General features: G+C 38.7%; 2 protein-coding genes across 3 annotated transcripts; one reads left to right on the top strand and one right to left on the bottom strand.

Annotated features, from left to right (window-relative positions):
- Positions 1 to 26,367: 26,367 nt before the first annotated feature.
- Positions 26,368 to 119,574, bottom strand: ADAMTS20 (ADAM metallopeptidase with thrombospondin type 1 motif 20). 2 transcript variants are annotated; one of them, XM_085219775.1, is made up of 39 exons: positions 119,079 to 119,574; positions 118,557 to 118,891; positions 107,672 to 107,834; positions 103,344 to 103,606; positions 92,350 to 92,433; positions 91,616 to 91,740; positions 90,769 to 90,809; positions 90,367 to 90,472; positions 89,192 to 89,338; positions 88,733 to 88,874; positions 87,290 to 87,394; positions 75,177 to 75,322; positions 74,090 to 74,271; positions 73,856 to 73,992; positions 72,648 to 72,741; positions 69,280 to 69,375; positions 68,021 to 68,187; positions 67,779 to 67,908; positions 66,746 to 66,872; positions 65,911 to 66,121; positions 65,076 to 65,240; positions 64,250 to 64,414; positions 63,442 to 63,564; positions 62,046 to 62,153; positions 60,650 to 60,814; positions 60,182 to 60,469; positions 59,716 to 59,877; positions 58,844 to 59,020; positions 41,606 to 41,773; positions 38,707 to 38,880; positions 35,731 to 35,901; positions 35,027 to 35,227; positions 34,765 to 34,894; positions 34,513 to 34,607; positions 34,324 to 34,418; positions 33,756 to 33,889; positions 33,012 to 33,103; positions 29,924 to 30,028; positions 26,368 to 29,292 (listed from the first exon to the last, which is right to left on the bottom strand). In XM_085219775.1, exons 1-39 carry the CDS (start codon positions 119,167 to 119,169, stop codon positions 29,203 to 29,205), a joined length of 5,700 nt encoding a protein of 1,899 aa, XP_085075901.1. In that variant the 5' UTR covers positions 119,170 to 119,574; the 3' UTR covers positions 26,368 to 29,202. The 2 variants fall into 2 exon arrangements, with proteins under 2 accessions (XP_085075901.1, XP_085075894.1); XM_085219768.1 differs by having other exon boundaries at positions 72,624 to 72,741.
- Positions 79,598 to 81,039, top strand: LOC146545238 (endogenous retrovirus group K member 8 Gag polyprotein-like). The gene is given in 2 exon segments (XM_085216772.1): positions 79,598 to 79,936; positions 80,167 to 81,039. Coding segments are annotated over 2 exon segments (1,212 nt in total).
- Positions 119,575 to 144,179: the final 24,605 nt, after the last annotated feature.

Consider the following 144,179-nt stretch of genomic DNA (forward strand, 5'->3'; position numbering starts at 1 on the left):
CAACAGTTAAAGCCAACTGTAACCCTCCCTTTAGCTTCCAGTGAACTGTGGACGTGTGTCACCAACAGGGATTTGGGTGAGAGAAAGATGGGCTCTTGCAAATGGAAATAAACAACTATAAAGTAAATCTTGGTCAAATGCAAAATAAGCCATCAGCACTCAGAAAACCCTGCCTAGTTTGCAGTGCTTAGAGACTGTTCATTTTCTCCCCTCAAAAATCAAGGGAGATTTTCTGGTATCACAGTGCAATAGGCTCTTTAGAGATTTTTTTTCTAAATATAGCTTTAAAATTATTCAGTAGAGTTAAAAGGGGTCCTCACAGTGGATTAGCCCTTGGTTGTCTGCATGACACCATAGGGGAAGGAAAACAAGGATGATTGCAAACCTCTAGGGTCAGCTCAGACTTCAGCGTAAATCAGAGGCACCTGTTCCATTTAGAACCCTGCTTAGGTGTTCACGAGTGCATAGAAGTCATCCTGACATCAAGTGTGCAGCTGTGGGGACACACTGTACTTGAGAAGAGGCAAAATCATCATCTTTGTGGTATTTAGAGCCTAAAGTTCAGTAAAAAAAAATCTGTTCATGTGTGCTAATGTCGCATACATTTTCCTGATGCTTCTCTGAACCTTAGTTTTGTCAGTATATTATTTGAAGGGCAAAAATAACAAAAGAGTTGCAATGGGAGCACTCATCTTTAACAAAAAATAGCTATCATCAGTCCTATCTTCACATGATTTTAATGAAATGTCTTTGTAAGACACAGAGCATGACTATTGCCCAGCTTCCCATTGTGGTCTTGTTCTTGCAAGGTCACGGGGCAGTATGTGGGTCTGAGGAGGAACATGCAGGGAGCCCTGAGTGATGTGAACTGTCCTTTTTCTCCACCTCCATCTGATTTATGTTCCTTCACTGTCACCTTGTATCTGTAATGCAGCTGAGTGTAGGGAATGCAAATTTCTAAAGAAAGCACATTTCAAAATAATGTCCCACTTTAAAAAATATTAACGAACTCTCCAGAGTTTTTAAAATCATAACCCTTCATTCTTTGCTTCATAAATGTTAATTTTCAAGTATGCTGAACTAATATGACAACATTGCAGCTGTGCAAAAGGAAGATGGCTAAAAATAGCTGTAGTGCTATATCCACAATTAATAACACCTCACTCATCATGTCCAAACATGACAGTGCCAGGCCAACAGCATCATTTTGATGCCAGCTGCCTTGTGCAAGTGGACAATGAGGAATAGAGTACAGGAGGAAAGGAAATCCCACAAATGAAGGTAAGAATTGCATTGGTGGAAAATGAGAGGAGTGATTCATGCAGGGCAGGCACCAGTGGGAAAGCAGGGGTCTGTGCTTGGCAGGAGAGAGCCAAACAAACAGATGTGGAGAAGGTGATGTTCATCTGCCACAGGCAATGTCTGACCAGGAAATGGGCATCCAGTGCTGAGGTGCTGGGCTTTTTGCATCCATTTCCATGGTAGATCCCCCATGTCCCTTAGAAAACTTGCAGATGTAAAGATCTGTGCTGAGGTGTCTCACAACTGTGACAGAAGGGACATGAAGTTGCCTCTTACATGGAGTCCAGTGCCAGTAGCCACCAGATTGCCCAACCTCACTCCGGATAAAGCTGATGGTCATTTCTTTCTTCACAGCACTGTTACATAACTGATTTTTTTTGCAGATATTCATATGCTTGAATCAAGAAAGTTCACGTATATGTAGAAAAAATATAGAGATAACAAAATCACGTTCATTACGTTGCTTGAAGATTGCACCCTTTTGATGGGCAAATTACTTGGCATGAGCTATGTTTTCATGCTTCCTGTCCTATTTGCTCATTGCTCAGGGCATGCCAGAGCTGTTGAAAATACTAAAACTTTGAGAGGTTCTTGCCTTATATCTAATGATCTATCTAATGATCTAACAAATAGATCATTAAAAAACTCTACTGCACACATTCATGTTAAAGAGATGGAAATAGCAAGCATGTTATTTGCATTTTTTTGTTTGTTTTGCTTTAATTGAAAACATTTCCTCCTCTTTCCCCACTTCAAACACCGAGGAAAAAACACATTTTGTTGTCCAGATCAGAGTAAGGGAAGTTAGCTTCTGGTCAAAACCTGCTTACAAGATTTATGTCATCAAATACATAAAGACAGAGCTTGGGGCATGAAAATGATGAGTTGTAGGAAAGGGCTGGTTGTAAGAAAGTGTTAACACATTTATTATAGCTCTAGGGAAAGGTGTATTTTGCATTCTTATCAGACCAGCTGTTATATTATAAAGGCACTAAATTTTGCATCTGGTTTTGAAAACCCAGATGGAGTCACATGATCAATGCAATATTAGTTTATCAGAACTATTTTTTTAACTATCGAATGCTTTTCTACATTAGACTTAAAACTGAATAATCTGGCCATTACGGCCTACACACAGCAATGGTATTTCTGCTTATATTAATTTTGTTGTCAAAGATACAGCTGTTGTAGGAAATATTTTGAATTTTTAGTACCATCTGGTGTGCTGAAAGAAAAAGAAGTGCTTTAAACGTTGGCATAAATCCATTTTCTAAGTGGGTAATATTGGTGCTTTGAGAAAGGGGCTGTCAGAGCAGGAGATGAGAAGAGTTGTTAATCCAGGCTGTTTTCATCATTCTATTGCACTACAAACCCTACCCTATCTTGATAAAACAAACATGTTTATGCCTCCTAGAGAATTCAGAATGGCTCATCATTACTAAATACATTTGCATTATCCAAGGAATTGACTTTCAGCTATGCTGGGAAATGACAGATTCAGAGATTGCACAAACCAGGAAGCACAGGGAGCTGAGTCTGAGTGCAGAGGCTATTGAAATACCTCCTCCCAGGGGTAAGAACGTGCCTGGTGGCCTCTCTGCAATGCTCCTATTTTCCCTGTTCTCTTCACGCATTTAGAACCCAAAATCTTACTGCTCCAGCCTGAATTTGCTGCGTGGATAAATGAATGTGAGATCAACCTTTATCACACGGTTAGCTCAGAGAGAATAATCTAAGCTTTCTATAGGAATGTTGGATGACTGTGTTACAGTTCATACATCATACCTTCTGAGCAGTCATTTCCTATTGCGGGGAACTGGGTTAGAGGAGTAGCAGCAGCAATAAGGTAATACAGTGTTTCCATAGGGAGCCCTGAAATCTTCATTCATTAAGTCTCCACTGCAGCTGCAAGCATTAAGACAATCCTAAAAACATGGAAGTTGCAGAGGACAAAAATAAAGCATTTGTTCCAGGGAAAAAATAAGTTGAAATTCACTCCGCAAACATTTTCATTAAGTCACCAAAATCTGTTTTGAAAGCACACCTCAGTATCCAAGTCTTAAATCTGTAATCAGCTTTGCAACTGTCCTTTCAACAAAAGAGATTTCATAGTGACGGACTGCCAGCATTGCCCAAATCCTTCAAAGTTCTGTGGAAAAAGTTGCTCGTAAACCTGTGGAGATCAGGAACCGTGTGCTGGTGCTGCAGGTCTACAGCAGGCTGCACGTACAGCCTGGTTAGAGAACGCTTGGAAGTGCCAACGCATGGACCAAAGGTAGCCACTGGCACATGGACTGCTTTTCTGTCCAAAAATAAAGCATACATTTGAGACAATCATGCAAAAATTCATTTTTCCCATCCTTACATAAATTATGGGCTTTGTACAACATCATTTTGTTGGATTATTAACTACAACAAAATAAATTCATTTTTATCAAATTAATACTAAAACCTGCTAGTATCCTCTACTGCTATTTCACTAGTGCCCCTGTACAAGCAATCATAACCATTTTTCTGGGAAGCGTTGACTTATACCTCACCTCCCTGCCACAGACATTCACTTTCACAAGTACTAAACTGAATATTCACTTTATTGATTCCATGGTACCAAGGACCCTTAACAGTTAATGGTGTGCAAAGTCACTCCAGTTACGCATACTTCTCACACGACTGCCTATGGTAGGAGCAGAGTAGATGTTTTGAATACCACTTTGAATAAACATTAGAACTAGATTATTTGACACAAAAGCTTGCTAAAATTTAGTTTTCCTAAATCGCTGCTGCATCACCACACTGGAGGGTTGAAATCAAGTCCAAGAACTGAAAACAGGACTGAGACCCATCATAATTATTTCCCATTGGAAAAGTATTTGGTTTTGCATAAGCATTTTGTAGCAGCAGGAGACCATCCTGTGATGATATTCCCTTCCACTGACATTATCACTTAATTCCCTTCTTTTTGAAGGTTTTTATAGGGATTGGGTGCAGCTGTTTCTCATCAGCCCCTTCTTATTAGAGTTTCTAAGACTCCTGATTAATTTAGAGCCTGTTTCAGCTGCTGCTTAAGGAGATAGAACATCTTGCTCTCACCCTTCTCAGTTTGCTGTTTCTAATAGCTTTTAAAAAGTTGCGTGTAGTATTAATAATGTTGTTTATGAGCAAACATATGCATAAGCTCAAGGTATTTTTCTTATTCTCAAGAGTTAGATTAGTTCCCTCTACCTATCTTTTAATTTTTTTACAATCCTAATTTGTAGGGTTATATAAAAGCAGGAGGGGAGTGTTCATTCAAGCTCTAAAGAGACTCTTGTATTGTCTGATACTGGAAGGAGTTGAATGATGCTAAGCTCTGCCTGAAAATGGGTCACTCATAGAACCCTGTAAGACTGGGTCACTGTAGTTCTTTCTCCTAGTGGTTGTGTGTATGTGTTCTCAGAGATTTAGTATACAGTCTTGCACAAGAGGAGCGTCACCTTTTTCAGCTCACAAGGGAGGCTGTTTTTAGCAACTAGCAAACGCTGTGCTGCATCAGTGCTTCTGATGGCTTTTCAAGCATATACCAAAAGAGTATGGGTAAACTAAAGGGCTTCTGCCAGTGACTGTGCAGCTTGGGTGTTAGAGGGTTAGAAGAGAGGAGAAAGGTGCCTTGAAGACCAAAAGGACAGCTAAAGGAAAGGGTGCTTTGGGGATGAGAAAAGAAAAACATTGCTATTGTTGGAGAGAGGACCTTAGAAAAATTTAGTGCCTGAAACACTAGGCAAGCATTTCTGTAGGCTGCAAGCATTTCTAAGGCTTTAGATATGTTTCAGTTAATGCTATTTCTTTTTTCCAGAGTCTCCTGATTGCTTAGTATGTTGCAGCCTTCATTTTCCCAGACACTTGTCTTGAATTGGGTGAATTTCTTCAGAATCTGGGAGCAAGTGCACTGCTACAACACGCAAATATTTTTAAAAACTTTATGTTCACCAATAAATTTCAAATGCTGTTTCTTCCTGCCAGTTTATCAGAAAGGTTGAAATAAGGAAAACCAGTACATTTCTTATCAGGTTGTTCAAAAGACAATGTAAAACTGTCGTAAGATGGTGCATTTTATCTGCTGATTGCACTTTTAAAAAGTGACCTTAGTAATATCTTAGTTTTATGCAGGGTGTCTAATCAGCCATACATAGATAATGTTTTTACATAAAGAATCTGCAATGACTTTAACTAGGACCATGCATCTTGAGGTTCTGCTGCACAGCTTTTCCAGTGAAGAATGTGTGTTCCTTGTCCACAAACACATGCTAACTACAGCCAGTTACGTTATTTTTTGCTTAATTCAGTTTTAGGACGGAAAGTTCTTCAATTGTATAGCAGAGCAAACCTCTTGAAGAGCCTGGGGTGATGATGACTGCAACGAGGAAAGCCGACAAACAACAGAAAAGCCACAAGCATGACTTACTTTACCAGTGCAAAAAGAAAATTTGAGCAGAGCCTGATGAAATGCTAAGGAGAGAGAAGGGACACAGAGCTCTTGACTGACAGATGTTTTACTTAACTTAGCAGGTAAATATAGTGTTTAACAAAAGAACTGTGTTCCTGGTAGTACCAGTCTCCAGTAATTCAGTTAAAATGTGTTAGTTACAAGTTACACAAGAGCTAATTAACTCTGCAGTATGCATTAGGAATAGGGTTCAGATCGATTTGGGGTGCCCCCAAAGAAAGCTGGGCAGTGCAGGGTCTCGGAATGGTACAGCCAACACTGTGAGTTTTGTACTTCAGTGCCCTATTGCTTTCTGCTGCTTAAAGGCTTTTGCATCTAAGGTTGTTGCATGATATATATATAATGCACGATAAACTTTATTTTTCTATCTGAGTAGCTTCAGATTTTCTGCTACTTAAAAACAAAGGCCATGATTGTAGGACTAATTTACTAACTGGATGTTTATTCTCTCTCCATCTTGTTTTACTTTGCTATCAAAACATATTTTGTTTCTGTTAATCTAGAAATTTAAGCTGCAATAATCTAAAGCTATTTACCCTGAATGAAACTATTCACACAGAGTTTTAATATGCTGTAACTTATATAAATTGACTTCACACCTTCAGTTGATTGATTTATTTAGCTTTCCTGAGTGACCCTGTGTAGGCAGCCCAAACTGTTTCATTAGTAAAATGAGGACTACCCTTCAGGCTGTATCTCTTTCAGCTGTTCTCAGCCCCTATCCAGCTCTTTTTCATTACCCTGAGAATTAAAAATCTTGCAAGAGGCCTGAGGCCAAATTCAGCTCATTGCTGTGGACTATACTTATGATTCAGCCTTTCTTTCACCCTAAGGAGGGTCTATTTCCACCTCTGCTGCTGCAACACCTTTTCCTCCCTTTTAAGCAGATTTGCAGTCAAACATCTCAGCCTGATGCACCAGGACATCTAGCATCACCCACACACCTCATATTTTGTTTTTCTCCAACATTTTTTCTGCTTATATGTTGCTATATTATTTTTTTTCGGCAACCTTTTTCAACAAGAACCATCTAATATAAATTTCCTACCAACCAACTATTGCAAATCAAAAATTGCAATGTAGGAAATGCAGGAGTGCCCCCTCTTGTCTGCTCTCGAGTAAAACACTTTTCTGTGAATTTTGCTTTACCTGTCAATTTGCATTTATTTACAAGTTGAAATGGAATAAAATAAAGATGTTCACAGCCTGATAAGTGGAGATGTGTGCATGTGTTTGCAGAATGAACCCCTCTGATGCTCTTTTTTCGTGGGGAGGGAATTCAGAAGTACAGGCATATGTAGCACAGAATGAGTGTTAAGTTTCTGCCCACTCCACACTCTTCATTGTTTTATCTGCAGACAGAGATGCTTTTGATATTGCTTTGATCAGAAAGATCATAGCTAATAAAATATTCTCTTTTTTTTCTCAGACACTTGAACCTTTGGATTCCCTTTTCCTTGATTCAGGATCTTCAAAACGGCTACATTGTGGTATGAAGAAATCTGATTTCCCAGATATTAACTCATAAATATTAACATTCTCAAAGTCCCTCTAGAATAACTTAGGAAAATAATTATGTCTATCCTTTTGGAATATTCTAGGTGATGAGAATGGAAGTGGTAAATGGAAACCACAAAAAGAATTACCTTTAGGAGGTCTAGTTCACCTGTGGTTACTGTACCTGTACTGTCATCTTAGGTTAGCAAAACCAGCTGCTGTCAGGGGGCTGCAGGGTGAGGTGAATGAGCTCACAGACAGGCTGTTGAATAGGATTCATTGGGAAGTGGGTCCATGTAATGACCTGTAGGTCTACATTTTGTTGTGTTGTTAGTGGGAGACTTTATTTGCTTATTCATCTCTTCATTCATTTTAGCAAGACCTTTATGAAATTAGAAACAACAGCCATCCTAAAGTTCAGCAAAGCCCTTTATCTGAGCCATGTGTGACTGTCATCCATGTGGACAGGCGGCCCGTGGCCAAACATGCAGGGAAACCTCCAGCTTCTTGCAGAAGACCAGATGAATGTGTGGAGGTCATTTCAAATGTGAAATTTCTAAGCTGTAGGTTTGTGCATTTCCTCATAAAGATCCTTGCAAATTTTCATCTTGAAGTTCTGCAACACAGCCTGATTTTCTTTCTCCTTGCCTCATCTCCATTCTCTCACACAGCTTTTGGTTTGCTACTGGAAAGTGACCCCTTGAGACAAAATTAATCTTATTTCAGGAACTGTGCCCACAAAACAAGGAGATGAATGTTAAGTTCTGGTTAGTATTAAAGAAAAATAAAACAGTACAGATTAAAGCCCATGCGTAGCCAGTGCTTGTGAGCAGTGCCAAAATGACGATTACAGAGAAGAAAGGCTCTGATTTAGCTGGGTAACATGTAATCCAAGGGCTATGCTATACTGCTAACAAGTCTAGATACTAGGACTGTGTCTATACCATCTAATTAATATGGCACTTTGCCTGCCCTAATGAGTTCAATTTTTTTAATTAGGCCAGGCAGGATGCTATGCTGATGTGGCCATGCCACTCTGAGACCTTAGTGAGTATCTCAGCAGGCCATAGCATTATACCACATAGACCCAAGAGCTTGTTGGCACGTGGGATCCCACTCTGTGTTGTACAGGACGTAGCAGATCTACCTGTAGTCTTTCTTCAGTGTTAATCCTTTGCTGAACTCCAAGAGTGAGTGAAATGATCGAAGAATGTGTGTTTGTACTGAAGTACTCTACTAAGGAAGAATCCTATAGCTCTTTGTGGGCCTCACATGGCAACCATGGTGCCTATATTTACTTAAAATAGCACTTAATACTTAAATATATAAGTATTTATATAAATACTTTAAAAAGTATTCATATATGCTGCTCTTTCCAGTAGTAGCAAGTTGATATCACTGATTCACAAAGGGGAAGCTATGAATAAGGTGGGTCAAGTTACTTGTCCTAAAGCAGTGGACCTCCCGTCTGGTGGCATGTTGAACAAGAGATCTGTATCACTTCAATTCCCTCTGCAGAAACCCATAGCTACTAAACTCAAAAAGGGTAATACACCCATTTTTGGCTAAAACTGTAGATTTTCCACTTAAAATGTCATAAACAATCAAAGTTTCTGAGATCATGCTCTCTGTGCATCTGCCCAGGAGAATGTCCTTGCACCTGCTGCCTGCATTTCACATGGGCTAATGAAATTTATAAAGCTACTCAGTTCTTATAAGGTTTGTGAGAAAGGGTACCTGCTTGTGGTGCCTCACAGCAGGAGAGAGCCCACAGAGAGCTCTGGAGAAAGCATGTTTCAGGACTTTGCCTTATTAGTCTACAAATAATTGACTCCCCAGTCACATTTTATTTCTCTGAGGTAGATTTCACTGAAGAAGCTTCATGACTCAAATGTGTAACTGAGTTAAAATGTCAGTCATCCACAAACAGCAAGTCCACCAGCACTCAGGTTTACTGAGTCTAGGACTGTAGCGAGGATGGGTCTCCCAGAACTGCTTGTGCATCAGAAGGCTGGTATCAGTGTCCTTGCTGATGTTACCTGAGTCTTTGGGAGATGAAATTCAACTGCTTCTGATCAAAGCCATTTTTTCATTCAAGCCCTCGAATGCTAGCTTATTATTTTCTTTACAGCTATGGTGTATTTTCACTCTCCTATGATATTCTTCTCAGATGAGGCTGCACTGTATTGCCTCAGATCTATGCCAGAAAGAATTACAGATGTTTCAAAGGAAGTGTGCAGAAACCGTGCAGCTGAAACAGAATAAATTATGCTTAAAATCAAGGAAATGTCCTAATAAGTGAGAAATGTACCAATTTCTCCTTGAGCTTTTTTCCTTGCTGCTACCACCTGTGTTTATTTTTTATTTTTTTTTATTTTTTATTTTATAGTGTGGTACAGCAGCTGGTTCTTCCAACGAAAAAGTCTGTAGTAAGACCAAAGTTTTAAAGGATTTTTGTAATTTCTTACATTTTCTAACTTCAGAATATTTCAGCAAAGTGTAGAGGTATATGTCTTTATCTGTAGGACAGAAAAAACATGCTTCTGGAAAAGCTGTTAGAACTGCACCCTCCCTCCTCCTTTCTGACAAACTACAGGTTGAGCATTTGACCCAGCAGTCACCAAGTACATCCCCAGGTGTTTCCAGAAGTGCTCCCACATTGAAGCAGTGGAGCAAAAGGAGCCTCTGCACTCATCTGGGTGGCATGTGTCTCTTTTACTGTCTGCAACGTGCTGAATTCAGCAAGGAATTTCTTTTTGCCTCCCCATAGCTGTAACCCAGGAGAAGCTGCAGACATCTGTGGCAGACAATGAGTCATGTGCCTTGGCTCTTTTCTATATAGCAAGCTTTTGCTTTACAAGCAATGCCCACTGCGTACACATACATGTACTCCAGCAGTGTTCAAATACTTCTGGTCTCCTAATTTTAGGCTGCTCTTTTTCACCAGTTTCTCCTTGGAAACAATGAAATAAAGAGCATACCTAAAAAGCCTGGCCCAAATCTCAGAAAACCTGGTTCAACAGATGGTACCAAAGTTTTACACCTTTCTTGCCAAGATATAGCTTGTAATTAATTATTTGATGAGACTCTCACAGTCTTATTTTTTTTACAAAACTTGCTTATTCCTTTCAAGTCTTTCCGAAGAAAAAATGTTTCCACTGATTTTGGGAAGAAAAATACATCTTAGACAAAATTTAAACTGAGAGGTAGAAGGAATTTTTCTAAATAGTCGTATTTTTTGGTGAAATTTTATCTTTGTGTTTGATTTCTTTAAGTTACAATATATTTACATTATCTAACCATACCTGAACATTACTGTGTCTTCTGCGCTTCCTTGGAGAAATTTGGTATTCCCAATAATAACACACATGAGATGAGATCATCTAGCCTGTTATGGAGGAAATACATAATTCCATTGGCATTTTATTGCAATTTAGCACGCACTGATGTCTGCTTATTTGAAAGTTTATCTGGGTAATGAATTGTATTCTTTAGGCATGTTGTAATAGTTCTTATTTTTCTAATGGTATGTCTTCTGTGCATTTCTAATACCAAAAAGTCCATATCAAACAAAATGATCAAAACTGAGCATGGTTTCCACAGTGCAATGTAGCCCAAATTTGAGCTCCGTATTTTATAGCTATGCATTTGAATTATGCAAGCTAGAGTCTCAAAATAATTTTCAAAGTGTTAATGGAAAGCGTAGGAGATTTTCTCAATTTGAAAAATGCAAATCTCTTAAGCCTTTGCTCAGCTCCCAGACTTACAGTAGTTTGAAGCATCTTCTTGAAGCTCTGTAGTACCATGTCCATAGGACTGCCTCTAGCAATACCAGTATATTTGTATTTTGAGTTTGGTTTGTAAATACATAAATCTGTGTTTTGTGTTTCACAAGTAACTTACAGCTTACCGTGTTGTCTGCTCTCGTAATGTGATCCATGGTTGTCTGGTCTGTGTTTAGGAAGAGGTTGTGTTTTTTCTCATGGAAGACCAACGTGTTTGAAACCACTGAGTCAACATGAATCATGAGGTTGTCTTTAATACTCCGCTTCCACAATGTAACATTAACCAGTGTGCCCAGTTAGGGCTAGTGTGCTGCCTAGATCTGCATGTGACAAATGTGATTCTGTGCCACTTCATACACAGCAACCTATTGTCTCCCCATGTGTCTTCCCCCCAGCAGCCAGTCATGCATTCCCTGGGCATGTTGTCATGGCCACATGGACTGTTTTCCTTTGGAGTCTAATAATAAGTCAATTAGAGCAGGATTAGCCTCTGGGAAATGAAACCAGTTACTCCCTCTCTCCCAGGATGAGGACCTTAAATGATCTGCCTGAACATTTTCCTCTCCTTTTGTTTTTCCTGCAATCCAGCAAATCACTTCTCTTCTAATTAGCTTGCCAGTAGGCATCTATCAAATGTTTCTCTTGTTAACTTACCGACTAAGCCAGAAGGGTGCTTTGTAGTGCCTTGTAGGGGTACTGCCAAGTTTAGTGTCTGATAGAGCTGGAAAACAAACAGCCCCTCATCTGTCTTCTCCTCCCCCCCATAAAAAAACAAAAAAAAAAAAAAAAAAAAAAAAAAAAAACCCTCTGCCTCACTCCATGCAGTGTTTTCACACAGGAATGAGCTAATTTTTCCTCCTGGGCAAAGCACTCCTTTCACTCTGCAGACAGTTGGGAAGAGTCATGGTGGAGCCCTTTCTTCTAAACACCAGTATGCTAGTGTTTAGACAAGGGGAATACACTCTGGTCACAGTTTTCATTTTGTGGATTAAGACAGGCAGAAAAAAAGATGTGTCTTGTGAGTATTAAATCACTCTTGTGTTAAAAGGTAAGCAAATTAAAAATATCAGCCAGCCTGCCATGCTTAAAATTTAAAGGATCGACACTATCTCCTTACCATCCCATTCAACTCGATTCCCTCGACCAGGCTGCTCTTGAAAGCCATTTTCCCAATGGAACCACTTGTGCTGGAAGGCCTTTGACATTATGAACTGCCACGAACAAATGTGCCCCCAGGAGAAGCAGCTGAGGACTGGGAGCATCAGTCACAGGAAGCATACAGAAAGAGCAGGGAGTTGCTCCATCTATCACCACAGCTAGGCAAGGCCTCCCCACATTCCCTGTTACAGCCCCAAACAACACAGCTCCTCCACTGCGTATAGGACTGTTAGGTTTGCATTATATTTAAGATGCAGGATGCAAGTCTGGCTGTGCCTGATTGTACCAGGGCCGCAACCACCAGTAAGCATGAAGAGAAAGCAAAGCATGACAACTCCATCTGCTGTCAAACAAATTTGCAATGAGCTGGGGCCTGGTTGTGGACCCTTTCTAAGCGATTCCTCTGTGCCCTAGAAAATGCATACCTTATGTTCCTTTACAAACCACTGTAAATGTAGCGTTGCAAAGACCTGGCTGTTGTTACATAGAGCTCAATTTATGCAGAGAGCATAGCTGAAGAGTTTCAGATTAAAAGAATCACAGCATGTATTTTTTGCAAGCAAGGCTATTGAGAAATCTGGAAAACCAGCTTTTGCTTTTAGCTTTCCTACCTGCTGTCTGCTCCCTGCAAGGAGCCTGAAGATGCAGCTGAATGCCCCGGGTGCCCTGCATGGTGCTGTGGTCTGAATTGAACACTCATGTATCTTCATCTTCTGGACTGCCAAACATATCCTATATTTTAAAGCTAATAAAGCAAATATCAGTTGACGGGATATGAGAGGTTCATGTCAAATGGAGCCATAAGAGAGACAAATGTGGACATATGCATTCAGAAAATGTTCAGGCAGTCATCAAGCACTGCTTAATCGACAGTGATGATGAGATGTGCATGGTGTTGAGCAGCAGCAGTGCACAGGTAGCCAGGCTGGGCTCGCTGTGAGGCAGACAGGCTGTGGGGCTCTTCTCGGCATCCTCCTCCTGGCACGGGGGCAGTGATTAACAGCCTGGCCAGGCTGGGCCAGGGGCCTCCTGATAAACTCCGTGCTTTAGAACAAAGCCGTCATTCTCTTGAGCAGTTTAATGTGCTGTAATGAACTGAAATAAGGCAGAATGTAAAGGCAGGGAGATACAGGCGCTCTGCTGGAAAGCAGAGTCATTAAAAATAATGAGCAGTCTTTCACTTCCTTTTTTTTATTAACTTTCTGCAGAGGACAACCTGGCACTTTATTTTTAACACAGTCCCCACTTCACTAATATCCGTTAGACAGATGGCTAAAAGTTTTTTGCAACATACTCCAGAATATTTAGGAAAATGAAGTAAAACAAACAGCACAAGAACAGAGCCCTCCTCTGCTGTTCTTCTCTTCATACCTTAGCCATTTTTTTTTCCACAGCCCCTCTGAACTGAATAACTTCTGCCACACTCTTTGGTGGTCACACACAAAGACATGCACTGAGCTGTTGCATCCAGGAGAGTTTTGAAGTGCATATTACCTTAAACTTAAAACTTAATTTGAATTTATGCTAATTACTAGTTAATATCTGCAGGCAGGGCAGAGGTTGGTGACAGGACTCCAGGATGTGCAGTGCGGCCTGTGTTCAAGATGGCTGCCCAGGCACGTGTCTCACACCCACAGAAATGTCTGCCCATCACTAAGCAGGCTGTCAGTTTTCCCAGGTGCTCTTCCCCTACAGCTGTTGAAACCTTTGGCCTATGCTGGGAAGAGGAAGACCCAGTCCTGCCCCATTCCCTTCACTAATGCTGCTGCCTCTGCTCTTAAGAGCTGCTAACATTCGTCAGGCAGAAGCTGCCCCTTAGAGACGCTGTTGTGCTGTATGTGATAGAGATTGAGCTTGGTAACCAGCAACATTCACCTGCGCCATTACTGCAGGCAGACATGGCTCAAATGACTGCTCCAGATCTTTAGAGCTGTAGAGCAGAATTTAAGCTTCTAATCTATGTTCCCAACCTGTCTTCACTGCAGATTTAATATGAGCTTTTCACTTATTACTGCACTTCTGCTGCCCATGCTGGGGCCTCCTGGGCTCCTAACAGCCCAAAGCAGCTCTCCTGGCTGTGAGGGCCATCCCGCAGGAGAGCTACCCTGGCTTGGGCTCCAGGTTTGTCTGCTAATATCCCTCCACTCACTCACTGCATGAGTCCAGAACTTCAAATTCAGAAAGGTGTGAGATAAACTGAGCATAACATCACAACAAATAAGAAATGTGCTCTCATCAGACTCTCTCAGCTTGTTTCCCCCCAGCCTTCCAACATTAAACTGAACCCTCATGTTCCTGCTGTTTATCTCAAGGTTTTCTATATCCAGAACAAAGCAATACGGCATTTTCCTACATGATCGCAGCACAGCCCCTCATTGTGCATGTTAGCTATGTTAGTTTGAATCTACGTGGCTGTCACAGTGACTCAGCACTGGTTACCTGATAACAGAAGAAATAGTGAATACTGAATTGGTTGCAAATATTTGCACTCAAGCTGTGTTAGCTGTGTTCCCCGTTTGTAACTGGTAAAATGCAGGCAATTGCTTCTGCCAAGGAAGGCCTGGTGACTTTTTAATGTTACCTTCCAGTGTGATGCCTCTACAATACTGCTATCCATGCTCCATCTAGTTTCACAGCTGCCACCAGCAGCAACAAAGTGAATGAGCCCATACACGGTTGGATACTGGAATTTCCAATTAAACCGTTAAAAAAATTTCTGCTTTGTATCTGCATTTATATATCCAGCTATGTCTAAGGATTATGTCTGTCCCAGTTGGGACTGAGTCAAATTTCTGAAAATCTTGAACTTTTCATGAGCAGCATGAAACAGCAAAGCCTTTGTTTCAGTGAGTTCAGTACAGAAGGCCAGAGGAAATTCAATTAAGAGAAAACTATTCATTGTGCTTATGTATCATCGTATATTAGCCTTCTTCCTCTCATTCTACAAATTGCTGTGGGCCATGCTGATGTACAAGGTATCTACACCACATGAGGATTTGTTTTTGCAAATCCCTTTTGGTTCATACTCCAGAAGGGCCTGTGCTAGTGACTATCTCTGACGGCCCAGAAGAGATAGAGCTGTAATTGATTGTGCCCCTGGGAGATTTTCCTCCTGTCTCTGAAAGAGACTATCTTTTATCTTGTGCCAAAAGTGGATTTAATCCAGCACTGAGCTTTTCTTCTTCTTGCCTGTTCCCAAGTGCTATAGCATTTCATGTTTTGAGGATGGGATTGGCAGAAGGCAGCTTCCAGAGAACATCTTGCACCAGAAATTTCAGAACAGACTTTTCTCTTTGGATGAGAAGTAAGGAAGGCAGCAGAAGAACTGACAGAGCTCAGCTCTGAATATGCAGAAGGAATAGCACCACTACCCTGCACTGGGTCCTCTGCCTTTGTCAAAGTGTTTCGACAGAGGAGTTCCAAAGAGCCCTGATGAGGCAGTCAGAGAGACTAGAGCTTCCCTGCCTCATTCCAGCCTCCTTGCCTCCATCCCAGTTGTGGTGCAGTACATAGCATAGGGGAGTGGCCTACATTTTACACCCAGACTATCGGCTCGTGAGGAGGAGAATGGTTTCTTCAGTAGGATGCAATGCACATGCATGAAAGACAAACCTCTTTTTTTTTTTTTTAATATGGGGTCCACAGAAATGTGTTGCTCCTCATCCTATCCTGTTCCCCTGGGACCTGGAAGTTGTAGCTGCAAGTTTGCTTGCATAACCTCCTCATAGACTGCTGTTGTTCCCTACTTCCTCTCTTATTAGTAGTTCAGGGATACTTGTGGTGATATAGGCTAGCCAAACAGACAAGGAGAGAGTAGGACATACTGTTTACTTTGACTTTAGCAAATTTTCAGTATCTGTACAATGAAACTGGTAAGATATGGACAGAAGACGTGGATTACGAGACAGGTGGGAGCTGAGTAGTTAGATAGTGACCAGCCAAACTAAGTGTGGTGAGCAGCAGGAAAAAGTCCTCCAGGTGTCTGGTTAATAGTGGTATACTCAGGGATAAACATGGAAGCCTGTTAAGTCCAATATCTTCATTAATAACATGGACAGTAAGATGAGGTGCATTGTCTGCAGATATCAAATCTGAGGAAGCAGCTGATTTGCTAGAGAGTAAAGCTGGTATTCAAAGGGACCAGAATTCCCTGAAGAAATGGAGCCAGGATCCTTCCAGGCTTAACAAAAGTAGTCCTATTTATAGGAAGTCCTATTTCTGGCATAATCCAGTATACCTACCACTACAGCCAAGTCAATTGACTAGAGAGCAACTTTGCAAAAAGACCTAAAGTCCTGGTAAACAACAAGTATGAGACAGCTTTGGGGGAACCTTACTGCTGTCTACAAAAAGGTAACTGGGTATAGAGAAGGAGAAAGAACCTTATTCTTCTTGAAAGTGCTCAAGGTAGTACACACAAATTTCAGTACAGGAAATTCAAGTTAGATAGTAGGAGTCTTTTTCCTTTTTGAGGGTGGTCAAATATTTGAAGAGTTTGCCCAGAGACTGTGGAATCTGCTTTGGAGATGTTCAAAACTGAGTTATGTGAGGAGGTAAACAATGAGATCTAGTTGCTATCTAGTTGGAAGGTCAACTAAGTTCCAGAAGGGGTAGGGTTGGATTTTCTGCAGCACATTTCACAGCTTAATAATTTTTTTCTTTCACAACTATATAGAAGCAAGAACAAGTCCCTATGGGATCTGACTAGAAATACAGTCATCTGAGGATGTTTTCTCTTCTATGGTTACATTTTTGTACCTTTCCGCTAATTAAAAGAAAAAAAAAAAAACACAACACAATAAATCATGTAAAATGCTCTCAAGAAGCCTAAATAAATTTTATCAGTTTTCAAATCTTTATCAACCAATCTCACTTGTTAAAACAGTCATTTTAATACATCTTGAAAAATAATACCAAGTGAATCTGATAAGAGCTTTTTTTTTTTTTCATAAAACCATGCTGACTGCCATTGCTGATAGTATTTTCCTGCAAAGAGATCACTTTATGAGTAGCTCTAATGGTTTGCCCAAGATTGATTGCAAAGCCCAAAGGCCCTGCTTTTGAATCACAGTGTTTTATGCCTTTAAAGTACAAGCACACAAATGAGCTTTCTTGCTGGCCTCTGGAAACATAAACCAAAACTTTCCCAGTTGGGTGCCAAGGACTGCTCATTTAAATAATGTCTGCAAAGACCATGGGAATGGCAGATGCTTAAAATTAAGTCATGTTTATTTACATGTTGAACATGGGTTTAGGCATCTAGCTTCTTATTTGAAAAACTGTACAGCAAGTGTGAATAGGCCACTTCCAGACAACCATGGTTGGGCTGTTCTTAAATGTAAAAAAAACTGCTAAAAGAGGGTGTAGACAGCAAGAACTTGTTCAGTGTGGCTGTGCCAGCTGGGAAACACAGGGTTTTTTCTACTGCCAGGTGTCGAACGCAGCATCAGCCAATAGTGGAGGTGTGGAATAATGTGCAATGTGAAGCTGCACCTGTGTGGGAATTTGCCACTGAGCAGATCCAGGACAGATATTACACAGCAATTGGAGAGCGAAAGAAGGGGAGGGAGAAAGGATAACCCTTAAAACTAGAATTAAGGTGGGAAAAAAATTCCTGCTAAGTACTAGCAAGCTACTGCTGACAAGTACAGGGCTGTCCCCTACTTAGGCTGTCAAAGTGTGCTCATCCAGTCTCATAGAGAAGGAGCTAAATCATGTTACACTGAATCCGAGTGAATCTCATGTGAAGCATTAAAATTCACAAATGCATCAAAATCATGTTGTGTTGATCCTTGTCAAAATCCTTAGGGAAGGAATTCACAGCAAATATCAAATGAAGGTGGGAGGTGAGATTCTGAAGATGATCTAAGTACATGCCTCAGTAGGGCTCATGTTTCTGGGCAGACTACTGTGCACATGTGGCTGTATCGCTTCTGATAGCCAAACAAGCTTGTCCAGAACAGGGTGGGTGTCCCTGCATTTTATCATGCAAGCACTGCATGTAACGCTGGCTCTTGAATGCATAAGTCATTTTTAACTGATAGTTCTGGCCAGAAATGGAGCATATTCAGGCACCAAATTCAGATTCAAATCACTGAGGATAGGATGTTTAACACCTTCAAAAATCTGGTCGTATGGCTTTCAAGACTCTGAAATGTATTTGCAAGTCGTAGCCAAAGGACTAGTCTGATCTTGCCATCTATTGATAGAAACCCATAGTTACAGCTGGGAATGTGTAATGTATTTGCAGTCTTCTTCAGGCAACTGCAGGCCCAGAGTCACTCAGTCCGTGAAAATCAGCTCCTGTCTTCACCAAAATGAAGAGATAGTATTTACAGGCTAGTTTTCATTGTCCCTTGACAGGACAAAAAAAAAAAAAAAAAAAAAAAAAAAAGGCTTTGTTGTGTTTATTGTTTCTAAAACAATAGAGCCCAGGGAAACAACTGTTTCTAATACTGGACAGTACAGCTTAGGCTCCTTTATGTTTCTCAACTTGGTTACCACCAAAAAGAAAAATAGTCAAAATAACAGAAAAAAGAAAAAAAAAAAAAGAAGTCTGATAAAATATCTGTCTGAGGGGGTTAAGGGCATTGCAGTCTTTCTGTTTTGGGAGCCACTGTGTTTGTTCCCAGACTTGGTTCTGGAGAGCATGTACCTGCTTTGCAGGGGTCCCTTACCACTTGCCTCACTTACTGCAGATTTTTTCATGTTTGATTCAGAAAGGAAAGAGTTTATGGAACATGAGAGCTCATACACAGAAAGCACAGAGGGAGGGGAAGGGAAACAGTCTGCCAAGGGGATGGATCAGAAGAAATAAAAATGCTTTTCCTTCTCCAACATCTAGGAAACTTGTGACTCCTAATGTGGGAGGACTGTAACATTGTATCTGATCCTGAAGTTAATTTAAAATGCAATCAAAAAATACTTGAAATGATGAACCTCTTCCAAATGAGTAAGCCATTAAAATGTGCTCAAAGTATATCAGCAGAGCTTAATGCAACTGCATGGTAAGAAAATATCTGGAGTTGCTCTTGTGGGATGTTTGGGTAACATCTGGCATGCTTCTGATAGCAACTTGTGGGTCCAATATGTGCTCAAGAAGATAATGAGGAGGCGATTCTTCTAAATATTACAGTGGTGTCAGTGCATACTATGCTGTAAAATGAGCATTTTGGAGTTCCTGCAGTTATAATGTGCTGCTGAGCAAACCTTCCCTTTTGCAGGCCAAGTATTTCTCCCAAAGGTTAAGTGTAGAGTCTTATGATACTTGGCACAAACGAGGAGGAAGAGAAATCAGATTTCTAGCCTAAACAGCTATATCTTCTCAGAAGATGTCTCTGTTTCAACCATTGCTTTTTAGATGATTTCCTTAAGCCCTGATTTATTACTCTGAGTTCAAAAACTGTGCCTAGTCTGAAGATGCTTGAGAAATACACTCCCTCTCTCCATCGACCCAAGCAGTTGGTTTTTGATGCAAACTGCTCTGGGTAAATGCGAACCAGATGTTCCCTGATTCTGACATGTGACCTGTCCCTCACACCCTCAGCCAGCGCACGTCGGTCAGAGAGCTGCAGAACAGCACAGGGCAGCCTCAGTTAGCACACTGCTCCAGATCCCACTCACCCCATACAGACATCATCTGCTGGAAATAGCACCCTGGCCCCAAAAAGCAGAATCACTGCACAGTGCCGACCACAGTCAAATGAGCAAACATGCCAGTCGTCTGTGGGATCTAACAGAGGTGCCAAGCTTGCATATGCTCATGCCTGCAATCCCTCTGCTCCAGCTCTGCCTGCAAGCACCCTGCAGAGAGCCTGTGCTGCTGCTCATGGCAGGTCAGCCCATCCAAGAGGTCTGAGATAGGGAAATCTGGAGTCAGATCGTGTTTCCTAACTGTTAATAAAATTTCCCCTGGAATAAAAGCAGAGGAGCTGGCGCCACTTTGTGTTATTCAAAAACCACGAATTTCCTCTCCGTCCAGACTCTGTTGCAACTTCTTAAAAATGTAAGATGTTTTTCCCAAACAAATATCCTCCTCCTTCATAATGAACCCAGGGAAAATTAGCAATCCAGTTTAGCAGCACTAGCAATGAGAAGAGGGAAGGGTGATGGTGAAAGAGCACGACACCTTGATGCATGGGAATGCAGTAGTCTTTCACCCCTGCATGGGAATGTTAAAGGTTTCTGCCACAGAAGGAAATGCAGATATGAAGGATGATGCTGAAGCCAAGGTGAAGAGTGTCAGCTGCACGACAGAGAGACAAGAAGAGACCCAGCTCTCAGCGAAGGCTTCCCACACACAGACTGGACTGTGGGGCTCTCCCAGTACTGTCTTGCTGCTTGTGTCATGTTTCTCGGTGCTGCTGTAGTCTCTACAGTACAGCAGATGGGATGTGGGCATGGTCAGAGCTGCATGCATCAGAGTCTGCTGGCAGTAAGCAGGGACCTCTGCCTCGATGGGGACACCTGTACTTGTAGACCTACATATAGGGGGTGATCTGTGCTGTGCTACCTCTTAGTACTCTGCACATAGCCACAAGGTCAGGACTTTATTACTGACTGTAATAGACATATGCAGGGAACTGGATCATGGAATAGATTATTTCCCAATTTTTAACAGTGTATGTCACCCTACATCTTTCATTGTTCAGTGTATTACTGTCCTCCTGGCCTAAGGCCTCTGGTTTTATGAAATAGACCTCTGCTATTTGCTGGAGCCTCTGGAGTTTGTGCAATGATTTTGTGCTAAATTTGCTGCAGGCAATAAAAACTAAGAACAGCTGCAAACACAAAGACAAGTGTAGATTTGAAGAGGACTTCTTTCATGCTTTGTCATGTTATTTCCAACAGGCTGAAAGGCAGGCACCTCCTGAACTTCAGAGGGATGAACAGTATTTGTCTGGAGAGGAACACTGTAAATATCCCAGTGCTGGACTCTGAGGTGCTCTGCCAGGTCATGTGAGCTACAGCTGCGTACAGGGTGCTTCTTGACAGAGTCTGGGGAAAAACTGGGGCCATCAGACTGAAATCCAGCATTGCTGGACTTGGGGTATGCAAGGTGGGAGCTCCAGCCTGACCACCGATATCCACACTGGGGGAAGTGTCTGTGGTTTACATATGAGCCCTTTCCTGAAGAAAAAGAATTAGTACAACACCACTAGAGCAAGAAGTGGGGCAACCCAGTGTCAGAAATTAAATTACTTTCCAGCCTAACAAGCTTTGCATATATGCATATATGCAAGAGAGATTCTTTGGTATGCTCTGCAATTCATCAATTAGGAGCATAAACTTTTTAGGAGAAAGATTTAGGTTTAAGATTCTGCTAGTTTTAGCCATGTAGAAATGACAGCCTCAGTCTCCTGCATGCCAGGAAAGCACTTCATTATCCTCACAGCTAATATGCAAACATTTTTAGCTCATACTTAGGACAGCACTGATCACATCATTTAGCTGTGGCTCAAATGGTACAGGCAGCATAAATTAGCAGCAAAGTGTACAGCTAGATCTGTCTGTAAAGAAAAATATGCTCTCAGATATACGTGAAATTCCTTTCTTCAGAGTGACTTGCTCTGTTTAGCTATAGGGAATTTAACTGGCAACATTTCTAATAAGATTAAAAATTTGAATTTTAAATAACAACTCATGATTAAAGAAATCAAAAACAACACAAGAGTCAACGCGTCACATCATTTCTCCTGTTTTCCTATTAGTTACAGTATATTTTGAAAAATAGATACGAAAAATAACTGCATGCTTTGTCCTGAACAAAACACTAGAGGAAGACACAGAACCAGGAACAAATCTTAAGGGAAATGTAGAGACTAGTAAGTGTGTTTATCTGCAGTTATATACAGACACACACACGTACACAGAAACAGAACCAAACCAAGCCTACAGCCTGAGGTCTCAAATGCAGGAGCAGGATCCGTGCGCTAGCACAGAACTGCTGCTGTGTGTTATTGGGGTTCTGCAAAGGGCTGGAAATGCATCTTGGTGTGGTGCCTAGTGGGACCGGAACCAGAAGTCTTATTGTATTGGGCTGTGGGCACACCAAATCACAGAGAAGCTTGTACCACATTACAAAATCAAACCCCAAAGCACCCTTTGCCAAGTTGCTTTTCATGGTTGTGCCATATTCTGCCTTCTAGCATGGAAAATACCATTGGCCTGATAAGAAGCATGCAGTGTGAGGTGTGTAGAAACACTTGAATACATAGAATCATAGTATCGTAGAATTGCTCACGTTGGAAAAGACCTTAAAGATCATCGAGTCCAACCACGATCTAACCATACTACCCTAACTAACAACTCTCCACATCATGTCCCTGAGCACCACATCCAAACAGTTTTTAAACACATCCAGGGACGGTGACTCAACCACTTCCCTGGGGAGCCTATTCCAGTGCTTAACAACCCTTTTTGTAAAGAAGTTTTTCCTGATATCCAACCTAAACTTACCCTGGCGCAACTTGAGGCCATTTCGTGATTGTTTCAATGTCTGTTCCTAGGGCAGGAACACTGAAACAGGCTACTTCACATTTTCAGGAAGTAAAGATTCTGAAGAACTAATTTTCCCAAAAGAAAGTTGTTTTAGCTAGAAATGTCAGGTTCATCCAAAGGGTATGAAACAGTGTTTGTGGTATATAGAACAAAACACGCAGAGAGAAAAGACACTGCACAGCACAGAATTGCCTGTAGATTTATTTTAATGAAAATTTCATGACCCTCACAGCTTATATATAATTTATTACGGTAGTAACAACATAGCACTGATAATAGTGGGGCTTTTTTGTGATTATGGGCTAGGTGAGCTTTTCAGATAGCTGGAAGCGTGTTTCCACTTAAGAGAAAAAGTCCTCTGCGTGTCTCTGCTTAGCCAGGGGTGTACTGGCTAAGCAGTTGCTGCTCAGAACAGAGCTCTGGAGTTCACTTCCTTTGCTTCATTGTAAATATTCTGAATGTTGAATTTCATATGAAGCAATGCTGTCGACAGCTGGCCAGGCAAACACACTGCAGAAGGGTGCACTTCCAATCCAAAGACAAGCTCCCTCTTGTAAGCATCTCAGCACTCTCCTCCATAGACCCATCTCAGGATAATCACTCTGTTAATATTTGGCTGCAGAGTACCAAATATACTCGAGCATATAAGAAAGAATGGCAACGAATCTTTAACCCTAGCACAAAAGTTGGGGCTCTTGAGGTAAAAGAATCTCTTTTTGCTGTGCACGCTCTGCTAGCACTTTTGAGTTAGCTCTATAACAAACAAACCTCTTCTGTGTTTTCTCTTTGAGGCAAAAACGATGCATTTTTCCTCTTTTCCATCCTCTCAGAAGCTACCAGCGGGGATTTGGCTGACGAGCTGAAGATGGTGTTCCTTTTCTGGCAGGAGTAGTAATAAACTTGAGACAGAAAACTGAAGGGCAAAAATCCTGTGTAAGCCCGCATGAAAGAGGCTACTGGTGGCTGCTTTCTTGGCCTTGTTTGAGTGGCAGACCTTCGAGGAATGCAAATAGTAGCAGCACTCTGTTTGCTTTAGAGAGGTGTTAAATAAATATTTTTACAAGTCTTTTCTGCAAGACATTTTAAGTATAAAACACTGAAAAGAAACTTGCTGCCCCCTGATTTCACTAGCACAAATGTCGCTATGTTTTCTGCACCACATTGTTAATTATTGCAGCTTCCAAAGGAACATCATAAAACTCACAGGGAAAGATGAACTGACCGTGGGCATCATTATCAAGATCAACGAAGACCACCAGAGACAGCTGACGTGCAAAAAGGATTTGATCCCACTAGGGCTGGGTATCTGCTCCTGCTGTGAATTACTCCAGGCTTTTGCATACAGAAAATGCATGAGCTTTCTGAAAGTTCCTTGCTTCAGTAAATCAGATTGTAAAATAAGACCATACAGGGATTTCAAAAAGAGCCTTTCAGTATTCATGAATGTGAGATTTTGCTTTCCAAAACAAAATAGGAATGGTGTGCAAGACAGAAATAGCTTATTTTATTTCAGATGCTGTGAGAGAGAGCAGAGCGGGTTCTCCATGCTGCATGCTTTGTTTAATTATACAAATAAGATTTGAAAAACACATGCGGACAAGAAAATTTTGTTGCAGGAACTGAGAGAAAACACACACACACAGATTAAAGAAGGAAACATTTGTTTATTAAAAAGGAAAAGGTTCTGGATGGCAGCACAGTCAGACATGAGACAGATGAATGTATGCACAGCTGTTCATGTTTAAAGACAGAATATAGACATAAATACAGTTAGATCTTTGCTGTGCTCTGCTGCTACAGTATTTTTATACAGCCAATTCAAAGGAATATCTGTCATAACTGAACACGAGGAGAAATTTATCAGAAACAGAGCACAGATTGCTTCTCTAAGGCCAGGATAAACAAAGACCAGAAAAGCCTCTCAAGCTTTGCTATTGCAAAATAAACTTAATTGTGCAAAAGAAAACCACCTTCTGTGGATGAGAAGATTAAATGTCACATTCAGGTCCAAGACAGATCTCTTGTTCTTCTGTTTGAACAAAATGCATAAGGTAATTTTCCTCTGCTCTTATCACAGTAACTGCTCTGTCTGAAGGGAAGCCAGCACTGTGAAGCAGGAATGCACTTTAAAAGCAACATCTTACTTTCTCTGTGATCTATTCAGCCTATTTCCAATGCACAGCAGAGACAGGGAGGCTGATGAGATCCCTCTCTTCCCCCCCCACTTCTATATTTTTTTTAATACAACAAAGTCATCTTGAAGAAGACTCAGGAGGTGATGACCAGTCGCTCCCAGAGAGGAAAGCAGGAGCCAGACCAGCAGTCAGGCCTTGGGCTGCAACTTCTTGCCCAGACCTGCTGCTCTTTAGCCTTGAGGACATTGCCTCCTGTTGGCTCTGCCAGCTGGCTTCCAGTACTAATTTGTGTGTGTTAAGTGAGTCAAATACTACAATTAGTCAATACTACAGTAAGCATAAAGGCATCTAACCCCAGCCTGTGGCATTCCATGACTCAAGCACCACATCCACAGGAGAATAGGAAAGCGTATTGTGTTGTGAAAACTAATTTCTTTAAAGGGTTCTGGTGGGGTTCTTTAGAGTGCAATTGGGAATTGGTTCAATTTATAAGTAAGTAAACAAATAAAGCCAACACACATTTATTGCTGACACAGAATCTCAACTGCAAAGCGTATATAGAATGCTCATTTTAATAATATTTCCTATTAAAAAAATAAATGATCTTGCTTTAAAACTATTTTTGGATACAATTTTTCTGCTCTCTCTGTTTTTTTATAATGTAAGTTTAAAATATTATAGCTTATTTCCATTTCACTTCCAATAGAAGTGCGGTTTTGACAGCTGCAGAACATCAAATTTCAGGAATCTGTTTGCTTCTTTATGAGAACATAAACCAACCACCCTTCACACTTTTGCTAATCATATTTAAAACTCTGGAAAACATTGAAAGCATTTGCAAGGTAGCAATATTTTATACTGGGCCTGAATTTCTTAGGGATCTCTTGGGTTTCTATCAATGAAAATGCAAAGATATAAAACTCCTCCAAGTTATCTGCAATTTTTATTTCAAATAGTAAACAAATCTGAGATGCTAACCACATTCAAGGCTACAGGAGTAAAATAAATAAATAAATAAACAACAAAGCTTCTTTCATCATTTCAAGTACTTCTTGGATATTACAGAAAAATATACAGACGCCATCAAAAATCCACATAGACAAATAGACATGCTGAAATCAGTCGCAGCTGATCCCCTGAATGTTGGATGGGCTCTTTGTACAACACACCTACATGAGTCCTACATCAAACACCTGAGTTTATTCTGTTCCTCTGTGCAGGGAGGGGGCACAAAAGGGCCCGAGGACAGACTGCTCCAGCATGATTTCAGCTATGATGGAGACCCACTGAAGGACAAAAGCTAGGGTTTCTGGCTCCTGATATCACTGTAGGAAAAATACAACTAGAAGAAAGGTTCTATCATATTAAGATGTAACAGGTCCTAGGCAGTATGCCATCATTTCAGAGTGCACAGAGTGACATTTCATTGGCTGAAGGTGAGCAAAAATTGTTTTTTATATCTAGTCCATAATCAACATACAACAGTCAGCTAAGTGCTCTACGTGTGTATGTGCTTACACAAGTTATGTCTTGCAAATGTTGATCGGATTGAACACGTTATAGAGGATATCCAGGGGAACATATTACAATCCTCTCTAGTGATTGTCATTCCTCAGTTAGTTCATTTTCTTCTTTATGGATGAGTGATGGGACAATTCAGTGCTTTCCTAAACCTCCAGAAAATCTGGAGAGCCACTTGCCTGTGACCAGCAGTGCCAGCTTGGCACAGACCCACTTGGTGGACCCTTCAGCTTCTTGCTCAGGACCCACTGCTCAGGTAGGATCCCACTCAGATGGGATGCTGTGCACATTTGCAGCCACAACAGTTGGAAGAAACAGAAGCAGGATACTGTAAGTACAGCCCATAACTAATCTTTTATTACACGAACCTGTAAACACATCAGCATCACCAAGTTTCCACATTCATCTGAGTCAATAATCAGGCTCATGTTTCCCTTAAATTGTTCTCAAGATGAGAATTAACCAGTTTAAATGGAAGGATTGATTAAGCACTGATTCTCAGATAAATCAGAATCATAATATGAGGAATTCATACAATGTCAGAACACACAAGATTCTCACTAAACTAGGGCTGAAGACCCCAAAACAAGCTCCCACTCCCCCCCCTCCCAAAATCTTAAATGCGATGTTGTTTCATATAGAAGTTGAACTCAGTCAGAGGGTATGCTTTAATTATAGAAAATTTATTTAAATTAACAAATTACCTGATAAGAATATGCTGTGTTGAATATGATGTGAAAAGTCACTTTGTTTGATAATGGATTTTCAGTGATTTTGCAGCAGAAGAGCTGAGCAATTCCCAGCCTGTAATCACTATTTCAGGGTTGAAAAGAAAGCGATCCTCCTGTAGATGGAGGTAGATTGCAGCTTACCTCCTGCCAAAGCAACCATTGAGGGATCAGACTAGGAAAGAATTGATCTGAGTCTAGCATAGGGAAGAGGAAGAACTGAAGTAGATTATTTCAGTGAATGATTTACCAGCAACCTCCTCAAGAAAGATATAAATGATCACTGTAGTAGGGGCATGCTGATTGTGAGGTGGAATTTACACCTCTGAAATAAGATTTCCTTCCAGGGGAAAAGGTCTGCATGACTATAATCTGCTTGTGCAGCACTTATTCCAGTATCTGTATCTATCATGGCAAGGAGGTATTAGAATTATTCTGTGCACAAACAAGTTGACATACTACATTTTGTGCTAAGCATTCGATTAAAAAAAAGAAGTATACAAGTACATTCACACAAGCATATTTATTATATAAATACTTTATAAATTACAAGACTTTAATTATAAACATAAACATTTCTAGGAAAATAATGTTTTAAATTCTTAATAACTTTTACAATTAATACAAGGCACATAGTGCAAAAATACATTTCTGATGCAGAGATAAAAAAAAAATAATTACCTACGTGTGTTATCTAAAATGTAGCTGCTTACACTTATGTGGTACAGTATTGTTTTTAATTAATACATATTACTAATTTGTGGTTAGCTCTTTGTGGGTAAAAATCTGATATAGTTGTCATTTGATCTACCAGTTTTACCAGCATACAAAACAAATATTTGGTTTACAGAATGCACATTGTCAGAAGTATGTATAGTTATCCATTACATCATATAAGATACTACACATGGAGAAAATTCTGCTTGGAATACCTGAGTATTTCCCCTGAAACACATTATCTTTGTTAGCACATACTTCTACAGTTCTGGACTGTAAGGTAATCCAACAAATCTGCTAGCCTTCCCCTCTAACATACAGTTACTTTTCTGGAAGAAATAATTCTAGTTAGCAGATGTTAGAGCTGCATTTACAACCAGTCAGAAATCAAACTGAGTCAAAGATGGACACCAGCCACACTGTGAGCATGATGCTGCCCAAAGTTTTACTGAAAACTAGATTGAATTGGAATATAAAAGGGAGACATGCTAGTCATTGCTAATATACCATTGTAATAACGTGTATATGGAAAGGGTTTAAGTAAATACATGTTCATACAATCACACAGAAGGTGATGTGGTCAACAGATAAACTGCTTTTACAGTATATTTGGTTGAGAGGCAGGGATTAAAATCAGATCTCCAAGCAATACTTCTCCTTATTTTCTCTTCCTGTAACCACAGAAATACTATGCATCAAATGTTTAACATGTGCTATAGAGACTACAAAGGTCAAACCACACTTGTCAGCCTTACCGCTAGTATTTGAGCACCACAAAGGATTTAATGAGGGACAAGGAAAAATGTTTTTTACTGACAGAGAAACACACAGACCTATAGAAACTATCTCAGGAGAAAGAACACTGGTTATGTACTTTCCTGCTGAAAATTATTGACAGGATACACAAAGTTGCACGTATTTGAAATTACCAGCTGTTTTCTCTATGTAGTGATAATTTCCTTTCCAAATTTTAGTAGAGCCAATCAAGAAAATCAGTGCAGAAAGTACTGAATATTGCAGAAAGAATTGCACTGGTTAGTTGTAAGTAAAGTACTGCAGTTTTGGCACAGTTTAAGGTATTATGCATGTTAGCAACATGAGTGCAATTTGCTTGCTGACGTTTCTACTTTACAAAGAACGGAGGTCTCCCTATTAAAACCTGAAGGTTGTGATTTACACACTTGTTAGCCCGTAAACAGGCAGTACCTCCCCAAATAAACACCAAAGAAAACAGGAAGGAGTTCTCAGCAGTGAGCATTACAGTAACGAGCATTACAGAGATGAAAGAATTAAAAAATATGTATATACACAGCACCTACAATTTGCACCTAAATGACAGATGTTCCTGCTTTGATGTTCTTACCACATCAGAGTTCTCACTTTATTTGAAGCTGGAGACCAGTAATTGTGTTAGGAATACATTTCCCACAAAACCCTCCACATCTTCCATATATTTTGGTACCATCCTAGAAATTAGACAGAGAGAACAGTCAGTCAAGAGAAGCTGCTGAAATCTCAGTTGTATGAAATGCTTCTTGAGGTTTGCACACAATAGACGTTTTACAAATCAAACCTACAATTATTAAATCTAGAGATAGCATTTAATTAACAGAACAGGCACAGAAATCCTTTATCATTATTGTTGTATACTTTCCACCCTAGCGTGGTATGCAGTATTTTCCTTAACTGTGCTTGTCTACTTCTCCTCTTCAGTTGGTCTTTTGGTTTCCATTATGAGACAAGTTGGAAGCAACTCCTGTAGTATGCATCTTCAATAAAATGGTATTTTGTATAAGGCAATATTAGGTACCTCCAAATTTTTAATGAACCCAATCAATATGACAATGGGCTCTTAAAACCAGTAAGAGAAGGCTAGGTAGGCAGTGCTATCTGGATTAGATTCCAAGAGGTGTGATTAAACATGTTGTGATATCTGTAAGATTAGTTTATCAGGCCTCATACTGCACTTGGAAGAAGATTTAGATAGAACAGTGACCTTGAACACTGTATTTTATTAATAAATAGCTTTGCACTAAAGAGTCATCCAGAGGCATAATATTTTACAATAGCAGGTAAAGTAAAACAGCATTTACTTACCTGGGATTTGTGTATGTCAGCGGTTGCATAGTTGCCCTGAGCCATCCACCTAACAGTACTGGATAATCTCAGACCTGTACCAGCCAAATTAATGCTGAACTGGCCCTAACAAAACAAAAACAAAAGGTAGAATACAGAACCGATAAACAGAGTTCAAAATACTAAAACACTTATATATAGCTTAGGTTATATCTGGACTTTAAGTACTCAAAGGTGCATATTTCTCTTGGGTTAGTTACATCACATTATTTCCTATCTTTTGACTCTTGCGACACAAAAGCACATGAACAAGTTGTTCTGTAATAAGTAGCACCTGTTTGCAAAGTCTGAGTGCAAAACTGACCATTGATCAGGCTGGAGCACCTCTTCTATGAAGAAGGGTTGAGGAAACTGGGCTTGTTTAGCTTGGAGAAGAGAAGGCTCCAGGGAGACTTCATTGCAGCCTTCCAATACTTGGAAGGCAGCATATAAACACGAGGGGATACGACTGTTTATAAGGGTGGATAGTAATAGGACAAGGGGGAATGGTTTTAAACTGAGACAGGGAAAGTTTAAGTTAGATATTAGGAGGAAGTTTTTCACACAGAGGGTGGTGAGGCACTGGAACAGGTTGCCCAAGGAGGTTGTGGATGCCCCATCCCTGGAGGCATTCAAGGCCAGGCTGGATGTGGCTCTGGGCAGCCTGGTCTGGTGGTTGGCGACCCTGCATATAGCAGGGGGGTTGAAACTGGATGATCATTGTGGTCCTTTTCAATCCAGGACATTCTATGATTCTATGATCAGTTAATTCAAATTATTTTAGCCTCCTTGCTACGTATTTAAATTAAATTTACAAAAAGTATGTACATGCAATATGCAAGAGTGAGGCTGATTTTCTTGAGAAACATTTCTAAGTGCCTGAACTTTTAGGAGACAACACAGTCAGGTCCTGATGTTATCTGGAAATTGGAGATAAATCACTTCTTAGTCATCCAGGTCTCAAGCCTTTGCATGCAAACTGCCCAAGCATCATTATTATATCATCTCCCATTTCTTTCTTTGTATACTTAATAACATAACTGAACATGAACATAAGTGGAGGATAAAACAAATACATTTGTTGCTAAATAGGATGCTTTGCTATACAAACCATTCAAAATATTTTATTGATTCTGAAGTCTTTGCTTAGAAAAATAAATACTCTGAAAACTATCTTCATAACACAGATGGTTCATATGAGAACAAGAAAAATAATTTAAAAGCTAGTAAACAAACCTGGGAATAGAAAATGATTAAATTACATCTACACAGAAGAGCAATGTGTGGAAAAGTAAGTGCTACCTCCACAAAGAGCCTAAGTATTGGTTTAGGCAGAACTCTAATCTGAAAACTTCCAGCCACCTGCATACAATTCACTAAAGACCTGAATTTCTGATTTCAGACTATAAAAATTGCTTAAATCCCAATATCAAAGCTTTAGCAAAGATAAAATCTCCATTATGTATTCCATATTTTATTTTTAATATTGCCAGTGATATTTATATGTATGTATACATACATATACAAAACATCTGTGTATGTTTAATATGTTTTATATGTGTAAAAATACATCATTCAGCCTTATTCTTGAAAGTCATCGAAATTCCTTTCTAAATATTCAGTCTTAACATTGTTTGTTATGGCAGATTTGTTTCAAGTGCATTTCTACATAAATTTGATATGTTGATAGCACTCCTGTGCTCAGGATGCACTAACATAAGCAAATATCGACAGGGTAGATAGTTCTTTGAAGGCTGAAAAAGGAGATTTCCATTAATGAATAAAGCATCTGGAGGAAATTCATACAAATGGTGTGGAATGTTTCCCACAGTTAACAGGCCCAATGTAAATACATTCGTAGGGGTATTGTTTTGTAAAAATAAATAAGAAGTGCTATGTGCAGTTATAATGACAGCATAACAGCTATCCGTCATGCAGTAAACTCAAGGCCAGGGACAGATCTAAAGAGCAGAGTGAATGAATTGACACTTTTTGACTGCATGCAGACACAGAGGTTAGTTTCAATGCAAATTTACAGATGAAAATACATCAGTGCAAAAACACATAAGCAGAATGACTTCCTGACAAAAGTTACTGATCACAAATAGATATGTACTGCACTGAGCCCAGACAGTCTGAATGTTGAAGGTATTCAATACTGTAAAGAACTCCCAGCAGTTTTCTTACCAAAGGTTAAGTTTGCCTAACTTAAGCACTTCATTTGTACCTAAGTTGTAGGTCTCTATCTGCCTTTGAATGCATCCTCCCACGTAGCCTGTCTTAAGCTTAGACATCCAGGTTAGATAGACACCAAATATTCACTTGCATGCAAGTCTGAGCTTATTAATTTTATTTTCCTTTATAATGAGTGAAAATAAATATGCACTTCCAGAAGATGATCTTGAGGTCATTATCAGACACCTTAAGATATCCTAAGGTTTCTAATGTGGTAAGAGTCTATGAACCATTTTCTAGGGAATCTCATTTCTTCCAATAGACTCCAAGCACAACCTAGGTTGACTACATTAGGCTAGGGCTATAACTGCACTAGCAAGGAGTAAACTGCAGTATGAGCAAAACTGTGAAGTGAAAAAATCAAGAACCTCATGTTTATATACAATAGACAAATCAGGATTTTACACTGGACTAACTCTCATCTAGTCCCATAGACTGAGTTCTCATCAGCAGTTGGAGCGCATATGGCCCTTCTGGAACTCATCATTTGATTCAGTTTCATCCACAGGGCATCCACTTCATGTGTCCCAACACTGCTCCATGGCATGAACCAACAAACAGAAAGCTGGGACACAGAGACATTCACTTAAGAAGCCCCAGCCATTCCAAACTAAAACACTGACACTGAATTCAGCAGCTAAACAGGGTTGATTTCCTCTGGTAGTTTTCAGAAACAGAAAAAAAACAGATGATGGAACAGAGGAAGAAATAAGAGAAAGCACTTATTAATGTCACACACACACCAGGCAGAATGAATTTCAGAAATTTAGAACCTTTCAGCACTAAATCAGTAAAACTTTTTTTCTTTTTTCCAGGGGAAAGAAATCATAAATACCTGTGGACATCTGGCAGCACTGTAGCAATCTCCAGCTGTAGCAAACGGAACTGCTCTCCCAAGTATAGTCTGAGCAAAAAGAAAATCTGTGGCTAGAAAACAGAAAATTACTCAATACTGAAAGTACTGCACTAGAATATTAGAATCTCAGGTGAAAACAGTGTGAAATAGACAATCTTTTTTTCTTTTTCTTTTTTTTAATAAACTGTGTTTTGCATTGTCCATGCCAGCTTATGCCACATGAATCAAAACTACAAGCCCAGTTTGCTCTTTGAGACACGATGAAGATAGGAGGATATGCAACTGCACATAGCTCCACATGAGCTGGCTGTGGCCCAGTTTGCCACCTTCAGTCAGGGGCTTGAAGTGCAAGATTTCCAGTCTGTTTAGTCTGAGAAGGGACTATCTACAACACGGCTTGGCCTTCTCAAGAAAAATATGCCAGTGAATTAGAGGAAATGGAATAATGGGAACAAAATCTTTGAAACTGAATCTAATTCATATGTAAATTAAATAAGCAAATGCAAATTTCAGGTCTACTTGGGAATTGTTTCTCTGTTTCTTGTGTGTGTTTATTTTTTCTTTGTTGAAATTTCCACTGAAGTCATAAAGAAAACATGAATTTTGTTTGCCAGAAATGGCATTACTAGATCCACAAGTGAGTTGAAGAGATAATTCTCTAATCACAGCCATGCACAATATCAACAGAGGGCTCACACTGGCTAAAAGTGCCAAAATGCTTACTTCTAATTTGCATGGAGGCGACATCAAATCTTATTTTGCTAAAAACCGTGAAGCCAGCTGCAAGGTAATCATTTCGACAGGCACAGTCTTGCCTCCTGCTTCCATTGAAAGGACATTCATATGGATTCTGTAACCTAGAGAATAGCAAAGATTTAGTTTTCCATTTGACATTTTTCCATAACAGAATACTGTAGTGAAAAATAATTGTATTGCACTGTGCCACCTACAGAATATTAAAAAATTACTGAACATGAAATTGAAGCTATTAGCTCAGCTCAACTGAAATATCAGTGTGGATTGAAGCCATTTCTGAAGTCAAGATAGAAAAAAAAAAGTGATCATTTATTGCAGTTATCTCAAGTCCAGCTTGGAAATATCCACATTTCTGCAGATGTGTTTGTATGTCTAGATATTCAAAACAGAAAATTAAGGAAAATAAATTATATTAATCTGTTCTTACCACAGGTAAGTATCATTTTACTGATTTATTTTGGAAGAAATAAATGCATTTAATAAATTTACAAAACCACCACTTTTATTTATTTATTTATTTATTTATTTGTTGTACCTGAGTCCATACACTTCAGAGAAATTGTCTGCTTCTCCTTTTACCAACGTCAAATATTCTTTGGGATTGTCTAAGTGCATGTCTGAACAATAGATCTGCAAGAGCAAAAGCAGACCCTTAGCAAAATCTTTATGAGAAAAGTATTATTTAATAAAATTGTGTTCATAAAAACTCCAATATAAAGCATACTTTTATCATCCTTCCTTTAATGTTGAGTAGGTATTCACCGTCTTTTCTCATCCCTTTTCTAATCTGGATATCTTTGCAGGTGGTAATAATTTCACCTTCAAAATGAATGATTAAATCATATTAATATTTCATGAATAGAATGCATTTTTAGTACTTAATTTCCCGTAATTATGCTCTAAATATGTTCATTGTTTTTGTATAAATCAGCTTGGAAAACATTAAGTTCATCTAACAAGTACAGCTGTCACTTACATTCCTCTGCATGGCAGATCCTCCTGGTATCTGGTTTTAAATGTGGCAGGCACAAGTCACTGGATAAGCCATTTTCAGTCATACACACTACTGTTCTCTCCTTTACCCCTGCTCCACAAGACACTGAGCACTAAACATGGATAGCAATCAGCAGTTAGTTTAGAAGGCAGTAAATAATTAACAGAAGTAGATCAGCGAATGCCTTGGCAGCTATTTGTTTTCGAGGCAGGTAGCAAAAATCAACTTGCACGTCTGTACTCACATTGGTCCACTTCCCCACTCTCCAGGTAGCTGCTTGTGAGCATCCTTTGATATTGCAGTAATAAATGTATGGGGAGGGTGTTACTGGGCATTCTCGATATGCCACAGTTCGAAGGCCGAAGGCGTGCTTGTTTTGAACAGAATGGATTCCAACACAGTATGTGATCCTCTGTTGGTGATCCACCCCACAGCTGGCTGAACACTAAAACAAAATCCCAAGTATTGATGTTATTCCTGGGGAGCTGAACCTTCACACAGCATTGCGAACACAGATAAGTCATCTCCAACCCTTGTTTTGGCAAAATCATGTAATCTGATGTATGCCATGTTGGTTAAACAGTGTGCAGAAGTTGAGGTCTGCTGCAATAGCGCACGCAAGGAGATAGGACATTGTATGCAGCTCTTGTCAGAGCTTACAGAGCAGTTCCCTCTCAGCTGCAGTATGCACATACACATACACATGTCAGGAGTGCAAGGGAAACAATACTGAGCCCACATTTCACTTAAATCAAGGAAAAGATTTCTGTTTGCTTCAGTGAGATTGCTGAGAGTCAGCAGAGGAGCCCTGTGGTAAGGGGCACTCAAATTCAGATGAAAATATGCTTTTTTTTTTTTTTTTTTTTTCTCTCTGCACATTTTACAACAGTATAATACTCTTCAGTGTGAAGTTACACAAAAGAGATGTAAGCAAAACCATTAGTTTACCTGAGACAGTTCTCCTGTGAGCACAACATATTTGGAGGGAGCTCTCCTGCAGTTTTTGATGGGTGGAGGCTTTGTGGCAGGATCGCAGAAGCTTTCATCCACTTGGATCTGGTTTTCATCCACACACTTAACCTTCTGGTGTATTTCCTTTCTTCTATATGACGTCGAGCACTGAGCATGAGAAAAACAATCACAGTTTGTGTACCTAAACTAGTTATTTACAGAGTAAGGCTATTTGCCAATTGTCACACATCATTAAGGCCCAGACAGCAACAACCTATATGAAATCTGTTATCAGTGTTGAACTGAATTATGTACTGAATCAAAATCCCTTTGTTTTCAGTGTTCAGATACTTCCAATCAGCTGAAAAAAACCCAATAGCACTTCATGACATGACACTGTAACTGGTGGGTGAAATGGAGCAGAAAATAAGTATGTCAGGCTAAATGAAAGGGTGAGTGAAAAAGCTCTTCTGTATGAGAATTCAAAATAGGATTTCAGTGAAATATGAAACGAATAGCTTGGTCTTGAAAACAAAACATAAGGAATCCCTAGAAGCACGTACACAATATTACACTGATAGAGCTAAAGAAAACAAAACTGCTCTGGACACTCAAACTAACCTGTTGTGATGAAAAAGGCAGGCTCAAATACACAAACTCCAGTCTCAGCAGATGCAATAATCAATACCATTGCTTACTTACTGCCTGTTGATTCTAGTCAGAGACCTGAACATAATTTAACTCAAATTTGGACCAAGTCACAATTAGGAGACTTGCCAAGGTGTGATATATGAGTCAAAGCTATTGTTCAAATTCTAATATTACTGAATCAGAGTGGCAATCTGAAGTACAGAAAACAGATGCTGTAAAGTAGAACAGCTCTGCTAGATGTAACCTCCAACATTATCAAATTTCCTTGAAAACCTTGAAGAGACTGCAAGACCTTCCCTAGGTGGTCTATTCTGCTGCTTCAGTTGTCTTCACTGAGAAAACATTTTTCACAACATCCAGTGAACCTCTGGCTTCACTTTCCTCCTTGCATCTTGTCTTCCTACCCTGTAGCACTGTGAAGAGCCTGGTTTCACCTTGGCACTTCTTTGCAGATATTAGAAGGCTCCTGCTACATTTCCCACAAACTACCCCTTCTGCTGGTCCCTTCAGCCTCTGCTCAGCAGCAGGTGCTCAGCCCCCCATCAGCCTGCAGGGCTTTTGCTGAATGTGCTCCCGTTTCTCAATGTCTTTCTTACACTGGGCCACCAGAACTGGGTGTAGAAGCTAGGCAAGATCTAACAGGTGCTGAGAAACAGGAGATGATCACTTTGTTTGGTCTCCTGGCAGTATCCTTGTTGATACAGCCCAGGAGGCTGCTGGCCATCACTGCTCCAGGCACACAACTGGCCTACCGGCAGCTGTCACTAGGCTCTGGGCTGTTCCTCCTCAGGGGGTTTTCATTTCCCAGGCTATGTTCCACTTCTGTTTTGTTGAAATTCATAAAGCTGTTGTTGTTGTCATTCTGTTCTTCCATCTTGTCTCGGCCACCCGGATGTCAGTCCTGCCTTCCAGCTACAAAGTGCTCTCCCCATTTTGGTGTCCTCTTGATGAGAAAGAATTGAGGCCCAAGGAACAGCTTTGTAAATTTCACTGAGGTAAGTACAGTGAAAATTTGAAAGAAGCTGCAAAACATACACCTGGGCTTACAAACCTAACCTGATGAAAAAGCCCTGAACAAGCTGAGAGCCAAGTAAACAATCTTTCTGATGAAAAGCTTTATTTAGCCTTCTATTCTCTCCATGTGAACAAGAATTGAAGGGTAAAACAATCAGCGATATCATGTTACTGACATGGAAAAGCAACAGTTTTAGTACATCAGGGAACAGCCTCTCGTCACTCCTTTAATTGGCAGGGCTTTTTGAGAAATAAAACATAAGAAAAATTCTCTTGCATTAGGCAGAAGTCAGGTGCTTACACCCAAGTCTTGCAACCCCCTGATCTTGCAACCAGATTGATTCCCTACTTTCGTGAAATGGCGAAGCCACAAACAGGATGGCAGAAAGTCAGAGAGAACCAGGAATGTAAACCAGAGCCCAATCAGAAGATCAGAAGATCTACAAGCAAATGTACCACAGCAGTGGTGCACATGTCCATTAAGCCTTTAAAAAAGCCTTTAAAAACTCCATTCAGAAAGCGCACGTGTATGGACTTGCGTCAGGAGATGGAGTGTGAATCCAGTTGACTGGTGTAGCTACAGGAACATCTCATCTTTTAATGGCATGAAGCAGCCCAGAATATTAGACATAGTAGGGATAATCCGATCATTAGGCAATGAGAACAGGCAGAAGAGCACTTTATATATTATTTTGGTAAGAATTCTTATTTTTAGTACGAAAATGCGTATTTGATATGAGAATGTTGGTTATTGATAACAGCAAGCCTCCCAGCTGTGAGCTTTGTAAATGTAGATCTGGAAACTTTTCTGATATGCTGTGACCAGTGGAGTAAGGAAATGACACATGAGCCCTCAGAGCAGAGACAGCTGGGCAAAATATTCCAAGTTTGAGTACATAGTACTCAAGGGGGGAATACAGGAGGGGAATACAGATGTATAAATACTTGAAGAGCTAGTATTAATGCAAGATATATGGGGTTATACATGAATCTGGTGAGAAAGGAATTGAACACAGGAATTTCAAGCAAACAGCAATAAAAATGTGGAAGAAGTTATGAAATAGTGCGATAGTGAGGCATGGTGCATTTGTTGTGGAGAGCAGTGAATACCCAGCTGGAATATGGAAGTATTTGATAGGAAAGGAAAATTCATTCTCACACACCAAAAATATATATTTCTGCTAAAAGAACATTCAACTGCTATTCTGCAATGTAATGGCTACTAGAAAGGTATCCAAAAGTGAAAAAAATAGGAAAACTCTTTGCATCAAATATAGATACTTCATCCAAATTGAAGGTGTTACTTACATTCTCCCATCCATCTGCCAGCCAATGGTACTGCATGCAGGCAGGCAGCCAACAGGGCCTGTGGTCAGCGGGCTGTGCATCGTGGTTGCACATTGCTTCACTCACTTTACCCAGGCCCTTCAGCTGACAGTAGATGTCCCTTTGCTGAATCCCCACACCACAGGATACAGAACACTAAAATTGATCAAAATTAATCATGTCAGTGTGAAGTGAAACAGTCAACAGAATGGGGTACAGTCTCCATTATTCAATGTTCTTGCACTTCACTGACTCTGCTGTATTATCTGAATAAATTTATTATGAAAATGTACACTGCAATTAAAATAAAAGATATCAGATATATCCTGTAAGATATAGGGAAAAAAAATGCATCCACCTTGCCTAGATTGCTCTGCCTCCTTATCTTACTGCATAGTAGGAATAAAATCAGTGTATGCACATGCAAACGAGGAGTTTAAGATTTTGCAAGATCAAACAGCTGGAAGTTTAGAACTCACCTCATTCAATTATTAAATTAAAGAATGACAATCTTGCCTGTATTTTTTTTTTAAATACAAACATTAAAATAGAAAAAAAAGAACCTCAGTATTTCATTGTAGAAATATCTTGCAAATGGTGCAGCCTTTTGAAGTAGTACTAAGTATTTCAAATCATGATGAACTTAAAGGATTCAAATCCTACCTACCCTACATCTCTTTTCCATCTTCTTTGTCAAAGTTAGCTTACTACAATGTCAGGATATGCAGTGATAAACATTCCGTTTTACCCCAGTCAGAAGCACAAAGTCCCAGAACCCACCCAATGACTCAAAATAATCATAAAGGAGATACCAATCTATCAAATCACAGAATAACAGAATTGCAGGCGTTAGAAAGGATCTCAAGAGATCATCAAGTCCTACAGCTTGCTAAAGCAGGTTCCCTACAATAAGTCACACAAATAAGTGTGGGAATACAAGAAAAACTGTTCAGAGCAGAAGCTGTGGAGCAAGATAAGCAGCATGAGAACCAAGGACACCTCTAGAAGAAGAAAGAACGTCCCATGGCTCTGATTGGATAAGCGCCTGTGTGAGGGGTTGAAGAGTGTTTTGTAGAATGCTCTGTTGATATGTAAAGGTGGATGGGAAAGTAGCAGGGGTGGATGGGAAAGCTAGAAAAAGAAAACTTGTGAAGGTATATACGTGATGAAAGAATTGTAATAAATGATTTGGATCATTTGCATCTGAGTCCATGCACCAGACACTGAAAGTAGGCGTCCAGATGGATCTTGACTGCCTCTATGGAAGAAGACTATACAACCTCTCTGGACAGCCTCTCCCTGTGCTCCATCGCTATAAAGAAGTTCTTCCACATTTGTGTGGAACATCCTGTGTTCAAGTTTTAGGCCATTGGTCCTTGTCCTATCGCTACACACCACTGAGAAGAGTCTTTTCTCATCCATTTGCCTCCCACTTTCCTTTAGATATTTACAAACATTAATCAGATCTCCCCTCAGTCTACTTTTGCCCAGGCTGCCCCAGGCCTTTTATCATCTTTGTGGCCCTCTGCTGGACTCCTTCTGGAAGGAGTGGCCAATGAAATGTGGCCAAATTGAGGAGATCAATAATAGATAGTACCCTGCCTTTTATCACCACTATTTTGGAAATGAGTTACAATCTGCAATAACTGAAGGTTCCATATTATCCTCTAAAACGTCAGTCTGGGTCTTTTTTAATGATTCAGAGAATCAAGGAATCATTAAGGGTAGATAACACCAGAGTGTATCTCTTTCTGTAATACTACTTTTACACTCACCACTCAGGTAGACTCATAGAATGGTTTGAGTTGAGAAGGAAGACCACCTAGTTCCAACCTCCTTGCTATAGGCAGGGATACCTTTCACTAGACCAGGTTGCTCAGAGCCCCATCCAGCCTGGCCTTGAGTGCTTCTAGAGAGAGGGTATCGACGACTTCTCTGGGCAACCTCACCATTCTCACAATAAATAATATCTTACTTATATCTAATCTAAATCTACCCTTTTCCAGTTTAAAGCCATTTCCCCTCCTTCTGTCACTACCTGCCCTTATAAAAAGCCACTCCCCAGCTTTCCTGAAGTACCGCCTTCAGGTTCTGGAAGGCCACTATAAGGTCTCCCCAGCGCCTTCACTTCTCCGAGCTGAAGAGCCCCAGCTCTCTCAGCCTGTCCTCACAGGGGAGGTGCTCAGGGTATGGTCTTTTATGCTTGGGTTATTAGCACAGACCCAATTCTTCAAAGTCAACGGATTTTTTATTCTTGGTTTTCAGTCGGAGTGTAAAAGCCTAGCAGTTTCTCTGGTGCTTAAACTTAGATGCATCAGTTTCATCAGGACATGTGAATTAGTTCAGTTTCTCAAAAACAGAATAAAATACCTATTTAACCATAAACATAGAACCATGCTTTATGAGTTAACTCTGGAGAACATTCTTCCCCTTTGTAAAATCTCTGCTTGTAGCCCACTTTAGGGAGCAGCCTGGTCTTTATTGACCCCTTTCTTTTGACAGCCAGTGGTTCAAACTCTCTGGGTCTGCTAGTACGAATTATTTGAATTATCAGGTTTTTTATTTTTTTCATTGGGTTTTTTGTTTGTTTGTTTGTTTGTTTTCTGAAGCAGGAATTTCTACTGTAATTCTGAAATTTTTCACTGATGGTCCCCAAGTGAACCACATAACCAAAATCTGTTCGGAGCATTTCATACTACTCACTGATTTCTTGTAAATTGCAGAAGACAGAAAGAAAGACAGAAAGGAAAAACAATGAACTTTTAATTTCTAGATTTAATGTTTCTGACACTCCCTTTCACTGAAGCAACTATGTTATGAATACGATCTTGCCAAGTACCATTATAGAAGAGAAGAACAAAATTATGGCAATTTTACATACTTCTTTCCACCCGCTGGCTTTCCAGGCAGGACATCTTCCGGCTCTACAGATTTTGTATGTCCGTGGTTTTTTTAAATGTCTGCAGTTTCCATCCTCTATTTTAGCCTGGAAGCTATTAAAACAGTGCACATCACGATGCTTCAAACCTTTCCCACAAGAAACAGAACACTGAAAAGAGAAGTATATTAATTTACTAAAAGTTTTGAAGTAGTAAGAAAACAAGAAGAAACTCTAGAGTGGGCCAAAATGGACTCTACAGTTTAAGGAATAAGCTTCTATATTATGCCATAATATCTACTGCACAGATATGAAATCACTGCATAAGTTCTCTTGTACGTAGCATTATTGATGAGATGTCAAACATCTGTCATGTATTGTTCTTTCATTCACTGATAAATATCTGAGCTTAGCAAGCCATGCGGGAGACAGCTTGCTATTACAATCTCATGACACCCTCTAGCAGCCTTCTGTTTTTAGTAAGCGTATTGCTGTTTTCATGTAAGCATTATGCTACCCATGGTTATTATAAGATTTAAACAAAGACAAATGCAGATCATAGGTATGCATGTTTCCAGCCACTAGGCTATGAAACCATGCTTGTTCTGACATCTGCCTTCTACAAGTCTTGAGTATCTTGCTGTATGAGGCAAGAGGCAAGGGAAGATGTACTTAGTAGTCGTAATAGGTTACAGCACATTACTCAGAAGCATAGCCCTGCCCCTTTCATCCCCTGGCTCTTCTGTTTCTTCCAGAAAGTTGCTGTGATAGACCATGCTGCCACTTGAGCATCCTCCTCTCCAACATGAAACCAATGGAGCTGTGGATGTATTTTGTGAAACACCAGTGTGCTTTAGGTGTGATTAGAGTGCAGATGACAGATCATTCTCTTTCAGAGAAAGAACCATTTCTCCACTACCTCCTGGGCTGCAGTGAGGTTGGAAGTGAACTGTTCAGGCTGTCCATGTACCTGCAGAGCAGAGCTGGATATCCCAGGGAGCGTTCAATTAAACATGGCGTATCTGAAGCACTCCCAAAATGAAGTGGCTACCATGAGCTTTTTAAATGGAAGCACTAAAGTCTTTTTTTTGCTTCATATACTCTTGTCATTAACCTTTCTATTTCAAGATATACTATCAAAAACTGAAGAATGGAGATACTTTCTGGAAAATTTTCTGTCTGGAAAGAAATATGCATACTTTACCCTGCAATTTACCTTGTAATTTATTTCACACTTGCACAAACATTTCCTTTAAAATCAGTTAGAGAATTAATACTCAAAATTTAATTTCTAAGTGGCTGTGAAAAAGAAAAAGGATTTAAATATAGATTCTCTTCCTAACTACATTCTCTGCCTTTTGTCTTACATTGTTATCTATATCACTAGCATTACACAACCTAACTTAATTAAGCATTTCTGAATACTTACGCTTTCTATTTTCTAGAATGAAATTCAGCACATACAGTTTCAGTGCAAAACCTGAATGGAAATAAGCTTTAAAAATACAGAAATATTCCTTTTCCAGGAACAGGCTAAAAAAGCAATTCCCTTTATAGTACTCTGGTAGTACAGCAGTGAGTCAGGCACCTTGCAAAACACAGTGATAGACAATATTTAATGCAACCAAGGAAGGAAGAAAGCTCGGTTTTTTTTAACTTTTTTTTTTTTTCCCCCCCTCTCTTTAATATTTAGAAAAGCAAATGCATTCACTCTGGATGCAGATGATCTAGGATCATCTGTGGAAAATTCAAGAAGGCATCTAACTCTGTACGTACTCCCCTGAAACAGGACATAATCTGACTTCATTCTATAGGTAATACATAAAAATAGCTCTGAAAGGGATTATCTGTTCCCAGTGTGCCTTGGCATCAGGTGCAGGCAGGCTCAGCTGTGTTCTTTACAGGACAGTGGCCCGCTTTCAGCAAGAGACATAAAGTGCTCTTGTCCCATGCTGCTTCTCAATGTGACTCCTGACAAACAGGGGAGCACAGAGAGTTCTCCAGCACAGAACAAAAACCAAAGAAAGGAAAACAGGTCTGCCAAGTGCTGAATCAAAAGCTTTAATCAATATGAAGTTGGGGTGCCTCTTCTAGCTTTTCTGTAAAGATGGATTTTAACTGCTGCTCAGCTCTTTGAATGAAAAATGTAGGTTCCATAGGAGATCCCAGATGGGGAATCCCAAGTCTCTAGAGGCGTCTAAATATAGCTTATGAGGTGTCTGCTGTTGCAACTCCATTCCCATCGTCTGCATTTTCCTTAGAGTTGCATATTGCACACACTGACCGGGGGTACCTGCTTGATTGGCTGCCTTTCAGCTTTAGATCATCAGGATTCTGTGATTGTGTGGAAGTTCCATACAAACGTGAAGAAGGAAGCATCAGATTCTCTCCTGAGCTGGACAGAGGCCTTGTTCTTTGCTCTGGAAATCACTCATGTCCTTTTACTGAGCCTAGCCTATAGCACATTTCTTACAAAGATGAATTTTGCCTTTCTTGAGCCTTTACTCATCCTTGAAGCTCCTAATGCATTACTACACACAGTTTGTGGAATCTCATCCTCTCACTGCCTGGTGCCCAGTTTTGTGAGATGCTCCGGTAATGATCTTCCCAAGGCTTAACCCACCCAACTGAAAAAGTCTACTGCACTTCGATCTCCTGCTGCTTGACTTCCTTCTGATCACTAACTTTGCACATGGTCAAGAGCAACGTAATCCTTACAGTTCAAGACGTCTATAAAGTGGCTTCATTTGGATAACATTCCACATGATTAGAGACTCATGGAAAGCACATTCTCTCATAAATTTTCTACAGATTGCACATGTAGAAAAAAGTCTGTAAGAATTTTAAATCTCAAAATAAACACAAATCTTTTAAAAAGGGTACAAGTTGAAAAAAGTATCCTGTAACCATTTTGCACAGAAATTCTAGCACTTGTCTCAACACTGGCTAAAGTAATATCTCCCATATGCCCCATTCTTTTAAAAACATAAAACTGTAGTAAAAAGCTGGACTTGATTACTATTGTTCAAAGCCATTCCATGATGCTGGTAACTAGGATTCATCTGTTCGGCTTTTTTTTTTTTTTTTTCTTTTTCATAGCAATAAAATTCTATGAGGATCAGCCTGACAGAAATCCTGGTGCTTTCTGTGGTACAGACTGATTCTCAGACAGGCATGCCATCATCATCTCTCACCAAATTAAGGCTCTGTCTGCAGCTGACAGATGCAGTTTCACAAAACCTCAGTAAAGAGCTTTTTTTTGATGATTTTACTATTGATACTAATTCATTTCAAGTTTGAAGACTATGGATTATTTGGTGGATTTTGTTCTAAATTTTCCTAACCTTTTCTTTCAAGGCAGCATTTTGTGGAGCTTAGCTGGAGCTCGCTGGGATTCCAGAGAATGAAAAATAAACCAGTAAATGAGAAGCATGTAGCAAGTTCTCTTTGTATTCATATTAGGCATAAGGAGATCTAACAGACGAATGTGATCAACTGTATTGCTTTGCCAGTAAAAAAAGGATAAAAGATATTTTAAATGTATGCCCTAATACGCATTTCTTCTCTCTCTTTTTTTTTTCTTTTCTTTCGTTTTTTTTTTTTTTTTCCCCAGGCATTTCTGCGACTGGATAGAAAGAATTTTTGAAATGACATTTTAAAATGGCAGCCTCCCCGGAGCAGTGGTCATAGGACTGAGTTTGCTGGAGTTCAAGAAGCATCTGGACAATGCTGTCAGACATATTCTGGTTTTAGAATGATCCTATGTGGAGCCGGACTTGATGATCCTTGCGGGTCCCTTCCAACTCCAGATATTTTACGGTTCTATGATACAAAGGATAAGAAAATGTACAAACCTATAAACAGTTGTTTGAGTTATCTGAAAACTGTACTTTGATGATCTCTTGCTTCGCCCAAGAGTCTATTTGGTCTCTTTTAAAACTATGCTAAAGATAGAGTGGGAACACTACTGCACCAAACACTCATAAAGCACACCTTTGAGCACTACTCAGTTGAGAGTTGTTTCAAATTTTCATTTGTTGTATTATAATTAGCACTCCCGCACTTGCCTCCTCTCTACTAGCCACATCTCCCCAATGTTCCTTGTGATGCTTGAGCATGAAACAAGTATTTTTCAGCTGAAATCATTTACAAAGTTATCCTTCCCTTTAAACATGTAGAATACTGTCAAGAAGTAACACAGACTCTGGGATTGGGTCCTCCTGAATTCACGGATTCAATGTCACAACTCTTCACTATGACAAGCACAAAAACTTGTACTATTAGCTCAAACAATCAGAAGGGACCAGGGCTAGAAAAGACCAAGCAACCCATCACTCCTGAGAAAGTATATTGAATTCCAGGAGTTATGCATATGATTTATTTTTTTTTCTAAGCTACACACATTAACTACAGAAGTTACTCTGAAGATTTTGAATTATCTCACTGAGTATAGACTCATTTAAAAAGTTCAGTGTTATATTTATTTGTAGATGTCTTGATATGATTTAACTAAGTCATCTTTGCAGCTGCAGTCTGTAAATCTGTTTTACTAGTTTTAAGGAAGCTGCTTTTGCAACTACAGCAATGAAAGGGAGGAAGGCTAGGCTAAGAATAACTTTGTACCCTGCATAGCAGGGTAGGAACCTGACACACCAGCGTTCTACCTATTCTTACATTGGTTACCATTGCTTCCAGGGTGTATCGTGCATGTGAACACCTGTGCACACCAGACCAGTCCTAGTTGTGTACAAGATTGTGGAATACACCACAGTATGACCTAACAGTAAGTCTGAATGCTACAGATGAGAACAACAAAAGGCAATAGCAGCTCTTTCTGAGGTCATCTAACTTCTCCATAGCCACGTATTTTCTGCAGGACTGTGTACTCTGTGCTCCATGGATAGGCAGCCTTTGTTTGTCTCATAAAATGACAATTTTATTTCAACTTTCATTTGAAGGATAACAAAAAAATGACCAATTTCTGAATAAATATTTTTCAAGTATATTGATTCAACATTGTATCACAGAATCACAGAATGGTTGAGCTTGGATGGGACCTCTAGGTTGGTCTGCCCCAGCCCCTGCTCAGCAAGGGCACCCCAGAGCAGGGTGCCCAGGCCCAAGTCCAGGCAGCTGCTGAAGGTCTCTGAGCCTATGCCAGTGCTCCATCACTGCACAGCACAGTAGTGCTGCCTGGTGTTCAGAGGTAACCTCCTGTGCTTTTGTTTGTGCCCTTTTCTCCTCTCCTGGCACTGAGTACCACTAAAAAGAGTCTGGCTACATTTGCACTCTTTCTACAAGTATTATTTATATCAAGAGATTTTTTTTCCCCAGAACCTCCCCTTCTCTAAGCTGATAATTCCCAACTCTGCCTTTTTCATAGGAGGGGTGCTCCAGCCCCTTAAATCTTCATGGTCCTACATAGGACACTTCCCAGTATATCCAGTGTATCTCATCTACTGGGAGAAGAGATGGCAGAACTGGACTGAGTACTTCAGGTATGGCCTCATCAACAGTGAAGGTGGGTATAAATGAGAATCAAAGTACAAACACATATGTACACAGAAAAAGTGGAGATAAAGAAGGAATAAAGAGGATCAAAGACAGACCTTCTAGGGTTGATGTAGAGAGCAGGAAGGCAAAGCTGCTATGTGAAGGAACCATATGGAATCTACTAGGAATGTGTGTTAACATCTTCCTCTTAAAAACAAAGACATCCCAATTTAAAAAAAAAAAAAAAAAAAAAAGACACAGATCAAATCTTTCCATTATATTAAAGTCAGTCCCATCAGGACAGTTCTTGAAGGGAAGGGAAGTTGGATTTTTTGCCTTCAGAAGTCAAATTCTACTAATGATACTACAGAGGCATTTTAGCATTTAAAATTGCAACCATGCGGTTTGTCTTGTGCAGCTGGAGGTAGTGTTAATAAGGGAAACCTTTCAGCAAAATAGCGATCTGCCTAGATGGCAGATGGACCTCCATATTCTGTGCAGCTGTTGGAAAAATCAAAATTGTAACTCCTGAAGTTCCACTTAATGATCATCCACTGAATATCATTCATTCATTCAATTTGTGAATAGGTTTCAGTTTGGTTTATTTCTGACATCTCAGCAAAGCACTTCCATTACTTCAAACCAAAACAGAAGACTGTTGTATGAAATCCCTGTCAAGTCTTTTCTGCTCATGACAGATATCACCATTTTACCCATCGCTGCCGAAAGCCTGGCATCATTTTTGATGCCAGCTACAGAGCATTTGATTTTACTCTGCCTCTATCTTTATATCCTGTTGGGCCCTCACTTGTACAAGTGTAAACTCAAACAATGATTCATTGTGCAAAGTACTGCATTTTACAGATGCGCTACTTCAGCTGTCCTCTTAAAGAAAAGCATTCAGAAAACATTTCTTCGTAAGTGAATGATCATACTATACTTATTATGTAACTACTCCTGTATTTTCAATGTATGTTTATTTTCTCTACAAATGTAAAACACATCGTTAGTTTTCATTTTAAGAAATAATTAGTTTACAGCTTATAAAGGATAATTCTATTGTAGAGATTTAATAAGTGATATTGACATGGTCACATTTGTCATTTCAAGTGAAATTCCTTAGCTCTCCAATGAGTGAGCCAGTTTATACAAAGCTACCAAATGAGAGCTATCACATCTGCAGGAGTGACAGAATGCTCTTTACTTTCCTGTTTGTTCTGGAAACTGCTTTAAAACAAACAAATACATTCTATAGCTGGAAAATTTACCAAGGTGTGTGAATGTGCACAGTGGATTCCACACAAGCTCAGAAATGAACTGTATCCTCCAAAATCTTTTTAGTGACTTCCCTCTAGGAAACCTGCTTTAGCAATGGAGTTGGACTACGTGATCTCCAGAGGTCCCTTCCAACCCTACTTCTCTGTGATTCTCTGGCTTCGTTATTCTGACAAGATGTTTCTCCCTATCCAAAAGAGAACCCAATTTTCTTTCTAGATAAAGTCCAACTCATTTTCTTTCAAAAGAAAAATGATGTGCCTGATTTGTCTGGAGGTGATTGCAATACTCTGCTGCTACAAGGAGTGTGAAAATTCCTTATGCCAGGAAAAACCTGAAGCTTGAGATTAATGAAATAGCAACCTTTCATATAAATTCCAGGTGGAATCTAAAAAATCCTGATTGTATGATTCAAAAAGGAAAAATCTTAGCACAGGTAATATTTCATAACGAGGAACCAAAGTTGACACTGATTTTGGACAAGAATAAGTTCACATGACTCACAGCGGAGGCTACTATTTCCCCATTTTCTATAAGAGTACAATCCAAGCCACTGAAGAACAATTACAAAGAGAACCTTTCACAAAAACTATGGATATTTCAGTGTGAGTGCCGATGGAAGACTGTGGTATGGTATAAGAGAAGAAAAGGAAAGCAAGATGAACAGAACAGTGGCAAAAACAAAACAAGGATATTACCAGGCTTTACAAAATAGTTGAGTCAAAGTCCAAAATCATATTCAGATGTCATGACTTCTCCTCTAGATATTATTTTCTTTCAGGTTGCGGTCTCCTAAGAAGACTCTTAGACACTTGGACACAACATAACCTACAGGATATCCATCTGTTCATGCGAGGCATGCTAATGCTATCTCACAATAGTGAGATGCAAAGACAAGCCTTGCGCTAACTGAAGGTATTTTCTGATGCTATTAACGTGTTCTTGATAATTCTGAATTTAAATATAGCAGTCACTACTTCACAAGTAGGTGATTAATGTATTCTCCTTCAACAATGACAATGTATCACATTTGGTACCTCATTTAACACTTCTTTTATAGGCTCTATTTCATCTCTCTGTTACAGTAAAAAATCATGTATAGTTACTCTTCCTGCCATACTTTCTCTCAATTAGAATCCTCTGCATCTGGTTGCCACATGAGAATCAGAAAAACAATGGGTATTTCTGTCTCCTTTCAGCAGCCATTTGGCAAGATCTGCTATCTCACGTGCAGGTCTCAAGATAGGCCTCAAAGTGTCATTTGAAGGGTCTGCACATGCTTCAGCTAAGAACTTCACCATCAGCTCTCATTCGAGTAACATTATTGCTGTAATTAATCAGAGCATATATTAAAACAATGAGAAGTATAATCAGCTTACATATTTGCTGGGGGAGAAGCAAGGGAGGTGGGGGAGGGGACAAATAAGCTATATTGCTCAATCAGCATTTCTGCAAGAATGTATCTGGTACACGTGTCTAACTTTTATCACCTTTCAGCTGAATGATATATACAAGGGAGACAGATGGCCGAGGCAAACCAACAAGCAAAAATACAAGAACAGCAGGAAATCAAAGAAAAAACCCAGACAATTCTGCCTTACTACTCCTTCTGAAATTACTGGCGAACAGGAACAGAGGTAGAACCTCACTCTTTCTGAAAAATCTTAATCTACAGATACACATTTGTGTTAAATTTACAAGATGGAATGATTATTCTGCTCTTGGGGTTCTTTAGGAACCTCCAAAAATATTCGGTATGGGCATTTTTATCACTGCATTGTTGCAGATGGCAAAACTTTTACTTGGCTAGAATTCAGCAAGTCTTACTCATTCTTTTTTTCCCACAAACATATAACCCAAGTAACACCTTTACGTAATTAAATGAAGGCAGCAGCACTGGAGACAAAGAATAAGAAACAAGTATCAAGAAAGAAGGAAGGCAGAGATGGAGATAGGAGACCTTAGGAAATACAATGAAAGCAAGAAGAAACACTTTTTCCCCCCTCATTTCCAATAAATGGATAACTTTCCAGATATACTTCCCCAAGGGAGAACAAGGGGTGTACTCAGTCAAATCAGCAGTTGTACATGCCATCATACCAACCCACCTCAAAAATAAAACAACACAAACCCACAAAAACAAACCCAAAATTATAACCCAAACTGAATCATGATTATTGTCAACAACAAGACATGGTTTAAGGGTGCATCACAGGGAGTGCACTGTAGTCTCAGGCCTCTTGAGAAGCTTGGGAAAATTGAGCAAAGGCCTGGTAATGACATAGTCTGCCTTCTCACTGAACAGCAAAGTTTGCTCATTAGGAGTGACTTTTTATGAATAGATCTTCACAGGTAAAAGATGGACTATATTTTTAATGATAGAGGATCTCTGGTGCGAGGTATACACTTTCAGAAGCAGAGGAACTGCACAGAAAAAATAATTTGTTTATATATTTTTCACTTTTTAAACTTCACTTTATCTTAAGATACAGGGTCTTTTCAATCAATGGAATACAAAAATGATAACACAGTCACACCGTGGCAGACCAATTTTTGCTGATTTGCAAAAAGGCAAACATGATCAGAAGGAAACACTGGATCTCAGTAAATGCAGTCTCTGATTTATCATTTTCAATCATGTGAACTGCAGCAAAACAGTAGCTCATAAACTAAAGCAATACCAAATACATGTGTTACGTGTATCTTCACTTTTTTTCATTTGATTAAAAGGTTTTGTATATGAACTTTCCAAAAAAAAGTTGTAAAATTAACAGTATATACTGGGATGACATAGTTTTGTTAAGAACATTTCAAACTTTTTAAAAGCATCAAAAATGTAATTAAATATCAGCTAAAGAATTAAGAAAAATAACACATTTTAAATATTAATTGGGCAAGAATATGAGCTTACAAGTGTAATGTAGATAATACGAAATACATTTCACCCACCTTTGTATGTGTCTTCCAGTTTATCTTCAACCTAAAACATTCTTCTGTATATTTTCAATTACTTACAGACCAATCTTTCCAACACTGCATGCAACCATGTGCATAAATGTTAGCAAATATGCAGGCTTCTGAAGGACTAATTCATCAGGAAATCTAAGTGCCTGAGCCTGCTCTCACTGAAGTGCAAGGGCCATAGATACATTCATGCTACCACATATACTGATCAGTATAGCGGCCTACCTTAGTGGAGTAGCCCGTATCCCACAGTTACCCATTTTGTCAGAAAGAATGGGGGACTTTCATCATAGAGAGCTATGGAATGTCTTGGGAATTCTAACGCATGCCAGCTAAACAAAATATGCATGTATTAATCTTCACAAATTTTTAACAATATTAATGCTTCCGTCTATATTTGATAGCTTTTACATTTGGGCCTCAAAACACTTTGGGGCAATATTAATGAGCATTGACTGGGATTCTCAAAACTGCCACAGGCAGCTCAGAATGGTTTTGCCATGGATTGACCACCCAGAACCTGTTAGCTTTTCTGAAAGTTCCTACACTACAAAAAGAAATAAATGTCTGAGTAGTCCTATACTCATTTTCAATGAATGACTATAAATACTTAGGAATGGCATCCTCTTCTGGGATATTCCTTGTTTTACTTTGTTTTCCAACTAGGTTCCTTCTTACTTGTTCTTTTTCAAAAGGAAAGGTCTGAAACTACGCAAACTTGTAAAAGTGCTTTAGTTTTTTGAGATTAGATGAGTTGAGCACTGTATTATGACCCTCAGTTTTCTGTGTCTTTTGTCACTGCGTGGAGGCAGGACTGTACTGTAAAATTACAACTCCAACATAAGTTGTTAAATAACCATTATCTTTAAGCTTCATAATCAAAGATCATCAGAGACAATGAATTCATCATCAGAAATCAACTCCTTATTTTAGTCTAATTGGTCCAACAGGATCAGCTGCTGCTTTTACCACTAACAAAGTTCACATTTTTGTTGTTGTTCAACTTTAGGACTTTTTCAAATTTTACAGCACAGCAACCTTTAATCTTTTACAGAGGAAATTTTAAAGATGCTTAACCCCATGAAAATAATGTCAGTAAAATATCATAGGACGTTCATTGCACACAAAAGTTACTCAGTGCTAAAAACACTTTCAGCAAAAGAAGTTAGTTCCTTTTTTTTTTTCTTAAGAACTTTGAACATTAGCAATCCTTAATAAAAGACATGTTAAATATAAACACAAAGCCACACAACATGCATTGAAGATGAAGGGTTAAAATGCAACTGTATTTCACAGGCAGAAATCACAGTCATTAAATTAAATTATCAGACATACATTACAACTTATTTATTATTTCAAGCTATACAGGCAAGATAGCACCAAAATGGAGACATTTCCTCTAAACACGATGAACAATACACAAATATTTGTTTCTGAATTTCTGAAACAATTATTTTCTTTCGTATTCATTCAGAACTACCCTAAAAGAAATCCACTATCCCGAGTCTGTTCTATGACATTATTTGGGTAGTGACATATGTTATCAATTATCTCTGAAAAGACACTCCCAAGTTCCAGAATTTTTAAAAATGAATAGCATATGCTAACATTAAGATTTCAGCCAGTGGGATATTAAATAAATGTGCTGTATTGGTAATGAGGTATTCTGAAGTTTGACGTTAGGCAGCAGCAGAAGTAGAGGTATAAGGCTGAAGCTGGTTTTGAAAACCAAGTTCACTGATCCTGAATTCCCTTTTAATATAAAAGATTATCTTCAAAGATATAAATACTTTTTACACATTAGAAAAATGAATGAAGGCACTTATCATACATATCTTTTTTTTTTTTTTTTTTCCCCATTAAAATGAAAAAAAATACGCATTCTACTTATGCAAGTTCGGGCTGTTTCTGCTCCTGCAGAAGGTGATGGGAGGCCTGGCAATAACATCACTGAAAGAGGACTGGAATGATGATTTTTAGAAATAAATTTATTCTCTTGACTTCTTCCACTAGTGCAAAGACAGAATTTTATGGGAATCCTTCCAAAGCATTAACATGACAGAAAACTGAAAAATTAGAAAAATAGCCACTTTAGAGACTATTACATCATGTGTCTGAAGGGTAATAAGAATTTCTGACACTTAAAGTTAACTTAGAAGATGAATTGATCCACTCGATATGCCTAAACTTCTGTGAAATCACAAGTCAATCACTGACAAAATTAGATGAAAATATTAAGACTGAGGAAAAAAGCCTTATTTTAATCAAAATTTCAAACAAACATGTTTGTCTTCTGAAAGGGTTAAATATTATCTGTAACAGTGATAACAGAAACACCTCAGCACAACTGTTATCCCCAAAAATAAAAACCAAACAGAACAGTAAAAATAATCAAACAAAAAATCTAACATTCCTGAACTGAATTTTTACAGGACTTTTAAAATGTAACTTGAATGGTTAGCAAAACACTCTTCTGGGATGTTGGATTTCTAGACCAATACAAGGTGTAATTGACTTGGCTGGTTTGTTGTCAGTGCTTTGTTATTTTAATAGTGTTTGAACAGATGTAAGAGCACTTCAAAATCACTACTTTTGGGAAAGCTATGTCTGTTCACTTTTAAATTAAGATCCCTTTCATCACAGAAAATATTTTCTAAAACTTTAAAGTAAATAAGAAAAGAAACAAAATTATTATCTGACAGAACAAATGCTATCTGGAAAGCTTGAGGACAAATTATTCATACATCTTCACTTTGAAAAGACGGATGTATCACATCCCAGCTCAAAAGAAGAAAAAGGGCTGGAAAGTAAGACATGACCATTTAAACAAGAGAAAAATACCAAAACTTAAAAGAAATTCAAACAAAGTCAAACAAAAAGTATGTTCAAATCACCTAGTTTGTTCAGGAACCAGACCAGGGCTTTTCCACCAGAAATCCCTTAACTCGCTAATGTCAAATTCTTTCCCTGCATTTCACACAGGAGGAAGCAGCTTGCACTTGGGAAGCCCTCATATCTGCTGTTACAGCTAACCTCTGCAGCCAACCAGGCCTTAGTCTCTGAAAACTACTGGTGTGTGATAAACATGCCAATTACTGGATTTCCACATAAAATTCTAGTTAATAGAATTAACTAAAAGAATTCTAGGAGCAAATTGTTAAATCTTGTCATTGTGGATAGTTTTAAAATCTCTGCGAATTTGTAATACTTTCCCTTTTCATGCTTGTTGTAAAAAGACTTCTCATCATTAAGACAGAAAAGCACTATGATACAAAACAATGCAATAAATCTCAAGTATTGCCACACGGACTAAACACAAAAACCCAACAATGAATTGTTAAAAATAGGAAGGAACACAATAAAAAAACCTGCATTAGAACAAAGCACACTTAGGCAGCTGTCAGAATGCTATGGAATTTTTCTTGACATTAAATAATGTGACATATGGTTTCCATACTTTGTAGCTTGTAATTTACTCATTCTTTGGTGTAGTTTTGGATCATTGCTTCAATCCCTTCACCAAAGACTAGAACAGCCTAAGAGGGAAATATCCGCAGGCCAACTTTCTACTGGTGGTGCAACTCCATTGAAACAAACAGCTACACAAATTATCTATCTACCTCAAATATTATTTAACTTATAAACACATTATAAATATGTATACAGCAAAATATATATGTATCATAATTTGCACATATCAAAATTGAGGTAGTGTACTTAGATCCAAGCCAATCAGGCTAAAATATTATCTTGAAATATTTGAATTCAGGGATGTTTCTATAATATTATATCAACCTCACTTACATTAGAAGTTGTCATCAATATTCATAGCACTGTAGAATCGTTTGAGCTGGAAGGGATTCTTAAAGGTCATCTAGTTAAATGCCCTGCGAAGAACAGGGACACCTACACACATACAGCTAGATCAGGTTGTTCAGAGCCTGGTCCAGCCTGACCTTGAATGTCTCCAGGAATGGAGCATCCACCACCTCTCTGGGCAACTTGTTCTCACACAAGGCAATCATTGAGAGTTCCTTGAGAACAGAGACTGTGTGTAAACTCACTCCATTTTCTCTGAAATTTGATACAAAGACAGAAGAAAAGGAACAGCATTATTCAGTTTCTGGTTGGGAAAAAAAAAAAAAAAGAGCCAAAAAATTAAGCTACATTCTACAAATAAAACACTGTTAGAGTCTCTCCAAGACCTCCAGACGAAATGAATTAATCTTACAAGCAAAAGGGTGTGTTTCCTAGCAATCTTACTTGTAAAACCAGAGTACTTCTCTGGTTTGGATGTTACGAATATGTAAATTATGGACTTAACCACAGTTTCAAGAATTCAGTCAGTGTTTTGATTCTGATTAAAAATAATTAAATAATTGCTTCCATTAATTTATGCTTGAGCCATAAATAATTTACCTCTTCTCTCATGTTGTACAATTAGTAGTAGCTTATTATTCATAATGTATGTACACAAAGCATTATCCCAAGATGAAGAACTATAAATATTTTTAATGGTAATTTTTGGAACAGAACTGAACATTAGCTGAAGTTTTTTTTTCCCATGCAAGAATAATTTTTTTTGCTTCTGAGTTAGAACTATCTAAGTATAAACAAGCTTATTATCCTAAAACAGAAGTACCTAGCTTGCACTGAAGGTAGAAAGATACTTTACCCTAACATGTTGCATATCTCACTGCATGTTGCATATCTTACTTTGACATTCTGAATTTGTGCTAAATGGTTTTTGAAATGTTCATTACCATCAATAGCATGGAATTAAAGTTAATCAATAATTACCTAATTCTCTGAAGTCAAAAGCTGCCTCCTTTGAAATACAAGCCAGTCACAGAAACTTCTGCATCCAGGATTGTTATTTCTATTGCAAAATTATAATCCTCAAAATTTACTGCTAAAAAGTCCTAGAAGAAATGCATTGTAAGTGTGTACTGGAAATTGCAAAAGCCTTTCCTCCCAGAGCAAACGCTAGAAGTACTTTTGCCTGCCCTCTGATATCTCTGAATATTACCATTAAATTCAGATAAGGAAATGAGTATTCAAGACTTTCATTTATTGCTTTGGAAGATAAACATTGTTTTGAAGAACTTAACTGAATAATTTTAATCACTTTTCTTCCCAGGGAAGAATTAAACTTGCTCAAGCAGCCGTGCATTACAAATCACTAGATGCCAGCTCATCATGCTGTAAAGTGATTTAAAGACTAATAAAGGTCAAATACCTCGTTCTTCTGCAGGTAATTTATTAGACCTCAAGAGAGAACAGTGAATAGCTGCTTTAGAGAACATGACTAACTTTCACTGATTTGAACCTTAAAATTCTTCAAAAGTCCAAGCAAAATTCATGTTATGCTCATGTTATGCATAGGGCAGGCACCACTGGAACACCACATTTCCATGTAAAAGACGCAACTGATAAGTCAGAAGTCCCTCGGTGCTGTGGATGAGGTTTTTACTCTGGATAAATTCTGGAAAAATCTTTGCAGATACAGGGAATCTATTTCCGCTTGAATATAAAATTCAACAGGAAACTCTGAAAAACCTGGAATAATCAGACAGCTAAAGCTTTAGTTTAGATGTGGTTTTAAAAAAAACTACAGCTAACTGAGAAAAAGGTTTTTTAAAGTGTTTTTTACACCCATCTCTGAACAGGCTGTGAACAAAGCCAGTGTTCAGTGAGGTCAAAGAGTTATCCCACATGAAGCAAGTGCTTAAAAATTCCCTTGCTTTCAATCTCCCTCTCCACCTGTTACATTTATGCCAGAAGACAAAGAAAGCACAGTGAGTTATGAGAAATTACAGTGCATGTATGAAATCTCATATTTCAGTTTCTAGTTGAGTTTTGACACGGACTGTCACTGGTAGATAAAAAAGTCTAAAACTTTGTGGTTCCCACATTTCAATATTACTTAAAAATATGAACAGTGATTTATCTGGTTCTTGCCATCTTTATAGAGAAGAGTAAGTAAAGATATGACACACTTGTTGATCCTAGCCTCTAGGGAACGTTTAGCCATTAACAGTACCTTGTATGAGAGCACACTGTAGTCCAAAAAGGCACAGGATAAGAACAGTCATAATCTAAGGTCCAATCATCATATCACAAGTCAGCCACCCACAGGTAAAGGCTAGACAGTGCTGCTGGTGATAGGGTTTCCGAGACTAAAGTTGCTACTGCTCTTTCATGGTGTCCTCATGAAGGCTGTATCAGGAGTGTTCAAACCAGCTAAACTACAGAAAAGTGATAGCATAGTCTGTATATAAGTCCTGTTTACCTTCTTGGCCCCTGAAGTACATACATTAATGAAGAACTAGTAAGCAGTAAGTCATCTCCAGTTATTTGAATAACAGCTAATGAAGATACTCTGGTATCCGTTAAACATAAAACCAAAATTCTGTTTGCACAGTGGAAGAGGTAATTGGAAGAAATTATTAATTCAAACTTTCATGGTAAACTCTATTTGCAATAAATAAGAATAGATTATATAAACACTAATCAGTTATTCAAACTTGATATTGGACAATATTTAAAAAAAAAAGTTTCTATGAGAATTCAAAGAACCAAATTACGTAATTTTATTAAGTAAGATAAATGTAAAGAATTGTATCCTTAGCCCATCCTTCAGAGATGTTAATGACAGTTTTGGAATAATTTCAAACAGAATCAGAATTAGATCCAACCACCTTTGATTGCCATTAATCTCTTTAAAATTGAGCACAATAACTAATAAATACTGTTGTCACATTCACAGCTCGAAGGAATATAATGTTCTCTTTTTTGCAGAGCATGCTACAATTACTTCTTTATGTTAATTATCTGCTAGTGGCAATTTTAAAGATTAATGGTAATTACTGTAGTCATTTTAATACATTAATAGACAGTGACATATAGACAATAAGATATTATAGTTACATACATAATTATACACAGACAACTTTAATTAGTCATTGTTTTAAAACCACAAATATAAACCTTTATACACAAATGTACATTCAATACGGAGTAAAATGCTGTTTCGTGACAAAGTGTAATAGATATGTGAGATAGCTTATCTTTAAATATACTATTAGAGAAAAGTTAAGTACTAGAAAGACTTGTTTGATTTTGTTTTTTACAAATATAAATATGCAGGTAATACTGCCGTATAAATTACAGCATATACTTTTAAATTAAAACAGGTCAAACATAACTCTTCAGAACAGATCAACCCAGTAGGTATCACTCTCACCAATGATTATTCATGTTAATTTTCAAAATACTCTGTATGATATTTTACAGAACATCAAACTGTTCCCACTGAAGTAAATGGCTATTTCCCATTTAATCCAATGACAGCAGGAGCATTTGCTTAACAAAAATACAGACTATGTTCCACATGCACTATCATTTCATTGTTGCCAAGTAAAATAGTAATACAACTTTTAAAAGCCATGGGAAAATAGAGTGACAGAAAGAACAGAAAGCAGAAAATATCAGTGAATGCTATCGTACCGATTTCCATGGTCCCCGATGCCATGAAACATCACCAGGGCAAGAATGCACATTACATTGTGCCATATTAGGTGGCTTGTCTAGAATTTCACAGTTTTGATCACCCAGCATTTGGCCAGTAGGAAGCTGACAAATCACCAGTCTTGTCTTAATTCCATCTCCACATGTTTGAGTACACTAAAACATAGAATTTTATACACAAAACTTTTGTTACAAGACATCAAATACTATTAATGTGGTAATAAATACACACTATTACTTACTACTCCTACGTTAGCATTCCCTGGGTATCCAATTCAAGAAAAAAGATGTACAGTTTAAGTTCATATGAAGAAAAAACTATCCTTTCATCAAAACATTTACAAAACTACAATTTAATAGTTGATCAAGTGACTGTCTATAAAACATCTACAGAAAGTCTACCCTACCAAAGAAAAATAATTATTTGTGAGAATAAACACAAAACAGCATCACACGCAGACTGACCTTGAGAACTAAATGGCTAGATCTGGCCAAAACAGGAAATAAAATATCATTCATCAAAATGAAATAAGACAAATCTTATTTTCTAGGTTTCTAGATATTAATGTATCAAGAATAAGAGAAGAGCGCATAAAACATAAGAGGTTATCTTAGAATGCCAGATAAGCCAGTTTTAACTTAGAATACTTACTTCTTTTAGACTTATTTTTATGTTACCTATATTTATACTACAGTTCTGGATTTCATCAAAGAATAAATTTTAAATAAACACGTTGAAACTCATTATTTTTTAAAACTTAAAAGAATGATTTGATTCACACTCAAATTATTTTGATACTATTTCTAAGCTTATGCAGTGATGTTTCCTCTTGAAAGTGAAATGGCCTTACTTCTCCCCAGTTTCCATAGTTCCATCGTGGGCAGGGTCCAGAATCACAGTGTCTTGACTCTGGAGGTTTACTTGCCTCATCACAGTAACTAGCACTTCTTCCTTCTTCATCTTGACATACTACAACTCGACGGTGAAATCCACCTGCACAAGTACTAGAGCACTACCAAAACATGTAAAGACAAATATCACTGTTGTATCATTAGAAAAATGTATACTGTGTTGGTTAAAACAACTTGAAAAAAATATAGTAGCATTCAAAACTGGAAATTTGCAAATAGGGATTATTATGTAGAAGTATTTGGAAGTTGAAATTGCGCAAAGACAGACTTTAAATTGAATATATTTTTCATAATGGTACTTTTTAAAACAATGTACTTTTCATCAATTCTGTACTGCGATAACATTTCTGCAATTGTATGTACGCAATTGAGATAAATTAACATAGAAAAACAAAATTTTCTTACTGCTCCCCAGGGTCCAGTTCTCCATTGATATCCTCCTCCAGAAGGATGATTCCACTGGTTCATATTGTCTAGTGGATGATGTATTGAAGGGTAACCTGCTTCTGGAAAATGACTTGGATGCTCATGTATTTTCGGAGTATGATAAACTGGTGAACACGGTGGCATGTTACATTCTTGTTCTTTAGAGGGACGGCTTTCAGGATCACAGTAATTCTCGTTGATTTGTTGATGGTAGTTGACACAGATAACTTGTCTTGTTATTATTCCACTATCACATGTAACTGTGCACTGACCAAAAATTAATCCAATGTTTGTGACAGAACACTGATAGCTAATAACCAAAGACATTTACATTTGACAATACAAAACATATACTTTTCTGTTTCAAAGTATGCATGCATATACAGAATATGAAATTCCAATTTTTTATACACTTAAAAAAAGAACAACAATCTGAGCAATACTTACAGGGGACCAGTTTCCAACTTGCCACTCTCCACATGGGCTAAAGCAGCTTGAAACCTCAGCTGGACGTGGCAAATGAGCACAGAAAGACTCATCTGCTATTCCTCCATGAGCATCTCTACAGCTCACATAGCGAGCACGATCACCCTTCCCACAGGATGCTGAACACTGTCAGAGAACAACCCATGTTAACTGCACTCCAGGAGATCAAAGAGAGATCATGCAAGCATCAAAAGTGCTAGCATAGCTTAGTAACAGCTTGACTTTAATATTAATCACTGACAACCAGACTTCCAACTCACAGTGACACCCGAGTGTCAAGCACAGAGCCATACACTCGGGAAGGAAGTGAATATTGCTAGGTGGTTTGGGTCTAAGAATTCCTCTAGGATTGAAATTGAAGTGCTGAGCCTTACTGGAAAGTAATTCAGCATATTTAAGAGGAAGCATTTAAACTCTAATATGGAATCATTATACAGTTGCAAAGGGAATTTTAAAATTTACTAACAATAGAAACATTAGAGAGCAGCTTCTAGAATGATCTAGTTGTTGCATAGTGATGCAATATTTACATGAATTGATGTAATAAAAACCTGGTAATCACATTCTAGTTCATATTAACATAATCCATTGAGCCCCTTTAGATGTCTTTATAGCTAAAAAGTACCATGGGGATTTAGTAGAGAGCTTCTGTGTAGCTCTACTCTATGCAGTCTTTACTACTGTTCTGTTAAAGGCTTTTCAGCAAAGATGTAATTGCTATATGCCTCATTAAGAACCTCAAGGGATTAACAGACAGGTACATTTTTACAGATGATTTTAAAGTTTTATAATTCTGTCAAATAGAACCAATTTTCATCACTATTTAACGTTAATTCTGTATTAGCAATTTTCATCACTGTGAAAATTAAACACTCTGGTTAAACAAAGTTAGTGCATATATCAGCTGGGACTCTGTTGCTTATTTTACAAGTTGTGTGTAATTGGATTTTTAAAGACATAAACAATTTAATATGTTATTCACGTACAAGATGTAAATCATATTTTTGAATGAAAGATGTTTTCCATTCTCAGAAACTGATAAATTATTTTAAAACACATCTCCTTGAACATTCTTAATCATATCAAAACTGGTCTGCTCAGAACTCCAGCCCCTCAAATCCCATTCATTTGTTTTTCCTTTATTTTCCCTGGCTAGGTTTAATCACAGAATTGGCTGGAAGTGTCCATCTCCTTCTAAAAAAACTAACGTGTTCTTAAGAAAAATATATCAGAATTTCTTTAAAAATTATCTCAAGCAGATTTTGGTCTGAAAAATATAGTAACGATGGTTTTAGAGAAAAGGAGAGAAAGAATGGAGAACTGCTCTGATAGCTGTGATCACCATTACACTACATACTGGGGTCCATGATCCATATCGCCATTGGGTCACCTTTCCTACATGGATTAGAGGAAACGATGTAGTCCATAATTTTGTAGTTTCTGGACAAGAGGGCAATTCACATTCCTATGGGGTTTAAAAAAAAAAAAGCTTTCAAAATCTAAGTTTAGGAAAAGCCAAATGTAAAGCAGATGGCTCCCACAATGAGACAGACCCTATGACTACAATATGTCAGCATTAATTAACCAATAAATCTACTTTTCAGTGGCATTATTGAAAGATTTTTAACAAATTGTTTTGTTTTAAATAGAGAGGTGAAGACAATCTATTTAACGTTAATTCTGTATTAGTAATAGCTAATATTTGCAGTTTGAGAAATAGCCAAATTTAGTAGCTTGCTGGAGACAGTTGGCATGAACATGACTGTTCTGTTTCACAGCCATGTGCAGTACAGAACTGAGAGAAAAAAGCAGCTCTGCTGTCCTTTATACCTTCAGTTACCAATAACAATAAATTGTTCAGTTTCAATCAACAGATGAACAAGTACCACAACCCCAAATATGAAGCATATTCAAACCAAATCTGAGTGGAGAGGAAATTAATTTGTACTCATTGCTTGGCTTTTACATTTCGAAATCTTATTCAAGAAACCATCATTGGACTGGTGACTTGTGCAAGGTATATTCTGGATCCCAATACCCTATTTTCTTTTGCTCTCAAAAAAAAAAAAAAAAAAAAGATCAGAATCAGAGCCTGTCCTCCAAGAGATAAGTGGTTATCTGCCTAACTGCATGTAAGTGCAGTCTGGTAGCCAGATCAACAAACTAATATGTAGCATGTTTGACATTAATTGCTCTCATTTATGTGTAAACCCACTAACTTATTGAAGACATTTTTCCTGAAAGACAATAGATTTAAATTAAGGAATGATATAGTAATTAAACAGAGATGGGAAGGAAGTGTAGAGACCCATATTAATACCATATTGAACCATATACAATTCATGTCTACACAGTTTTAAATTATTATTTCCATTATCAAAGCTTTCCTCAAGTAAATACATCTATCTTTAAAGAACAAACAGAATTCTGGAGCAGAATTCCAATCTAGCTAGGTGTGATTACTTAGTATAACAGCAAGCAGTCACCTTACTTTATTCTACACATTGGAGCTTTTTAAAAAAAATGTATTTACAAATAATCAGTTCTTTGGATCTCTTCAACATATATCAAATTTTCAAATCTCCAATTTCCATGTTATTCTCCAGGTCAAATAGCACAGAAAAAGAGCATATAGTTTCCTCATTCTAGAACTCATTTCTTGTAAGTTTCTCCAAGAAGTCAGTAGACAATGTTTGTGTTTAGATGCTTTCAGCAAAAATGCTCAACCAACTGGAAGTTATTTCTTAACTTACTTGGTTATCTCTAGGACGAGTAGCAGCATTACATTCTCTGTCATCATCCAAAATAACTCTGTAAATCCCAGTAACACATTTGACTGCACGCATCTGGTATCCACGTCCACACGTTACAGTACACTGTTAAGAATGTCACACACTTGAAATAGCACTATGTTTAAACAAAATTATTTTTTAATTACATTTTCTATTTTAAAACTCTCTCTAGCATAAATAGGAACATCTATTGCGATGGAGGTAAATTTCTTCACATCAGACCATATGGTGTTAAAACAGCGTTCACAACAAACCAGTATTTTGGTTATTGCACAACAGTACTTGCAAAATATCACCACTTCCTCTTTTTCCCACTCTGCCCCCTGCAGTATGTTGGAGGGTGTGCAACAGACTGGGACAAACTTCTTGTTTGCTATTATTTAGCGTATATACTTCAATTATCTTAATTCAAGCTATAAATTAAACGTGCTGGTGCAACTATAAATACTTGGTCTTTTACTTTTCTCATTCATTTGAATGCTATGCTATCTACATTTTCATTATTTTGGAGCTGAAACATGTTCATGAGAAATATCACTAGTAATTTTTTATATTCAGGCTCAAAGTTAGTGGCTATTTGAAGCATTTAATTTACATGAGAGCATTACTAAATTACAGGCTAGACAGTGAATAGAACCAAACAAATATACGAACCAACACACCTTCAAATAGCTGCCTACGTTCCAATTAAAATGCATAAAAGGTGTTGTGCTGTGATCATTCATGGTCTGAAACAGTAACAAAAAGTCAGAAATACTTATGTACTCACTGCTCCCCAAGGCCCTACTTGCCAAGATGCGCACTCAGGAAGTTCACATGGTGTTACTGATCCTGGTCTATCATTCAGATTGCAGAAATCGTCTCTCAGTTGTTCATCATTAAGTTGGCACCACACTTGTCGATGCTTCATTCCTTTGCCACATGTCACAGGGCACTGTAAAATAACATTAATAATCAGGTTGTAAAGACTTCACTTTTTTATAGCAAGCTGCAGGATTTTGAAGATTACATAATTCACAAAAATATTCCATGAATGTACTTCATGCAACAGAACTAGTTCTTTTGTGAGCTCTCCATTTCTAGTAACATCAACTCAAACACATAATATAAATAATCACTATCAAGTTTCTAAAGCTATAAAATATGAAAACAAAGTACAACTTGCTTATTTTCAATAGAATAAAAACAGTTAAAACATGAGCGCACATGTCACAGCTTTCACTGGGAACCTGTTTAAGACATCCACCATTCTATTACATATATAAAATCTACAATGAAATGGATATAATTCTGCTCTTCAGTTGGCTGAAGGTTCATTGCTTCAGAAAAAAAGGAAGGTACATGCATGACCAAATAAAGGAGCTTTTGCTATATCACTTTAATGTAATTAAATTTATGAGAAAAAAATAAATCTAGGTGTGGTTTTCAGAAGTTCTCATGCCATTTGTAACCTGAGAGGCATATCAGTGCAGTCCTATAGCTGAAGAATTTTTACTTTCATGTGCCCCAAAATAATCAGAACAAAACACAGTTCAGATTATTTTTATATTGATGATCAGGCCCAAAGGAGTCTTAAACTTTACATGATTCATTACCTCACTCCACTCACTAGCAGACCAGCTTGGACACAAGAATTCATTGCAACTCTGTGTTATAACTCTTGGAAGTTCCTGACATTCCCTGTCAGGAAGATGACGACCCAAGTTGTTCAAACAGAAAGCTTCTCTGGTTCTGACACCTCTTTCACAGCTCCTGGAGCACTGCGGCATTCAGATGATATTATGAAATAGGAAGCATAGCACAAAAAACACAGGTCAAAATAGGTTACCAGTCTTGGAGGCGAAAAGCATAGTGCTAGACAAATGTAGCTACATCAAAGTTATACTTTGTTACTGTGTTCACCTGAGATAAATTTGGCACCTTGTTTAGCAGCTCGAAGACAAAACTCATTAACGGTTACAGCTGAAACTGTACTTATTCTTTTTCTCCAGTACACACAGTACTAAATTATTAAGGCTCCAAATAAAATATGCCCCAATATTCTCTGCTGACTTCTAAATACAAGCTGTGAAATACTGTAGACAGCTAGAATTTCTTACAATATGAGGAATTATGTCCAGCAGTTACCAAAATCCAGAGTCTGGTATTAGCTCTTCCAACAACATCTCATTTGTATAACTTTATTTTTTTTTCAGTTATTTAAACTAAATATATATATATTCAGAAAAAAAACAAGAATTCTTATGAACACTAATTGTAAGTCTAATGCTAAACGATTTTGAATTTGTACCTTTGACCCTTCTGGATTTGTCAAGCATTATTTTCTTTTAGTTATTTAAACTGAAAAATATATGTAAATAGAAACCAAGATTTCCTACGAAGAGTAACTAGAACTATAATGTTATAATTACAAAGGTTTTGAATTCATACCTCTGACCATTCTGTGTAGTGCCAACTTGTTAACATACAGTCGCCATGACAGGGCTCTCTGGTTGGTGGTTTCTGCTGATCAGCACAGTATCTATCGTCCACCAGAGCACTGAGTCCTTTTGAAACGGAGTACTTCATGCAGTGGATTTCTATAGATCGATACCCTGGGCCACACCTTGATGTGCAGTCACTTTTGCCAATGCTGTGCCACCTGCAAATATAAACTGTTATAGAAAGGCTAACTATGATTTATTAAGTTAATTAAACACTCAGAGAAAGAACCTAAAATTGCATTTTAGGGATTAGCTAGTCACGACTGGAATTTTCAAAGCAATATAAAAGAATTGAACTCATAGTTTTAAAAACATCTTTTTAAATTTCAAGAACCTTTTGTCTAAATCTCCCAGGTGATTTTGAAAAATATAAGCCATAATTTTAACCTTTATATTCTGAACACTTCATTGAGGGCTTTCTTGGAGTGGGAAAAAAAGTCTGTGTTTCAAATTAGTTTCAGTTACAGGTACCGTTCTGATGAAAAACATATTCTGCTCAGGAATACAATTTTCTTGAGCTTTATGAATATGAATTAGAAAGAGCACATTAATTATACTTAATTGCAGAACTGTAGGCCTACTGTATAAACCAATTATATAAATAGTTACATATATATATATACAGATTTGAAAAAGGAGGGAAAGATAGGAGAAGGGACGAATGATGGAAGGAGAGGAAGTGGTGCAAGGAAGAATAAAGCAGTCAATTACTTTGTTTCAATCTCTATCAAGAAAAGTAAGAAAGACCACAGTAATTCAATTAGTGAAGAATCTCTTGTTACCTTAATTCACACTCTGTATTACACTCTTCAGAGACATCTGGAACAGGAGGTATATGTTCACATCTTTGATCAGACACTACCACATGATCACTTCTACGTATGCACGTCATTCTTCTTCTTCTAATACCTTGAAAAGAAGAAAAGTAAACAGCGGGTTGAAACAAGAGAGCCTTTTTACAATAATGGATTTAATTCATCATTTAGGAATTTAGCTGAGATACCCCATTAGCATTAATCTTTGTATAGAGAGAATTCTGCTGAAACATGCTGCTCTGTGCAGCTAGCTACCTTCCTGGTGAGAGCAGACTCATCCTAATTGCATTTGCCACTGTATTAGCTAAGAGGTCATGATCCTTTCTTTAAGGAAGCAGAAAGTTTGAGCACAAAGTACCCAAAAGACCTGAGTCTTTCAGGTTGGAGAAGTACTACAGTTGGCAGATGTTATGCTTCTCTAGCACATGAGTATGTCTTCAGCCTGACTCAAAATTGGCAGAAATTCACCATCTATCTCAAGTACAGGAAAGCACCTGTTAATAGGAGAATCTATAAAAAAAATCTGAGCGCATACAGTTCATAGATACACTGTATACATATTGTGGCTCTATTTTTAGGCTGTAATAGCATATGGAATATTGGTTTAAATTTATATTTCCCAATAGCTCCATTTAAAGTAGCAGATAACCAAAACACAGAAATACATATGAAAAATACCAGGCAAACCAGTCAGTCACCATCTGGAAGTACTATAACAGCTGCTAACTATATCTTAGTAGACATACAATTATAAAGGATGCACTAGACTTGATTCAACTATTTTCTATGAACCACTCCCATAGTTAAAAAGGGAGGGAACACAAACATAATTCTGGGTACAGAATTATACTGAGAAGAAAAAGTGAAGCCATTCTGCCCTTAAATGCTACATGCACCTAAAGTTTCTGAAAATGCTGAGTTTCTTCCTTACAAGCAGACGTAACAAAATCTGAGTACTTAAGACTAGTCCCATCCTAAACGTCAGAAGAATTCACGCTACCTTGACACATCCTGCTGCAGTCCTGCCAGGGTCCATAGGGATCCCACGTAAACAGATCACTTCTGTCTTCTATTGGAATATTGAATGAATAACGCACATCAGGGTTGTATAAATTCCCTACACACAAAACCTTAATTGAGATAAAATAACTGTTTTTCAGTAAATTTGAGCATGGCATAAGATTGTGAACACAATGACCACGTAGCCAATTTTCAAATTCATGAAAAAAGGTAAATATTCACCTGTAAGGTTAACTCTTCTTCAATCCTATCAGTGCTGTTAATTCGTTCTACTGTATTGTTTGAACCATTGTACTCAAAAATTGCTCCATGTATGTTGATTTCTCTTTTTGACATGCTTACAACAAAATTTCCATTCAAGATAAAATTCCCATGAATATCAGATAACGCTGTAAGTAAAATAAATATGTAAGTAAAGCTTCTATTTTAGTTAGAAGTTTCTTTCTATCAAAACTTCTAAAAATACATCTTTGCATCAACACTGCCATGTTTTAGTCTACATGTAAGATTTTAAAGTTGTACCAAACATTTCTAATGCATGAATTCAATCTCAACCATTGGCAGCTTTCATTTGAGCAGTTGTCATTTCTCTGCAATAACACATTTAATAATATTTGTTTTGCTGAAAGCTGAGTACAGTCACACTTTAAATTTAGTTAGGTTTAGATTAGTTTAGTTAGGTACTGAAGAAGAGAATAAACATCATTCATATTTCTGTTCTATTCTACAGTGCACATTCTTCTATTTGTTGGAGCTATTTTTAGTTAAGTAGCTATTAAAAGTAAATTCTAAAGTAAGAAAAAGGGAATTAATATGCATTCAGAATAATAATAACCATTTTATTATAATAGCAAAGATGAATAGCAAAGTAAACATTAATAAAACAACGGAAAAAGAGAGAAAGAAACTATGCATCAATATACTACTCTCAGGCACTTCAGAGATAATATAATTACTCTGAAATAAAATAACCAAGATCTTTGGTATCATTCACTTGTGATTTCTTTGTTTCTATCACATATCACAAATTCATAAATAAATTTATCAAAATATTATCTTTACACTCAGACATGACAGAAAAATAGAAAAAACATGAGAAATCCGGTAAGTTTGCTGACTGCTTCATTTCTAAATATGTTTTCAATATTTATAAACTCAAATGCCTGCAATACTCTTTAGCTGGCTCATGATGATTTAATTATCATGGCCACAACAAACTCAAAAATTGACAAAATCATACAGTATCATGCTATAACTTGTCTTCTCTGACAAGTGAGACATTCAAGAATCAGAAACCTACCATCATCTCATTATTATTAAAATGAACACCTACTGAGAGAGTCAGGCAAGTGGTGATAGAATGTAATTACATATTTGCTCTAAAGACTTTATCAAGCTTCTGACAACATGTGTCTAGAGCAGACTTTTGACATGAGCATGAAAACTATCATCTGTCAGTGTTGTACGCTGGAGGCCCTTACCAAGGTAGTTGTCATCTTCTGGTTTCCCTGAGTAGCTGTGCTGCCGAATATCAATGTTTGTTGCTCCTTTGGGAATCTGTACTACAACATTGTAACCTGCAATGTAATTATTCACAAATTAACCACAGATAAAAATACTCAGATGCTGGCAGATATGAGCATACGTTTAACTACTTTTATTCAACAAACTCTATCATGCAACAACAACCATTACTTCTGAATACCCTCACTTTTTCAGGATGAAAATATGAATATCTTTGTGTGTCTTTTTTCTTTAAGTCAGTTGAATTGAATTTTTATTTTCATAACTCAAAAGACAGCTAAAATTCATTCCTGTGTTCAGAAATGTGAATTCTATTCTTTAACAATAACATGCGTTCACCTAGAGAGCAGTCGCGTATATTATGTGAGACTCAGGAAACACGGTGGCTGCTCATAGTTTAGACACAAAACTTTCATACATGTCTAAATGAATCACTTGAAGTACTTCCATTCTCTGTACAACTGAGTTAGGTTTTCCCTATCTTACAAAAGTATTGCATCACAGCACTCTAAAGAACAAGTCCTAAATACTCAAACAGTGCAGTGCTACAACAGACGTAGATGTACTGGACAAAAGAGCTATGTCAGATCCACATTCTGCTACTACAAGTGTTATCATGTTGAGCATCCTCTAGAATAAAAATGCTTCACAAATGAGTCACTGTTTCCTGTAATATGTCCAACCAGTATTACGGTATCCTCATCTTCAGGTAACAAAATCAGGTGTGTACTGATCTACTTTTCAGATCTGTTGCTCTGTACTTAAGTACAAGCTAAAAAAACAGTAGTTTCTCACAGATGCTAATTACAAATTCAGAAGGATCACTGTGACTAAGAACAACTGAATATAGCAAACACGGGAAAGAATAAACAAAAATATGCAATCTAAAGCATTAATATAATCTTTGCTAACTTTGCCACTTGTTTTGCTGTGTTTAAAAGTCTTGCCTTTATTGAACTTTAGTTAGTTGACTAACTTCCATGGGTAGCAAATTAAATGGGTATAGTCTTTTAAGTTTCTTAATTCACTAATTTCCCAGTACTTTTAACCTAATAAAACTATAAAACTTAAAAGGAGCATTTAAACTAATCACAGGCCCATCAGAGTTACCAGATGGGGGCAGCACTGCAACTGCACGATTTGCTACCTGGATTAAAAGAGCCTTTAGACACTGTTCTAGTAATATTGGGAATAAAAACAAAAAACACACAGAAAAGGCCCTCGTCTCTCACACTGAAAACCTTGTGGAATACAGAAGACAAAATACGGGAGGAAACTACAAATAAAATTGCCTAGCACATTGTCAAGTATAAAAAGGATGCTAGATCACATACTAAGGCAGTGAGAAGGAAAGTTTTCCAGGAAATCCTCAGAATCTCTAATCTACTGCAATTATAACCAGCATAATAATTATGCTCACATAATTAGATGACCATTTTCTAAACTGGGAGTTTAGCAAATTAGCATTTCATCACAGTGAATACATGACAGTGTTTCACTGTCATTTAAACACTTAATGACAACATCATGACTGTCCTCATAACTGTATGAATACAAGCACGTACCACAAGCTGCTCTTGCCTAGTTCCTCAGTAAAATGGCTTGTGACAGTATGGAATGGTACTAGTTACAGATTAAAGAAAAAGACCAAGTATACGGACTTTGGCAAGCTTATCTAGTGATATAACAAAGAGGAGAGCCACAAAGATGATCGGAGGGCTGGAGCACCTGCTCTGTGAAGAAAAGATGAGAGATTCAGGCTTGTTCAGCTTGGAGAAGAAAAGACTCCAGGGAGATCTCATTGCAGCCCTCCAGTACTTGAGGGAAACTTACAAGCAGGAGGGAGACTGATCTTTAACATGGTCTGATAATGACAGGACAAGGGAAACGGCTTTAAACTAAGTGGGAAGATTTAGGTTAGATGTTAGGAAGAAATTCTTTACTCAGAGAGTGGTGAGGCACTGGAACAAGCTGCCCAGAGAAGCTGTGGATCCCACTCCAACCAGAAGTGTTCAGTGCCAGGTTGGATGGGGCCCTGGGCAGCCTGATCTGGTGAGTGGCAACCCTGCTCATGGTAGGAGTGCTGAAACTAGACAACCCCTTCTAATCCAAGCAAGTCTATGTGATTCTAAGAATTGACAACACTCTGTCTAATCTATAGCAACAAGTTGGGAAACTTATTTTATTGCATTCTACATAATGAATGTAGTCATCTTGCCTCCCAGTGTAAATATGAGCTCCTATATAAATTATTTCCTCAGAACACGTAGCACTACAGTAAATCAGTTAAAGCGTCTAGGAAAGCAAATGACACAGTAACTTTCAAATCAGACTACCTTGTGTCAAATGGATTGTAAAAATAAAAAAACAACAACATACTATGAGCTTCCATTTTTCATAATTTACTTTTTAATATAAAAATGATAGGTTTCTTTTTTGAGATGATGCATTTTGTCAAAAAATGCACAAAATGAAAATTTTACTACTTTGTGGAATTAATTTCAGTTAGAAGTAAATAAGTCTGAGATAACACAAAGCTGATAAACTGATAGTGACAATCTGATAAAGCTGATAGTGACAATCTTTACCATAGTTGAATGAATGGTAGCTTTAGTATACTATTTTATTTGTATCAAATGTATTTGTGACGTAATTTGTGTGATACTTGTAGTGATGGAAAACAAAAAACTACATTCTTCTTCTTTAGTGTTTTGACCAAATATTCAGAATCCAGTCTCTAATAAAAATAGTAACTTCTTCGAGCATCTCTGGACAGACACAAGAAAAGTTATGTTTATTTGTAGAGGAGGAGTAGTTGTATCTCACCTTTAAGCTTTTGATACTTTTTGCATGGCACAAGGCCTTTGCCTGGAAAAAATAAATAAATCCAGCAGGATGCTAAATATGCTTTCCCTGCTGACCAGTAACTCCTTTGTCCACTGAAGATCCTATTTGGCAGCTCTCCAGGTGTCATTTTCACTTCGCCTGTGGTCTCTTTCAACCACTGAGACTGCATGAAGAAGCCTTTTGGAATTTGATATGAAACCAGAGATTACTTATGTTTTTTGCTCTAACTACTGAACTGGTTTTTTCACATAGTGCAGATAGACTTTTCAGTTGAATGGGTCACTGTGTCAGTGCTTTCCGTTCATCCTTGAAAGGGCACACATGAGTGAAAACTGGGGATATTTTTTTGTTAGCAGAGGCAGAAAAGAACATACACTGAAATCCCATTTCCTTAAACATACAATTTCTAAACCACACTGAAATGTACATTAAGATTTTAAAAATACAAACATACCATAACGAGCACGGTTGAAAGTACCTGCAAGTGTCTTACATGAAGAGTTATCACCACCACAGATGCCACATTTGTCTCTCCTTGCCTTGGAATTCAAAACATGATCACAGCCTGCTTGCTACAAAAAATACAATGTTGTCTCATTCAGTCCAGTGGAAAAAAGTGAAAATACACAATGCTAGTTTCCCACTCCCCAGAAACATTTGCATTCACTGTATATACCTAGTCTTCCTTGGCAGTTCATGAAAAGCCTTCTTACATTTTAGTATACTGTATAGTTCCGGATTATACATTCTTACTACAACAAATTCACTCAATATATCAAGAACTATATAAAGCTACCCAGAAGTATTTAAAGATGTTGTATAAAAATATCAACATGGTATGTAAACTAAGGTGTATTTACATAAAGTCTTGAAATTCTAAAATGAGTATGTACACGTGCATGAATATCAATTATATTCAAGTCTGTCATGGCTGCAAAACGAGAAAGAGAATACATGTAGACTAGCACAGAAACACTTCTCATTTATAAATATTTACTTACACTTCCTTTCTTTTTTTTTTTTTCCCCACAATCATAAACAGGACTGTTCTTTGGCATTTCCTCTTCCATTTTGATATACAGCCAAATAAAAAGCTACATTTTCTCCTCATTCTGAATTTAGCCAGTTTCACTGAAATCAGCAAATCTACTTAGGATGGACAAAAAAGTCTTGAACCTTTTTAATATATCAGTTTGTTATTTTTTAACAAAATCTGGTGGGCATTTCCACAACTTCTATTAAGCACATTTAAATGATCCCTTTCCTGGGTCTGTTTATCCTCGCTTTGCAGTAAAGTCATAAATGTGTAATCTATCTACCCTTGCATTTTCTGACTTTTTCACTTCTTTGATAGCAGAAATATGATAGCAATAAACACACAGCATGATTCTTTCCTTCTTTTACACCAATTTCAGATCAGTTTCCCTCTGCTCTCTCAGACAATAACAACACATCAGGCTTAATGAGGAAAGACTGTGGGTGTTCAGATTCAGATGTATGTGCTTTGCTTAATTGCCTCAATTTCCAGATCTTAATTTGGTAGGGATTAAAATCAACTTAAGTAAATTCAAAACATCTGGTTTTACATATTTTCAATAATGGTTATTTCAGTGTATATTTATTTAATATCTATTCTACAAGCTGTTAAAACTGACTTTAATAATTAGTAAGTTTAGATTTAAATACCCTGCATAAGCCTTGAACACAAAGGTCATTGGTTTCTGCTCCACAGGGAGTACCATCAGCAACTCTGTCCTTCAGCTGATAGTAGGAAGTTGTTCCAGAAACTCGGCAAAAAAGTTTACAGCGATCTTTCATTGAAACTGGAAAGAAAATCCAACAGGTTTCTTGTCTGTTTTATTACTTTAGTTAAAGAAACATTTTTATTTTATTAATTGAAAAAAAATTGTAGTTACTTACTACCACTGTACTTTGGAAGCCAGCGAACAGCAGATGTAAGACCATTGATGTTAAAATGTTTGCCATCAAATTCAGAGCACTGTTGCTCCCGGAAATCTTTTTTGCCCTTTGGACATGAATCAGTATTACAGGAACGAAATTTCATCCTGCGGCCAACACAGTACTTTCCTCCATTTCTTGGTCTAATAAAAACAGATAAATGTAAAATGTTGTCTCTTATTTTCTAAAATTCCTTTTTTCCAGTAAAATTTTCACAGAATCGGTATCTCCTCTGTAATTTTAAATTACATTTCCTAACTTGTAAATCCTGTTACACAATACTTCCATACTAGCAGGTTCTTGGAAAGGAAAAAATTATCAACAGCATATTGGAAGCATCAGCTACTACAGACTGACACAGGCCTATTTAATCAAGATTTAATCAGCTTGTCTCTTATTCATCAGGGAAAACAAAATAACCTGGGGCGATATCCTTCTGATAATATCAAGATGGCATTACTTCCTAAGAAAAGCCAATAGCCATAACTGCAGCTCTTGTTCTGTAGAAGTTAAGGGCAAAGTTCTCTCTGATTTTTGTTACAGAGAACGAAACCCACGTAGATTATGTAGTCAATGGAAGTTTCTTACTATAATGTAAATTGTAACTGACTCTGCAGTAATTAGTGTTGCTTGTGAACATTATTGGTTGGTAGTTAAAGAGTCTTAAAACCAAGCAAATCAACTGTTTTACTAAAAAGATTACTAGGCAGTATATCCTTTTTTGTTTTGTAACTTCCAGTCTAGAGAAAGTATCACAATGTTTAAGTAAACCCTCAGTATATAGAGTAAAGCTAGAAAAAAAACCTGAGTCTTCATCAGTATCTATAAATGTGAATGACATAGTTGAAGCAAAAGCACTCTAGAAGTTCTAAGCAGACTGGAGTCTCTAGACTCATTCCTCTTTTCAGACATGGTTAAAACACATTTATTTTACTGCTGTTTTGAACGAATTCATGAAACTAAAATATCTTCATATTTTTTTGAACTAAACTATTATGTCATAATTCCTTTACCCTGCTCTAATGAAGGAGAACAACAGAAAACATACTCCGGTCTGTTACAGAGCCTGGTGGTGCTCTTGATTCCACCTCCACAAGTTCTTGAACATGAGCTATAAGGTCCCCATGGTCCCCAATCTCCATCTACAGGACGCGTCTCCATTTCTCTGCTCACACAAATTCCATGGCGGCAGTGCTGTGCAGTTGACAAACAAAAAAAGATTTCTAAGTTAAGCAAAAGGTTACCATATATATTAGGCACAGAAAGAAGAAAATTGACTTCAGCCATCCATCAAAGACTGCCCACAACTGAGCACAAGAGAGCAGACTGGATGAACTACACGGAGTCAGTGCTCATAGACAAATGAGAAAATTCCATATTTTAGATGACTGATTGCAAACTCAAGATTAGACTGATGATCCAGTTTGTTGTCAGAAGGGGTTCTCACAGCCACATTGACTCCATCATTCCCTGCAGTACATATATGGATCAGTCACTAGAATCATCAGAACAGATCATATCAACTCAACTGCTTGTTATTTATGAAGCTTAGGCTTTGCATTTTCACTTTCTGTGGCACAGAGCAGCTTGGTATTATCCCACAGTCTTAAAGGTTTTAGTCCAACTAAACTCTCTACCACATAACAATAATTCAAGGATACACAGAAAATAAAACAACCCAAGAATTCCAACCCTTTCAGAAATTGATTTAAATGTTGCATATAGTTTCTCAAGAGTTATTCTAACATGAGCATTTTTTCCAATTGTCTATTCTTTGGGATGGACTCCTAGAGCTAGGAGGAGGTGGTCTTTGAATACTAAGCAGCTTTCTTTGGCCTCTCTTCCTTCTAGGGCCTTATCCCACCATATGCTACCAAGCAGATCCTTGAAGAGGTCAAAATCTGCTCTCTTGAAATCCATGATTGTGAGCAGTTATTCAGCCTCATCTTTACCTTCAGATTCTTGAATTCTACCACCTCACGGTCACCACAGCCAAAACTGCCTTTGACCTTCCCATTTACAACCAGTCCTTCACCGTTAGTTTAAGGTCCAGCAGAGCACATCTCCTTTTTCGCTCCTTAATCACTTAGAGAACGAAGTAATCAAAGCATGCCAGAAACCTCCCAGATAATTTATGCCCTGCTGTGCTGACCTACCAACAGATAAAAGAAGGTAGCTGAAGTCCCCCATGAGGACCAGGGCCTTGTTCTCCAAACAGGACTTTGTTAAAGAATCAGGTTCTCCATTATGAATTATGCTCAAACTCTTAATCCAATTTGGTAGTAAAATTTCTGCCTGTATGGCCTTTGGTCATGCTGACTCTCAAGCATTGTCTATGTATTTCAAGCCCTGAAAGTCTTCCTCTGAGAATGTGATCAATCAAGGTGATTTAAAGCTCAAAGCAAGCACAGAACCAAAGCCGGATCTATATTGCTATAGAAGCCATTTAAATGTTTCAGCAAACTGGCCAGATCACTCGATGCTAAGACTAACACTGTAACTCAGCCAGTGAAATAATGGCATCGTTTTGGTGTTATCTGCATATCACCACAGTGCTTACTATCAGTTTTCATTACTTTTACTTTTTTCCAGATGCCTTTAGGATTCCTTTGTACCTCAACTTTCTAGTACCTCTAGGAGGTAAACTAACTAACATAAAAGATATGAATGCAGTTTATGAAAGTTGAAGGTAAACATGAGGAAACATTAAAATCTTGCATTCCAAGAATTGTCATTAACATCTTCTGAATTTTTTTTTTTACAATTATAGGCTGAGGATTCTAAATCTCACATCACAAAACCTATAATGCATCCAAACATCCAAATATGACACTAGGATCTAGCGTTTAAGTTCTTCCTTCCACAAAAACATTCACAGCAGCTTGAAGGGAGAACTCAGGAAAAGAGAGTTGTAAAATGAAATTTTATACCCACAACAGCATTGTTCTGATCTATAAAAATGCAAAGCACATGTTCACATCTGGGATTTTAATAGCTTATTCAACAAACTTGTCTCAGCTATTATTCTACTGCTGCATTCCTACAGAAGCAACATGATGGAGTCACAGTCGAAAACTCAGGCACCAGACGCATTCCAGATGTTCCTCAATGCTTGCTTGAATCAAACCCAAACCCGACCCAAATCCATATGCAATTATTACATCTTCAGAGATGAGAAGGAGGTTCAAAGTTTGGGATCAGTGGATCTACAGGTACCCAGATTCGTATTTCTTAACTGCCTATTTACAACAAGCACTTTGACTTCTAAGTATGGATTAAACAGTGATTTGATAAACTGATTTCAAGTACTTCCAATATATCTCACAACTTATTGTACTTGCTAAGTGTCCTGGAAAGCAAATTTGAAAGAAATTATTAAAGTGTTAATTGTCAGGCTATGCTAAACTTAATTGAATCAAGAGTAACAGTATATGTACAAGAACATGCTATACAGTGATTCTAGTTATACAGATTCATCATATCTCCCAATGAGCAAGAACTGGATAAGAACATCTACTCAGATGAATGTAACAGTTCAAAAATCTCTGAACTACCATTTCTGGCTGTATTTATCTCTTTGGAGTGTTCCCATTTATCACCTAGAAATAAATGTTTTAATGTAAATCCCTCCGTGTCATCTGCTGCAAATGAATGAATCTATGGAAACCTGCTGCTGCACTTTAGATCTATGTCTGATGTGCTTCTTCCTACAATACATCTTACAGCCATGTCTGCTTTCTGAGAAAAGGTCAAGTATGGAATCGGGCAAACCAGACCACATGAAGAAGTGAGGTCTAGACCATAGAATAACAATGAAAATAGAGTGGCTAATAAAATGAACACGTAACGCAAAAGAAACTGAATTGCAGCTAACTGAAGTTGTACCTACAGCATCTCAAGTCTCTGTAGTACTGGTTCTCAGACAAGTCTACATCTATTAGTCAGATGATATCAACTATTTTAAAACATATTCTAATAACACACTTAATCATTTTCTACAACATTTTCAAATTTCCAACATTTTTTTTCCTTGTGAAAAATCTAAATACTTTATTTCCCCCTTGTAATACTCCCACAGAAAATCCTCAGTTTTTCTGAAATCACATCTAATCAGAAAAATATTTCATTAAAATCCCTGTTTATAGGAAAAATTCTTTGTTTGACCCTTAAAAAAATTTTACTTGTTTTTACAGCTCAAAAGATCCTCCACTGCTTCCCAGACAGCTAGACAGCTAAAATCTAATCACCTTTATTAAAATCCATCTGAATTTTTCATACTTACTTTCCATATACATATATACACAATGAATCATTCTTTTGGATGTATTACCCACATTTATTGCACTCACGAGGAAGTCAAACAATACAATGATTTTAAAGGAAATCAATACATCAACAGAAACCAACAACAACAGAACAGCAAATATACCTCAGAATTAGAGACCGGCACTTTGCTTGCTGATCAAAATTATCTCTTTTTGGTCTGAATTCACATATTTAAGTGTCCTTCTCCTTATGTGGCTATAAAGGGTTCAGGACAAAATCTAAATTCACTCTACAGCTATTATGGGCATTTATAGAGACACAAACCCACATACCATCTATATCTGCACTGAATAGAGTAATAAACTTTCTCTCACTCATGAATACTGGGCATATTTTTTCCAAGAGGATCAAAGTTTGTATCATGCGGATTCCTTCTTGTTAGTAAAAAGGTTTTTCCAGATTACTCTGAAATTTGTTCTTTCATTATTATACAAATAGCAAACTGCCATTATGAACAGGAACAGTGGGTCAGAAGACTTCCCTAGATGAAGAGATCTTCATAAAAGAGATGGCTGCTTAATCAGCTGCGCTGTATCTAGGAAATCAAAAACTTTGGGTCAGAATCAAAAATCTACTGGCTATCTGTTGTAGTAGGCATTAACGAAGAGTCAGGATGTGATGGGATAGGACCCCCCCTGCTCTGCTATGTAAGTCATCACGTGTGCTTAAGGGGTGCAGACGAAGCACGGAGGATATATAAGTTGCTGTTTAGTCACAATAAATGCCATTTGCAACATCCTCATACAACATCCTCATGTTATACTGCGCATAACAGCACTGGTGTCAGTGCTGTTACGATCCTAGCGAGGGGAGATGCTAGCCTCCGGCGGACCAGACCTTGAGAATGGGGACAACAAGTGGTGCCCCGTGTGAGGCACGTTGGCTCGTCACCCCTTTGATGTCCCCCTAGGTCTGGTGTGTGACCTGAGGTCCGGAGTGTGGCCTGATCCTGCGCAGGATGGAATGGTTGTTAAGGTATTGTTGCAGTTGGGTAAGGACTACGGCGGCAGGGATACACCTTCTAAGAAGGAATTGGCTGCCATAGTGTCCTGCTTGTAGCGGGAGGGGGTGTGTGAGGACCCCAGGGATATTTTGAATCCCCAGAAGTGGGATGAGATTACTTTGCTGCTTGTGCAGAACACGATGAATGCCCAATCGGGTGCTGAGCTTAGAACATGGGGTTTGGTGCTAGGGATATTAAAAACAGCAAAGGAAAAGGGGGAGGCAATGGGGGCTGTTCGACAGCTTCTCGGGCTTGCCCCGCTGGCGGGGGGAGCAGGAGGCGTAGCTGTAGCAGCTGGTGGAGACGGGAGGGGTAGTCGGGGTGAAAGTATTAACGATCTCTGGAATAAAGGGGAGGATGTGGGGAGCGATATACCTTTTAGGTGTTCGCTGGTGAAGGGGGACAAGATGGTGGATGCGTTCGACTGCTGCCGACCTCCCTGCCTGTGCCTGATGGAGGGGAACAAGATGCTGACCGCCGTACCTGGACCCATCCGTTCAGCTACAGCAGCCACAATATCCTTTTAAGGAGATGAGAGAATGCGCGGCCAATCAGAAGTCTCCTTGGCAGATAACTTCTTATCAGTCAAGGACTGAGCCAAGGGAGGCAGGGAGGGGAGGTGAAGCGCGGATGCTTTATCAGCCTGACACAGAGTTGAGGAAGGAGCAGTGGGGGGGAGGCAGAAGCAGCTTCGTTCTGGGAAACTAAGAGAGGCACGCTAACAGACTGGGGAAAGATCAGGTCTAGTCTGATAGACGAAGGAAGATCATTGGAAGTTTTCCCAGTTGTTGTAAACAATAGAGGAAACCCTCAGTTGGTACCTCTTGATCTGAAGGATATTACCCGCCTGTTAGACTGCGTGGAGAAGCAAGGCTTGAACTCACCCCTCACCCTGAATGCCTTAGAGGCCATGACATCTGTAAGTCCCCTTCTCCCTCACGACATAACGAATTTGATGCGCATGGTGCTGTCTCCAGTACAGTATACATTATGGTCCTCAGAGTGGATGACAGGATTGTGAGCGGCTATAGGGGCTGCGGAATCACATCCCGATCACCCATTACATGGGTCCTCATTAATGCGCTTGGCGGGAATGGTCAGGGGAATGGAGACCCCCCAGGGACAAGCAGCCAGGCTTAGGACAAGGGAACTTACAGCGGCTACAGATGCGATGATTCAAGCGTTTAAGAGAGTAGCCAAGGGTGTGGACCCTGTGGACCCTTGGACCAAAGTGATCCAGGGGCCGACGGATTCACTCTCTGCTTTTGTGGACAGGCTCCTGAAGGCCATACAGGGGTCAGAGCTCCCAAAATCGGCCCAAGGTCCAGTTATTATGGACTGCCTCTGGCAGCAGAGCCAGCCAGAGGTCAGGGAACTTCTCCGTGCTGCTCCACAGTTTAGTACACCTGGGGAGATGATCAAGTATACTCTGGATAAGCAAAAGACAGCATCTCTGACCAATGAAGGGTTAGCAGCGGCTATTGTCGCTGCAGTTGGGGCGCGACAGCCCCAGGGGCCATGTTATGTGTGCAGCCAAGTGGGTCACATTAAGGCAAATTGTCCGATCGCACGCGGTGCATGAGGATCGCGGGGCCTGGCCAGGGGGCCGATAGAGCCAATATGTTGGAATTGCGGAGGCCGTGGCCATACCGCCCGCCAGTTCCCAAGTAAGAGCATGCTCAGGAGAGATGAACAGCAGCAGGGAAACGAAGGTGGAAGGGTCCCCCTGGCCCAGGGCCCCTCCCCCATTCCTCTGACTGGGCCAACCCCAGGTCATCCCCTTGAGTTCATCACGCGCCCACAGTGGCGCTGACGCTGGATTGTCAGGATTGGCCCCTCGTTAAGATCGTGGTCTCGTATGCTGGGGAGTTACCCCCCGACTACTCAGGCCCACGATCTATATTTGTTACCGCACTCGTGGATTCTGGGGCAGATGTCACAGTCATATCGGATCACGAATGGCCAAGTGACTGGCCATTGATTCCATCTCGTGTGGTGGCGGGTGTGGGAGGTTCTCTCCTAGCAAAGAGGGCAAAGGATGAAGTCAAAATCATGTCAATAAATAGGGACGGGACCACTGAAAGACCTGTCCTGATAACTCCCTTTGTAGCCCAAGTGCCAGGTACGTTATTAGGGAGGGACTTCTTGAGGGAGTTTGGGGCACGCATTACAAATTTATGATTAGGGCCACTGTCTGCCAATTGTCTGCCGCTCATGCCATTCCATTACGCTGGAGATGGGATGTCCGCCCCATCTGGGTAGATCAGTGGTCCCTTCCAAGTGATAAGCTTGCGGCCCTTAAATAATTGCTTGCTCAGGAGCTTCGCCTTACGCATCTTGAACCCTCACTTAGTCCGTGGAATACCCCTGTGTTCATCATTAAGAAACAGTCAGGGGCCTATCGCCTGCTACACAACCTATGTGCGGTTAATGCTCAATTGGTCCCCTTTGGAGCCGTGCAGCAAGGTGGCCCTCTTTTATCAGCCATTCCCAGAGGATGGCCGTTAGTAGTAATTGATCTTAAGGATTGCTTCTTTTCTATTTCTCTGGCAGAGGAAGACCAGGAAGCATTTGCTTTCACTGTTCCAAACGAGAATAATTCTGTGCCTGCCGAAAGGTATCAATGGCAGGTCCTGCCTCAAGGGATGGCATGCTCTCCTACCATATGTCAGCTTCTAGTGGGGAGGGTACTGGAGCCGGTGAGAGAGGTGTTTCCAATGTCATTACATGGATGATCTCTCGCTAGCAGCTCCTTCCCTTCCGGAACTGCAGTTGTTGGAATCTAAGGTTGTGGATGCTCTCACAACTGCTGGTTTTGTGATCTCCGAGCAAAAGATTCAGAGAGGCCCGGAGGTGGTATACCTGGGGTATCGATTTGGACCTGCTATGGTCCACCCGGTGGGGCTTGATATCCGGCCGAATGTCTCAACCCTTTGGGATGTTCAAAAGCTGGCTGGCACAATACAATGGCTTAGAGAGGCTTTGGGGATTCCTGCTCGGCTCATGAAGCCCTTCTATGATCAGCTCAAAGGCACAGATCCCAGTGAATCCCCCATTCTCACCCCAGAAATGGTTTCTGCATGGCGTGAGATCTTGCAGAGCTGTATGGACACTAAGCTCACTCGTTTTAACCCCACTGAAGCTTTGGAAGTGGCCGTGACTCGTAGTGAAGCGGGGGCGGCTGCAGTCATGGGATACGCTCTAAGCGCAAGGCCAGAGCCTTTGTGGTGGCTCTTTTCGGTCCAGCCAACACGAGCATTCACCTCATGGCTCAAGATCTTATCCACTCTCCTCCGCAAGGCTCGATTGATGCTTGTGCGAGTGTTCCTGTGGGAACCTGACATAATCTATCTGCAGAGTTCCTTTCGTGAATTGCAGCCTCTCCCCGAGCCTCTTCTTGTTGCGCTCCAGGGTTTTGGAGGCAAATTGCTTTTCTCAGACTCCCTGCCTGTTTTTGAGTTAGCGCGCCCTCTCCAAGTGTCGTTAGCTACTAGGGTACAGGTCACTCCTCTTCAAGGGCCCATTCTATTTACGGATGCCTCCTCTGGCACGAAACAGGGAGCAGTAGTTTGGCAAGGCTCTGGTGAAGTATGGGAAACCGCTATCTTTACCGATCCCTCTGTCAGTGTCCAGCTTTTGGAGGTGAGGGCTGTCGTGATCACGATAGAGATGTGGCAAAATATTCCTTGCAACATAGTAACGGATTCTGCTTTTGCAGCTAAGCTGCTGGCTCCAATGGGTCAAGAAGGTTTACCCAGTTCAGAGGCTGCCAGTATCTTAGAAGACGTACTGGCCACTCGTTCAGCCCCAGTTGTAGTTTTGCATGTCCGCAGTCACTCAGAGGTTCCAGGGTTTTTTATGATGGGCAATGCAGTAGCTGATAAGGCTGTAGGTACAGCAGTCTTTATGGTCAGAGCCGCGCATGATCTTCATGTGACCCTTCACATAGGTGCTCAGGCTTTGGCATGAGCCTGTTCTAATCCCTTGTCAGCGGCTCATGATGTAGTCCAGGCGTGCCCGCATTGCAGTTCTGCCCCAATTATTGGTGTGGGAGTCAACCCATGCGGTCTAGGGCCGTTGCAGATCTGGCAGACAGATTTCACATGGGAACCTCGGATGGCCCCTCGCCCGTGGCTCGCTGTTACTGTGGACTCGGCTTCCACCATGATCGCGGCTACCCAGCATGCAAAGGCCAATTCATCCGTGGCACAAAGCCATTGGGCTGCTGCAATAGCTGCTATGGGGTTACCCAGCCAGATAAAGACAGACAATGGGTCTTGCTTCACTTCAAAATCGACCCAGGAATGGCTGACAGCTTGGGGAATATCCCACTCCACAGGGATTCCCGGTAACTACCAGGGGCAGGCAATTGTGGAACGTGCCAATCGCCTTCTCAAGGAAAAGACACGTGTCCTTGGGGAAGTAGAAGGGTACCGGGAGAGAATCCCGGTCAAGAGAGAAGCAGAAATCCTAGCTAAGGTTATTTACGCGTTGAATCACTTCGAACGAGGAGAAAGTAATTGGACTCCAGTACAGAAACACTGGCAACCCAAAATCCTGATGGAAGGACCTGCAATAAAGATAAGAATGGAAAGTGGACAATGGGAAAGGGGATGGTCAATATTGATTTGGGGCAGCGGTTTCGCTGCCGTTAGGCATCAGGAAACAGGGAAGGTTGTTTGGGTCCCATCAAGAAAGATACGGCCAGATACTAGCATAAACTAATTGGATCATGAGCCTTCCCATTTGCAGGTTTGGCTCCTCAGAAGGCCCAGAATACAGACAGGATTGACGAAAGAACAGGAGAAGGAATTGCTTCTGAAGATCTCACTCGTTGAGGAAAAGTGTCCTTAATAGCGCCAGTTAAGAATGTAACGCTTTCACTTTTGCTCATAGTACTCTTAAGGCCCAAGACACTTATCTTGATACCGAACAGAACATTTGTCATCTTCGAAATTCATCGCAATGGGACACTTGAAACAGTGCTTATATACATTGGGAAAGAGTGTGTTTGTATGAGGACCTCTTATAATTCTATACTCATAGATGATATTGCTGTAGATACCAGTAATCACTCAAATCTCTGTGTCTGCAACTTTACTAGTATTGTAGGATGTGACTTTAATTAGCTCAGCTTGAATCACCTAAGAATGTAGTGTATCACCCTCTATATGATCTACGTTAGAGTAATTAAGCAGTAAGCGAATAACACGCTGTAACGGGGCAAGGCTTTACTGAGCATGGGGAGGGGGAGATGTTGTAGTAGGCGTTAACGAGGAGTTGGGATGTGATGGGATAGGACCTCCCCTGCTCTGCTAAGTAAGTCATCATGCGTGCTTAAGGGGTGTAGACGAAGCACGAAGGATATATAAGTCGCTGTTTAGTCACAATAAACGCCATTTGCTGCATCCTCATATTGGTGTCAGTGCTGTTATGGTCCTAGCGAGGGGAGACTGCTAGCCCCGGCGGACCAGACCTCAAGAACAAGGACAACAGCTATCATCCTAAGAGGAGGTAGGTTGAAAACCGTGGCATCGTAGAATAACTTTAGTGGAAGGGACCTATAAGGATCACTGAGTCCAACTCCTGGCTTCACACAGGACCACCCAAAATCAAACCCAATGTCTGAAAGAGTTGTCCAGATGCTCCTTGAACTCCAGCAGCTCAGTGCCTCCCCACTGCCCTGGTCAGCCTGTTCTAGGCCCAACCACCCTCTGGTGAAGAATCTTTCCTTAACTCTCAACCTGACCCTCTTCTGACACAGCTCCATACCATTACCTCTGGGCCTTTTTACTGCCAACAGAGAAGAGAGTTCAGCACCACTGAAACTGCAAATGCCTCAAATACAATTTTTTGAATTCATCACAACAAAAGAACTGCAAGCACAAATGTATTTATTATGCTAGCATATATTAGTTACATTAACTCATCACGATGGCTTATTCCCACTAAAATCAACAGAAAAGGAGCTGTGCCTTACACAAGACGACATGACAATTTGTCAGATTAAGGCTGCTCTTTCTTGCATCTTTTCAGAGGTAACAACTGTAATTAGCTTTTCACTTCCTAGAGAAAACTGTTTGGTTTCGCTGCAATAATTCCATAAGATAGGCTTTTGACTTCTTGTATAAAAGAAGTGCTCTGCTATTGGCAAATTTGAGTCAATTGAATTAAGGGTTACATATAAAGTTTATACAAATGATGAACTTCCTTTCTGATCAATGACTGACTGAAATATGTGTTAAATGTTATATCTCCAGATAGATATAATCAAGCAAAGCTTCCTTCCCAACCTTAAAATATTTTTTACTAATTTTGCAAGAGAAAAAGAAGCCATTTGTAAGACACTGTTTACCCATTAAATTGTTATTCCTTAAGGCAGTATTTTCAAACTCCTCATTACTTATGTATTGTGAAATATAAAAATAAAAGAAAAAAAGCAATCTTTGAAGGTAAAAAGTTATTGGGGGAACTTTAGTAATAACATAATAATAATGTAGTAAGCATATTCCATATGGAAATCAAACCAGACTTTTTAAAATTCACATTTGAAGCTATTAAATTACTAAAAGATAAAAATGTAAGTTTTCCCACAGCCCTTGGAGCTGGCCAAGCACACTACTACTTAAAGCACCTTAGCATAACAAACTGCCAAACATAAGATAATCTTATCACTGTCATATTTGAGCATGTCAAAATCTCTGAAGTACTTATTTTCACAAGTGGGTGAGAAAATATTTCTGTTTGCTAGTGGTGAACTGAGACATGGAGAAGCCAAAGATTAGATCAGTAAAGAACTCAAATGTTTTACTTCTGCTCACTTCTCTAGCTACATGCAACTCCAACACTAAAACCCTCACACCCTCACTATTAACAATGACTTCAACTAACATCCATTCATACTTCTGTCTCCATCAAGATATTTTAAGTGCTTTGTGCGAGGTATTTTAAGTGCTGTAGGTTATGTACTCAGAGGATACAGATCAAAATCTCCAGTCAAAAAAAACAAAACCTGCAAGATGAGGAAATAGTGAGCTGCCTTCTTATTCTCTAAACACTTAATGAAATAAAGCAACATGCAGGGTTCAAGAAGTCCAGTTTCCACTTTTTCCTTTTTACATTAAAAAAATGTAATCCATACCTCATATAGGCAGGGTGTAAGTGAAAGAGAAGTTCTGGTTTTCAGCCCTGTACAAATCCAAGTATGTTGAATTATATTCTAGTAGGCAAGAGAGACTATGAGTGTGAGTTACATGTGGTTAAGGTACTTGCTGGAATAGATGAAGAGCTACTGATAGATACTTTCACATTTTGTCTGAAACAGATAGAATACACAAATATTTTCTGAAGCTAGGAGTTTGATTGAAAGATTGTTTTCCAAAGAATTGTACTCCTGTACTTTATTCATTCACACTTAATTAGTTCTAGCTCAGTAGAACAGCCTCAATAAGAGAAACTGGGGAATACGCTTTTGAGGTGCGTGCTTTTCAGGAAATTCATCTTTGTTGCACTACTACAAACAACTTTTTTGAATTATCTAAAGTTTTCAAACAACAGAAGAGAAGATGGCAACTTCCACCTGAGGTCTTCTGCCTATTTTTTTTACCAATATGACACCTGTAAACTATTATTCTTATTTTGAACAGACAACCTGTATTATTTATGTCGTAACGGTATAAGACTAAAAGAAACTGCAGGTTAAGTCAGGTAGATACTGCTTAAGTAATCATTACATTGCAGGAGTAGTACTGTCACACAGAAAGCACTGGTCTTTCTTATCTACATCAATGACCTTGCCATATACAAGCTCTGAGAAACAAATGAAGGCTTACCATTCCCACACCACAAACTGTTCCATCAGCCAAAGGCATGTGCTGAGTACGACATCCCTTGTGAACTCCCTCTGTGCTCGTGCACCATAAACGTTTGCATTGTTTCTAAACAGAAAAAAAGATTACCTTTGTTGTACTTGTACACTGCTTTAGACATCAATTGAGATATTTGCCTTATTTTTCTCATACTATGTGGGTTTAATTTTTGCTATTATTTGCTATTATTTTGTACAGGTAACTCCTCCTTCATCCCTCCAAAAAACCGATTTTGCCTAACACTGGGCAGAAACATGGAATGGTTGAAACAGATCTTATTAGAAATGATAAATTACTTTAGATTTTATAATTCAATAGATAATTTAATAAAAAGGCATGTAGGAGATTATGGTCGATATTATGCAATAGAGTTGGAGCATAATACTCAGATAAAGACACTAAATTGAACTGTTTTTGAAAACACACTGACTAGAAACTTAAGAAAAAAACCTTCTTTTCAGGTTATTAAAGAGATTATTTATGGACAAATAAACTTTATGGATTAAAAACATCTCAAAGCAGCCTTCAGTAACACCGTCTTCAGGTCTTTCGCTTTTCTATAATATTCCCATAAAGACTGACTCTTCTTAAACAGTACTTTACCATACCAACAGTTTCACTTAATACACTTTAAATTTCATCTTAAATTCTCTCCTCTAAAGAGTTCCAACAAGCTGTGTGATACAAGTATAGGTTATTTGACAACTTGCTCCAAAATCATCTCGACATCTTGACAGTAACGAATGAGGTCATAATGCTATGTTTGTTATTGTACCTTGTACTCGCACACAGGCCACACTGTGTTTTGAAATATTTCTATATTTACCTACTTGATTCTGTACGTTATTTTCTTTCCAGATACTAATTTTGTTTTAAAGAATATTTGGTTAATTATATGAAATGTACACTCCAAAAGGCAGAGGATTATCTGACAAAGTAAAAGAAATCTGCAATTTGGATCAAACATTTGGGAAAAGTATAAGAATTAATATATTAATTTTAAAGTTATAAACTCATAAAACCAGTCAAAGCAGATAAGAAATTTGCTAATGTAATATGGTGGCTATAATGTGAAAATATTTATTAAAAACGTGAGATCAATCTTTTTTGATAGTTGCAGTAAGTTTTAATTTACTCAACTTAGATCTTTTAAAGGAATTATATTTATACTCACAGATGTACAAATCAAAATTAATTCATCCTGATTTTAATCCTATGTATTTCTATAAAACAGAGCAGCAAGGCTTTCCACTGAACTCTTTCCCCTTTTAAGAATAGAATCTGAACTTTGACATACTTCAAGATAAAATTCTTACAAAAATGGACTGACTGAGATTTCATTTTAAAGCCCACATCGCAGTAATTTTTAGTACCTATTAAGCAGGAGTCTGCGCATTGTTCACTCACCAGATAGGGACACACCTGCGACCCAAGGCCAAACATAAGCTCACACTGCTTATTGACATCATACATTAATCCAGGCAGCTGAGAAGAAAGACCATAAATTCTTCCACTTGGTTTATCTAGGAGGCATTCACCATAACCAGTGCTGTTGTGAAAACAGGAACAAAACGTGAATTAATCACTGTTCTGACCTATTAAGATTATACTAAAGAGCTCTTCGATAACCAATGCCCCGATATTTTTAAATAGTCTTAGTTTTACATTTTGATTATCACTTTATTGAAGCTGTGGAGCTACTCATCCTCCAAAGGGTCAGATATCTGTAATTTCTGGGGGATTTCGGTCCTCCAAGTCAGTGATTAAAGCCAAAAACAATATTAAAGTGGCATTTAAACAATAATTTTAACCCTTTTCTGAATGACACAAAATTGAAAAAAATATATGCATTATACTGGTACTTACTCAAGAAATTCAGTTATATATTTCTGACTGCATTTTGACCAGGTCCATGGACTTGTATGGTAATTTAAAGTTGGAGCCATAACATGGTACTGATGTTTAATTCCAGCTTCTTTACATTTAAAGCTGTCATCATGTGGCACATTAAATCTAAGAAGCAAAACAAACAAACTCCGAAAAAAATTCAGCTATAATTAATGGAAATACTTCTGTTGTAACAGCAAAAGCCCCAGATGTAAGTCTGAACATAACTTAGAATCGCAATGGAACTCGCGTTTTATCATCATCTGACATTATGGTAATCACACTGAATACATAAGAATTTTACAGCTGTGTAATTCTTTCACACACCAGCAAAAATCCCAGTGTTTTGGGAGTATGGCATTTTAAATGAACAACCCATCTACTGAACTGAATATTCAAGACTGTCCATAACACACTGCCCCAATATTCACCTTATAATTTTTAGTATACAATAACTACAGAGCCCATCAACATCATTTTATGCAACAAATATTTTATCATACTTTATAACTCAGTTTAAGTAACATGATAAATGGCATGTATCTAAATGAACTTCCAGGAGAATGAAAATCAACAAGCTAGCTACTGAGCTCTGTAATGCCATTGTTACCTACACTGTGGCATGCCTCATGGAGCTAGAGTATAGCATCTTTCTGCCATCACTGATGAGGTATGCTTCATAAAATAAAATGCTGTCATCTCCTCTTATTTTTCTGTGTAAAGTATTTTTCTTTGTGTTACTCTATTGTTTTCTGAAAGGATCAAACAGAAGGACGAATATTTCTGTGTTATATTACAAGTCTTTTCTTAAATTCCTACCATGGCTAGAATGCAAGTAGTTAACAGGGCTATGTTGCGCATCTAAGATACTTGTTCCAGTGTCCCAACCAGCTGAAACAATAAAAGGACAAAAGATGGCAGATAAATCCAGTATCTCCCATCATACCAGTTAGCCAATGGCCAGGTTATAAATCTCATGTTTCTATATCTCTAGGTAGCAGGCAGAGCTGACTCCCTGCAAGGGCCAAAACCACTGACTATTCTAAAAGTACATAGACATTCTACTCACCCTTGGAAAAGTACAACACAACCTGGAAATTGGTCATATTCAAAAGAAATTTAATAAAATTACCTGCTGGGAAATAGGTACTTACACATGTCCAAGCTCATGTGCTATAGTAAAAGCAGCACTTAATCCATTTTCTTCACTTATAGAGCAGCTGCGCAGTGGGTCACACATTGTACCTAGCTCTGCCAAACCTGGAAAATTGAATTCTTTTACAAAAGCTTAATAGAATGAGTTTTAACATAGAAGGAATGACTCTAAACAAATACTACAGCACATGAATTGAAAAAGCCACACATAAGCTATGCAACCAGATTTACACAAAACCAACTACCAGCCAAGATCACAGTATGTGTGGAACAGCTCTGAAATGATTTCCTCTGCCAGTTAAATTTTATATCTATTTTCAGATTTTTTTCATAAACCCTACATTAAATTCCTCCTACAGATTTTGCTGTAAAATCATACTGATAGAAAAATTATAACTCACCTAGAGTATCACACTTCTCTCTAGCTCTGCAGATATCTTCCCTTAAAAGAAAAGAAAAATTACAAGCAAATACTTCCATTAAAAGTATTTCACTGATGCTACATTAGATACAGCAAATGCAAATCTCAATTCTAAATTTTTAATCTTGCAGTCCATTTTAAGAATTTGCATTCTTGTGAAAGAAGTGATTTACATTCACCAAGCAAAGCCCACAAGAATTACTTTCTATCTAACTTGCAAAGACTACAAATTGATAAACTAAGCTGTTTCTCTAACATGCATGTGAGTGTAAAACGCTGCTGGAAATGTGCAGATTCCAGTATACTACCTCATGCAGTAGAGCAGCTGCAAAAATAATCTAAAATTCAGGGCAAATATCAAACATTGTTTTAAGCAAAACAATGTGTCCAATTTGAACATGGAGAAAAAAATTAAAAGAAACAAGAGAGAATATATCTCAATAAATGAGCATCAGAGACTCCACTGAGGAAATCAGTGTACAGGAAAAATACATAGTATTTAACATTTTCCATTTGTGAGTTTTTGTTATTATGCCTGGGTTATAAGGCTCTGATTATCACTTAATTAGCATTAGCTAATTTCTGTACGTACACCACCATGACCCTGTCATGTATATGTAACATGGTTAAAGATGTTAATTCCTTCTAAAAATTTCGAGTCTAAATAATTTCTAGTGATCACCTGGGGTGAGAGAAGAGTAAGACATTCTTTATTCACTTCAATTAACTACAAACTTTATCAGTGAACATTTAAATATGATGAGGTAAGAAAAAAGTTGAAGCATTTGTCTCATCTAGCCGGGTAATCGTCTCTTTCAATACCATACCTGGTAATAAGAACAGCAGTGTCATGATGAGAAGGGTGAGCATCATCCAAAATATTTTGTGCTTGCTGCCATATACAAAAATTACGAAGAGTGGTAGCTGCATTGAAAGTGATCGTTGGTCCTTCCTAAGGAATATCGAAGAAACAAAAAAACAGTTGTACAACTGTTGCACAAATTTGTTTGCAGAATCAGGATCTTAATTTAGCTAAAAATAATCAGTTATAAGAACCCATCTTATTAATCACATACTAGGTACAGAAAAATAGGGTGGCAAGATAATTATGATAATTAAGATAAATAAATACTAAAACATACATCAGAAAAATGCACACTTCTTAGAATTAAAAATATTCTGTTAATGCTGAAAACTCTCAGCAAAAACCCTCTAAGAAAGTTGCCATTTCCCGGTCGTATTTGCAGGAGTATAACACACTGAAGGGAGTTACTCCATAAGCTCTCACTCAGTATCTGATTGAAGCACATTTAAATCAACACAAAGTACTAATAAGCAGGTAGAGAAATATGGGTATTAAATAGAGGCTGTGCAGTTAATGTCTGCATACATTAATTAAGCTTGCACCGTGCTACCAGCACATACAACACTTATTCTTCTCTTCTAGAGTAAAAATATACAGTTAAATTAAAAAAAAAAAAAAAAAGATGTAAAATATTTCAAAGTTTGGAATTATAAGGCAAATTCATACATTTTGAAATTTAAGAAATATTTTTCCTACCTGTTCATTGTGAATTACAATTAACTTTACAATAACTATATTTATAAGATTTCCAATACTTGAATCTTTATAGATTGCTGCAACCTAAAGAGGATAAAATCAGATGGTTAGAATATTAAATTCATCTGATAAATCACATTTCATGTTGACATGCAAATGAATTGTCAGAGAATAACAGGCAGTTATGCAATAGATGCCTCAGGCATCCATCTGTCTTTCTACCCACGGGTTTTGGTAACAAACCCAAAGTAGATGCCTGGTTTTAAACAATGATTTTACCTTAAAATATCTCACGCTACACATACCAAGGTCAGAATTTATCTGATGTTTTCCAGTGCTATTCTCTGTATAAGAGGTAATTATCCAGCAATATTTTTCCTGGATGTTAAAAATGCAGTTATTAAATATCCAACTGTTATAATTTTATATTATTTCAAAACACTTAGACACTATGTTAATTAAATTAGTGGAGTAAATGAATACATTGTAAGACCTGTAGATGATTGATAAAATATCACAGACAGAAATGGAGTAATGTCAGCAGAACTGTCATAGACACAAGCTGGTTTATGCGCGTGATTTGAGGGATCAACACCTAAAATATCACAGGATTTCAGAAATCATATGGGAACCAATAAACTTTTGCCTTTGCTTTTAATAGAAGCAGGGCAGCACTGAAAATATACCTGACACACTGTACAAAGGTTTCTTTCCTCATTTGCAAATTTCTATGTACATAGCCAACGGGCACTTTATGATGTTGCAGATAGATAGTAAAAACTATGTTTCAATTTCATATACCAAAGTAAACCAAAGCTATTTTTCATAAAGGCAGAAAAAAAGTTTATTCACTCTCAATAACAGCTTCAGACATCTCATCTACATGGATTCCCCTATTTGGCTTAAAGCAGTTATCAATTAAGCCTCATCGAAATGAATGTTGTCCACTAACCACAGAAGTACTGACCTTCCTCCACTCTGGCTTGGACTATGTCTACAAGGCTACAAATGGAAAAAGAAAAGGAATTGATCAAACTGAATTGTTTTTTTAGTTTTTTGGTTGTTTTGTGTGCGTATGTATCATGTTATATTGACCAACATGATCTCATTACAGGTGCTGCCTCTTTAACACAAGTGTGACAGGGGGAATGGTGCAGAATTGAGTACTTTTGGAATTAGTCTACACTTCAACTGGTTCAAACTGCTTGTGAAGACACAGTCCTGTGTGTGAATCCTACATACCTAAAATCAAGTAATTCTGCTAAAAGCTGGAAATGACAGAGCCCTGGCTCCCCATGATTCATACCATCCTGTTCTTGAAACTGGGTAAGAGTGCAAAATGCAGCATCATCCTTCATTCCTTTGTTGACAGACAAGCAAGATATGGAGGACTCATAATAGCAGGGAAATAGTCAGAGTTTTGGAATCCATGTGGAAAACATTAACTATTTATCGTCTTCTCCTTCCAAAAGGATTCCATTCTTGGTTACTAACTAGCAAATGTCCAGTTATTCTGAGGAACATCTCTTGAGCGCTCGCTGAAGAGTTCAATTAAGAACGGGAACATTCGAAAGACTAAAGAATAGATATCTTTACAGCTGTATAGCTCAAGCACTATAAATGTAAATAAGATAATTTATGCAGTGTTTCCTGAATTTGAATGCAGTGAACCAATATTTTACTACTATCAAAGCTACTACAAATTATCAAGCACAAAATGTTTTTTTAAGGCTTGAGATCGACTTCAATAAATCTAAAGAGAATATTTCTATATATCAGCTCCTCCCAGGAAAGATCACAAACAGTCCAGGCATTGTCCTGAATGAACTGCCCTATTAAAATAACATAACACTGTTACATCCATCTCATGTAACTAACATTATGCTATCTGTCTAGACTCCTTCAATAATCAGTGAAAAAGAACAGACGAACAGTCATCCAGACGCATCCATCTGAAGATACATATTTAGATAAAATGCATTTTCAAACAAAATAGTATGATAAATTATTACATTTCTTCAGTCACTTACAATGGATGGAGACTAGATGTCTAGGAGATGTATGAGATTAATTCCACCCACCTGTTCCAAGTTTTACTTCTCTTCAGCAAAGAAGAAACAGAAAATTGGTTGATACAGCACTGCAAAATCATGTCAAAGAGAAATATGAGATGAGACCTGCAACAGTCTTTGGCTTATAATGCCTTCTGCAGGGAGAAGATGCCCATGAGAACTCTCCTAACACTTCAGCTGATGTAAGGGCTACCTAAACCATAATCAGACAACTCATTACTGCACAAACCTACACAGGGTTACACACATACAATCTTAACAGAAAGATCTTTTACAGAGCAGATAACAAAGCCAGACTACTTTATGTTGAAACATGCATTGCTCTAGAAATAAAATAAATATCTTTCAATTAAATAGACAAATCAATCCGGTTAAGAATGTCTTAGCTTTTCAACAGAACGCTCTGAAATTCAGGAAACAGTTATATTTCACTGACTATCAAATAAAGTGATGCTGCATACATTGGACAAATACTGGAATAGGATTTGTCCAGTTCTACAATAGCTTATTCCAGGTAGAACAGTCATAGAGGACTGGAAGGGGGGTGAACAAGGTTGAGTTGATAACAAATAATGCCAGAAGCATCCAAAATAGGACTATCATAACCTTCAGTGCATCACTACCCTTCAGTTTCGTAAAGGCCTGCAGTCTTAAAGTATAAAGAAAATAATCCATTTTTAGTCCTGGATGGCTAGAAGGATTTAGGGAAAAAGTCCAAATTGGAGAGTCCAGAGAAGGGCAACGAAACTGGTGAGGGGTCTGGAGCACAAGTCTTATGAGGAGTGGCTGAGGGAGCTGGGATTTTTTAGTCTGGAGAAGAGGAGGCTCAGGGGAGACCTCACTGCACTCTACAACTTCCTGAAGGGAGGTTGTGGTGAAGAGGGGTTTGGCCTCTTCTGCCTGGCAACGGACAGGACCCGGGGAAATGGCCGCAAGTTGTATCAGAGGAGGTTTAGGTTAGACATAAGGAAAAACTTTTTCCCTCAGAGAGTGGTCAGGCACTGAAATGGCTGCTCAGAGAGGTCGTGGATTCGCCATCCCTGGAAGTGTTCAAGAAGCGTCTGGACGAGGAGCTGCGAGATATGGTTTAGTAGCTTGTGGTAGCAGTGGTAATAAGAAGACGGTTGGACTAGATGACCTTATAGGTTGTTTCCAGCCTTGTGATTCTATGATTCTATGGAGACTTCTTAAGATTAAAATTTCTTGTTCTTAATCTTTACTGTAGTCAATACCTCGTCTACAAAAACAGGCTTTTGAGAAATCTGTTACTGTTGTGTAACCTGAACAGATATCACTTATTTGCAAACAAAATCTGAAAATAAAAGATGGAAAGAACCCAGCATGAAACGCAGAGTCACGTTCCTTCTTTTTCCTCTGCTGCCAGTGTCCATGAAGAATGTTTGGGCAAAGCACTTCTTCAGAAGACACTGGAAATTACTCATATATCAGAGAAGATGCATCATCAGACTAAGTACAAGAGAACACACGCGTTGCACATCCAAAGACCATCTGTAGTAGGATCCTCAACACCATACCTAAGCAACATCTAAATACTGTCTACGTCTGATTAGAGCACACAGGAGGTCTGAAATAATGGCATTTAGATGTCTAAGGCCAATAGCTCTGACAAAAATCTTATCAGAATCAAAAACATACTTTCTCACATACCAAAAACTGGTAAGGATCTACTAAACCTAAAAGCTAACATTACTCTTATTAATTCCATGTTTGAGTCAAAGTATAGACACTGTCTCATGGGCACTTTCAGGACCTTCAAACATTTACTTATAAATGCTGTTTTAGAAAGATTGAGCAAAAAGACTATGCTGGTAATGAGATGCCCCTACTTGTGATGTAAGGTATTTTCTGCAGGCAGGCTGAATACATGCAAAAAGAAAAATCCTGAGTTTAAAATCACAAGCCAATCTTCACCTAGGGAAGCCAACCTTCACCAAAGTTCACCTACGGAATCATACAGGATAAAATTACCAGCTGAGACTTGAAATGATAAATTAATGCAGAAAACAGCAAAGTTCTCAAACGTGACATTGTTTCTTATTTTATCAAAAAAGAGGATAAGTGCTCCCTGCTCCCATATTCCGTGGACATCTCTTTAAATCCCTCTTTATTGGAAGCATTCATAAAATGGATGACAAAATGGGACAGGAATTTGATAGAATACACCATTTATTTGCAATTCCCAGACCTGCTTTCTCCACAGCAACCTAAATTCAGCCTTCCCAAAAGGAGATAACACTCAAGACAAAGGGAAGTAACTTTTGAGAGATTTTTTCATGCTCTTGATATGGGCATCTACACCACAGACCAAAACAATAAAGAAAGGAGAAACCAAGAGCCATGATGAAGATAGTTATCTTTCAGTGAAAGGATCATTGCTTTTGTTTTTATTAAATTCCCAAAGATTACAAGACGGATCTTGTCATCACCAGTCATCGCTGTCAGGTTATTGCTGACCCTGTAGTAGCTGTTCATTACTCTGAGATTGTGAATCACTGCAAACTGCGGCATTCAGAAAAGGGGCTAGAACACGAGCAAGTGCATCTAGAGAATGGAAAATAAATGATATACCTAAATAGAATTGAATTTCTGTAGTTCTTTTTTCTCTGAAGATTGTATCGCAAGACTGCTTTTCCTTTTCTGATCTGCTACATGGAACCACAGTATCAGGAGAACACATTCATATCACTTGAAAGAAATTTCATTACAGTTCTTAGCTTGCGTCTACTGCAGGCTCCAACAATCTCCTGTTTATCACTCTAGTGCTGAAAGGATGCGTGATATCTGGGATCTGGAGCATTTCTCCTTCACCTCTTCCATTGTCATATCCTGATTTTGTCACATATTTCATAATACCCCTGAATTTTCTGAAGTCACCACAACATTTATTGCTTCTCTGAGAGAGAATAAGAAAAAGCTGTTATTTCTGCGTTACTCCCAATCTGTTCCATCCACTTTTCCAGTATAAAACTGCTTTATTTGAAGTAACATAGAAATTTCTTATGCAAAATTGCACAAATACACCTATGTACCTCAGACTAGCCACTTTTTCCTACTACTTGTGTGCCCTTGCCATTCTAACATTTCCTTGAGTTATTCAACACATCTGAGTGTTCCAGATGACTTCCCATTTAAAGGCAAAAAGAACAAACATATCTCTTTTAAAGGGTGACTCAGATGTCAGAGCATACTTCCTTTTAGTATCTGAAAGAAAGATGATTTTGCAAGGAACAATCATACAGAAGTTTTTCTAGCCTTGAGAAGCTACTAAAAAAATTTAAAAAAAGATGGGAACATCATTTGGCAAACCTCTCCTACCTCTACAAAAGTCCCACGTGGACATTTTCTATAACTAAACACAACTGAAGCTTCACCATAGGGACAGACCTTGAACCTGTCTACAGAGGTGAACAGCACAGAGACAAATACTAACAAATATCTAATTGACAAGAATTAACTAACTAACAAGAGTAATAAAGAATACTACCAGCAGTCAGCAGTAGAGATGGGAAAGTATATGCTTGCTAACATGCTACAAGAATTCCACGTCTGTCTCACTTGATGGATCTCAAGACTCAGAGCACTATGAGGCACTAGGCACTAAGACATTTGAAATACAGGTACTCTGGAGCTGGAAAGTTCATAAGAGCAGTCAGTGTATAAAAAAAAGGTAGTTTTTTTTCCACATAGAGATATTTGTATGTCAAGCTATACAAGAAATCTAGCTCACAAATTTTTGTTTAAATGATACTTGTAGAGCAGTCATGCAGAGAAAGGTTTCAGGGTCCTGGTAGATGGAAATGAATGGAAAGCTGGACATGAGCCAGCAGTGTGCATGTGTAGCCTGGAAGTGCAACAGTATCCCGGGCTGCATTCAAGAGGGATGGCCAGTAGGGAGACAGATGACTGCGAGACCCCCATCAAGAGTACTGCATCCAGGCCCAAGGTTCCCAGTGCAAGAAAGATGGAGAACTGTTGGAGCAGATCCAGAGCCACAAAGACAATCAGAAGGCTGGAGCATCCCTCCCGTAATGCAAGGTTAAGCGATGATCTTCAACCTGGAGAAGGCTTCAGGGAGACAATACTGCAGCCTCCCAGTACTTCAAAGCAGCTTTTATATAGGAGGGAGACAGACTTCCACTGATAGTGGTAGAATAAGGTGGAACAGCTTTAAACTAAAAGAAGGAAGATTTAGACTAGATATTAAGGGGGAAGTCTTTATTAAGAGAGTGGTGAGGTACTGGAAAAGGTTGCCCAGAGAAGCTGTGGATACTCCATGCCTGGAGGTGCTCAAGGTCAGGATGGATGGGCCCTGGGCAGCCTAAGGACCTAATAGTTGATGACCATAAACAAGGCAGGAGCATTGGAACTACATGATGTTTAAAGGTCCCTTCCACCCCAAGCCATTTAACTTTCTAGTTATATTTTTTTTGTTAACAATGAAATAGCCACCCCTCCTTTTAACAACATCTTATAGAAAATACAATCATGTGGTTTTATATATGCAGAAGAAAAAAAAAATAAGAGAATGAGCTTAAGGAAAAAACAAATTGCTTTGTGCCATTTCTCTAGTTTTCACTTCGTATTATACTAACATTCAATACTTCTTAATTTATGTTAACGTACACTGATCTGAGAGATAAGAAAGCAAAATACATGATTGGTAGACATCAAGCAGTAGACAGGGAAAAAATTCATCACAAGATCTTGAGTTCAGAAATGTAATTTTAGTACTCTTTTTAAAAGCTGTCATTCATTGCTTTCAGTTTTATATCTGAGTAAATTATGGAAGGTATAAAATGCTATTAAAAATGACAATGATTTTTCAAGATTTTTATAACCTTCTACATCTGAACAGACCAAAGAATAAAACAGCGGAAACTCAAAGTCTCTCAGAGATGTACAAAGCACATTAAGAATGAGTCTTGATTAACATAAAATTGTATTAGAACCTAGTGATATTAAGATCACGCTGCTTTACTACTGAATAAGATTATGATTCTACAGTCCCATGACAATTTAATTGCTCTAAACTGATGCAGTCTCCATCCCTTCTTTGAACGCACGGCCACTCTCCTCCCATACTCCAGATCTGGCACTCACATGACCAGGCAAGCAGCCAATTCCCCCATTTAGCAGGTCAACTGAGTTGCTAACATGCTGCAGGTGGTTTTACATGTCAAGTTTTCTTGACGTGTCAAAATTACAGAGGTCTTGCAGCAAGCAAACTAACAATAGACTAAGAAGTCTACAAAAACTATATATAAACAGTAAATTAGAAAATTAGATGATTGCACAAAGTATATCACAAAAATGAAATATGACAAGTTCTTGGCATTTTCATAGTAAACTCCAGTGTTTTAATGAACTCTTGCTTGCTTTCTAAGATCTAGATTTACAGCTGGGGTTCTGAACTGTTACAACCTAACGTGCCTAGGACAGAGTCCTCCAGCTACTAAACCTATTAAGACAGTATCTACTGCTATGTTGATACAACATTTAGAAGAACAAAGAAGAATGTGGGGAGTGGTCACAGATTGTTTTATTCATCTTTTCACATTAAATAATGCCACTCTTTATTGTGTTTCAATACAAAGACTTTCATGAAGTCCTAAGCCTTTCTATGGCAAAAAGAATCTTTCCACTTCTAAATACATATTTCAGTCAGCAATAACAAACATCTCCAAGATGGAATAAATATTATGAACATTCATCTTGCAAAGATTTATGCAGTTTAAAAGAAATGAGAAAACGCATTTCAGCTTTGGTTCAATGGGATTACTTGCAAACTGAGTTAAGCCTCTACAGGTTGAACTGGATGAGTGACAAGACACTTCAAGCTCAAAAAATATTCAGCAGCACATTTCAGTTCTCATTTTCCATCCATAAAAAAGTATCCTATAGTAGCAAGTTTACTTCACTGGTTTTGTTGATACTTAAATATAAAGAGAAAGCAAACAACAAAGATCAAGATCAAGGGGGTCTTCTGGGAGCTAAATACCTACACTATTAAAATTTAATGAGATTTATACACTTAAACTTTAGTTTTCCTTAAAATCCAAGCCAAAACTGGATATCCTTAGAAGTTCTGGACTGAGTAGAACAATGCTTGATACATTTAAAATGCCATCAATCTGACAATTTCATGTAACAGTAGAAGTTGCTTGAACAGACAAGTACCAGCTTTGATTATTAAATTTAACTACCTGTTCAATGATAGAAATAATAGAATATAATACTTTCATTTCCTCCCTTTATAGGTAATGAAGTAAGACTAAGAGTTGCGTTTCAAACATTAATAGGCTGTGGGTCAAGAAAAATCCACCTGCATACTGATGAAGTCTGATATTGATTACATATCCAAGAGTGGTAGTCGTTTACTCTCCACATTTATTACTAACTTACTGAAGCATTACTATTTTGAGACATGAGAAGGAAGAGAATGAAGATGGTATATTAATCTGTCAAACAGATCTAGTAAACACAAAGTAACACAAACATGTGTAAGGAATTAAGACTTCCAGAAGTCCTTTACAACTCTTTCTGTGATTCTATGATTCTATGATCTCATTTCAAATTCCTAAAGAAGTAGAGGATATAACCACTTCCCCTAGGAGGACAGGCTGAAAAAACTAATGCTGTTCAGCCTGGAGAAGAGAAGGCCCCTTCTAGTGGTGAAATTAACTGGACTGTGAAGAAAAGTTTTCAGAATTAGGATCTGATTTCATATTTTTATTAAGTTCCATTTTATATAAGCCACACATTTCTAGACAAAGTTTTAAAAACCTGGTTCCTAAAGGTAATCTTGAAACAAACAGATGTACACATGGAGTAACTGCTGCCAGATGCTGTACATCTTCCAAATACCATATTAAATTCACATTAATGGCGTAGCCTTTTTGTTGTTTTCGATTTCCTCAAAGCCAGCAACAACTAACCTAAGCCCAAGTTCTACAATATAAATAGATACTTCAAGAAGGAAGTCAAGGTTTTTAGCAATAGCTGGTCTTTCTCACTCAACACAAATTTAACTTTAATCAGAGTTCCATAGAGTCATTAGCAGCAGTTCAGCAAGTAGAAATCTAACTACTTAAAAGACATGTTTGGTTTTCCATAAGGAGTAGTGGTAGAATGTATGACCCCTACAGACACAGAAACTAGTGTTTTCTTTAACTAGTTAAAAATTTTAGACCAATAATTAGCCATAATCACAATAGCAGCTCATGAAAATTACACACAAAATATACTATTTCATCTCACCGTAGGCTTTTGTAGAAAAATAGCCTGTTTTAAAATAATGCTTTGACTACTTTGTTTTCTAGTACACTTAAATCTTTATAACTGAGCTGATGTCTTCAGAATCAATTATTTCTAAATTATTTCCAAACAGCTTCTACTATAAGTTAAAAAAAAAATCTTCCAATAGTGATTTTATTTTATTTTGGTCAGGCATTAACTTAGAGGTTCACATCACTGCCAGTACAAAAATTCAGAAGACTACCAAATTATTAGAAATTAAATGTATGTCAAATCTCATAATGTCACATAAACAAATTCAATAAAATTCTGTCCAACTCTGCTTTTGTGCAGTGATAGTTCTGAAATCATAAAAAAATTCCACAAAAAAAGGAAGTTTTATTTAAGTATGACATAGATCTTAACCATACATTGGAAATTCTTTTTTTTGTTGTTGTTGTAGGACACAGAGATACAACACGACTGCACAGGATTAAAGCAGCCTTAGTACAGCACTGCTGTAACTAATCTCATCGTAATGTGCACAAAAGAAAAAAATAAAAAGTAATTTTTACATCCTAAAAAACTTCCCATGCTCCTTCTCCCAATACTTCAAAAAGGATACAGAGCTTTCCTGGTTGAAATCAGTGTGACATTAAATCCTCTAAACTTAAATGGCTACGTTGTATAGGAGATGACAGCACCTCTACTGCTGACAGCAGGATAGCTAGTTGTGGCAATGTACTGAGCTCAGTTCAGATACCTACTTATCCTATGTCATTTCAGACATACGTAACATATTAGACATCAACATACAACTAGCAGGCGTAACGCATGGTCTACACGAGACTCACACATTTTTGCGAGGCTGCAGATGGGACCAACTTCAACATCTATCACCTCTTAATTTGCTTCACAGAAGTATCTAGTACCAATTAATTGTGTCTAGTGGAAACTATAGAGCTACTCGCTCATCTACAAGATGGTCAAAGTGATTAATTCTTATTTAAACCAGGTATTTCCATGGAGACCAAAAATGTGACTTCTTCGCAAGTCCAAACAAAATGCAGTTCACAGAAATTAAACTTCTTTGTTTAGAATAGAAGATTTAGAAGTAATTATACAGAATATTTTAGCACACCTTTTTAGTAAAAAAAAAAAAAAAACAAAAAACAGTTAAACAGATGTCACAGTAAGTCTTTTGATTTTATTGAGCTTATACTAAGCTGAGAGTTGATACAAGAGATGACTTTTAGTTGAGTTGTGCTGAATTCTTACTTAAAAAAAAATAATGTCAATTCAAAATCTGACCCATATCAATTTGAAGTTACTTGAAAGAACTAGGACTGCTATAATCAAGGTATTTTTTCACAATACCTTTTAACTTCTGTCTGCTTAAATTAGTCACTCTTTTCTAGAGCTTGACCATTCTTTTAATGTAACGCAAATCAGGAAATTGGTCATGCATTTTACCTATGCACCTTACTAAATTTAAGTAAAAAGAGGCAGAATCTGAAATTTTGGCCCTACCTGTTTTTTGTTGTTGTTTATGGAATCTATTTTAATACAGAATTCAGAGAAAGCAGAAGACAGAAGTTGCATAAGAGAAAACATCAAAACAGGAAAAAAAAAAGCTCTGAAATTGCTAGTAACTTAAGTTTTACTTACTATTGACATCAGTGTTAATACATAGTGCTGTAAATTCTGTCCATGATGACGAACCATTTTGGTGTCAGCTGTAACCATCACTTCTACATATCTTGGATAAGAAAGAAAACGTTTTTTCCGGGAATGTGGATTATTGTCAGCATCCTCCATAGACACATTTTTAAAAGCATACTCTAAATTTGGAGACTTCCATAAAATGTTTCTCTCTTCATTCAAGCTACTGACATTTGGATGTAGTAAAGTGCCCTTCTTCACCTCCTTTTCTGTAGGGTAAAAAAAAAAAAACCTTAATGCAGAATTCAGTTTCTAAATTTAAAAATAGACGTGCAATTCTGTCTAAAGTAGACAAAAAATATAATCTTACTTCCAAGGGAACTGGTACAAGAATAAAAATATATTACACACAGAAGAAACATCAAATTAGATGTCTTGAACACTATCATACAGTTTTTTCCATATATGGATTCAATGTTAAAAATAAGTTAAGAAGAGACAGCAGTATTGTATAGTTACTAGAATGCAGAATAATCCAAACAGGAAGGCTGGAATGAAATAAGCACTAGAGCTTAAGCAATGAAAGAATGGAAAATAGTTAATTGAAATAGCCATATTCAAACACAGCCCTTTAACATCAACAAAACCAACAGCAAACTATAAAAACTAGACTCCAATCTTGAACTGACTTCATTTATATATGAAAAAAGCTATAGAAATATAATAACTTTTTTGACAGGCCTATTAATATCCATGGCACAGGATCAGAGTCTAAAAGATATGGCTTGGAGACATCTCAATATTTAATACTTCCCAATTTGCTACCTTCAGGGGCTTGTGACATCTGAAGAAAACCTCACACCTTGATCAGGCAGTCACTTAAGCAATACTCACATAAAAACACTTAGGTGAGAAGTGTACCTGAATTCTCACTATTCCCTGGAACTTAAGTGCCTAATGAGGTATTTCAATCCATTCAGTCAGTCCCTACTGTCTTTCTGGAAGCTAGATTTCCTTTTAAGCAGTGGCTGCCAGAGTATAGCTCCCAATCCTTAGTGACTACATCCTTCAAACAAGAGATTCTGACTCAGGAGTCATTCTCGTTTTGAAAGGATTTAAATCTTATGTATTTTATCTTCTAGTAGAAGAGCCCTCCTCAGTAAAATTTAAGCTACTTCTGAGAGGTCAGCTGCCCCCATTAAAGTCAAGACACAACGCTAAACCAGAATGACAGAAGAGACAGCAAACTTCGAGGTGTTTCTTGTCGAGTAGTCACCTGAGTCAGTCACAAAATACAAGAATAGCAACTCGAAAAAACTATTAGCAGTAACAGCTAATAGAAGAAAGTAAGGGCTGACATAGAAAAAGACAGTGTTAGTGAGTACCTATAAATATTTGATGTTTTCAGACTGACTGATGCAATACTAGAGAACCAGCTGAAGCAATAACACACTCATCTTTATTAAGTCACAGAAGGAGTCTGAAACTTCAGAAAATTGGAAAAAATAGGAACCAGAACCCATACTTAGGATAAGAGCTGAAGACCAATCCGTGGACTAGACAAGACAACTTCAGTACTACACTAAATAAAATTCATTTTGTTTATGAACACAAAAACAACAAGAGGATTAACAATAGCCATCATATAGCTATCATTATATCAAACTTCTCTAATTTTCCTATATTAAGGAAACAGGATTTATGAGTATCAAATGTATCAGATGTCCTTCCCTGACAGAGAGATTTGAAAAAAAAAAAAAGTAGCAAGTGAGCTAGACAACTTTAGAAATAATCACTGTGATCCAATTTCAAACTAAGAAGATGAGCTGAAGGAGACTTCAAAGGTGTAGCAGCATTTCATTCACAATGTGAAAAAAAACTAGATGTACAGATACCAGAGATTGGGAAGAGAATTAGGAAATGCTGCAAAGGTAAAACAAGTCAAGACAAAAGATTTAACATTTCAATATTGTATCAGTGAACAAGTAGGAAACAATTCTGAACAACAAAATGGAAGTTAGATATATCCAATGATTTTCATGATTTTCTTAAACAGATCATGGAAATCATCTACATTAAAAATGTCTAATCATTCAGCTTCTCTTTATAATCAGTGGAATGAAACAGACATTTCCATGTAGTAAGTCATGTTACCCTAACAGGCATATCTAAAATAAGTCACATGAATCAGAGGAAGTGATCCTTTCTCTCCTCCAAATATAAAAAGAGAAGAAGGACGTCTAACACAGGTGTAAAATATCTAGAGTTAGATGAAATGGATCACTATTGTCCTTGCAAGTCACATCCTGATCAAGCACCCACTGTTTAACTTAGAAATACTACTTCCACCATGGAAAGCCTTTCCATATACCCTTGTCAAAATGCACTAACTAAAAGAACCAACTCTCATGATCACAAGTCTTCTCCCCTTTAAGAAAAAAGGTGACTAACTCAGCAAGGCTAGCAATGAAATAGAGAAATATCTTATTTAGTACAAAAATACTACACAAATACTTTTTCCTCCATTCCTTTGCAATGCCCACAAGCCCCAATAATAATTGGACAGTAATCCCTGGCTCAGTCTTCTGTAGCTGATACAATACATAAAATAGGAAAATTGACTATTCTCTTTATGCTTTTCTCACAGTAGTTGCTAATATTGGTAGTATTCTACCAATGTGTCAATATTGGCATATTGTACAATACTCAACTCAGCTAAAAGAGCTCTGCTTTGGTTCAGTACATATCTATCATTTAAAATTAATAAATTGGCTCTAAAATCAGCTTCCTGGTATTCAAAGCTTTGCTCTTTACTCTTAAGTGGCAATCATGAATAGATAGCACCAGCTTTCAAAAATACAGAGCTTTAGGGGAAAAAAAAAAAGTCTTTCACTGGAGCTTGTTCAATGGAAGATTATCATAATTGTAGCTTCATGTATCTACAAAAAGCAGGATTTTCAACACATTCTGTGTACGAAGTATGATTTTGGAAAAATCCCAGATCACAACATTAGCCAAAACAATGCTATTTTTGCAGTTTGTGTTTTTAAACAGCTGGCCAGATATTCCTTAAGGTAAAGTTTGGTATTTTATTCTCTTCAGATGCTCTCAATGTTGCATAAGCACTTCTGAAATGCAAATAGATTCAAAATGCATAAAGGCAGATTCCAGTCTCATGTAAGATGTAGAATGGAATTAGACAGGATGTTTCTATATGCCAAACTGAACAAAATTTAACCTGCATTCTCCTTCTTTGAGTCTCCATCTCCAGTATTTTCTCTGAAGCCCAATAAAGGAAGCCTGTATGCTTCTATTAAAATAAAAGCATTTATTCTCACTGGACTTGAAAACGTTTTAGACAATAAAAAATACTTTTAACACAGCACTATTGTAACATGAAGTATTAAGAAAATCATTGCTTATATAGGGTCTTGGCTTCTACACTGAAGCATGCAACATTAAGTAGATCATTCCTCTGTTCTCCCTAGACAAATTCTAAACATCTTATCAATTCTTCCTAATCCTGCTCTTCTGTGTAGCTTTTATAATTTGATAGAAGCTTCAGGGGACCTATCACCGCAACATTTTCTGACCATGAAGATGCATTCACAACCATGAAAAATAGCTCTGAAGTTTTTCACTCTACTAAAAAACACATTAGTTCAAGACATGATGCTTCCTACTCACTTCCTCGTGAGGAATGAAGGTTTTTGTTTTACTTCCAGGTTCCCATTCTCTGCATATGTTCCCACCCTAAAATTACAGTACTCGGTAGTTAGCTCACATACTACGACACTACGACAGTACAGCCGTTCACTTGTGACACATCCTAAAATATACATTTAAATTACTCCCCTTGCTTTTTTATGAATATGAATTTTGTAGTATGAATGTTATTAAAATATCCAAGAGGAAAAACTACATTAATGGGTAATATTATTTACTTTCATTCTTAAGGAGGACATACATCTCAAATTACTCTTTAAGTTTGCAATAACATTAACTTTTGTGACTGTAAACAACAACAACTCTCATGGATCTATCCTTTAAGTGTTTACATACAGAACAACGTATGTATGGTGTAAAAACAAATCAAGAGAGAAGTTCCTGAAACACCAGGATACACCATTACATGCCTATTTCCTCCTATATTTAAATTACCCAGTGGCAGGGAAAAAAGTAATTCTTGTCAAACTTATGTGAAAGAAAAAACAGGTCTAGTGAAACAATCTGGAGAAAAATATGTTTCAAAATGGCAACTTGCCTTTTTTCTTTTTAAATATGAGAACTAACACTTGAAAAAAGTTGCATTGAAAATGAAAGTGTGACTATACCTGAAACTTCACAAGGTTTATGGGATTTCTGATACTTTCTATTAATTTCTTCATGTCTGTATATAAGATGTGGTTTGTTATGCTCATCTTCATGTTCACCTCCATCCGTTTTCATCAGAGGCTCTAAAAAATATTCACCATCATGTGCTTTAAAGGTGCCCATCTGAAAGTAAGAGAAGTAATTGCTTTATTCTCCACTAAAAATAAAGTTATTTTTATAACTTTCATGATATAAACTACTTAATATTTTCAGATTAATGAAAGTAAATTTGCATGAGACAGAAGTTGGAAAGCAAAAGAGTTTCTTTCAGAGTCTTGTTCCATTCCCCAGAGAGGAATATCATAATAGAGACTACTCATAACTAAGGAGGATATATTAACAATATAATCAAGGAACACTAACAAAATATCGTATGTAATCTTTATACAGACTTAGTAAAACCAAGGTTACTGAAGTAAAAAAGAATCTAGGTATAACCAAGCAGGACTGCTGTGGAAACTGCATAGAGAGGAGTGGAAGCCATCAAGAAAGTCAAGGTTTAGCTGCTGTCTGAATTCTAGACTGAGTTGTTGCCTTCTGTCCTTCACATAACTTACACAACCTTTTTCTTCTAAAACTGTTTTGTCCACATATCAGCAGCATTAGCCTGCAGTAAGGACTGATGCTAAGATTCAAACCACCAAAAAGGGTTAAGTGTGGCTGCCATGTGAACACTAACAAGCTGATCAATTCTTTTCTGCTACCCTAAACCCTATTTTAGGTAAGAGACATTTTAAATGTTACATTAAATTTAATGGAAGAAAAAAAACTTAACTGCTGCTTTATTCCTGCAAGTAACTTTTAGTTCTCCCCTACTACCCAGAACTAGAGCAGATATTCTATAGCAGTTTCTTCAGTGACTTGTCCAGTTAACAGCCTTTAAGATTTTATTAAGCAATGATTTCAGCTATGACAAATGCCAACTATGAGAATAACAGCATACAGCTAGTGAGAAAAGTTTTCAAGCATTTTCCAAACTCCATTCTTCTAGAATAGCAAACTTCTACTGGAAAAAAAAAAAGCAAGAACAAGGGTTTATTTCCCTATCATTTCACAGTACAAAAAAAAAGTCACTAATTCATGTTTTTGAGTGAGTTTTATAACTTTGAGAATCCCACTCAGATTCCTTATTTTGTACTCAGTCAAGAGCTACCAGTGGTAAACTACCTAAGAATTCAAAAATGTATTCAGGCATGCATTGACCTATACAGTGAGTAGAGTTAACAGGATGCACCATGACTGACCTAAGTCAATCTAGTATTGCTGATACTCCACCAGAAGTAATCCCGCTTTCCTTTTCCTCTATGTAAGTACTCCCACAGTTCATTTCAGCACCAGCAATTAAGCTTACATACACCGTTTACAAACTCCACTCTCCAGCTAAGATCTACACTTCCTACCAAAGGAAGTTATTTTTCAGATGAAATAGTAAAGATTAGCTGAGGAAACAGAACCATTTACCCAGGAGAGAACTAGGGTGTAACCATGAATACACAGTATTAAATGCCTAACAACATCTGCAGTTCAACTTTCATTATTCTAAAGTCTAAGTATCACAGTCAGAACTGACACAAACAAGTGTAATTCAGAATCTTGTCCTAGTAGTAGGCATACTCAAGTCACCTGGGAAGAGAGGGGAAGCAGGCAATGCTCCCTCTTTTAAAAGAAGACACTGAGAAGTAGCAGTAACCATGTTTATCTGTAGTTCACAATAAACAGAGAAAATCACCAGAAAGCAGAACACATTCTCCTTTGTTACACATAACAAAAGATACATTATAAGCTTACAAGGCAGAAAGTTAGGACAGACAGCTGGAAAGGAAGAATTCCGCACCACACTTCAGAATTATTGCCTTCAGAATTATTCCAATAAGTTTTAAACCAGAAGATGAAAATCCAAGGTCCAGGAGGTTCCACCTTTTTAGACTAGAAAAATTGCACTAGGTTCCCTCTCACTTGTTCACATCCTGGGCAATTGATTCTTGCAGTCTCTATCAGGATCAACTGTCTGTGTAGTTATGTGCATTTGGCTGATCAAGATCTCTAACACAAACTTTTTTTTTTTCCTTTAATTCTCTCCTCAATGTATAGATAAACAACCAATTACTACTGTCACTGACTGGTTAGGTATACATCCCACCTGCAGTCTATGATGACATTTACTGCACATCTCCTATCCAAGTTGATAAAAAGTCTTTACATTGCATGTGAAATGAATATATTACATGAGGGGGAAAAAAAAACAAAAAACAAACAGTGCTTTAACAAGTAGTATATTATTACATCTGCAATTTAAAATCCAAGCTAACATTAAAAACTACTCCACATCAGTAAAATAAATTTGAAGTGCAATACTAAAAAAATCCAAGCCTTTGGAGACTGCAATATCCATATGTGGTTACTGTCAGATTAACAAATGGAAATCAGCATCTCAAAAGGCAAGTCAGCCAAAAAAGCTAACTGAAACAAATCTTGAAACTACCACCGCCAATCCTTAGACTAAAGCTTTATTTTGATTAACTACGTGTTATCTCCTTGTTTTCCTAACATAGAGATCTACAAAATTCAATCACCAGCTACATTGTTCTGCCTGGTTTGCAGTCCTTCATTCATGAAAGTCATATTTTATCCATGGTCAGACAGCAAATAAAAACTAAGCCATTCCTATAAATTAGGCACACAAAAGGACTTTAAGATCCAAATTAAAAAAATAGTGCTGTAAAAGCAAATAAAAGCAGATAACCTGATAGTACAGAGGCAGGTTGATGAAACAGAAGCAACAGCAGGTTGCTCCTGCAGGAAGTCAAATCAGAAGCAAACTGAATTTACTTATCTACAGATGCTTCTCAAATCATGTAACGAGAAATCTGCCCTAAGCATTTTACTTCTGTTCTCAGATAGAGATAGAAGTACATTTAATAGGTCTCTTCAGTAGAAGCAGAATTTAAAATTGAAAAGACCCCACTGTATATTATAAATAAGTGGTCCAAAGAAAGTAAGAAAGAGGGAACACTATACAGGACTATACATAAACACAGACTTGAGGAAATTTATGAGAAAACCCGCATGAGAATGATAATTTATTTCTTGGGTTTAAAATCTTCTGGATGAGTCAGACACTTTATACTGAATCAAGACTGAATGGATCAGCACAGCTATTGACTTTATATGATATGCCTTACCAGCTTGAAGTGGCTTAAAACTGCAGTCTTCATCAATGCATTTGCTCTATTCCAAGAGTAGAAATAAATATTGCACAATTTATGGTTAAAGTATGTACTGTATCCACATACAAATTACATCCTTGTGTATAATAGCAACTTCGAAGAACATATGGAAAACATAAGGGATATAAAACAAGTTTTGGAAACATGGAATTAATATGTCCAACAGCAAAACTGGAACAACTTCAGAGAAATGCTAGAATGACTGTCTTGAAAACATGACTCTAAACTGGCAGACTCCCTCCCAGGTAACTTCTGCTCCTATGAAGATTTTTTAAGCCCTTACAGCATGGCTTTTAAACTCCAACTCAAAAACCTGCAAGGAGTTTACAGCAAGGATACTTTCTCATTCAAACTAAGTTACAAAATACCCTCCTCTTGTATTACGCTCCCTACTTCGCATGTCATGTTAATTCAAAGCTCTTCTCAATCATGTGAGTAAACCCTTCACTCTTCTTTGCCTGCTCCAGGGTTACAATGTTTTCTAACGACAGAGGTAAGAGGCACAGCCTAATTAGCTCCAGGAAGAAAAAAGCATGAGAGATTGTCTGATAAAGGTACACTGCCAGTATCTGCAGAAGACACTTCTACCAGAAGATAATTCAGCTAGAGAAATACAACAAGACAGTTGTAGCTCACTCATTAAACTGAGATAATACAATAAAGAAAAAAGTAATAACTAATAAATAAGCTAAACAACAGAACAAATAAGCCAGCTAATTAAAGAGTTATGCAGTGCAATACCTTTTTGGAAGTGAAATGTATTATTTCTTCCAATCAGGTTCTTAAAAACTGATTGAATAAAATGCGAAAAAAAGCATACAGGAAAAAATATCTAATTTTAAGTCAAACTGCATGCTTTAACTTCATATTTGCCTACCAATTTTGTGACACTAGGATTTCATTAGCAGATAGTAATCATACCTCTGGCAGACTAAATCACACTTCTGAGCGTGGGCAGGTGCATTATCAGTTCTGTTAGAAGTGTCCTGGTCTGGGTAGATAGATACCTAGGTCATGGTTGAATGCTATCATGCTTCCACTCAGGAACACAAAGAGACTGTTTACATTCCATCTAATGGCATAGGGAAAAGCCTATTCACATGGGAAGTGAAAAATTCAGACACAGGTACCCTGGGAGTCTCATTGTAAGTCTACTCTAGGCAGCAAAAAACCTGGCTGAAGCCAAGTAAAAAATGGCACTCCTGAAAGCTTATAAATAAAATTTGTAGTAACAGGCTAGTTATTTTAATATTCCCTCCAGTTCTTTGCTATACACCTATCTGAAGGACAGGCAGAAAAAGCAGGTAGAAGAGCCTGCAGGGATCACAGCAATTAACAAGATTCACTGGAGTGGAAGGAAAATGGAAGGAAATGAGAGGGCCCATTTATCCCTAAAACTTACAGTGAACTAGTTGGACAAATCAAGTTTAAAAATATACCTGTCAACTTTTGCCATAGAAATACTGCATTGAGATTATAGAAAGGTAGCAATTTCACAACGCCCAGTGGAACTGGGAAATGAAGCATACGTACATGTGAATGCATTTATCTAAAGAACTCTCGTGAATACTTTATCAAATTTATATAAATACTCCCCTAAAATGCAAACCCAAGGGATCCTCCAAACACTTAGTCTTAGAGGAAACTCCACCACAATCTTGTCTGTCTCGGTGAACAAGAAGAAAAGCTCACATTTCCAGTTACCTCTGTTCAGGAAGAGCTGTCCAGCTTCAATGTTTTAAGAGAACACAGAAACACTTTTTACTCTCCTAGAGAGCCAAATAATTCCAGAGAGGCCCTTCTACCCTCGTCAGGCAGTTACCACTCAAGCAGTTAGCACATGTAAGGTACAGTGAGAACTTCACCTCATTTTAGTCAATTGCATGCTTTGAATACTTTTGTCAATCTGTGTATGTCCAGAAAATGACCTCTTCTCATACTACCTAACTTAACTACCACAATCTTACATCTTCTACACAAAATGAAGACAAAGAACAATGAGAACTGAAGCTATTGCTGATCTGATAACTCACAGGAAAGCCCATCTTACCCCAAGAATGCACAATCTGCTGGAATCCACGGCAGCCAACTGCTGACCACCACAGAAGGTGGTAGCATTACTTTAGTTTTAAAAATGCAGGTTTACGCAGCATCCCAGCTGGGATCAGTTCACCTAATGCTTTAATTCTGCCTTTACTTGCTCTGTTCTGACTCACGTGTAGAAGCACAGCATCTCTGGAAATAGAGATGCAAACAGCTTGAGGAAGAAAAGAAAAATAAAGTGTTTTGAGGATTTTTTGGGGGGGGTTTCTTAATTGGAAACTTAAGTAGTCATTTTTTAAATGACTTGTGCAGTCAGCAGTTATTTTGCCAAGATGTGTAGGCAGAAGCTGAGTCAGCAATACAGGTCCATATGCAATTATTGTCTACCCTCAGATGTATGGAAGATCTCTAGTGCCCACATGCAGGAAAGCAACGCTAAGACGAGATAACAAGGTAAAAAGTCAGCACCATCCACTCTGTGGTCAACATGCAAGACCAGGAAGATTTCAGGCAGCTGCAGTCATCAGAATAGTCTCCTGTCCAAAGAGATTGAGCATCACAAATGAAAATACTTAAGAACTGACCCTGCTTCTGACAACACACATTAGGGAAAGATAGGAATGCAAACCAAAGTAAGACAAGAAAATGCAAATGAAGTCAATAGTAAAAAAATAATTAAATAGGAACACAGAGGAAAAAAAGCCATAAACAAAGCAACTGAATACCAGTGTTTCTTCCTATAAGTTCACTCTACTTCTGAATTGTTTTTGTTCTATTTAGTTTCTTACAAAACCATTCACATTTTACTCAGTCAGTCCTTATTCCCAAAACCATTTGGTACTGAGTGACAAAATAAATGCAAGGGCCAATAACAGTAATAGTGCCTTTTTTTTTTTTATATATACTGTTGTATTGCAGATATTCAGGGCTAGAGATTCACCTTGTACTCTCTATGAGGAATAAAACCAAAACTATTAAGTGCAAGTGTCAGGTCAGCCTGTCAACATGAATAAGACTATGTTTGTCCAAACAAGAATTGATCGTCTTGACATTTTAGTATGCCTTTTTCCTTGTTTATGAAAGAAAAAAAAAATCTGTAAGAACTAGTACGTGGCCTATAGATGCTCACAGACGTCAGTGATCTGAATACTGAAAGCTGACCTGACATTTAAATTTAGAAAGTAACTTTTTGGAAGCTGCACCTGTATGTTATAAGCATATCTTCCAGTTACAAGTGTTAAAATTTTCTTTGGAAAACCACTATAGCTTAACTAAATGAAGTTACTAGTAGTATGCAGCACAAAAAAAAAAAAGTGGGCAGTACTTTCAAGGCAACAAATCTGTTACCTGCAATAGAATTCCACAAGAAATTAGATCTTGATAAGATACTTCTGTAGGTTGCTCCAGAAGTAATGCCTCCTACCACACCACCATCTGCCTTTGAAGTCATGGGCTAACACAATGAAGTAGAGGCTGAACCTTCCCATGAATATTCCATTACATTTTGTTGCCATGTGACAGACAGCAGCAGAAGGGCAGTCTGAAAGAATGGCATCCGGCATGGAAGTTTATATAAAGTAAGAGGTGTGTTAGTTAATTCCCCTTCACAGGAAAAAAAAAAAGGCACCCACTGACATTCATTAACGCTTGCTGAACCATTACAGAAGCCAAGCAGTGGCTTCTGTAGTCACTTCAGCAGCAGCAGCATGAAAGATAAGGTACATTCTGGATGGCAATGCACAGCTGTCACACGACAACATGAAGAACATCCCTACCAGCTCATCCACACAAACCTGCTGAAAAATTATGCTGAAAAAATAGTACAATTTCTCAGCTGCAAAACACTATCAAATACTGTTATTGTCCTCTTCGTATCTATCATAGCTTTCATGGAAATAATGTAAGACAACACTACTTTTGTAGCAACCTACATAGTTACAAATAATGATTTCTCACAGTGGGATACAATACAAATTGGCATTTGTTTGCATTTGTCAGTGATGTTGTAGCCTATACTTTCTTGAAAGTTAAATTGCTTTCACCTATGATTTTGCTGTCAAGATAATGTTTGAGAGGTCACTTTTGTCACTGGACTCATGTGGGCTTTCTCAGCAGATCTTGTTTCCCACGTTAGTATGAAGCTAAAATGGACCAATGCAGTAAAAAGAGATTTAGATCTTAGGAAAATAGAGTGAAATGAAGCGCAAGACTTCCAAAAATCACTCCAAAGATGTAAGAAATGTGTGTATGCAATCAGACATTCAACAAGACACCCAGGCCATCACTATAGATGACCTTCTGCCTTTGACAGCCTCCCAAACTTCCCTAATTACAGGCTCCCTCCTTGCAATTACTACAGGCTCCCGACTGACCTTCTAACCTCCCTTTGCCATTTGCATCCCTGAACCCAGAGCACACTGAAACATAACACAACAAAACTGCATACAGGGTGTCAGAGGCCATTAAGCAAAGCTCCATGGGTATTCTGCGTTGTAAATGCTCTTGGCACACTCAGGAAAAAAGCTTAACTGAAGGTGAAAAGAGCTTGGGGAAAAAACCACACTCAGCTTGACAGTGCAGTCAAGAAAAGTAGTAACTTGGGAAGCAGCAGCGAAGCTGCCAGCATAGGTGATGCAGAGCTTGGGGAAAGGAGCCTACAGGATAACGTCAAAGTACATACATGGTGCAACTTCAGATCACTCTCAGGTACATCTTAAGAGCAACTTTTTGAATTTCACCTTTTATTTTCCTACAAGTTCACATTCTTCATCCGTTCCTAGCTTTTAAAGCACTGGTCTACAGCTATTGCCTTACACATGCAAATTTGGAAGATAGAATTCTATCTAATAATTTTAAGCAATCCCTTGTATTTTAATTTCCACACACAAAACTCAAGTTTCGCATGGGAAAAAACAGACCCTAGAGAGAACAGATTTTACTTAAACAGAATACAGAGCTGCAGTCTAATTTCTACTCACAAGCAGCATCTTACCTCAGCAGCAATCCTTAAGTCACTTACATCTCTACATTTATCCACAAAGCACGGTATTATTCAATGGAAGAGAAATCACTGACTAGCTTACTTTCACATGTACATTTGTTGAATGCACAAGACAAATACATTTTAAAACCCCTGATCTACTAACTTTCCTAGTCTTTCAATACAAAAGCAGCTGTACTGGGAAACTGCAAAATGTGTTTAGGGAAGACAAGATACCACAGAAAGAACTCTTCTCCAAAGAGCTGCTCTCTACTAGCAGTCACACAAGGAGCGTGAACACAAAAGAATGAGGAAGAACAGTGGGCTGAAGGCACCAAACCAGGTTGGAGAATACTCTTTGCATACATCAGCTGGCTGTGACAGTCTCCTTATCCCCTCACAGTCCCTCCATGGGAGCTAATCATGTGCCAGAGAGGACCAACCATCCATGCAGGGCTCTGCTTCCTCTTTACCAAACCTCACCAGGTTCATTAACAAGGAGAAGGTGGCCATAATGCTGGGGTATCACAGGCTGTGACATCTACGCTCCCCAAGTCTATGCCTACCTGGCAAAAGGTGGTGGAATAAATAGCAAGAGAAGGTCTGGGGAAACTCTGGGAAAACTCTGGGAAAGAAAGGTATTTGGTAGAAGCCCAGACCAGGGATTCCTGACAGCCAAGAAGTGACAGAGGCCGTGAAGTATAGCCAGAAACTTCAGTGGAAGTTCACAAGGTTCATCTAGAAGATGTAAGGGTTCAACTTACTGCTATTCAACTGCTTCTGAGGGGAATAATGCATAGTATAAATTGTAATGTTCAAATGAAGTACAGAAAAAGAAAAGTACGACATTTTCATTATTAAAGGAAGGATTGCACTGATAGTTTGAGAACCGCCAAATAATAGGCTGTTGGGACAGCTTTGAAGTACAGTAGGTACACGTTTTTCAGGTAAGTTCTTTCCCTTCAAGTAATGAAAATTGACTACTTGCAAGAAGATCATTAAAATAGGCAATAAGTAGCTAAAAGAAAATATAATCTCCTCTATTAAGCTTCTTGTATTTATCTTGTGTAGACTACAGCACCATTCTCAGTATCATGCTATATGAATGAACTTGTACATGAAAAACATTTGCAATTACTTGCAACAACTCCTCTTATCAACTCCTTCTGTGCCCCAGGTGTGCAACAAACTAAGGGCTTTAGTGTAGATTCAAATTGGGTTTTGTATAAAGCAGACCAGAATCAATGAGATCTGTTGGTAAAGCAAGAAGGCAAAGCTGTGATGCATACAGAATTAAGGCTTTGTAATGTTGTCTTCTTCAGCAATGTCTGCAGACCTGCTCAAGTCCAAAGACCTCAATCCAAAGACAAGGTGGCATATAATTACAAATCCAACAGTTAGCACTAGACAATACAAGTGTCCCTCTGAAGTATCACCTCTTTCTGATGCTTTCCCATCACACACAACCTTCTTTCAACACACATCACACTCTCCAACATCTTTCCACCCAGTTCCATCCTATCTTCTATATACTACTATAAAGAGATAAGAAAACACTGTCACTGGATTGTTTCAGCTCCCAGAAGTCCTGTATGTCTATAGTGCAGCAATAAGAAGCATCACACAACCCTAACTTGAATTTAAACTAAGACTTACAGCATCCCATATTGATGTGTGTAGCTATTTTAAAGCACTCAAATTTCAGTGACTGTTATGGCAGTAACTGCAGCTTTCATAGAATCATAGAATGGCCTGGGTTGAAAAGAACCACAGTGATCATCTAGTTTCAGCCTCCCTGCTATGTGTAGAGTTGCCAGCCGCTAGACCAGGCTGCCCAGAGCTCTTAAGTGTTTCATAAGTAGTGATACAGCAGAGCGCCAGATCTGTTTCTGTTTCATCTTGTTTCTAGACAAGAAAACATGAAATGCAGCAACGCAGTACAACTGCTCTGACATACAGTGATGTGGTACTATTTCTTCATTATACCCCTGGAAAGACCTAAATGCTATCAAAGTAGAAGTACAGAATCTACTACAGTTTTGATTTCTCCGTTCAATTCAATTGTGTGAAAAAGCATTTTATAGTCACACTCCCAGATAAGCCAGTAGGAAACTTCCCATTCACTTCAACAGAAAGATGTTGCACCACCAAGAACATGACACCTGCACAGAACAGCTGAAAACACAGGAAAATATCAACACTCAGTCTTCTCTCATTATCTCAAGAACCATTATTCTAAACTTATACGTAGATAACAGCCATCTAGCTGCAAACACCTGTCTGATGCCAACTGGCAGCATCATTTTACCAAACAACAGCTCCCTGAGCCTGAGGCACGGTTTGTTTTCTCCCTTATAACTATCGGGTGATGCAGCTCTTGAAACTCAGAATGTTACATCAAGCAACGCCACCACCGGCCAGCAAAAGACTCTTTGAAAGCAGCGTCTGTATATCCCGTCACGATTGCAAGCCAGCAGTGCCAACACACTGCATGACCAAACGCTTGGAACGCCGCCCGAGAGCTTCCGAGCCCCGCATCTCACTGCGTGCCTTTCAGGAAGGAGATGAATGGGGCCGGGGAGCGCACGCACTTACCAGGCCGCCGCAGACGCTGAGGACGGCCACGTGCGCCTGCTGCGCGTTGACGTGCCCGCGGTAGAAGCAGTGCCGCAGGTCGGGGGAGGGCGGCTGCCGCGGGGCTCCGACGTGCACCGCAGCGAACTGCGCGGCGATGAAGCCCGCGTCGGCGCTCAGGTTGAGCTGGAAGAGCTGCCCGTACGCGCTGAGCCGGTAGTGCGTGCGGAGAGCTGCGGGCTCCGAGCTCCTTTTCCTCCTGCTGAAGTGACGCGCGTGAGGAAAAACTTCTCCGAACTCATTCACCCGGACAGGTGTGATTATTTCGTAGGAGGACAGCTGCTTCACTAAGGTCTCTGCAACGGAGAGCGCGGGACTCAGCCTCGCTGGGCAGCGCGGAGGCGCGGCGCTCCCCACGCGGAGCTGCACCGTTCTCTCCGCAGAAAGCCCCCCGCCGCCGCCCCGCCCGGTTCCCCTCCCTTCCCCCGCCGGCCCCTCCGCAGCCCCACGGGCCGCCCGCCGCCTTTGTTGCCGCTCGCTTACCTTGTCCCGGGTGGAGGCGGAGCGCCCACGACCTGGCGACGAGCAGCGCGAGGGGGCACAGCACAGCCGCCAGCCACTTCGCCCCCCGCATGGCTCGCTCCGCGCCCGCAGCGCCCCCGGGCCGCCGCCTCAGCGGCCGCGAACCGCCTGGGCCGCCCCCGCGCCGCTCGGCTCCCCCATGCCGCCCGCGTCCCCCCTCGCTGCCGCCGCGCTCCTCTCACGAGGCGGGAAGCCGCCCCGCACCCGCAGCCCTTCTCCTCCCGGCCCCTCGCATCCACTCCCAGCTCCGCTCCGCCGCCGAGGTGGGCGAGGGCGGCCCTTCCTCCTTCCCTCCGCCTCCCTCGCCCCTGCCGCAGCCGCCGGCGAGGAGACGAGGAGGATGCCAAGCCGCCTTCAGGCGGTGACCATCCCTGGACCCGCACTTCAAAGCGGGCCCCGGGCCCGGCCCGCCCCCGGGGCAGGCGCTGCCCAATGGCGGAGCGCGGCACCTCCTCCGCCCTCAGCGCCCGCCCGCGCCCGGCGCCCCGCGGCTGTGAGGGCTCCGAGCCGGTGGCCGCCTGGCACTCCGCGTCCCCTGGTGGAAGCGACCGAGAGCCCGAGAACGGTGTCGGTAGCGGGAGGGAAACGGACTCCTGAGACGGGTGCTGGTTTTTAAGGAGAGCTGTGAAGCCCGGCTGTCCCAAATTCACCCCAAGAAGGGCTCCGTAAAGCTAGGAACTGTCCCTTCACCTTCCGCTTTGCCCACAGGCACCCTGCTGATCTCAGGTCACCGTGAGGCCCGCAGGCGCAGCCCCGGAAAAGGCGACCTCCACACAAAGCAAGGTCTGACACCAACGGACTGCGATTTGTGATAGCCCCAGAAGCTCCGGGGGCAGAGCAGTCTCACACCCCACTTCAGGACTTCTAGAAATCTACTGTGAAGGGCTAGTCAGAATGCATCACCCCGGGTGCCTCATGCCCTCCTCCTACAGAGCGTGTACAGACCAGTGCCTGCCAAACCCCTTCAAAGCCCTTCAGATGAATGCAGCCCATCTGTACTAATTATACACTCATGATACTCTGTTATGTACTGTGTAAATAACGGTATTACTTATTAACAGCTAAATAACTAAAGCTTTTGATGTGTTGAGTAGTTTAATTAAAGATTTATTAGCAGTTTCCCTTCTTAAAGTAGATTTGATCATACAAACTCCAGAAAGTTTCCTGATTGCATTACCAAAAGTCTTCAGGTTTATACAGTGGTCAGAGTTGATGGTTATACAGTTGATACACTACAGAGTTGATGGTTTGTCTGGGTTCCAGGAAATCCAGAAGGATCACCCCTTTCCTATCCCAAAAGTAATTTTTGAAAAGTGGCCAGATTCTGCCATCACATTTTGCTGATGCCCAATGATTTAGACCATGTCTGGCATTCAAATCGAAACCCTTTCTGTATAAACCCTTTCAGAAACCACTGAACACTATATTTAACAAAAAGAGAAAGCTCTACAGATATTATGCAAAAGCTTGATTTGCAGTTGCAATGCAGATTAGCTGCGTAGAGAAAAGGAGAAAAATAGTGTTTTTTAGCCACTTGTATAGTATTCATGTTACCTGTATGGCTTTGGGCCATAAGTTGCTGTCATTCAACCTGACCTCTGTCCACATGGAATTGGTTTGAGTCTTGTGATAAGTAAATATAACCGTGTATATCAAAGGAAGGGGCATATTTTTATTAAGAAGAAACATAATTCCATCAGAAAATCCAGAATGCGTAGAAATAGCAAACATACTATGATGAAGACAGGCATGAGGATGAAATAAAGCTGGAGAATTATGGAAGCTTTTTTAAGGAACAATTGCAAAAATATATAATTAAAGAGCGAGATGAAAAAGTAGCATTGGTTTTAGAATAATTGGTGATAGCTCCATTGGATCTGCTGTCCATAAAAGAGAAAGAACTGATGGATTGGAGCATGGCAGCATAGGCTGGCTTGGAAATTAGGTTTGAGGAGAAGCTTGGGCTAGGTGACCTTCAGAGGCACCTTCCCTGGCCAGATTATTCCATGGTTCTCTTAAACAAATTAGAAAGGATCCTGGAGAAAGCTTTAGAGATCAAATGGAGAGGAAAATCAGTATCATTAGACCTACTAAAAGAACACAGATATAGGGAGAAAAAAATCAGGAGAAAAGCTACAAAGGAGGGAAATTGAAGAGGAAGAAAGAATAATCAACTGAAATATTTGACAAGATCTATCAAGGCTTGAAGTTATAGATGGGTGAAGCTCCAGCTAAGGCTGTGGGACTGTGCTGGTTTACATCTGCAAATACAGTCCTCAGAAAAGCACTGTGGTCTGACTTAATTAAATCTGCACTGACATTAAAGCTTGCTGTTGAACAGTTGCCTTTAAAATGCCTCCTACATTAGTGAAATACATCCATCTATTTACACTGTTGTTTCTTTTCACTTATCTCTTTCAGCCGCTATGTTTGGAATGAAGTGTGTTGTGCCAATTACTTTGCAAATGAATGAAATAAAAGGATATTTTGTGCTCGTTGAGACCCCTCGCTTTCCTCAGTGCTGCAGTGGGACTGCAGTGGGACTGCATGGGCAAACTGAACTGCAATTATGTCATGATTAGTCAAATATTTGTAATGCACGCTTAGCACACTGCAGAAGATAAGGCTTACCAGGCAGAAGCATGGGATGTGTAAAAACGCACACTTAGTAGTTAATGGATTTATTCTTTAGCTCCAATACATTCTACCACAGATTAGCTATTAAATCATTGCACTTGTCCTTGCCTGCATTTTATTAAATTGGTCTTTTGTTTGACTGGAAGTCGCAAAGTGGAAGAAGATAGCAATGTAAAAGCCTTTAGCAAGGCAAAGGCCACATTTAAGTCAGAGAAGTTGCTATCAAAAATAAGATTGATTAAAAAATTTTATGTGGAGAGTATATGAAGTATATGTTTTACACTCTCGTTGTATCTTAGCATTTTTTCTTGTGGAGTGCAATTTAAATCGATCCCTCAGGTTCTCTATTTACTCCTTGTCAGGAGATGAAGCCAGTTGTACAGACCTGCTCAGTCACTTCCTATGCATCACCTTGACTAGTGTTTATCCTGAGATGTTACATTTACACTGTGATTGGACACATACCATGAAGCCCACGTTATTCCAGTGCTTCTCAGCCTGTCTTCTACCCTTTTTTTCTCCTCCTTGGGTACACCCCATGCCATTGAACCTGGCCCTCAGCTTCCTTTCCTTCCTTTCCAGAGGGATGCCCACCCTGCAGCTCCAAGGGTATGCAAAGACATCTGACTGTGATACCCTATGACAACATAGAGGTCACAGTGAAATATCGTCCCCAGCATAAGTAGAATAGAAGCTAAACAGCCTTAGGATCCTAACAGTAGGTCTTCTCCAGTCTTGGGAACAAGATGACAAGTTCTGTGAGCCATAGAGCAGTGCATAAAGATGGATGAAGGTGTGAGAGCAACAGGGATGCTGCCGGAGATCATCTGAGGTGAGGTGGAAGAAACCCTGGCTGTGTCCTATTCTCCCTTACTGGAGGGACTGTCCCTTCCATCAGCCTAGCCACTGCCTGGGCAGCCTAGGAGAGCATTGCTGCGTGCACAGTGCATTTGCTGAGGACACTGGGGAACAGGGAGCTGTTCACAGTGACCCTGCAGATGAGCCTGTGAACGCACAGAATTTGAAGGACGTGAAATCAGTGAAAGCCTATAGAATCCATTATAAATCTGTAGTGGTTTAGAACAGCGTTCTAAATAGTTTCCACAGTCAGATGTAATAACCTGTTTCATTCTTAGGTTGCTGCAGATGCTCTTAAAAAGATGAGAGGGTTGTTCCTACAGTATATATACATTTATATTAAACTGTTTATATCAAACTGTAATAGTTTTGTAAAACTGGTGACTTACAATAAGGTTAATGTCTGCACTTTTTCTCAAATCAAATGCAACTGGAAGTTCATAACTCTATGTTACTTAATATGAAGTATTTTCCAAGTTTCATCTGTGAAATGCCAGCTTACGTAGAGACTGAGATATATGGCATACGGTGCTTCCCATAGTTTTTATTGTATCCTGCATTATTTGTGACTGGCAGAATTTTGCAGTATTGCCTTTACAGCAATTGGAGACAATGGAGATCTAACTACTGGCAAAATGTATTCATTGCAAACAATTAAATCTATGCCAGACAGTCCCAGCTACTAGTTAAAGAAAGTTAAAATTGATTCAAATAATTTCTCTGTATCACAGGTGAATATAGGCACTTTACACACCTGCTGGAAGGAAAGTGAAGAAACGTGTGCCAGCTACAAGGAATTGCACCCAGTGCGGTACAACTGCCATGGAAGTTCTGGGTCTCAGTGTCCCAGGCAGGAGCTGACAGGCTGCTCTGTGCTAACCCAGGGGCAGGAATCCCACTCTGCACTTCACCCTGCCTTGGGGCTCTGTCAGCACAGTGCACCTGTTTTATCAGGGGGGAAATTTCAGCTTCCCAGGGCAGACAAGTGTAGGTTACTGCATACTCATGGAGTGCATAAGAGAAAACCCTCTAACCTGAGATTCACAAATGACCCCCCACAAGTCATTCAGAAAAAGAAGAATCAGTGTCCTCTGAAGATAAAGGCATGTGTACTCCTTCTGCCAACAATGCAAGCTTTTTTTTTTCAAGTCACAAGAACACTGCAGCTGTTACTTTGGCTCAAGAGAAAGTATTCCTACAGTAAGGAGACATAGGGCCCAATTCATCTCTCGTATCAACACTGTTAGTTATGCTGGGGATGATTTGTCTCACATAGCACTCTCCTAGCTACCCAGCCTTTTTCCAGAGACCCATTCGGGGCAATACCCTAAAATTACTCCAGAAGAGAATGTAAATTTAATATTGCAAGGCACAAAAACCAGTCATAAAATTGTGAGCATCAAATTGCTAATAGCACGTGAAATAGTTCCTAATCACATAACTTAAACATGTGTTTAGCCCATGTTATCCTCTACATCTTAGAAATGCTAGCTTTAGAGGAGCTAGACTCCACAAAGCCAGAAGTTTGTATTAAAGTAGATGTCCATATGAGTGAACTCACAGAGAAGGATCTAGACACATCTGAACTGGATTTGTTGTGCTAGTGGGGCTGTTTGTTCAGATACGTGATTTTTTAACCTTTCCTCATACACTGCTTTTCCTACTTGGAGATTCACAAGAAAAATACCGAACTGACTGCCAGGACAAAAAATAGATGTGTGCTCCAGTGGCAAAGCAACAAGCAGCTGAATGTGAGGAACTACGGTTATTGTACGAGGCCTGTACTCAGCACTCAGAGCTGATTTACAGGTAAAGGAAACCTGAACTCCTTTTGTAATTTTTTTTTTTTTAATAGAAAAAATCATATGACACCAGTAACTCTTTCTTTCTTTTTTCTTTTTTCTTTTTTCTTTTTTCTTTTTTTTTCACTTCAGCATGTATACTTCTAAGTAATTTACCAAAAAATATTTGCAGTTATAATTTCAACTCATTTTGGAATCCGTTATTCTGTATGATTCAGCAATGCAGTACTTCTGTCTTTGTTAAACCTAAAGGATTATCCCTCAGTTGCCAGACTATACACGTTCTCTTTGTATAAATCAGTGATGCCCTAGCTGGACTAAATGGTTATATCTTCAAGGAAATTACAGTGACATTTTTTGTTTTGATAAGCAAACTCAAATTCACTAGATGATTTTGACTGAATTTAGTTTTAGATTTACAAAACTAATGCAGGAGGAGACCTTTCTGATCTCAGCCTTGAGTTACAAAATTAACCCAAGGGAAAACACAGGTTTAATCCTATTTCTTCCAAAGGAGATTTGATCTTGCGTTTCCTTTAGCTGTGCAGTAAAGTAAGCTGGGCATGCTTGTAACTCATTTTCTTGACGATGTTCCACTATATATTTTCCACATTCCATTTCCCTAGCGGAAAATCTGTTACAGTATAGCAGTTAGATCAGCTTTCTGTTGCGTGGTTTCATAACTCATTATGGCAGCAACAGAAATCAAACTCCAGGATCCTGAATCATTCTTGTTGAGGTCTCTAGGCCTCGGATTACTGGGTAGAACTTTTCCTTACAGCTGAAGCAGCTTGCTTTACTTTGGCAGCTTGAAAGAAATGGCATCAAAGTAAAAGCTTTTCCAGTTTTTTCTTTTACATTCTCTGGTCAAGCATGTCAGGAAAAAGAATAATAAGATTAGGGCTCAACAAAGGAATTGAAACAAAAGCTTGGTTCAGACTCTGAACAAAAAGTTAATAACTTTGTATAGTGCCATGCTGGACCTGAAATATTTCCCTTTAATGTTACATTTGTGAATAGATTTAAAGATGACTGCAAAATGGATAGGTCACAAAGGGTACAAAATGTATAAATTGTGAGATTTTTGTATAGCAGTACAAGGATACTTCACTCAGTGCTTCAAAAACTGTGACGCCACTGTTCAACTTGATGTAAGATGTATAAAGTCACTTCCAGCAAGCAAGATGTACAAATCCAAGATATTTTATTTGTTCAGGGAGAGTTTGTGCTATCTATAAGTAGCACACAAACTTTAATGTTACTGATTAGTAAAATCCAAATAACTTGCATGCAGCCCTAAGACTTTCCTTTGATTTTGAGCCATCAAGAAGTAAAACATTCATTCCCTCCTTTTTTCCCTCCTAAGACCTATTCCCTCTTCTTTTAAACTTTTTCATTTCAAAAACCAAAGATACATTAAGCTTCTGTACTCAATAACTCATTTGTTACTAAAGAATGAGAAACCCTAAGTAGTTTCACTGTGATTTTAACATTAATCTCCCACACATGCATAACGATAAGCTCTTTCATTACACTTTCAGACAATAATGAGCAGTTTCATTCAATAGATAATGAAAGTATGAGACCATTCCTTTTAATGGATCTGACTGCCTACAGAAACAAAGCTGTTACGCTATGCCTTTGCCAAAGAAGAGTACTGCCTAATCTTGAAAATTCATGAAATCTGTTAGATGCTTCTGAAACTGTGGTCAGAGCTAGTTAGCCTTGAAAACTCATCTTAACCTAGAGAGATCAGTAAGGATCTTTACTGCTACCTCATCCTCTCAAAATACATATTGTGTGCCATTTATGTGCCTGTAAACATGCATTGCATTTTCTAGTAAAACTGCACATTTCCCACTTCTAGTTTATGCAAACTTCAAATATTATTAAAGTTTTCTTAAAAGTGGCTATAGAGATATGCTGCCATACAGATCTGTGCATCGTGTAATACTTCAACTCACAGAATTACCTAATGGCACGCAGCCCATTTAAGGAGGAAATTGCTTTGCTGAAATTCAAACTTCCTCCTGACCAAAAAATTACATCTATGTTTCAATAGTGAGTTACCTGGAGATCAGCCACTCATTAAGTCTGGCCATTTCAAATCAGTGCTCATGTGGAGTAACTGCACACAGTCATTTCACGCATGCATCCTCTTGAAACTATTCAGGCAAAAAGAGTAGCTGTGGTGATTTCTGAATGGCCACCCTACTTCTGTTTCTAGAATACACAGACAGTCTATATCCTAATTTATATAAAATGAGATTTTATTCTTATAGATACTGTATCTTTCTCTGTGTATTGGCATCTTGTAGCCAATTAACCCACTGCAGAACAAGTACCAAGGGAGTTGAAGAACAGTAGAAAATGTAAACTGAATTCAATACTTGGATTTCTTAGGGAACCAAAGTAAATTAAGAGATAGGAAAGCATCAATTTTAAAACTTGAGCTGTCAGTTCTGATTTTTTTTTCACTGATTGCTGCATTTTGAACTAGCTAAAATTAACAGAACACTTCTGGGGAAACCCTGAGCTTAAAATACAAGTCACACAAATGGCTACAGTCCTGACACTGGTATTTAAAAACATCAGCTGAATTCCAGCTGTATTCGGCTGAGCAGGTGGTAGAAGGAAATAGTGCCTTATCTGAAACAGTGATCCCAAGTCAGCAGGTGGTGGCATCACTCAGGCTTCTAATGAAAAGCAAATCTGCCTCATCAGGAAGATTAACAACTAATAGAGAAAAACGCCATTCGTCCTTAATATGTATTTTAGTGATTCATTTCACAAGTATTTTAACCAGTTATGGTAACTCAAAAGCATGTAAGAGATGTCTTAATAAAATCACTATACATTTAAGAATTGTTTCTTTGCTTAGGGGTTTATTTTTAATACTCAGTCTATACTTTCCTCTTGAAAATGAATGTAAACGTACTGTGAAGTCTCTGTTACCCTGTGATCCATCTCTTTTGCTCCCTGGATAGGAGCTGGTGCCTGCAAACTTCGTTGCTCTCCAATGTCCACCAGGACTGCCATGGCTATTCTTCTCTTCCTACATGTATTACAATCCAGACCATCATTGAGAAAATGTTACTGTAAGATATGCAATCATATTTCTTCGATGAAGTAATGTCATGTGCCATGTTATACCCCTTTTCTAAACAATATTTTCATTTATAGAGTACAGCATTTTTTTCTCCAAACTGCCTTGCAGTTCATTTACCACGATCGCATTCAGTACATTTTCTCGCAGGTTTTGGAAGTGCAGCAGATATATATGCACGCATTTTCTAAGAAATGCAGCTTTGTTTTCAGTAATGAAGTTCCCTTAAATTTCTGTTTCTAGACAACTTTGCTGCAAAATGTACTTTTTTAAAAAAAAAAGATACACACTTATACACACGTTGTTCTCACAGCTGGCTCGAGTCCACATACTATGTTAAGTGATAAATATTTCCTTACACTCATTACTTTTGGCCATTAAACACAGTCCTTTCAGTTCTGAAACATTTTACACCCAATTACCTCAAAAGCATGGTGGGAGAATCACATACTTTATTGGCTAAAGGATGACTTTTGACAGTAGATGGAAACTTGTATGGGTTTCAGCAGCAGGCTGTGACACATACTGCTTGCATGAGTGAATGTCCCAACAATATGCTCTTGTGTGCCTGCAGTAATGCATTATATAATACTGCAGCACAGAAAGAGACTTACTCAGAAACATGGCAAGCACGTTATGTATCTGGAAGTAGAACTAACTTGTGTTGCTTACACAATACTACTATTATTACTCTATCTTATGCCTTGTTGGAAAGTAATCATCTGCTTCTGATTGTAGAGAATACCCAAGGCCAGACTGTTCTGTGCATTGCATTGCACTACATTTGACTATTGAATTCAGACAGATTTGTCTGGTATTTGATCATTGTAATTTAGAGGCAGACATAATACCTTGCAGGGAGACACTTAAATATTATCACCTGAGACTTTCCTACTCTTTCTTAAAGGTGGAAATGTAATGGCCAAACGTGGCAGACAGAAAATCTTCTTGGCTCACTTTGGTCCTTTGAAATATCCAGAACTTGATCTCTATAACCACAGATAAAAGCCTACAGAGAAACAGATCCCTTGCTTGACATAGTAAGTCTGAATACATTCGGTAGGCCTCTTACATCTAGCAATTAACCCACAGAAGACAGTTGTATTGGTATAGTATTCAGCTCTGCTCAAATTACTCCCCCTAGTTTTCCATGTTCCTTTATGGAGTCTCCTTTCGATGCAAGTTCACCACATGCAATATATCCATTTTTTATATTCTAAGGTTTTTGTATTTCTGCAGTGCACCAAAGTATAAGCTAAAACTCAAAACTTTTATGGAAAAGAAACTAAGTTATGAAAAAGAAATGAAGTGTTTTTAGATTTCTTTTTTTTTTCAAACAATATCTGCTAGGTAGCATTATTGTGCTAAATACTCCATGGACTTTAGTTTATTCAGTTGTCATTTGGGTGGATGTATAAAAAAGGAGGCAGCTGCAGAAAGCTTCAAATGTAAAGGAAAGATCTCAAAGTTAGAGAATTAGAAATAGCATCCTCTTATGAGAATTGTTGAAAGTAAGAATGGAGTAAATGTCACATACCCGGCTGGGGTACTAGTCAGGGAAGGAGCCTGGCAGGAGATGAGAGGGAGAATCACCTCTCGCAGCATTTGCCCCAGTGACCTGGCAGAAAGCTGAGTGGGGTGGGGTGACATCGGGGGGAGGTGACAAGAGGTACAGAGCCACCGGCCATTCACGCTGTGGGCAGGAGGGTAGGAGTCCAAGCACAGCCATAGGATACCTGCTTTGCCTTTACTGGGAAGTGAAACAGGCAAAGTGCTTCAAGCATTTCCCTCCAAACTTGCAGGTAACTGAGAGATATCTGTGCTTTCTTGTTATTCGGAGCTGGTTTGGTTTGCTGCTGACAAATGTTCAGGAAGGTAAGCTTCTGGTGATGACAACATTTGTGCAGAGTCAAGGAACTATGGCCCTCATGTAAGTGAATACACAGAAGTATTTCTGCAGTAAAAATCTCCCCCTGGCATTTGGAAAGCTCACTGTGAACAGAGCTGATTCAATGCCAAGCAGTCGCACCAGACCCAAGCATGCTCTGTTCTCACATGTACTGCTGTGGGCCCAGGAACAGAGGACAATCCCTTGCGCTGGGAAACCAAGAGGTTGCAACCAGAGCCAGTGCTGTGCTGCACAATCCTCACAGAAGAGCACCAAAGTTGTGAAACTGTAGGGTCAGCTAAACAGCGTGGGAGAGATCAGCAGCTTTGGGACCCAACCAGAAAGACTCTGCTGTTCAGTGGGTTCTGTTGTAGGTGGTACATAAGGACTCGGCTCACAGTGCCATTCAGGAATGCCTTGTGTTTCCCTCAGACTCCATGGAACACATCCAGCAATGACAACAGACTACTCACAGCATTCTCTAGTAGAAATATTGACTGCATGATCTTTATATGATATGAATAATGTATTATGGGGCCCTGGGCAGCCTGATGTAGCAGATGGCAACCATGCCCACAGCAGGAGATTGGAACTGGGCAGGCTTTGAGGTCCTTTCCAACCCAAGCCATTCTGTGATTCTATGATTCTATGATTTTCTTTCCCCATTGCTCTGCTGGTTTTTTTGTTATAGTTGTTTTTGTTCTGTATTTAATTTTAAAACCATTAATTCCTAAAGAAAGGTACATCGTATAAAATAGAGACAGAGAGAAAACAACTCAAAATTTCTGAATGTTGACATTGAAAATTCTTGCTTTCATCTAGCCTTTTTTTTTAGTGAGTGAAAGGAAATTACCTTGATTGCTCTAGCTTTGGCTGTTTCAAAATCTGACCTGCAGTTCAAATCTTCTCTTGGCCCACCTCTGTGTCCCCACAGCACTCAATTCCTGTTTCATCTGAAGGCTCCAGGTCACCTAACCAGGCGGACGTGTCCCATTTCACCCCCTGCTCATGCTTTCTGGGGCAGGCAGGAACTATAAATAGGTGTTACTGTAAACCCCACTGCTTGCTCTGGGTTTTGGATAGTGGGCCAGATCCAGCTGTTCACGGAAAAGGTTTATGAGGTCACTGCTGCTTCTTGGCCAGCAGGGCACATTGCTGGCTCATAGCCAACAGGTTGTCCACCAGAACACCCAGGTCCTTCTCCACAGAGTTCCTCTCCTACAGGTCGTCCCCTAACCTGTACTGATGCATGCAATTATTATTATTATGGAGCATTTGAATTTGGAACCGAGACATAAATAGTTGCGTTTTCTATGTTGTTGGTCCCTAATATCTCTGAAGGAGTAGCTACGTATTTGAGCATGTTCATGGAAAATCCCCAGGTTCCCCAGTGGATATGAGATTTGCCACAGGCTTCAGGATTCCCAGATACTTATTCCACCTGAGTGCAGTCCAACCAAGCACTGCCCGTGCCTTCAGCAGAACACCATGAAGCCCACCAGTTGCGGAAGGATTTGGGGATGCAAGCATTTTTCCATTAAAGCCATTGTACTTTTCAGTACCAGGTTCAACATGTAAACATCTGTGATAGCATTCATACGTGTCAAAGTCATGGAAGAGCTTAACCCACTCTTCAAATCTAATTAAACTATTTTGGACTGAGAGCAAGTTACCACTATACCTAATTGTTAAAACAGCACACAGATGTTGCAAAGGGCTTGTACAAACCTGCGCCTATGAACAAATTAAAAGCTTTTAAGATCACAGAGTAGTTTTTGAAGTTAAAAATTAACCGTGATTACATACACAATAACCTGTCACTTCTTTTACACTTCTGTAAAATAAAACATTATCAGGAAGAAATAAAGTGTTCTGAAGAAATGCCAGAATATGACTTTACGCTTGCTTAAAATGTGCTTCCAAAGCTGCTTCAAGGACATCCACTGTGTAGCTGATTATTAAAGAACATCTTTTCTTTAAAAAGAGCTATTTGTAGTCATTTTGATTGACAATAAATGTTATCTAATACACAGCATTGCTTGCAGCACTTCAGGAAATATGAAATTACACAATCTGTTTTCTTGTTTACTTACAACCACTAAATATGATATAGTTTTCATGAACATGAAGATGTGTTAAAATACCATAAGATAAATGTACAACAAAATTCATTGAAAATATCCTGCTTTTTAAAGTGTTACTAAGTATTTAGTGAGTAGAATGTGCTTTTTTCTGATCTTCCTGCTTGCTTTATTTTCCTAATTCTCCTGCAGCAAAGTCAAAGCCAGCTCAAAGCTTCTCAGCATGAGACATAAAATTGAACTTTGCTGCGTGAAAACTGCAGTCAGGAGAAAATTCATTTGTGTCTCAGGAAAAGGAAAGAGATAAAAGGGGGAAAAGGGAATTCCACGGAGAGTCAGAGAAAGAGCTGCAGGGATCTAGAATTTCTGTGTCAGGTGCTGCAGGTGGGGGACAGGGAATCACACTGCCATGAGGGGACTGCTCTTTTGCCACTTTGCCATGAGAAGAGGAGTAGGACCAGGGAAGTGTCCACACTGTGGGAACAGAATTACATAATTATAGAACTGCAGGGACTGGAAGGAACCTCAAGAGATCATCAAGTCCCACACCCTGCTAAAGCAGGTTCCCTACAATAGGTCACACAGGTAGGTGTCCAGACAGGTCTTGAGTATCTCTATGGAAGGACACTCCACAACCTCTCTGAACAGCCTGTCCCTGTGCTCCATCACCATAAAGAAGTTCTTTTGCATTTTTGTATGGAACATCCTATGTTCAAGTTTTAGGTCATTGCTGCTTGTCTTATCGCTACGCACCACTGAGACGAGCCTGGTCTCATACATTTGCCTCCCACCTCCCTTTAGATATTTACAAACATTAATCAGATCCCCCCTCAGTATTCTTTTCCCTAGGCTGTACAGACCCAGATTCTTCAGCCTTTCCTCATAAGGGAGATGCTCCTGGCTCTTTATCATCTTTATGGCCCTCTGCTGGACTCCTTCTAGGAAGTCTCTGTCTTTTTTGAACTGAGGACTGGACACAGTACCCCAGATATGGCCTCATCATGGCAGAGTAGAGAGGAGATCACCTCCATCGATCTGCTGGCAATGCTCTTTTTAATGCAATCAAGGATGGCCTTCTTGGCCGCAAGGGGCACACTGCTGGCTCATGGCCAACCTGTTGTCCGCCAGGACACCCAGGTCCTTCACAGATCTTCGTTCCAGCAGGTCATTCCCTAATCTATACTGATGCATGTGGTTATTCCTCCCTGGTTGCAAAACTGCACTTGCTTTTGTTAAACCTCATTAGGTTCCACCTTGCCCAACTCTACAGTCTGTCCAGGTCTTGTTGAATTCCTCAAAGACATTTTGGCTCATACTGATGACTCCCAGAAGATCCGTTTTTTGTTTTGTTTTGTTTTGTTTTGTTTTTCTGATTAAAAAGTTGTCTGGTTAGAAAGGCGAAGTTTATTACTTTGCACTGTAACAAACCAAGTGTCCCATTTAATATTCTTCAGCTTGTTTAGGAAATCAAGGATAGTCTATATGCAATCTGATCAGCACAGTTTATATTTTACCAAAACCTGTGAAATTGTAAAGGCCAATACACAATCATATATACCATGACTGCAGCAAGAAACCTTTTTTATATAAATGACATTTTTTCAGCAAAAAAAAAACACTGCTTATTTTTCATGTATCTAATAATAGGAGATGGCTACAATACCTTTCCTGATTTTTTTCCCCCCAGAATAATCAGCCTGATGTGTAGTAAAGTTGTGAACAGTGAAAATAAGATCCAGTAAAGTTTGCCTTCTATAATCTTAATTCCAGGCAATCATAAAACACTTACCTACCATGGTTACTTACATTAGTAGAAAGTAAGAAAGTAGCATTTCATAATTTGAACTTTTATACTAACGAGTACTATATAAAAAAAATGACATAGTTCTTGTCATGGTTTTGTTGAATATGTGTTAGCTCCCCCTGTACAAGAGGCCACAAAAGTAAGATTTGCCTCTTTTTTTGAGCAAGAGACTGATGCAATCTGTCAAGAACAAGACACTGGAAGGCTGTGTTACATCAGTGTCAGCATTCAGTCTGACTACTGGCTGATTTTCATCTGCTGAGTAGATTACCTCAAGGTAATCTGCCAAGGCAGGAGAGCAGAGGTGGGATGAACAGAAAATCATACTGGTTGTTTTCACATTGTTAATTTGTTAATGTGTATTTAATAATGTAATTGTTAATGTGAAAACAATTTATGAATTAAGCAAATAAAAACTGCATGTATGGGGTGTATATAAATAGAGCTATTCATACTAAAAATAGCCTTAGCTGAAAACATGCAGACCTTAAAACAAAGAAGCTAAGGGTGCATATTTATCCTTGTCTCTACAACTAGGAGTTAGGCTTCTGCCCAAATTTGGTTTTAGCATTTGTGGCCCAGATCCCACCTGTCAGTATGTAAATCTCATTGGGCTTGGAGCAGCCACACTCAGCAATATCTGGACAGTAAGCACAATACATTGCTCTGTAGCAAAACAGAAATTGGGTCCTTTCACATCTCATTCTGATCTCACTTACACTAAAGTTAGTCTAAATGTCTTTGATTATTAAAAAAAAAAAAAAAGGAAAGAAATTAAATCTGATCAGGAACAAGAATGGAGAATATTTTTCAACATGTTTGTTCAGACTTCTGCTGGATAAATGGACATATTTTAGTTTTCTGTGGAGAAAAACTATAGGTGAGACGGTGCAGAAATACAATTCTCCGCAGTATAATCGACTGCATTCACAGGGAGTATTATCCTTACTACATTTCTAAACATCTCTTTTATGGAAACAAGGTTGTGATGCAGTTAAGCTGCCCAGGAGTAGAGGCAAAGATCCAAGAGACAGAATGACGATGTGCTCCTCTCCAAGCTGTCTAACTCAGGGCTGAGTGGAGGAAAGCCCTGGCAATCAGTACCGGATTCAAAATTCTTGTGCATTAGGTAAAGTTGTCAGTGCCTGCAAAAATCATCATTCAAGGATGCATAGCCCTGCTTTAGCCTCTTCCTTTCTAGAAGCTGGAGCACAGTTACTGTTACGCTGAGACACATACTCACTCCATAAAGAAATTCGTGAGGGAAAAGCACTCTATGGAGAGGCAGTGCAAAGCAGACAGGGGATGAAGATTTAGGACTGCTGGCTCTCACAACAGCTATACTTCAGAATCCACTGTATAAAAGATGTAGCTTGTCTTATTTGTACATAATGTATTTCAATAGCCCTTAACATTTTCATATATTCCCATAGGAGTTGCCAAAGTATTTTTAGTTATTCAAATATGTGTGTGCGTTATATTTTCCATCCCCTTAGTTAGGGAGAATACGCTTCTTCTTTAGAAAGCAGATAACTGAATTTGGATTGCAAACTGTTTTTAACAAAGCAGCAGTTCATTCTGGCCAGTGCCACAAAAGTGTGTCAGAAGCTAAGAGCCAACTACACTTGCTCAATTTCTTTAACAACTGAAGAAATAATTTCTTATTAATAGCAGAATGGATTTCCTTCAGAATTCTGGTGTAAGGCAGATATCTGAGTTTGCAGCCTAAGATAATCAAGAAAAGCTACTGCGAATGAAGACTTGAGACATAAAGAGATATCTGTACTGTAACTGAGGCATCCTTTTAGAGTAAATTACCTGGTTACAGCAGTAATTAATCATCGTGTATATTTGTATAGAGACCTCTACCTAGAGCTTTCAAAATACTTCATTTGAATATTTATCATCATGACCTTCCTGATAAACAGTTGTCATTGTCCTCATTTCAGAGACCAGAGCACTGCAATACAACATGATTTCAATGATTTGCTAGCTTCACTGAAGAGATCTGCAGCAGAGCCATGAAATATGTTCAGATATGAGGACCTCACACTTTAAACTCTCAGTCTAAAGTCTTACACTTTAAATGCAATGTGCTTTTGTATTTGATCTTTGTCTAGAACTTTAAAATTAATTTAACTCCCAGTTTAAAGTCTTACCATTTGTGTACAGTGACCCAGAACAAAACTACGTTAGCATAGCTGGAAATTTAGCCTGACCATAAGATGAACCTAACTTTCCCACAAATGTCTTTAAATAAATCATTCACACCTTGTTATTGTGTCACTTGGCATAGTAGACAAAGATCTTGGAAATGGTGTTAAAGTGAAGAGAGAGTTAAGTATGTGGCTTTACATTCTTTAGAGTGCTGCATTAGTTTGTACTTCCAATCTGAGAGAGACAACTTTCATGCTCCTCTTTGGATGCATATAATGTTAAGTGAGACATGCACTGCCAGGAACAATGTGCTTCACTGATATCCCAAACACTGATTTCAGTGACAGCAATTCTGTGCTTCCTTATGACAGTGCAAAGTTAGTTATGTGCTCCCCTTACCGTCCAAACCTGCAGAATAAAAACTATAGCAAGACAGCTCTTTTAATCCTAGTGTTTTTGTGACAGCTGAAAAATACCCAAGGTTAGACTAATTGTCTCAATTGGTAAATATGAACTTAAGATTTCTTGTCACATTCTTCCTGCACCATTATTGTTAATGATTGATAAGAAGATACTGTTATATGCTTGCTTTTTCTCTTCCTACAGTGAACCAACCATCAACACAAAAGATATCTTGATGCCCACACTGTGGCAACAGAAAAAAATAAAATGAAATGATGGAAGTATGTTATATTGAATGTATCATAGAATCACAGAAGCATAGAATATCCTGAGTTGAATGGAACTCACAAGGTCTTGGTATCCAGTTTCTGGCTCCACACAGGACCACCCAAAATCCACATCCTATGTCTGAGAGCATTGTCCAGACACTCCTTGAACTCTGGCAGATTGAGCTGTGCCCACTGCCATAGGAGCCTGTTCCAGTGCCTGACCACCCTCTGGTGAAGAACATTTTCCTAATATCCTATTAACCTACTATCCTCATGTAAATTAATGATACCACTCCATCAGTGCTTGAAAGACTTCTTGTCCTGTTCAAGTTTGCAACAGGAATCAGCAACAGGAAAGAAATTCAGGGAGTTGAGCCACTGTCTGATACAGCAACTGACAGATTCTCACATCTTCAAATGGACAAAAATATTTCCCCAGTTTTTCCTACCTACTGGCATGGATAACTAGTTAGCAAATTTTCAGAGGCAACTATGTAGAACATGCTTGCCATATTGCATTAAAAACATCTTGAGTGGGAAAAGTTTTATGCATGAGAACCAGAGCCAAAACTTACTACTTAATTCCACCGTGACTCAAAATTAAGAACAACAAATTTGTTGGTGGATATGGCACATTTCACAGAGGAAAATGTTTGGGGTCAAAGGAGTTCAGATCTAAAGAAGACAGGGACAGTGTTTTGTAGCTGCAAGATTTTCTTAACAAGATCCTAAAAAAGCTTAGTCTAGCAGAAATCCTAGTTACTAGAAGACAGATCTACTTCTGGTTGCATTCACATTGAGTGTGAAATTTCTCTTAGATGTGCTCTTCAGTTGAATTCAAGCTCTCCAGACAGGTTGAAAGCAGGCCTGGGTAAAAATAACTTCAGCACTGGACCTGAGCAAGAACTCGAGCTGCCTTTGGGGTTATCACATCATACAGAAGTGAGGATGGCTGATGCCATCAGGTAAGTCTCACTGACGTTACCTGGCACATCACCCATTAGGAACAGGGGATTGCTGCTAACTGTAACACAGCAATGCAAAATGCCTTCCTGCTGCAGCAGCCTTTCAGACACACAGCAAGCTGTGGGGATGCCTGAGAGGCCAGTGGGAGGGCATCTAGTTCTGCCTTAGGGCATCTCCAAGGAAGCTGCACACATCTGCTTGCAGGTTCCTCAAGACAGCCTTACCATTCTCTGGGTTTTCTTTGGTTGCATTTTATATGATAGCATCTAACAGCTACTGAACTTCCTCTGAACATGAGGAAGAGGAAAACCTATCATCCCACAGCTGAAAGAAAATAGCAATCTATTTCCGATATGCTTATGAGCACCAAAAAGCCCCTTGTCTGCCTGACTCACAGCTCTTTTTATCATTCTTCATGTGATGAAACTATGGGCCCTCTGTAGGCCCTGCTATTTTGAATGAAGTTTGTCTACAAGTGCATAACGCCTTACTGTACAAGCAGAAAACAACTGTGGCTGCACAGAACAGCAAACTGTAGTGCTGCGTGCCCTTTCTGGCTGGCGGTTGTTGGCAGAACTAAACTATTTGCAATCTTTTCCACAGCTGCAAAAGTAGCTTTTGTGTATTCATCCCCCCAGGATGTCGTGCTGTTCAAAATGCAAAATTCTTTTTTAATTCAAATAATTGCATCTTTTGGACAATTTATTTGACTACTGAAATACTCCATCAGCTACCTAAGACATCAGATGGAACTGGAGATGACACTTCTTGAGAGTAATTTTCCAATTGTTTCAGTTCATTCTGTGAGAGTACTGCTGCAGAAAGCATGCATGACATTGAAATAATGTCAAAAGGCATTAAATTATTTGGCCATAATGCGCAGAATTGTACACAAGCCAGAAATGTTGGGATTTATTAAAATGAAGATCACAACTGTTCCTTGAATACTGGAATGCCTCAGTTTGAGTCTAACATTTACTGCCTTTCTGTCATCCCGGGACTATAACATCTGGGAATTCAAAATGCCTAGCACAGCGCACAACATAATGCGGCATACAAATATCCTGTGTAAAAAATTCCACTAGCTCAGTCTCTTTACTGCCATCCAGAGGCAATACAGAACCAATATTAACAATAGCTACCTGTAATCACCATACTAGAAACAGAAAAAAATGAAGAGTAAAGTCAGAAATGGACTTTCACCTGTCAGCAAGGCAAAAAAGATGAGGGAAGTGTTGCATGAATTGAATTTAGATCCCAACCATAAATAACTGAAACGGCAACAATACATTCTGAAATAAGATTAAAGGTTGTGTGATGTTAAGACTTTACCAGTTCAAATTTGGAATTATCCCGGTCCACATTATTAAAGTATTACAAAAGATATCTGAAACAAGTGCCAGTAAGAGCTTCTGGTCACATCATATGGATCATTTTATTTCTCTGTCTTTGGGTAAAATAATATCTGCATTATTCATTAATATTATCTGCACACTACTCCAAAATATAATGTATGTTCAGTGTCTTCTCCAAAATCTTAGCATAGTGGGGGAAATTCCAAAGAGTTGAATTTCTGCCAAAACAGGAGAAAATTTTACAAAGTAGGAAGAAAGTGAAAATACAGATTTGCCTTGGAAACATGTTAGAATACCAATGCATTTGCAAGGAACCCTTCCACCATGGCTTGAGAAATTTCCAAGTCATCTGAACTACAATAAAGTATTGTGTGTCTATTCTTGGACCATGGCAGATAGGCAAAATGATATTATCAGCTGATTCACATTATACTTTTAATCAGGGAAAACCAGTGAATTTACTTAATTCTCTGTATTTTTTGTGCCTTCTCATCTGCCGTGGAAATATATTACATTCGTGCTTTCCAAGCATCCATCTGCTTCAGTGCTGTTTAGGGGACAACAATCAATAGCATATGATTGTTTTATGTTTCTGCTCATGAAACCAAACTTACCCCTTGCTATTAAATAACCTCGTACAGAAACCACTTCTCCTGAAGGCCCTCAGTGCAGCTCCACAGGGCTTCCTGCATCAAGCCAGCTGCTATGGGTGCTCTTCTGTTCTTTTCACTCCAAGGAATTTAGCAGACACTTCTTAGCCCTCTGAGCAGCACATGGGCATAAGCAAGGCTGAAAATATGAAGTTGGCCTTACACACACACAGGCTTTGGGTACTGCTGATATGGCTTGGAATGTGGCTTGGAAGTTAAAGCTGAAACATCGCACAGATGATCAAGTAAATAACAACTGTAGCTGGCAAGAAGGTCAACATTTTTTACTAGATTCTTCCAAGTTATTGGTTAATTATTTGGACACAAAATATGTCATAAATTCATAAAATCCTTAGAGTTGGTAGGGACCTCTGGAGGCCATCTAGTCCAACTCTCCTGCAATGAACAGGGACACTACAGCTAGATCAGGTTGCCCAGGGCCTATCCAGCATCGCCTTGAAAGTCTCCGGGGACAGAACATCAACCACATCACTGGGTAACATGTTCCAATGCCTCACCACTCTCACTGTAAAATAGTTTTTCCTTATATCCAACCTAAATCTACTATCTTTGAACTTGAAACCATTTCCCTTTATCCTGTCACCACAGACCCTGCTACAGAGTCTGTCCCCTTTTTTCCCATAACTCCCTTTTAGATGCTGAAAGGCTGCTCTCAGGTCACCTCGCAGCCTTCTCTTCTCCGGGCTGAACAGCCCCAGCTCTCTCAGCCTGTTCTTGTATGAGAGGTGTTCCATCCCTTGGATCATTTTTCATGGACCTTCTCTGGACGCACTCCAACAGGTCCACGTCTATCTTAAAGTCAAAATAGAATACATTTTGATAGTGAAATTTGCCCTGTCTCATTTCTAGCATGCAATGACAGGAGTGTTGCAGAGCTCCGTTTTAATTATTGAGGTACATTTCCACTGAACAACTAGTAGCATCTAGGCCCATAGCTATCCCAGTCTGTCTAAACATGTATCTGCTGTCAGTACTGAACAGACATCTCTTACGTTTGAAATGGACTATTTAAACTACTGAGGTTACATGAACATTGTACTTGTCAGATTGTAGTCCATGACAGTATCTCACTTTCAAATATATAAGGCCTAAGAGTCTGTTATAATTTACAAATACGTATGTAAAAACAGTATGTATAAAACACATATCAGGAACCTGTTCTTCAAAACTTGTATGAACAATACTCTGTTGTTCTCATAGGTTAAAGAAGATGTTATGGACAAACTGAGAGATCAGAATTTAAATGGTCGATAAATGTTTCCCAATACGTATATTAAAACATTAAGCTAATGATGATGAAAATGTGTAGGGAAAAGTAATTTTGTTTTACTTGCTTTTCTTCTCCTAGTTCCTTGTAGTAATACATAGGTGTAGGAAATGCGTACAGCTATGATAATGACAAAGTGTAAACTCAATAAAATAAAGAAACTAATATTACTGAAAACTTTTTGCAAAACACTTTGTTGAGCCTCAATAGTGGCAGCAAAGACTATTAAAGAAGGGTAATCTGTCCTCTTTGATCACTACAATACTTTGTTGTAAAATGGGTTAAGGAGTCTTTTGTAGTTAGCTCTCGTATTGTCTACCTCTCAGGTGGGGTAACACCTTTAAGATTATCTGAAGATAGTTTTGATGCCTTAATTGCTTTTTTTTTTTTCTTCTGGGCTAATTAGCACAGGTCTGCAAAAATCTCCTACGTACAAGACATTGTAAAACATCACTTGTTAAAGAGATTGTGGGGCTTGTTCTTGACAAATGCAAAGTGACATTCTGCCAGTGTCTTTTGTAAGATCATACAAAAGAGCTGGTTCATCCACCAAAAAGAGAAAAAATCCCACCAGGAACCAGTGAAAAAGACAATACTCATCATACAGAGTCGCAGAGCTAAGTAAATGGTTCACACGTCTTGCTCACATGAGATGAAAGAGAATGAATCTGAATTCATTTTGCATTTGATCACAGACAAGGAATGCTCCAGATCAAAGTGTGCCATAATAACGAAGACTAGCTAAATACAACTGGATCCAAAAACATCTGCCAGGGGTTTGATGTCTAAAAATGGAAATCCTTTATATTAGTGTATTATTACATAACCACATGAGAACCAAAAGGCTCTTGAAGTCTGGTTTTATTTTTGTATATCGAGGTTGTGAAAATTCAACTAATGTAAGTCCCCAAATATATCCAACACATTGAGAAAAAAGAGAGTGAAAGATAACGATGAGTCTTCAACCTCTGTTTTTTCCGTGTATGATCAGGCAACACTTTAAGAAAGACAAACTGGTGAAGTGCGGGTGACCTGAATAAAGCATATCAGCAGCGTAGGAAATGAGTTTGATGGTAGCAATCCAATTTTCACTGGATAAGGGGGCACATCACAAAAACCTCCTCTACAATTAGCACTAATTGGCAACTTTTTTGGCAGTCTTTTTGCAGAGGGCAGAAATTGAATGGACATGGAGATTAAACCGTCATTTCACTCCTCTTTGAGCAGTAGCTGAGGTGTATTGAGAGGGCAGAGTGGAATTAAATGCAATACTTCTGACTGTGTTGTACATGTCCTGGGGTTGAGTAGACATGACTTCATTCCTCAGGTTGTCCAGGCAACATCTATACAGGAATTAAAGTTGCAGCAGAAGAGTGAAAACCATTTTTTAACTCTTCAGCTGGAAACCCATACAAGGTACTAAGTGTTTGAAAGCATAGTGAAAAAAAATGTACAGAAAATGAAGTTCTGCAGAAATTAACAAAAATGGATTTTGTTTTTGATGGAACAAGCACATGTGCAGAAGCGTGTGCAGAAGTCAGCATCATTTCCTTCCTTTTTCCCCTGGAATCGTGCATTCATTGATGTAATGTTTAGTGTAAGTCACATCTCTTTGGACAGTCTAGATGTTCAGAAAAACGGATGCCTTTTCCAAACTATATTTAGGTTTCTAAACTCCAAACGGAGCTGAATCACACAGCCAGACCCATGCTGTTGACGGAGGAGGAGGCACGTTTTGCTGCAGCTACTCTTGCTACTGTAAAGTTTTTTGGAAGAGGGCAGCTCTCGGCTCTGCAATAGCTGGGCTTGTACCAGCATAGAAGTGACCCTCACATTTCTGGGTGAATGGAGCCACACTGTGACACAGATCCTGATCCAACGCACTACAATGCAGCTTGCAAAGAAAATCAGAGAGTGGAGCGGAGTCCCGTTTCTGACAGGTTAAAAAATCTACTCACCCTTGGCTCTAGCTCTCTATATGCTTATGATTTCCAAGAAACTGTTTTACTTTTTCCCAGGCCTCACAGATCTTTGCTTTTGCAAGAAATGCATGCACTCTCTTGACAACTGTTTCTTTTCTGCTAACATTAACTTGACACAGAATAGGTGAGATGAGGGAATTTCATTGGAATTTCTGTTTCTTGTTGTCAATTGTTAATGCTATCATTGCATTTTTGTAGAAGAAATGATCTTTTGGGAATGGGTTTATGTAAGATGGAAGTACACCTATCTCCTCATGACATATTCACTCTTTTCAGTGCTTTGGCATTCTTTTACATAATACTTAATAAGAAATATACACAAGCATCACAATGGGCTAGAATCCATGCAACTATCAGTGACCAATCAGACAGTATCAATTATTTTCCAAACTGCACCCTAAGAGTTTGGTTATAAAGCAAAGCCTGTGTGAGAGATAGCATAATGGAGGGCTGTAACTTTAAAGATAACATCTCTCGTTGAACAGACTACTGATCTTTTACATGAAGTAAGATGCAACATTGTTTGAACTGCCCTGACAAAATTTCCCTTTTTATCTTTTTACTCTCTCGAGTTCCTTTCAATTATTCCTTCTCAAGGACTAGTTTTTTTAAAGGGAAGTAGATGAGAAAGGATTTTTCCATTTTCTTTTATTGTTATTTCTACCAAATTTTCAAATAAAAGTGAAAAAAGCTACACAGCTGCCTACAAGGAAATGCAAAAATATGCTGAATGCAGCAATTAAAGTTACACCACTTTCACCACAATCTGTTTTCAAATCCTGTTTGGACTTTGCTGATGTTCATATTCAGCACTCTGTTGTTACGTGTATATGGTAGCTGACTGCAGTAACTGGGAATTAGTTCTTCATCCTGAGCATATCACCAAAGTAAACTAGATGAGAACTTCTGGCATAGAATAGCAGTGCTGATAAGATGTTTGCAAAAGTTTCCAAACTTCAAAGTCCAGGTGTGACTCAAATGTCTGCTTCTGGAAGTGGATATTTGTAATTCTTTGCATGAGAATTTTTTTTATATGCATGTTGTTTCAATTTAACAAAGTTGTTAATTACATTCTTTGTTGTTCAGTGGATGAATATTATATATAATACTCCAGGCAAGTATTAAAAAAAAAGCTTTCTTTATATGCTAACAACTGTTTCCAGGCCTCTGGAATTTTAGGTCATTCTCTTTGACAGTGCTTGCAGTGTATTTCTGGTATCTTCTGATGGTAAATTACTCCATTTATTATTAAGAAACGATTTCCTATTCTTTTGACTTATTAATTTTAACTTGTATCATGTTGAGAACTGTGGCTTAAATTAACTTTCCTCATATAATGCTTCTGTAAAAGAACAAAAAGATTAAAAACTCTGGCTCCATGAATTCACTGGGGATTTTGACATTTCAATGGGATTTAACCTAAAATGTCTATCGCTACACAGAAGACCTTACTTTGTCAGTGAGGCTAAAATAAGGGCTCGTATATCCTTGCATACATTGAGTTCTATCTGCATTTTGACACCAAACCCCCTGAGTCTACCATCTTGGCAGAGCGACCAGGGTTAATTGTGTGGGGGAGGGTGAGACAGAGCTGAGAAAGCAGCTCTGACAACATCACAAAATGAAAACCTCCACTCCTGGAATGCTTTGAAAGTGTCTGAAAACAGGAAAAAGCCTTAAATACTCACTGTTCTCACTGTGCGTCTTCAAAACCCAAAGACAAATGTATCCCAGTGAGTTCGGAGGGAACAAACTAGACTTTAACAGAAAATGAAATAGAATGGCCATATCTAGAACAATGCTGTGGAACACGAGTG

The sequence above is a fragment of the Meleagris gallopavo genome, chromosome 1 (assembly GCF_905368555.1).
Source record: "Meleagris gallopavo chromosome 1, MGAL_WU_HG_1.1, whole genome shotgun sequence".
Taxonomy (NCBI): Eukaryota; Metazoa; Chordata; class Aves; order Galliformes; family Phasianidae; genus Meleagris; species Meleagris gallopavo.

Bases quoted from the DNA above. Each gene is read 5' to 3' on its own strand.
- ADAMTS20 (XM_085219768.1), bottom strand. From the start codon at position 119,169: ATGCGGGGGGCGAAGTGGCTGGCGGCTGTGCTGTGCCCCCTCGCGCTG. The intron at 91,741-92,349 runs GTAGGAAAAATA...GATATTCCTTAG, and splicing joins TTGTAATTCACAATGAACAG to GAAGGACCAACGATCACTTT. The intron at 72,742-73,855 runs GTATTTAAATCT...TATTTTTTGTAG, and splicing joins GTGTTCAAGGCTTATGCAGG to CAAGCAGGCTGTGATCATGT.